This window comes from Pelmatolapia mariae, linkage group LG18 (genome assembly GCF_036321145.2).
Source record: "Pelmatolapia mariae isolate MD_Pm_ZW linkage group LG18, Pm_UMD_F_2, whole genome shotgun sequence".
Lineage (NCBI taxonomy): Eukaryota > Metazoa > Chordata > Actinopteri > Cichliformes > Cichlidae > Pelmatolapia > Pelmatolapia mariae.
In genome coordinates this window covers 8,289,566-8,418,971 of record NC_086243.1, presented here as the reverse complement: position 1 = coordinate 8,418,971, position 129,406 = coordinate 8,289,566, and the positions used below count along the sequence as shown (strand labels likewise).

Sequence of the window (129,406 nt, the reverse complement as noted above, 5' to 3'; positions counted from 1 at the left end):
GGATCAACACCGCCCTCTAGTGGACACAAGAATTCATTCAAGTACCGCTATGACACCTGGGTGGACACATATGGGTAGTCGGCAAGAGCAGGTGCATATGTTAACACATGAATTGCAACAAGACACTTTCTGGTAAAGATTAGTGCTACACAATAACAGCAATGAACTTATAAACAGAAATATAGCCTGTGAAGCCGGGCTACTACTGTTACAGAATAGCTACTCTCACACTGTCGTAGTGTCAACATGGGTGAATTACACAATATCACAATATAAACTTACTAGTTTCATGAACACACACAAGGGAGCTTTAGTCCAACTCTGTGTGAAAGTCCAACAAACTTGATTGCAGCTGCCTTACTGTTCAGCCACACTAGCCATGGCAAGTAGAGCACTCAGATTGGCTGCTTTAAAACAGCCGTACCCAGATTTCTTGTGGAAATCTGCTCAGTTACACCGCTCATCAGTCAGTAATCCTCTATTAGTCAAGTAAAGCAGAAAGACAAATGACCTGTGTCACAGGGCAGGTAAATGCACGCCTGCTTACTTCAACCTTTGCAGTTGTGACTCGTCCATCTGATCCTGGGAAGGTTTCTGTGATTTGTCCCATATGCCACAGTGCACAGTGAGGCTGTGGATGAACAATCATGACTGCTTTGCCCACAAAAACATTATGGGTCTCAGATTGCCACATTTGTCTGGTAAAAAGGCTCACAAGATAATGTTCAATTAAATGCTCCGGAAGTGTTCGGCTAGTACCTGTCTGTGACACCATCTCTGTTTACTCAGTATCTACCTGGGGAAGCGATACATCAACAGAGTGTTTGGAGTAATAGGGTCCACATCTAAGGAAACATAGCCCAGGTGTTTTGAATTCAGAATACCCTCAACTTCTGTCAGGAAGTTGGCTTTGTTCACCTAAGTCAGACAGATGTGTCCCCGTTGGAATGTTGTCTGTGTGTGGCTGGGTGAATTCCCATATATCCAGGCTGCCTGGTCAGTCAAATCATGTATTTCAGCCACTCGAGTCCCAAAAAACACTTTGAATGGGCACATGTCTGACTGTATCCCACATCTGCTGTACAACAATCTTAGCTCTAGTGGTGTATGGTACAACTTAGCCAATTGGATAGTACTGACTCACTAAAACCTTGTAGACTGTGCGCAGAGTCACTTCAGGATGATCAAAAGCACGGAGCTTAAACAAACATCTGTCTGATGAGTAACAGGGCAGTCCTAGTGTGGCTTCTTTAACATCAGGTTTGTCATGTGTGATCCAAAGTTCAGCACTATCAGATTGAAGCTATGAGGGGAGGTGGCTGATGGAGGGCTGGTTATTGGTCTATTGTCCTAATTCAAAACCTCCCTAAGCCAGGAGCTTCTGCAGCCTTTTCACAAGTGCTTTGGTTTCAACTTCTGATGTCAAACTTTGGAGATGGTTGTCAACATAGAATGACTACATCACAGGCAAACAAACATCCTCTCCTGGGTTGCTGTGGACTTGCACATGCTTTTAAAGATTGCACAGTATAAGCTACACGTAATGCTGAAGCAGAGTACTCTCCACTTGTAAAAAGCAAGGGGGGTCTTCATGTTTACAATACTGATGAGATGAAATGAAGGAGTGGCTGGTCTTCCTTTAGGAGACGGGCCTGATGGAACATCCCTCAGATGTCACTGCTGATTGCAAAGTGATGTTGGACAAAAGTATAATCAATCAAACCTCAACAGCACTGCCAGGAGTTGTGGACCCAAAGTACATCCAGGGAGAAGGTGGTCACTGAAGTTCTAAACACAACTCAATTCTTGTGGTTTGCTGCGCCATGTGACGTGGGATATAGCAGCTAGTCGGAGTATTCTCAGCTCTATGATCAAGTTTCAATTTTATTTCTACAGCGCCAAATCACAACAGCAGTCGCCTGAAAGCGCTTTATATTGTAGACCCTACAAAAATACAGTATAGTTTGAAAACATAACTTCCCTTTTCTAGTCTCTGAATCTCTGTTGTGTAAGCAAGGACATGCTCCAGTGACTTCAACAATCTGCACTCTGTACTGTGGAGCACAGGGAGTACTGCCTCCTTAGGTGCAGACAGCGTAGACATATTAGGAGCCTGTAGAAGCTGTGTTACTTACAGCTTAACTCCACCAATGTCTCAAGAAGCTTAATAGCTTCTTGGTCTTGTCATGACCTGGTGCTGGCTTTGGCAGTGCACCAGGGTGGCACATCCATTTGCCATAGTCTCTCCAACATCTCAAAACAGGTTTGCATTCTGGGACTGACAGGCGGTGAAATAACACTGGTCCTCAGTCAAGTGCTGCTCAGTTAAGAGTTATTCATCTCTGGCTCTCTTCCACAGCATGTCTTTTATCCTGTCTTCCTTCTTTCTCTTTCCAACCGGTCACAGCAGATGGCCACCCCTCCCTGAACCTGGTTCTGCCAGAGGTTTCTTCCTGTTAAAAGGGAGTTTTTCCTTCCCACTGTCGCCAAGTAGCAAGAGCATGAAAACCTTAGCGCCAATACCAACGTGAGGTCGTTGACAAACTGGCGGTGAAGGAGAGTCTGAGTGGAGCTTAAATCCTCAACTTGATTACCCAGAATCAGCTTCAGGTGTGCAGGACTGCAGGAGCGATGATGGCTCCACCCAGGGGTGGAGACCAAGGAACTCAGGTGCCTGATGGAATTTTCCAGTCATACCTCCAGATCATGACGTGAACAGTGAAGTATCAACTTGTGCCTGCAGCTCATATTCGAGCCAGTAGGAAAGGGAATACTCTGAGGCTGACAATATCTATGGAAACTGGACCTCAAACCATGCGGCAGTTTTTCAAGCAACCTTGACACCTGGGCCCCACATTCCAGCTCTACAATTCCTTTCCTCCCTAACTGTGCATGCAAACTGACCAATGAGCGTAACTTTAGAGCAAACATCCTGAAGGTCTTGGTATCTCCTTACATGACAGATGCCCCATCCATCACTCTGCAATTAGCTGAGTGCCAGTTGGTGTGGTTGTCTATACTCCTGGCATCCATTGGGTTGGTATGAGGGTACCTAGAATTGCTATAGAAGTCAGCAATAAGCAGGGCCTCCTTCACCTTAATATGATCCACCAATATTTGGAATTTGAAGCGTTCTGTTGCATCTGCTGAAAGAGTATTTTCCACAAACAATCCTCAACCATGCAAACTCCTGTGGGTTTGGGTGTACAAAATCTAGGATGGTAGGTGCTGGCCCCCTCTAGTAATGCTCCTGACTCCCCACTGGACTCTGATGTTTGAGACCTGGGGTGTATATAGTGATCAGCATCTGTGTCTCAGAGTAGAATGCTACTGGGAGCCATGCTCATGATGCTGTGCAGTGCGGCTAGCTGGCTAACTGGTAGCTCAGGGAAATGGTAATAATTTTCTTCCAAACTGTGAGGGCAGGCCAATGATGCTTCATGGTGTTTCAGTCCTGACAAGTTGAAACCCTCAGGTCAATCAACATGTCTCTGCATCAGATACAGGTCCTGGCATTCTCTGTACACTCTGATTGGCTCCTGCATGTTTTTCTATTGGTCCCAGTAGGGATCATGCTCCTCCCATGCAGGTAACACAAAAGGGTTTTAGCATACTTTGATATAATTTGTAATTTTTTCTTTTCATGTTCATCTTTAGGAATAAAGATCACATGAAATATTTCTGAAGTTTTAAAATTCCTTCCACAATCTATAAAGTACAACACTGCTTTTCCTCAGTGTCACAACAACGTCATTAGCAGTAGAAGGAACAGGATACTATCATGGCAAAAAACTAAACAAAAGACACACAAAAAAACTTCAGTTGAGGAAAAACCCCATATGACACTTAGTTCATCATACTTTAAAAACTACAATTTAACAGAAATATTATTAAATGCAGACAATGGACTTAATTAAACAAAAACAAAGAAAAATAAAAAAAATAGACTCAGTAAATCTAAAGGCTGTTTCTTAACTATTAGAAACTTCATTCTATATAACTGCTAATTCTTAGTTCAGCATAAGTGTGTCATTGTTTTATTAAGTGTTAAATTTAGATTGTAGTGGTTGGCTTGTGAGGAAGTAAAGGGAGGGTGGTTTGCCGTAGGCCCAAGATAGCAACACTGAGGGTTTTCACTTCAGCCAACTAGCTGACAACCAATATGACCAATAAAAATAATGGCATGTTCTACAGTGTTATTATTTTCATGTATTCCTTGTAAACATAAATGACAAAATTGTGGGAACAAGTTTCAGACTGTTGGATGAAAAGAAACATTTGAAAGTTAGACTCAACATCAATATAATATGGATCTATATACATTTTAAAAGATCTGCTTTTAAATGTACATTCATTATGAACTTTGTTATATTTTGTGTTCCTTAAAACAATAATATGCCCTAATAAAAATATTGTATTTGTCTGTGTTACATTCCTGAATAAGGGCTAGGGGATGATGGAAGTAACAATGGTATGATTACAAAAACACCACCACAAACTAAAGCATGCTGAAAAAAGAAAAGGTGACGGTTAACCGAGTTAAAGATTCACTTGCGCTGCCAGCACATACCAGCTATTCACTAACAGGACAAAGAAAACAGAGATCTCAGTTACCACAAGCAGACCATACCACTACAGCTCACCACTTAAGGCTGCCCCACTCACTGATAGAGCCATGCTCCACCAGCTTATATACTGCTGGGGTCAACAGCAAACCATTATAATGTACTGTTATGCGCATTTCCCAATTGCTAGTCTGGGTAGCTGGGGATTGGTCCACCAGGATCTCCACCCCTGGATGCTGCCCAGCACACATTGGGCCTACAGGAGGGTGGGTCTACAGGAGGGTGGGTCTGTGTTCCTTTTTCAAGCTGTGCCCGGACAGGCTCCATGGACTAAGATCCAGCCACCAGACGCTCACAGTTGGGTACCCTCCCCAGGCCTGGCTCCTGTCACTACGCCCAGTTTAAGTGTTCATCCAGGTGAACGGTTCCCTCGATCTTCTGCTCATAGGGGTTTTTGAATCGCTCTTTGTCTGGTTCCTCACCCAAGACCAGAAAACTCTCTCCACATCGAAATGAGCCAGTTGAGGTAGTTCGGGCATCTGACTATGCCTTCTGGCACCTCCTGGTTGAGGTGTTCCGGGTATGTCGCACCCGGAGGAGGCCCCAGGGCAGACCCAGGACATGCTAGTAAGATTATATGTCTCGGCTGGCTTGGGAACACCTTGGCGTTCGCCCAGAAAGGCTGGAGGAGGTGGCTGGGGAAAGGGAGATCTGGGCTTCTCTACTAAGGCTGCTACTCCCGCCCTGGATAAGTGAAAGGAAATGGATAGATGGATTCAATTTAATTCAATTTTATTTATATAGCACCAATTCACAGCAACAGTTGCCTCAAGGCACTTTATATTTTAAGGTAGACCCCACAATAATACATACAGAGAAAAACCCAACAATCAAATGACCCCTTATGAGCAAGCACTTTGGTGACAGTGGGAAGGGAAAACTCCCTTTTAACAGGAAGAAACCTCCGGCAGAACAAGGCTCAGGGAGGGGCGGCCATCTGCTGTGACCGGCTGGGATCAGAGAAGGAAGACAGGAGAGAAGACATGCTGTGGGAGAGAGCCAGCGAAATAACAAGTATGATTCAATGCAGAGAGATCTATTAACATGTAGTGAGTGAGAAAGGTGACTGAAGAAGAAATACTCAATGCATCATGGGAGTCCCCCAGCAGCCTACGCCTATTGCAGCATAACCAAGGGAGGATTCAGGATCACCTGGTCCAGCCCTAACTATATGCTAACTAACTATAAAAAGGAAAGTTTTAAGCTTTATCTTAAAAGTAGAGTTAGTGTCTGTCTCCCCAGTCCAAACTGGAAGCTGGTTCCACAGAAGAGGGGCCTGAAAACTGAAGGCTCTCCCTCCCATTCTACTTTTAAATACTGTAGGAACAACAAGTAGGCCTGCAGAGCGAGAGCAAAGTGCTCTAATAGGGTGATATGATAGCATACGGTCATTAAGATAAGATGGGGCCTGATTATTTAAGACCTTGTATGTGAGGAGCAGGATTTTGAATTCAATTTTGGATTTAACAGGGAGCCAATGAAGGGAAGCCAATACAGGAGAAATCTGCTCTCTCTTTCTAGTCCCTGTCAGTACTCTTGCTGAAGCATTTTGGATTAACTGAAGGCTTTTCAGGGAGTTTTTAGGACATCCTGATAATAATGAATTACAGTAGTCCAGCCTGGAAGTAATAAATGCATGAACTAGTTTTTCAGCATCACTCTGAGACAGGATATTTCTAATTTTAGAGATGTTGCAGAAAATATATATGTGTGTGTGTGTGTGATTTATTTATTTAATATCATTAGATAAATCATTTTATCATTAGAATACACAACACAGTTATGTAAAAAAAACAAAAAACAAAAAAAACCCCATATATTTGCTTTGTGAGAGCACCAAATCATAGCTTAAACTGTTTATTCAAACTGTTCCACAGTTTCACTCTACACTCATTGACATAATATTAAAGCAACTGACAGCCCAACACTGACCCCTGGGGAACACCACAGGGAATGCCAATACATACAGTAAGGAGTAAAAGTCATTCAGCATCACAAACTATTCACTGTTAGTTAAATAACTCCTTACTGAATTTAACACAAATCCTCTGATGCCAAATAGTTCCAGTTTTTTAAATAGTAAACTATGATCTATTGTATCAAATTCCTTTTATAAGTCTACCAGATACTGTCTTTTGTCTGTGAAGTTTGTGATGTAATCTGCTGAGTTTAATAATGACAGTGATGTTGATCTATTTGATTTAAACCTGTACTGTTAATGACTTACTGTGGTATATGTTCAGTTTTGTAGTAGATTATTAAACAGTTAAATGAGGCAGACTTCATATTCACGTTGAGAGTGTCTTCAGGAGGATTAAACAGTATTACATAAATGACAGGTTCTTACCAACAGCACTAGTAGGCTCAGTTAAGTTACTGTGGACCAATCATGCTCTCTAAACCAACCTTGTGTTCTAAAGCAGAGTTGGCTGTAATATTGATATTTTAAAACAGGCTGAGGTAATTACAACATGTTTGTCTCATGTTAGCTGTGTGCGGCAGGCAGGAATAGACCCAAAACGCAGACTCACTGAGGCAAAAAAATAAACTCAAAACTCAGCTTTATTGCTGGGCACCAGAAATACAAAACTAAGTAAACTGGGAATACTCATGAAACTAAACATACAAACAAACAAACAGGCAGGCAGGCCACACAGCAGGGAATGACGGAGAATGTGACACCGAACAGAGGAAGACAGGGGCTGTATCCCAATTCAGGGTCTGCAGCCTAAAAGTACGCAGCCTTAACGGTCCTCAAGGGCCGCGCACTCAAAGACCGCTAAGGCCGGAAGTGCGAGGCTTGTGAAATGGGACGGTCTAGCCTCCGTCGTGCTGCCCAGGTTGCCTAGCAACCATGATACTATCCGCTGGAAAAGCTTCATACAGCATTGTTTGACAGAAATGAAGGAGAACATATTTTGTTCATCTGTTTGTTTGTTTCTACATGAGCTTTGGTTTGATAAGTATCTGAGGCTGAGACCACGGGACTGATTATTGGGCTTCATTTCTGTACTGAACAGTCATTTTAAGATTAGCTAGTAAATAACAATTACCTAATGTTGTTCATGAGACTAAAGTCATCTCACTTTGGTAATGTAAATATAATATGGCCAATATTGAAGTTATTATTTCAATCATTATTAGTTACAGCAGTGAATGAACTCCTACTGAGCTTCAGTAAAGATTCAAGCTGCATTCATTTATATTTCCTGTCACCTTAAATCTTCACTCAAAGACAGGTTCCTTTGACACTGTATATATAAATGTATTATATATAAGAGACAAATATTGTTCTTTTAATATGTTGGCATTACTAAATTTCAATCAGTGCTTACTTTAAATATCCATGAAATCATCACATTCTCTGTAAGATTAAGGTCAACTATTGAACGGCGTATATTTTAAAGTAAAGGCTTTAAAACCAAGTTAGTACAAACGTCACTAATGTCACATAACTTTGCCGACATGTGGCCAACAGTAATGTTTTAATGTTCTTCGTTATTAAACATTTGCACATAAATAAGTGACAGAATATTCAGTACTTGCTTTTAAAAGTTTACTCTTCGGGCGCCCCTCTTCCGCCGTTTTTTTTTTTTCGGCATAATTATCCACACCCACCACCGCGCTATGAAGTCTGGGATATGTTGGGCCACGAAGTCTACACCGCCACATCCTTAAAATTCAGGGAAATGAAGGACGCATTTGAGGGCTGCATTTCGAGCAGCCTTTGAATTGGGACAGCCTTCGTCGCGCCGCTGTGACGTAATCGGCCTTAAAATGCGGCCTTTAAGGCTGCAGACCCTGAATTGGGATACAGCCACAGACAAAAAATACAAGAGGATAACAAGGTAATGAGGACCAGGAGGGAAACACAGCTGGGACTAATTATACCCACGAGACCATAAGGAAGCAAAACTAAATACACTAACACCAGACAAGGAACTATTAAAGTAAAACAGGAAAGATAAGACACACGCTGAGACACGGACTAGACGTAGGGACTAGGAAGGAACAGACATGAAAACATAACTGAGTCAATAATTGTTAATTAATTGTTGTTATTGTCACTGGTTTCTAAACAAGCACAGTAATGATGTATACTTTAAATATCTGTTGTGTGCAGATTTCAGGATCTCAAACATTCAGTATGCAAAGTGATATGTTAATGTTTATCTAGTTTTGGTGGATTGATATACAGTATTTCAAAAACGGATATATCAAAGATGAAGTTAATATGCAATGAGATCACAGAAAGGAGATTTCTACATTTATGGAGAAATCTCAAAAACATATTTGTCAAACGTCCAGTGTGCATTCCTCTGGATATTGTCTGTATCTGTGACAAATACAAAGGTATCACTGCCTTCGATAGTGCCAGATTTTAGGGCTTTTTTCCATGTGCCAACCAAATTTGATCCAAATCTGTGATTTGATGTGATCTGATGATTGGGTTATTAACTCATGTTAATAAACCAATCATCAGATCCTCAATGTTTAGATCAACTTGCTTGGTCTAAACATTATAATTATTATTCAAGAAATATCAGATTGCAGAAAAGGTCATTATTAATGCAGTGTTTGATGCCATTGGAGCTATAATATTTCATGCAGCCACAGATGCAGATCAGTCTGCTTATTTCTGCCTGATTTTATGGCCTTTCCAATTAATGATGTCTGTCTTAACAGGCACATGACTTCTTCTTTTATTTTATTTTTGGCAGCATTTTTAAATACCTTTAACAAGGTTTTAATAATCACTTCCATTTACACTGTTAATCTATTTTTCTACATTTGATTGATTTCACACAAATATCCACTAGACTCCACAGTGACCTCACATTGTACATGAACCTCTATCATCTTCTTTATGGCAGAATTCGAATACACAGACATGCATATTTTTGAAAAGCACAAAAATTTGAAATGGACAAATCACAAAATGCACTCAAATGAAGGATTCATGTTTTATTTCTAAAAATGTCATCAGTGCCACACAGTGCACACATTTTGACTTCATACATATACATTATATCTTTACTGTGTTTCAGCATTGAGCCACATTCTTGATTTCAAATAGCTATTATTTTTAAATTAAAATCAGACTGACTCGGACTGAACGAGTAACACTATGATGGTGTATGTTGTTGATCTAAAGTGAAATTTGCATGTGGAACCACAAAGCCTCCTTTTAGCAGCTTTCTAAACTGAGACGAATAAATAGCTGTTGAAATGGATTCTGAAGGGCTTTTACTTTGAAGTCTGTTCTCACTTTCTCTTAGCAAATGCATATAATACACAAACACACACAACGTAAAAAAAAGTGATGGCGACTGTGCTGCAACAGGAGACAAGTTCCTCCTCTACCTCTCTCGCCTCACATGTGTCTCTCCCAGTTTTCCTTTTGAAAAGCTTCTTATGCCCATGTTGAATTTCTTTAGCTTGTTAGCAAATACCAATTTGTCAGACCGTCTGCCAAACAGTGATTTCCTTCTTTTTTGACTTTTTCCTTTTTGCCAAAAAACCCCTGTGTATGAAATGTGTAATTTGTGTTCTTTTGGTTTTCCTGTGAAACATATTAAATACTTTTTAAAGCACTTAAACATTTAAAGCACTAACATTACATTTGAATCAGAACAGTCTTTAAGTCTGCCGTCATTAGCTGTTTCCAGGTCCAAACTCAGCTTCAGGTTCCAAAGTCAAACGAACACTGTGGCATCACTGGGAGTTACAAACTGTCTAAATTCTTGAGTCTTTAATAAAATGATCAGTGTGGCTGCTCTACCAGGTGTAACGATTAAGTTTAAAATCCAGGAATCCATAAAAACAGAATTTATGAAATTTAACACAGTTAGAAGTTAGCAGAGAGTTAGTTAGTTAGTCAGCTAGTTTCCAGCTAAAAATAATATACCATGTTCTGACTGAGGGATTTCTGAAAAATTAAAACGTACAGCTCTGCTATCATATAAATGAAGACAGAAAACTAAACAGCAGTGACATTTGTAGAGTTACTGAAGTTGGACTAGCTGGTGTACAATGATGTGCTACATGATTGCTAGCAACACAGCTATGTTAACATAATAAAAACTAACTCATAACACATACACTTTTGGTTTATAGTGGCAACATAAATATACACAAATATACATACAAATTTTACTAATTTCAAATTATTTAAATCTGCCTGTCTAATATACATACAATAAATAGCTGTTGAAATGGATTCTGAAGGGCTTTTACTTTGAAGTCTGTTATCACTTTCTCTTAGCAAATGCATATAATACACAAACACACAACGTAAAAAATAAAAAGTGATATAATGCATTTTAGAACCTCTCTTCCCTTAATGTCAGAGCTACTGTGTCCCCATTAAAAATGGAAAAGTTAGGCTGGACATTTGTGCATAATATTTTAGAAGACAGCAAGATACCATAACTTCATGAAGTTTGTTTTTTCATGCATTGCAGATACTGTACGTCAGCAGTGATTCTGGTAAGTGACTTGTTCACACTGACATACTTGAGTGACTATCTGACAGACTCAGAGCTGTCTGATATCTCTTCATAATACACTTGTACCTGTGGACCACCTGATCAGGAGATGCCACTCAAAGAAGAAGCGAAAATTAAATGCATTCAGTCTGTTTCCTCATTTTGTTTGTTTCACTATTGCCATATCATGTTTATTTCACAAATGTGATGCTACTACTGAACATAACAAAATAATTTTGTGGTTCTTTGATTGCCAATACAGGGTTCGTACCATTAACTGTAGAAAAGATGGACGACGCGACAGCGCCTCCTACCATTGTGCAAAAATGAAGCCAAAATATCCCGCTTGTGGAGGCTGCCATCTTACAAATTTGGAGCCAGAGTCTGCGCAGTAGTGACTTGAGGTGAAGCGACTGTGTAACGCTCCCGCCCACACACCCGCTGGACGTGACTGCAAACACGCCCCCCTACACTTTTTACGTAGCCCGGCTGCTCCAGTTTTTTTGCTGGTTTACCGCGACTGACAACTCGTTTAATTAAGGTAAATACAACCATGTCACTGTTATAAAAAAAGACACACAGCTTAACATCTTATAGTTCTAAAATTACTCTGTTGTTAATTCGTTTGCTAGATTAGCCGCTAGCATACGCACTGTGTTGGAGGCTTGTTGCTAGCTAGTTAGCGATGCTACACACCTAATACTCTAATAGTCTGTGTTATTGAAGGATTCACTTCTTATGTTTTTTTTTATCCATTTTTAGACAGCGATGAGATCATCTGTACACTCTACAGAGGCCCAGAGTTACTGTTAATATCAAAAATATAATGCTGTCCTTTGAGATTTTAACATAAGACTGTGAGTGTAATGGATCTAAAACTGTTTAAATCTTCAGAGCCCTCTACATCCTGGTAACATGGAAACTTTAAAAACATCAGCAGAACGTTTCAGTAGTGTAGTCTAATTTGTTCTTTTCATTTAATAACAGAGTCCATATTATATCAACAGCTACATTCACCCTGGAGAGAAACTAGTGAGGGAGACCATCAGGACCAAGCTGGGTTTCCTGGGTCCAGAGGTTTGGAGAAACTTCTTTCCTTTCTTTCATCACAGCTGTCCTGTGCCAGAAGTTCTGTTGACCCACTGAAAGAAACAACAGGAACACTGAAGCTCATCACATTGATCAAGCAGGACTCATGATCTTCACCAGCAGCTCCCTCACAGGGAAATCTTCAGCACTCCTCTGTAGGCCCGATCCGCGAGCAGAAGTCGAGTCTACGGTAGTGCAACGTCTACGGTGTCTGTAGACCATTACGGCTTTTCATTGGCCCGGAGTCTACGGTGAGCGTAGACACTGTACACTCGGGCCAATAGGAGCGCCGAAACCCACTGTAGACGACCAATCGTCTGGTCGACGGAAGTTGCGTCACCAAAACAACAACAACACGAAGCGGAAGAGCGAAGAAGCCGGCAAGTCCGATATTCATTTTTAATGGAAACTGGCATTTCTTCTATGTTTACGTGAAGTTACAGACTCTGGATTTAGCGGAAATTACACGACGCTGAATAGCGCATTTAAGCCTTTTTCTTTGTGGTAAATGTTAGCCGCGCGCTAGCCGACATCTAATGTATTACGCCCATTTTCTAGTCGCGGGGATGCACAGTACAGTAGTGCAATTGATCCTGATCGGTGATTGGTCAAAAGTCTAGAGTGAAAGAAGAGACTTGTGATTGGTTAAAAATGTGCAATGAAGAAGCCTTCTTTTATTCATTCAGTCTGTTGTCTTTTTTTTCTTTGTCAGGTGATGTTTCCAGCTTCTTTATCCCACCTGACGCCTGGGCTGCTGTCTGTGGTCTTCAGCATGATCACAATGTGTTATTTATGTATTTTGACTGGTTTAAAATGACAGGACAGTAAGCATTATCAGTGTATATTCCAATAAAAGCGTCTAGTTTTTTACTCCAACATCAATGAGGATTTTCTTTTGGCTCTTTTGAACCAACAGGTTGGAAAGTCTCCTGAAATTAAGCGCAATTGAAAATCAATTCCTTTCTTTTCTTCTGTGATTATTATGTGCAAAGCCGAGCCATAAGAGGAGTCTTTTAGGTTCTCCTGATGAGACAATGTAATTGTTTTACTTTTCTACTGGTAAAATCTGAAGGATTATTCATGCCATGACACTGTCATTTACAGACAGGCAAGAAATTAAAGTCATGCCCTGAACTCTTGACCCCGACACAGAGAGACATTGTTGCACTTTGCTGCCATGTTAGGGTTCACCTGTCAAAGGTAAAAGAGTCGTAAAATCATTACAAACTTGCTAGGAGAGATTATGTTTGTCCCGTGACAAATAGACTGAGTAGTTGATTATGAAAAAGGCGTGATCATACACCATGGCTTTCACAGTCACCTGATGTCAACCAAGACTATTCTGGGGAAATTTGACACACATAACATATAGATAATAGCTCTGTTAGTGTTTACTAAACAATTCCAGGATACACTGAAGTTGTTGTGGAGGCATGTGTTGTACAAATACTTCCAAAACTTGTCTTTGCCTGCTTGTACACATTGCTTCTTTGGTTCAGGTCTGTTATGTGTTTCTACATAGTTGTGTCTACATGTCTAAGGCAGATTAAAGCCCAACTTAGGCATTCATTAAGTAAATCCACAACTCACTGTTACTGTAACACAGGACACTTTATTAAAGTGGATGAAACAGGAATACAGGAAAACAGCACTGTGGGGTAGTCAATCAGTGAACTGAACTACAAAAAGTCAAAAGTGCCTATCAGGTAGGCTGGAATCATACAAGTTACCATCAACAATATCATTGTGAATGTTACACATACTTAAAGAAAGTTTACAATGAGCGAGATGTACTGACAATAGCCAAACACGGGTAAATGTGTAGTAAATGGCAGTGTGGTAAATCTGCCTAGTATGATATTAAATACACTTACTACTTCATATATCTCAGATCGTTTGTAACGAGCCACGGAAAGCACCATGTTGACTTGAAGGCACGTGGATACCGTCCGTGCGTGAGTGAAGGAAGCGGCTCGGCTGAGCAGCTGCTGTGTGCAGGTTTGGTGAAGACCATACTTCTCACCAGGCCTGCCGACGAGGTGCATGGGCGTCTGGATTTACAAAATGAATTGCTAATGTCGCGATCATCAGTTGTAGCCACTGAAAAGACTAGAAATGGACGTAATACATTAGATGTCGGCTAGCGCGCGGCTAACATTTACCACAAAGAAAAAGGCTTAAATGCGCTATTCAGCGTCGTGTAATTTCCGCTAAATCCAGAGTCTGTAACTTCACGTAAACATAGAAGAAATGCCAGTTTCCATTAAAAATGAATATCGGACTTGCCGGCTTCTTCGCTCTTCCGCTTCGTGTTGTTGTTGTTTTGGTGACGCAACTTCCGTCGACCAGACGATTGGTCGTCTACAGTGGGTTTCGGCGCTCCTATTGGCCCGAGTGTACAGTGTCTACGCTCACCGTAGACTCCGGGCCAATGAAAAGCCGTAATGGTCTACAGACACCGTAGACGTTGCACTACCGTAGACTCGACTTCTGCTGGATAAACCCAGCATTTCATGAACACTGTGATGGAGACCTTTGGTTTGTGTAATGTTATAAATACTCGGATACTCCCCAGAGGCTCCAGACTTTTACATAAAGATATTATATTCAGTCCTGTAGAAAGTTATATATTTAAAAATATATTATCCTCTCTGGTTACTCTGGTATGAATAACTCTGAATCACTTCATGGTAAATAACAGACTATCTGCAAAAAACTGAAAGAATTCCAGATGACAAGTTTGTAGTTCAACAAGTGACGACCTTTGACCTTCATCAGGTTTTATTTAATTGTGTTAGAGAAAATCTCATATGCTCTTCATGCAGCTGAGTACATCAAGTGTTTAAAACGGAAGCTGTGCAGGTCTGAGATCAGCAGCTTTGTGAAACACCAAACTGAGGTCCTGTTAATGCTGATATATAGTGACACAGTTACATGAGTGATTAATCCTTTTGTTTTTTTGTCTTTAACTTTATCAATAAAGCTGCAGCTTTCACTACAGCACATGTGGTACTTTAACCTTTGCACTGTTTTCATCAGTTCATTTTGCAGTTATCATGTGAACATGTTGGATGATCTGTCTGCTGTCACTGGGTGGTGCTGAGGTCTGAATCTGAGGGCAGCTCCTGTAATCACAAAGAGAACAGAACCATCAAACTCAGATATAAATTTTATCCCTCAAAATTGAAATAAAGCTGATTCTTCTGTCCTCACACACTCAGGATCTGAAGTTCTTCTCTTACATTTTTTTCAGTATTACAGTACACTACAGTACTTTAATCCATAGTTCCTCATTAATGAGGAGTTACTGAAGTACAAGCTTTTAAAAAAGACATTACTGTCTTAACATATGTGGCAAGAGACTGAAAACATGCTGTTGTTTGCACATATTTAATATTCAGCTCTGCACAGGAGCTGAAGCAGAGTGCAGCCTGTTGCTTTTACAGTATAATACTTGTAATAAAAGTACAGTAACAGTAATTAGTGACTGAGTAGCCCGGGGAGTTTCTCTTGATTTCTTTAGTAAATTTCTTTAGTAAATTCATTCACCTGCACAGATTAGCTAAACGAACCCTGACAGCCGAGTGCTCATTTTAGCTAGCTAAGGACGGTAGTTACGGAGTAGCTTACAAACACGTTTAACTTACCGAAAAAGTGCAGCGGGGCCTCGGGTCCTTCTGTCAGCTAGTCCAGTTTACTGAAGAACACCTCAGGCTGTCAGGTTAAAACACTCGGTGGTGTTTTTGTAGCGTAAACGCTGGCCCGCCTCTCAGAGCCTACGCTCTATCTGCTATTCCCGAACAGAGATACGCAAGTTTCTCCGTGACTGCAGCTGCCAGTCAAAGCTGTTATGATGACAGCTGTGTCCAAATTCATGGGCTGCATCCTCCCGAGGACCCGGCCTTCGCGGTCTACGTGGGCCGGGTCCTCAGGAGGTCGGGTAGGCCGGAAGTAAACGGCTGTGGAATTGGACGGTCTAGCCTTCAGATTAGCGTCACCGCTGTCTCGGTGGAGTTTAATAAACTCGGCCGTCTGCTCCTTGCTATCTAAAATATAACAGGACACTGGCGTAAATTCTCGACCATCTCACACTTCTGTTTAATCAGTTTTCTGTTTGACGTTTATTCAGCTGTGTGAAAACCAAGGAGGAACCCACCCGGGGGATTAATAAAGTTTTATTTTATCTGATCTAATCTAATAACTTTAATTTCAGCCAAACCGATTTACTCACGAACAAATAAAACACTGAAAAAAGACAGACAATAACATTTTTAGGTTGTCTAAGTGACTTGTATATTACGTTTAACCTGAGTAGCGAAAGTCCGCGGTGATCTGAACATGATGTGCCGGGAGATGTGCCGTTCTCGGCGGCTTTAGTAACCCTCGAGCTCTCGGCTAACTATCGAGCTGGTGGGTAACAGACGTCTCCGAAAACGTCGAAGCACTTTTGCAAATATGCGATGTCTTGATAAACCGAGCAGATATTTCAAGTTTACACACCCACATTCTCGCCTGAAAATATGTTAAAAGTTTATTTTGTGACCCAGAAAGATTAATAAGAGTAATTTTAAAACTTAGTAGCGGCCGCCATTGCCGGAAACTGGAGGTTGGCTGGGCCGCGCTATGAATTCTGGGATATGGTGGGCCACGAAGGACACACCCGACCCATCCTTCAAATTCGGGGAAAAGGAGGACGCATTTGTCGGCTGCATTTGGAGGAGTCTACGAATTTGGACAGCCTTCGGCGCGTCGCTGTGACGTAATCGGCCTACAAATGCGGCCTCAGGAGGATGCAGCCCATGAATTTGGACACAGCTGACGTTTCACCCCAATTTAACATCACCGCGGTAGGAATTAGAATCAAACTTATGGGAAAGGAGACCCCTTGGACATCAATCAGCATGATGAGAACTATTGAAAACAAAAGAAAGAATCTTTGGAAAAAAATTATCTAAGGAGAATTAATTTATTTTAGTCTGACCCCAGTCCCATCCGCTAACATGGAGGAGGCGGGGTTTATGACCTATACTGCAGCCAGACACCAGGGGGCGATAGAGACGTTTTGGCTTCATTTTTGGGGTGCTGTCGCGTCGTCCATGTTTTCTACAGTCAATGGTTCGTACGGGTGCTTGAAATCCTTGAAAATGCTTGAATTTTAATGTTGTCTTTTCAAGGTTTGATGTGATGTGGTGCTTAAAAGTGCTTGAAAATGTAACTGTATTTAATTCACAACAAACAACTATCTGATTGAATAGTTTTCTTATCAGATAGAGAAATAAAATGAGTCGCAAAATATAAAAGCAAAATTTCCCCGCCTGGGCTGCCTTGCGCCTCTGTCTGTTTCAACGTGTGACCCTTCCCTCGGACAGTCGGGGATGAGTGTGCTAACATACCTGTAGGTTGTTGTTTTAATGAGTGTTGATGGAAAACAACAATGACGGAGTTTGCGCTCCAATAGGTGAGTCCTAGTAAATAATTTCCAGTACGCGTACGTTACACATGCTATTTTTTAAAATTATGATTATTATTTTGCTAGCTATCAAACTCGCTGGAGAAATGATTGAAATGCACTGAGTGTGATGCAGTATGGCAGCGCTATTATGGAATATGCTGTGAACTTAGCTAACATTACTTAGCAGTAATATGAGTTAATTTACTCAAGTGAAAGCTTTAAACATTAGCCTGATACATAACTAGCTAACTTAAGGCTTTCTGATTAACCCTCTGGGGTCGACGGACCCAGAGTCTCCATTTCAACTTGGGTCGAACATGCGGACTTCAAACTATATACCAGTGTTTAAATTGTGTTGACAGGCCACGTAAAACCGATGTCTTTTGTTTTTTTCTAAATAAAACAGTGGCGTTTACTCCGGGAAAAAACGGTAAAAACTGTGTTTTCTAAGGAAAGCGCTAGCAAACACGCTTTGCTTGTTAGTGAAAAAAGAAAAAACACTCCTTCTCTATTGGTGGAAAAATGTACCATGTCGACCAATCAAAAAATGATATGGCAACATGTGGAATCTGGTTGTTTGGGAAGAGGGGGAAGTTTTAGGAGTGACCGGCGAAAGAGCGAGAGAGAGAGAGAGAGTGTTTTGATACGTGAGAGATTTGTGACATTTACCATGTTTGGAGTCTCAAGTTAGTGTGTTGTCTTGTGTAGTTAGTGTGTAGTGTAGTCGTTGTTTTGTTTTGTGTGTCAGTTCTACTAGTGAATGTCACAGTTGCAACAAAGCCACCAAAGGCAGGTTGTATGGCGTTATTTTTGTGCCACTATTCTGAGCGCACGTAAACAAAGTTTGCAGGTGCAAGTGTTGCATTTTGAGGAGAAATTTATTTTGAGCGAAAAAAAGCTAAATTTGAGTGAAAAAAAACTCATTGCTGCGTGCAAAAAATGGATTTCAGTGTTTGCTATTATCCATACACACACACAATAGCAGCCCCTCTCGCTCAGTTTTTGCATTTGCGCTTGCTCGCAATGTGTTGCTTGCGCTCTCAACATTTCTGCCCGTGCGCGCTCAACTCTTTCGGTAAACCGTTATATTTGTGCCACAAAACCAGCCAATCACAGACTTGAATGCAAAAAAATCTGATTGGCTGTTTTCATCTCCAATCAGCTCGAAATGACGAAATGCAATATCCCTAATTGTATTTGTTTATTTATTAGTTTGAAGCTTGAAGTGCAGTGAAATGCAGTGCAAATTTGGCATGTGAACAGTTGAAGTGGAATACAGAGCAGAGCACAATCAGTTGGAAACAACACAAATGAGTAAAGTGTCATAAAGGACAGTAATAAAACACCACTTCTTAACTTTTGTCCCTCTAAAACACAGAAAAAAGACAACTTTCTTCATATTCAGTCCAAGATTATTTATTAAATTATCAATGATCATTTTGTCCTCAAGTTTGGTTGGTTTCAACAGATCAATAAAATTGGAAATGTTATAAAAATTTGCATTATAAAATGCATACTGGCTATCCACACAAAAACAGATAATGTTGCAAAACCTAACAAAGAAAATCCATCCATTATCCAAAAATAAACTAGGCTCTGCCTGTGAATCACTCTTTGCCTCTCTTCCTCCTTCATCTTCTCATCTCATCTATCACTCTCCACTTGCTGTCCATCTGAGAACAAGGCACAATTTGCTATTGCAATAAACTCTTATTTAATTATCCACAGTTAACAACTTTTGCACTTAATATATAATAAAATGATGACAGAAAAATGTTATAGAAGTAAAACATTCCTGTTCCGGGGGGTGAGGTGCCCTCAGGCCTCTGGTTTCTGGGCCTGGGGCTCGGTCCTCTCTGGCACAGCTGGCTGCCGGCAGAGCCCGCGGGCACATCACTGCGGACCCCTCTGGTCTCTGCTCCGTGGTTGCTGGGTGACCCCTCGTCTGGGGCTCGCCTCAGCTCTTCCCTTTGGCATGTGAACAGTTGAAGTGGAACACAGAGCAGAGCACCATCAGTTGGAAACAACATAAATTAGTAAAGTGTCATAAAGGACAGTGAAAAAACACCACTTCTTCACCTTTGTCCCTCTAAATTAACAAAAAGACAACTTTATTCATAGTCAGTCCAAGATTTTTTATTAAATTATTACTGATAATTTTGTCCTCAAGTTTGGTTGGTTTCAACAGATCATTAAAATTGGAAACTTTATAAAAATTTGCAATATAAAATACATACTGGCTATCCACACAAAAACAGATACTGTTGCAAAACCACACAAAGAAAACAGAAGAAAGCTGTAAAACTGGCTAAAACACACAGTAACTTACAGTAAGATGGAAAAGAAAAGCATTCAATATAAATTTGACTGATTCAGGGTGTCCAGAATTTATTCATTTGGGGAAACCTGCATTCATGTGAGAATGAAGAAGTCACTTGGATGAGTGATGAAATGTTTCTCCCAGTGAAAACACTACGTTCAGATGAACAGAATCAACTTTCTGGGGTTTAATTTCAAGTTCAGCTCAGCATTTAAACATAACTCAGCAATAAAATCAATGAAAGGAATACCTTGTTGACAAAGTGAAAAATAAATCAATAATAGAAGGATTACAATAAACTCTGATAAGTGTGGCTGCATTGTAATTAATATTAATATGCAGAAAACAAATAAGCAAGAGCATTAGTTCAATGGGGAAAACAGAAGGCACGTATAATCGAACATAAGTGTGTGTTTCTTTATTTAATGTTACTAATACACATTTTTAGCACGTGTTGAACACACTAAGACTTTATATTAAAAATGATAAAAGAGCACTAGCTGCCAGTTTGGGACTATACTATACTACTCTACTACCAACACTTCAGTGATGTTCATGATTTTATTTGAACAGGCTAAAAATTGCCCTTTCCAGTTGTTTGATTACTTCAAAACTCCTCCTGCCAGCATCGGGACTACTTCACCGATTCGTATCAGATGACATAATGGATTAAACTTCTCAGCTTCATCTGAGGTCTCATTACCTCATACACATCTTAAGCTTATGGGAGGGTCTTGTGATATATGGGATATCAGAACACCTCTGTATCTGTTCAGGTATAAGAGCCTTTTGTTTAGGTGGACTGCTGGACTGCCAGGAGGCCCCTGGCGTCAGCTATCTTGGGAGTCATTCACAGGGTCATATTTTTTACCCACACACCCATGTACACACACACACGTGCGCACAGACACATATACTCTGTTCACACACATGCCTGTTTAAGATGTCAAATGTTAATGAAACTATGCATATTCCTGTAACCACAATAAAAGGAGTGCTATGGGAAAGCCAGGCGAGAGTCTGACGGAGTTCAAGTGAAAGGAACAACGCTTGACCATAGCCGGCCTCCATTGTGCGAGTAATTACACAAAGAGCTCTGGTGGGTTGTTTTGAATGAAAGTCAGAGGCTGTGCTGCACCTCCTTTAACAGAGCATATCAACCAATCCACACCCACAAAAAACTGCATTGGACACAGAGTGAAAGTACAGGGTGGGCCATTTATATGGATACACCATAATAAAATGGGAATGGTTGGTGATATTAAAGTCCTGTTTGTGGCACATTAGTATATGTGAGGTGGCAAACTCCTCAAGATGGGTGGTGACCATGGTGGCCATTTAGAAGTCGGCCATCTTGGATACAACTTTTGTTTTTTCAATAGGAAGAGGGCCATGTGACACATCAAACTTATTGGTAATGTCACAAGAAAAATAATGGTGTGCTTGGTTTCAACGTAACTTTATTCTTTCATGAGTTATTTACAAGTTTCTCTTTGTTCACAGCCATTGACATGTCGAAGAGGTTAACACGTGAGGAGCGGATCGAAATTGTGTTGATATCTGGTGAACGCAGTAACCGGGTCATTGCAGCAGATTTCAATGCAAGACACCCTACGAGACCACCCATCTCCCATGCTACAGTTAGCAAACTGCTTGCTAAGTTTCGTGAAACTGGTTCAGTGTTGGATTTGCCAAAATGTAGATGCAAGAAAACTGTCACTAATGAAGAAACATCAGTGGCTGTCCTAGCTTCATTCAGCAAGAGCCCACAGCGTAGCACTCGCCGCATGTCACTGGAAAGTGGCATTAGTTGAACATCCCTTCGGCGGATATGAGCTACTCACAAATGGCACCCTTACAAACTCCAGCTACTGCAGCATCTCAACGAGAATGACCACAGAATTTGCAGAATGGGCAAAACAAAAATTGGAACAGGACCCTCAGTTCACGCAGATTTTGTTCAGTGATGAGGCAAACTTTTATGTGAATGGTGAAGTTAACAAACAAAACCACCGCTATTGGTCTGACACTAACCCACATTGGATGGATCCCTCCAAGACTGTTGGAACAACAAAAGTGATGGTTTGGTGTGGTATATGGGGTACAACGATAGTGGGTCCATTCTTCATCAATGGAAACCTCAAGGCCACTGGATATTTGAAATTGCTACATGATGATGTGTTTCCCTCTTTATGCACTGAAGCTGGCACGTTCCCTGAGTTTTTCCAGCAAGATGGTGCACCACCACATTATGGGTGCCAGGTCCGAGCATTCCTAGATGAACAGTTTCCTGGAAAGTGGATTGGTCGTCGTGGGCCAGTTGAATGGCCCCCAAGGTCTCCCGATCTGACCCCCTTAGACTTTTATCTTTGGGGTCATCTGAAGGCAATTGTCTATGGTGTGAAGATACGAGATGTGCAGCACCTGAAACTATGGATACTGGATGCCTGTGCTGGCATTTCTCCTGCGGTGTTGCTATCAGTGTGGGAAGAGTGGGAGAAGAGGGTTGCATTGATAATCTAACACAATGGGCAGCACATTGAACACATTTTATAAGTGGTCAGAAACTTGTAAATAACTCATGAAAGAATAAAGTTACGTTGAAACCAAGCACACCATTGTTTTTCTTGTGACATTACAAATAAGTTTGATGTGTCACATGGCCCTCTTCCTATTGAAAAAACAAAAGTTGTATCCAAGATGGCTGACTTCTAAATGGCCACCATGGTCACCACCCATCTTGAGGAGTTTGCCCCCTCACATATACTAATGTGCCACAAACAGGACTTTAATATTACCAACCATTCCCATTTTATTACGGTGTATCCATATAAATGGCCCACCCTGTAAAACTAAAGTTTTGTGGTATTATTTCAGTTACAAGGGTTTTTTATAAAGCCGGATAACCATGTTGATTTCTTGAATTCTTTGCACCATGTGCATTTCCTCTTCAGTGTATCTGCCCCATCTGAGAGCATACAAGAAGATACAGGGTCATGGAGAAGCTTAGGAGATGCACAAGGATACACCTTTGTGATTTTATCCAAGGAAGGCCTGGTATCAGACAGACATATGGCTTTCCCTTTAGAACAGGCTACAGTCATAGACTTAGCACTTCACTTTGATTCAAAGCACTGATTTGCTAGAGTGATGTTTCCAGCTGCAGTCTGATTAGTCCTGCTAGATCCTGTGCAGTACAAGCACACATTGCATGTGTATTTAGCAGTAAAGCAGCTTTAGTAAGTGTTTATATTTATTTATTTTGATGTTTTTGGTTTTATTCATTAAAAAATATAAGTGTGAAAACAGTAATGTGTTCTGCTTACTTTCAAAGTCTAATGCAAAACGCAACAAAAATTGGATCTGATGAACATCTATTTTCTGCTTCAGGTTCTCAGGTGCACTGTTTTATGTCCTGGTTATTTACTACAGTATGGCACTGAGGACCACAGACCTCATGTAGGAACAGGAAGTCACTGCATTCACTCTTCAGACTTTGCTTTCTCCTCCCAAAACCATTTATAAGAAACTGCGCATTTTTTCTTAATAGCAAGCACTGCTGCACAAATTAGTATAGATTTCTTTGCTTTCAGTTTCGCTTTTTGATTTGTGCACCAAACTCAAATTTATCCGATGTGCAAAGCCAGAAACCTGCATTTTTTCCCAACTTACACAACAGTCACACAATTCAATCAAAATGCTATAAAACTGTGGAACATTCCCGCAAAGCAAGAACCATCTTCATGAAACAAGCATATGGCAGACCCTCCACCAGAAAAGTTACATAGTAACCTGTTAAGACTTTAAAACAAAAATGATTGTTTGAAAATTACCGCAATCACCATCTCGCGCGAAACGCACTCTGCTGTCACCACAACCGTGGCCCTGGTCATAGAAAATACATGTGTAGTTACCATACCAAAACATCAGGAAACCACCTGTGGGGAAACAAACCTATAAACACTGCAGTAACAGCACTGTAGAAAAACAAACAAACAAACAAACAAAAAAAAACTGTGGAACATTCCTTCAAAGCAAGAACATCCTCATGAAACAAGCAGGTGGCGGACTCTTGACCAGAAAAAGTTTCAAAGTACACATTGTGGATTTAACAAAGTAAAAGCTACCAGTCCACAAAGAGAGTCAATATTCAGGCTTAACGCCACTCGTGGTTGGAGAGATCCTGAAACAGGGTGAGGACTCGAGGGTTCTTGTTGGAAAGATGCTTCAAGTTTTTGTTCTCTTTTTTGGTTCCTTTTTCTGGGTTTATGGAGAAGAAACACCTGTAGAATAAAATCATATAGGAGCATGTTAAGCATTTTAATTGATCAGTTAAAAAATAAGTACAAGCATACACGTACACATAAGCAGTCATGGCCACACTGCAACAACAATTGGTTTCCCCAAATTCAAGACAAAATATAACCAAAAAGCTTTGGGAAGTGAACAATGCATGGTCAAAAGTATTGGCATCCTTCACAACATATGTCTTTTGCAGTGATAAATCACACTTTTGCATTTTAAAAATCCAGCGCAAAGGTTATAGGTAGTCAGACGTCAGCTGAGTCTTGGTCTGGCCCCAAATCTTAGCCAGGCTTGGACCCGGATTAAGACTGTTTTTATAAAATAACAGTCTGAATCTGGGTCCAAACCCAGCCAAGAGTCAGAGCCAGACCTGGATTCCAGTCACCTCAGAGCCAGACTCCAGATCCCAGAGTCTCAATCACAATTGTTGTAACGCGAGATTCTCAGGTCTGAGAAATAAGAAAGACATATTTGCTCACCTTTGAAGAACCTCCAGAGTGGAAGCCAGCTCAGATAATGGATGTTAAAATTGTAGTAGCTCCCAAACATGATGCACAATGCAGAAATGAATGAGGATATGTTTGTGCTGATGAGGTTCCAATCAAGACTCAGCATGTATCTTCTTAAGGAATAGCAGGACTGACCTGTGAACAAATTATTTAACAGGTTATATTAATAAGCACTGCAGTACATGACATTTTATAAACAGTGCAATTAAAAAAAGAGAGAGAGAGCTATGAAACAGACTTACCAAAGAGAATAATAGTGGGTGTCAGAGACACTTGCTGCAGTTGCACCTCATCTGCCAGACATGGAAAAGCATGAACTCCTCCTTCTCTTCAAAGTAGCTGAGCAGAAGCAGGACCACCTCTTTCACATCATCTGAGCAGCCACTCTGCGGTCCCGTATTCTCTGAAGCCTTGCATCAGTCTGAAGGAACATCTTGCTTTTGCTGACACCAACTGTGGCCATGTAGTCCAGAAGACCTTTTCCCCTTCAAATCCAAGTAGTCTGTATAATAGAGGCAGAAATTAGCAGCTGTCCTTGCAGTTTAAGGTAAAAGAGACACATGTTTCTGAGACAAGACTGACTATCATTCTCTGGCGTATCACTGGCTGAACTAGCAGATGACATGGTTTTATGTGTGTTTTCTTAATAATCTGTACTGTCATTTGGGGGCTGAGGGTGAGATTGTACATGTCATCAATAACATCTGGGGAACATGCTTTATGCTTCCTACACTTTTTCCTTACTTTTTTGTAAACACATGCATACAACCATTCTATAATACTGGACCTATTTTTCTACAAAGGTTTGAACTTTGAAAATGTTTAAACAAGAGAGAAAAGTGTGAAAATTTGAGTTTTTTGATTGATTGATTTTATTGATTAGCATTCAAATATCTCAGTGAATACAGAATAAGGATTACCACAAAGCAAGAAAGCTTTGAATGTTCATGAATGTTCATGCTTGTCTGAGAAAAGTGTATAAAGTGTGTAGTGAGGGGTTTTACAGCTTTAAAACATCTATAATAATTGTAAAAAATAAAGTTGGCTACTTCGGATTTCACCTATGCGGGTTATTTTTAGAACATAACTCCCGCCATAAATGAGGGACCGCTGTACACAGCCTCTTAATGTGACCAATATCTTTTTACAAAAGACGCAGGTGACCATTTTTAGTATTTAAAAAGTTTGCCCGTGCTTTTCAGCTGAACTAGCATGCTAGCGCTAAGTTATCAAGTATTAGTCTAAATATCAACTGGTGCTAGTGATGTTTTGGTCTCGAAAAAAAGTAGCCTAGATGTTAAACTTGTCGTGCAAACTTTCTGATGAACAACCACAGATCCTCAAAAAAACAATTAAAATCGTATATTTGTGATTTGTCCTAAAAACGTCCTTGGTAAAAGCTCGACGTTTTCTGTTCTCTCTCCACTCTGCAGATGGTGCGTGTTGCTGGTGCGTTCGCTGTAGCCGTGAACTAGCAGCTCTTCTCCCGCTCCTCCCGCCCTCACGTCATTATCCAATCAGAGACGAGCTACAGATGCACATTCAAAATTAGGCGCACTCAGTGCAGGCAACAGTTGCCTACAGCTCTGTGGAGAGGAGGCACCATAGACATCCTATGGGAGGCACTGTTAGGTTGTTTAGCCTGTGATATGATACATTGCTGACCTAACCCAAAAACAGTAGTCTAGTCTAAGTATCACATTACAATTAAAAGAAACATAAAGAATACAAGGATTATGACTGAACAGAAGTGTTACTTAGGCTATCGATAATAATAATTTCTTATAGGTTACTCTACAATAGGCTGCAAATAGCTTGAATGATTAAAAAACCGGCAATGTCATTATAATTGTATATCTTTGTATAGCATAAAAATAGAGAAGTAACCTCTCAGGTTCACAATGACATTTTCTCTGAAAACATTTTTATTAGCCCTATACCTGAATTTGCATAATTTCATGAATCATGTTTGCATGTCAAATTAACATAATTGTTTTGTTATGAGTATTAAAGTATTTCACTGTTTTTGTTCCCAATATTTGTAGTTTTAACAAATAAATTTGATTATAATCACACACTGATGTTGTAAATATAACAAAAACATTCTGTTTAATACTTTACAAAAATTCACTGTGATTGTTGAGTGTTTTGGGGTTTACTATACATTTCTGTAGGGATTTTACATGGTTTTTATGTCAGTTTTACTGCCATTTTTTACAGTGTACCACAAAACGGAAAAGTTATGACAAATCAGACTATAAGGCAAAAAGAAAGCGCAGCTTTTTCGGTTTCATGGACAAAAGAATTTCTGTGGCTGGAATATGAGGAGCTAAATAACATAATGTCTTGCCAGGTGTGTCGTGAGTTTCCCTCGATTTCTGAGTCGACAAGCGCCTTTGTTACTGGGACCAGTAATTTTAGGAAAGACTGTAATTTTAGGAAAGACCCCATCAACCTATGAGAACTGCAAGAAATGCATTATTGTTCAGTCTGCAATTTCTTTCCCAGAACAAACACCAATCGCAAAAAACATTCTAAAAATAAACCAAGCACAAGAAGTCCTGAAAAATTTGTTTAGAACAGCGTACTATGTTGCAAAGAGTGAGCTACCATTGGCAAAATTTAGCAGTCTTTGCAAACTTCAAAAAGCAAATGGCCTACATCATGGTTCCACTTACCTCTTACCCTTGACTTCAGTGGTATCCATGTTCTATACAGTTCTTGCAAGTTCATAGAAATTTCTATTCAATTAGAACCAAGTATTTGAGTTGATGATTGTAATTTTTATACAGTTGTTGTAATTTGTGTTTTAACAATTTTTTGATTAATGTTTTGTTTCGGTTACGAAACACAAAAGGAAACAAAACATCAAAAAATTGCTCTCTTTTTTATTCTGGCTACTTAAATTTATTTTGGGCTACCAAAAACTGAAGAGTGCCTGCCCGAAGGGCTACTAGGGATTTTGAAATTATGCGAGCCCTGAACAGGATATATTGAAATGTGTTCACATTTACATGTCCTCAAGCTGTGAATCTTTGATTACTTTTGATTAATAAACTGATTATTTTCAGTTCTATTTATAATGTGTGAGATTTGGAATCATTAATATACATCAATTCTTGCAAAATGTTATCTCATAATCTCAAAATATTTTTAATGAAAAATTAAAATTACTTTTAATGAACAGTGTTCAAGAACAAAAAAAAAGATTTATTTACATAGTAGTCAATGCAGACAGATGCTGATTTCTGAATACATTCGAGTCCATGTCCGGTTTTCGAAAATCCCCCTTGTAACGGAAATAACAGGCCAAAACTGTAATTTCACTTTCACTCTGTGTTCAGTAGAGTCAGTTGTAAGTTTGGTTTGGCTCATGCTGCCTGTTGAAGAAGCTGCAGCACAGTCTTTGCCTTTCACTTCTTACTCCACTTCAGTTGGCTACACAACACTGTTTAGACTGAACATCGACAGAAGTGATTACAACCCAAGCATGGCTGGCAAGTTCGGTAAGTCATCATGTTAGTCATGTTTTCTAGTGTTACAACAGTGATCATGGCTGATTTAAAATCATGGTTGGGGCACGTGTCACAAGCGCCTGTGGGGCGATCGTGGCTCAAGAGTTGGGAGTTCGCCTTGTAATCGGAAGGTTGCCAATTCGAGCCCCGGCTTGGACAGTCTCGGTCGTTGTGTCCTTGGACAAGACACTTCACCCGTTGCCTACTGGTGGTGGTCAGAGGGCCTGGGGGCGCCAGTGTCCAGCAGCCTCCCCTCTGTCAGTGTGCAGGGTGGCTGTGGCTACAATGTAGCTTGCCAGTGTGTGAATGGGTGGATGACTGGTTGTGTAAAGCGCTTTGGGGTCCTTAGAGGCTAGGAAAGCGCTATACAAATACAGGCCATTTACCATTTGGTTGGCAGGTAGGTCGATAGATTATAAAAATAAAAACAAGATCAATGAGGTTAGTTTTATACATACACAGACCTGTGATGGTTTAAATAAATGTTTTAAGTCCGAAAGGGAGTAGGTAGAAGCTTAATGTTTTTCAAGACCTACCCCATTGTGCAAAAATGAACAAAAAATAAAAACTAAATGTTGCACAACCTGCCTACATTTTCATTAGCTAACAATAATAACAAGCAATAATAATGGGCAATAGGAATGCAAAGACAAGGACTCACTGTTCTCCTTTGGTCATTACTATTGTCCATAGTGCTCCTTTCTAACCATGTCAACCTGCTCCTTATTTAACCAAGTCTCTGAGACAGCAGTTTGTGAATTTAGCTCTGAGATGTGGAAGAGAGGTCATAACTTTTGAATGTCCATTAAGATTCCTGCTATTAAATATGTTATCCACTGTAACATTATAGTTACACGGTTCATAAGTGTGATATTTACAAGCCATTCGTGATTATATGTAACAGAAAGAAAGAAAAAAAGGATTAATTGCATTTCCTGATAGCAGAGTGTTAGGGTCATTACTGAGGATGACTATGATTTCACAGGATCAACAGCAGAATAGATACTTGTGACCCATCTCTGTAGATGTTGAATTAACTTTTGACCATCTACCAGAACATTTGTAACACATCTTGGATTACAGGTACTTGATAAAAATACTGACCCCAAACCCGGTGCATGATCAGGTATATGTATAATAAGTACAATGTATTTCATGCCATGTATTCTTTCTGATCTTTCTACACAGATTCTGGAAGGACAAATGATGATGAGATCAGGATTGTGATGGTGGGAAAGACTGGAATTGGAAAGAGTGCTACTGGAAACACTATTCTGGGTCGTGAGTGCTTTGAATCCAAGTTCAGTGCCGTGTCTATGACTGTAGAAACTTCCAAAGGAAAAGCTTCAGTGGATGGACATCGCGTTGCTGTCATTGACACCCCGGGGCTGTTTGATACCAGGGTTGATGAAGAGGAAACTCAGAAAAATATATGTCAGTGCATCTCCTATGCTTCTCCAGGACCCCATATCTTCTTGGTGGTCATCAGACTGGGCAGATACACTGAAGAGGAAAAACACATAGTGCAAAAGATTCAAAATATCTATGGCACTGATGCAGACAAATACAGCATGGTTCTCTTTACCCATGGAGGCCTACTTGGAGGCACCACTATTGAAGAGTTCTTAGAAGGAAGCCCAGACCTGCAGGAACTCGTGGCCAGATGTAACGGTCAGTACCACGTCTTCAATAATAAACTGACGGAGCGCTCTCAGGTCACTGAGCTGCTCCAGAAGATCAGAGAGATAGTCCAGAAGAACGGAGGAAGCCACTACACCAACGAGATGTTCCAAGAGGCTGAGAGGGCGATTCAAGAGGAGAAACAACGCATCCTGAGAGAGAAAGAAGAAGAAAAAATACAGAAAGAAAAAGAGAAAATGGAGAGAGAAATACAAGAAAGATATGAGAAAGAGATGCAGAAATACAACGAACAACCCCAGGCTGAGAGAGAGAGGGAGAGGAAGGAGAGAGAGGAGGAGAGGAAGAGAGAGAGAGAGAGAACGGGAAATGAACAAGTTAAAGGAGAAGTGTGAGAGAGAAATACAGGAAAGATATGAGAAAGAGATGCAGAAGTACAATGAACAACTCCAGGCTGAGAGAGAGAGGGAGAGGAAGGAGAGAGAGGAGGAGAGGAAGAGGGAGAGGGAGGAGAGAGAGGAGGAGAGGAAGAGGGAGAGAGAGGAGGAGAGGAAGAGGGAGAGAGAGGAGAGAGAATGGGAGATGAAGAAGTTAAAGGAGAAGTGTGAGAGAGAACTGAAGAAAGAAAGACGCAAGATTCAGTCCAGATATGAAAATGAAGCCAGAAATGAAGCTGAGGAGTTTAATCCATTATTTTTTCTGACAGTACCTGCTGAAACCATACTTAATGTTGGCCATGCAGTGGTTGGAGGAGTTAAAAAACTTGGGAAGATGTTAAAAACCACTTTTACATTTTGACTCATGCATTGAATGACAGTCAGGATCTTTTCATACAGAAACTCATGACTACCGCGCTGTATCATCGCACCATTGTTTTAAACTTTTTCTTAGAGTTCTGTTGGACTCCCTAACATGATGTTACAGATGGCAACAAGTTCAAAAGTCGTAATATTTTGGGGATTATATGTGAGGTTCCTGTGAAATTTGTCAATCGTCTTTCTGTAAATTTGAGGTTTTTTTCTTTTTCTTTTCATTTACAGCTCGCTGTTTTCACACACCAGATCCTGTGGACATATTGAATTTCCTTCTTATGTTATCTTAGTGATTTATTAGTTGAAGTAGAGTCTTACTGTGGGCTTTTGGAACATTCATAGTATTCAGTCATAGTAATATTATACTTAGAGAAATCTGTATATGTTTAACATTTTTACAAACACATTTATGTTTTATATGAAATGACTGATGTAGGTGTGGATGTGAGACCATATTATTATTTTGGGTGACGGACTTTCAGCATGAGCAGGATGTACCCTCTCACTCTATAACAGTGGTTAAACACATAGGCTAGGGATGGGTATTGATAAGATTTTCACGATTCCAATTCCATTTTCGATTCTGTTTAACGATTCGATTCTTTATCGATTCTCTTATCGATTCTCTTATCGATTCTTTTTTTTTAAAAAAAAGGAGAACACTAAGGTCGATTAGCTTAGAACTTTGTTTTATATCTTCTCTTTGAACGAGATAGAAATTTAGGAGTAACATGGCCTTACAAACCCAACAGTGAGATCTTAAGAGATCCACAGCCTATGGCTCTTCAAAGTGGTGTCACAGGGTCCCCAGGTAAAAAAAATTGTAAATGTAAAATAATAAAATAAATATTCTTCTGTAGCAATAACAAAGTATAACATAAATTATTCTGTAGCAATTACACAAGAATATCCAGTAATGTCCCTGCCTACAATTAAACACATTCACTTACCGAAAATCGGGGGCATCTGCTGTGGCAAATGGGTGCAAGCCTTTTACCACAAACTTAGTCACTGCTCGGTGACATTCGTCTATCCTGGCCTGAAAGGAGACGCTACCGGTAGACTGCAGCGACAACTGCCAGCATCTGAGCCAGCCAGACTCAGTCTGTCTCTCTCATCATGGTCACCTAAATGCAGCGCACAGTAATGGCAGGTTTTGTAATAAGGCAGATCGCGCTAACATAATATGCACTGTTAGTTGATTATTTACCTGCCGCATTAACGGGAGAGGACGTGCAAACATTACCGCTGCTGCTGGGTTGAGATTCACGAGTCCGGAGCGGACTTAAAAACACGACATTCATTTAAGGTTATCGCGTGTTTTGTGAGCAAATGCTTTTGCATATTCGTAGTGTTTCCTCCCTTAAATGAAATATCTACTTTGCAAGTATTGCAAGTTGCCCTGTTGTCATCCGTTCTCGTAAAGTATGACCAAACTTTTGAGCGTTTGAGCCGCCATGTTTCCTGCCAGGTAAATGACGCTCCGCAACATGGTGACGTCATTCGGGGCGACTGGAATCAATAAGGGAATCGTTTGCAAAATGGCAAACAATTCCAAGGAATTGAAACAGTGGGAACAAGAACCGGTTTTCGATACCCATCCCTAACATAGGCTCCAATAGATAAGCAGTTAAGAAACTGATAGTTGGAGCTCTTTGTAACTTCTCTTGTTGGCAGTAATGATTTTTTTTTGTTTGTGAGATTTACTTTTCTTCACTTTCTTGGTGAATGAATCCATCTTTGTTCCAACTTTTACCTTCCCCTTGGCAGAGTTGTTTGCGTTGCCTTTTTCCTTCACATGTGTGACTCACAGCCTGACAATAAACTTAGACTTTGTGCCATGACCTCTAGAGCTGTAAGTATTGGTCCTTCTTTTTGTAACCTAGTTGTCTCCTTTAAAATAAATTTGTGAGTCACTGTCATAATTCAACTGAGTGTTGTTCTTGCTTTCTCAGTGTCGCTGGTTAACTTTATACTTTAATGTAATAAATGAAAATACAAAATATAAAATTACAGGTTGAATAGTAGTATCTTAGCTTCTCATGGTTATTTATCTAGTACTGCATCACATTCTGATCAAATTACTGCCACAAGCTAAATGTGCACATTCTCACCTGTAGATTTTAAAGATCTGGAAGAAATTAAGCATCAGTTAAAGTCTTGCACCTCTCTACTTCACCCCACCCCAACAAAACCATCCAAATCTGTATCTCATTGTTTTACAAATCATTTAGTAAATATTATCAACAGCTCTCTACAGCCCTGCATTTTCCCTGTTTCTCTCAAATGTGCAGTAATCACACTACTACTTAATAAAACGGAATTAGCACCAAAGAAAGGGGACGCAGAGAGTGACAAAAACTAAACTCAAGGGACACAAGATCTTTGGCGGACAGGACTGAATTTTGGGCCTCTGTCTTCTGGGGTGGGCACGCTGTTGTCACCAGGATGTGTGACCTCAGATCTTCAGTACTCTTGGACAGGTGGTCAACATTTGGGGAAGACAAGAAGTAGAAGTACTTTCGAGAGGCAGCTCCACTGAGGGCGCAGACAGCTTACACTGAGATCAGAGAGCTCAGAATTTCAAAAAGCATCTGAAACAGCTCAGGTTTGGAAAGAAAGCTTTTAGATGTTTTAAATAAAAATTATTTAAGCATTGTAGTGGGTTTTACGTGACATATATATATTGCTAGCCCTGTAATAAATTGGCAGCCTGCTGAGGGTGTACCCTGCCTTTGTCTCCTTGTGGCAGCTGGGATGGACTAACACCCTTTGCTGCCATGAATTGGATACAATGTATTCCAATTATGCTATCTGAATGTTTACAAACTCAAAGTATGTAATGAAAGTGTAAGTGATGACCAGTTCACAAATGTAGAAAGCAGACATAAAAAGTAATTGTACTACTTAAACCTGACACATGAGTACAGCTACATGTGATCTGAAAAACAGCAGTTTTGTCACATTTTCATATCTAATTCTGGTATTTTAAGGGAGGCTGGAGGCACTGAAAGACTCCACTACCTGTCCCTGCTGAATCAAAGCAGAAGCAGAAAAGTTTCTGGATTGCATGATCACTTTAACCAGCTAGCCATCCTGTTATGGGAGGAACCAGTTAGAAGCTGTTTTCAAAGCAGCTGAGTAGATTTTATCTCAAGTTAGTGAGTAACAGTAGAGATTTGCAGAACACTTAGAAAGATTTCTTTGACTGTTGAAGGTCACACTGGTCGTCATATCCACTATCCAGAGTCTTAAAACAGCAGTAATGTAAAAAAAACCAAATACTTTTGTTTTATACATTTAAGACTCAGATTTAAATAATAGTTTGCTTAAAGCCCAAGAAACACTATTTACAATGTCCAGTAGTGCCAACAAGTTTACAGTCAACATTTCTGGATACCAAAGGAGAAGAAAACATGAAATATACACCCCACCCCTCACAAAAAACAAACAAAACACACACACACACACACACACACAGTAGAGGTAGAGAGCAGATTACTCATATATACTGTTATGTTTTAAGGTAACGACTAGCAGATGAAGACAGCAGAAGCAGAAAGAAGACCTGAAAGACACCGATGCTGGTGCAGGAAGGCCAACAGCCAAAACAAAGATGGATTATAGAAATATTCTCCTCATACTTCATAGAAAGAAATATGAGGAGTACAAGTAGGATGGTGTCGATAAAATACAATTACATACTGGACAAGCATGGTGTTCACACAGGGAAGGAAAGGACCCAATTCAATTTTTGACAGTGATGCAGTAAGGTAAGGACTTACTTGAAATCACCAAGGCTTCCAGAAGACCTTGGAAAAGAGCGATTAGGAAAGAAAGAGAAACAAGAGAAAGTGTGTGTGTTTGTTAGTGTATATGTGTGTGAGGGTGAGCTATAGAGCGGCAACCAGTCCAGGATGTATCCTGCTATTCGCTCTATGACAGCTGAGATAGACCCTCTACTTGTCAGTCCTTTCACATATTGTCATAACACTTATTTATTACAATTGGCCAAAAATACTTACGACTGATGTTCGTTCTATAATAAATGAATTAAATTATTTCTTTAAACAGTACTGAACTGGTGGCAGTATAGCCATTATGGAGTGATACAGAGGAATGCCCATAGGTTAATGGCAGATTTGATTTTGTGTTTAAAAAACATATTTAAAAACCAGGATTACAATGTAGAAAGCATTTTTTAAAAGAATCAAGTAAATATTAGTGCATTACACTCTTAACTTCACATTCAGCTGATATCTCTCTGCCTGTATTCATAAATTAATTCATTCTAAATTACTCATTGTTTTATGTCAACAAGGTGAGCAGTGTCTCTCTTTGACCAACAAACTGTGTCGCCGGTCGCTAGCTACATACATGAAACACTAGTAGTTGGAACAGTGGTGTCCACTGTATTCAACACTGCAGGCTAACATGGTGGTTTCCTCACATCGGCACCAGCTCCTGTGTATTTTTAATGGATTTATTCTAAGTTGATGAGAGTGTATCAATTTTACAGGACATAATTACAGACTGTATCTTTAAAATAAAAATGTGTATAACAACACCAATGACAACAAACCTATGGAAATGATGGTTGTGAAAGTGATATGACACTGTAACAATTTTAGAAACAATTACAAAATTAATGTCGGGGACCAGACCTGAATATAACAACCACAAACTGAAAAATACTGGCAGGAGCCAGTGCTACCTCTCAGCCTCTCAGTAGATGCACTGAGGGGTTGAATTTGAAAATCATCTGAGAGGTAAGTACTTCATTTTCCAGTAAAATATAATGTATTTTAGAACCTCTGTTCCCTTAATGTCATAGCTACTGTGTCCCCATTAAAAATGGAAAAGTTAGTGTGGACATTTGTGCATGATATTTTACAAGACAGAAAGATAGCACCATGACTTCATCAATGATAGTTTGTTTTCTTGATGCATTACACAAACTGTACCTGAGCAGTGATGCTGGTAAGTGACAGGGCCGTCTTGTTCACACTGACATACTTGAGTGCCTATGAGACTGGGACCACTTAGTGACTTGAAAAAAAGGCATAGTGCTTGGCTTTGCTTAACACAAAATCAAAAACCTGCCGTTACTGCCTCTGCACAAAATGGCCTAAAATAACAAGAAAAATGCCACAATCGCTTCCAGTGCGTATAGTTCGTGACAGGTGGGGATACTTTCAGTGCAACTCTTCAGTACCTCCATTTCGTTCAATGTCATTGGATCCAAAAAATTGATTACAATAAGCAATTTCTATTTTTTTCTATTTCTACACTGTTAAAAAAAACATCCTAAAAAAACAGTAATATTCCGGCAGCTGGGGCGCCAAAATAATACCGTAAAATAACAGAAAATAACTTTGAGTGCATGTTTGGACACACAGGTCATTGTGGAACAGAGAGGTGATGCAAAGATGTTTGGTTAACCTGTGATTTTCACGATTCCGATTCCATTTTCTTTTTTTTTCTTTTTTTTCTTTTTTTTTTTTGCCTGTCCCGTTTGGCTCTTTTGCCATCAGAATTATTGTCTAAAGGCGAAGAAAGATGCCCAACGGATTTACTTTACCAAATGGACCATCCCAGCCTTGCCGTAATGGTCTATTTGATTCACCTTTTATTGTTTATTTTATTTTCACTTGCTGAATACGGGACAGACTTGACTGGGGTAAAGAAAGGGGAGAAAGAAAAGAAGGAAAGAAAAACAGCTGAGAAGAGGGACGGGGAAAAAGGGCAAAAAACAAAAACCAACAGAATAAGTAGACAAAAAATACATATATCGATCACCTGGATCACCTGTTGAGAAAGAAAAAAGAAAACAAGCAGAAGAAAACGAGAGTAATAGAATAAACAACATCAGAATGATATATGGGAATATGACAGTAAATATTAAACATTATTGTGCAGCACGTAAGATTGACAGCGCACAGTGTGCTTTGAGGTAGGAGCCAAAAAGGGTGTAGTTTGTGTGTGTGATCACCCGTGTGTACACCTGTGAGCATGAACGCGCTTGTTTTTAAAAGGTTCCTTCATGTAATGATTTGCTAGAGGGTGTGGGGGGCCACTGCCCCGTCCTCCAGGGCATGAAGCAGGTATGGAGGAGATCAAAACTCCAGACATCCAGAGGCCCCCAGAACACAAGAGACCAAGGAAGACCAACAGAGGGGCAGCCGGGCCACTATCCCAGAAAGAGCTGAGGAGAGTCCCAGATGAGGGGTCACTCAGCAGCCGCGGAGCAGAAGCCAGGGGGGGATGCAGTGACGTGCCCGTGAGCTCCGCCGGCAGCCAGCTGTGCCTGAGTGACCGAGCCCCAGGCCGAGAGGCCGAGGGCACCCCCTCCCCGAAGTGGCCCGAGCGAGCCCCAGGCTCCAGGCCCCGATAAGCAGCCACCAAGGAGTGAGCCGGTGTGTACCTGGGCGCCCATCCCCGGACACAAAGAACCACCAACGCACCGATGTCTGAGGGCGTCCGCCACCGGCAGGGGAAGTGGTGGGGGGAGATAGGCCTCCAAACCTTGGAGGGCCTGAGATGTCCCCAGAGAGGTGGCGTCTGATACCCAACCTGACATATAGACACAGACATACAGGCACACACAGATACAAACATCCATTCCCACCCTCATGCTCTCATAAGCAATTACTCCACACTCAACCAATGTGGAGACAGACATAAAGAGACGCTGTACACACAATCACACTCCCCAAGCGTACTCTAAGAACCGGGTCTAGGTACCCTTGCCCCTGGAGGGGGAAACTGCACCCAGACCCAGGTGGTGTGACCCTTTTCCCTGCAGTGGGGAGAAGCAGACCGCCCCGACTCCGCAGCAGCAGGGAGGCCCCACATTCCAGACCCCAGTCGGACGGCCAACTCCTCCTCCTAGCCCCCCCGCTCCAGCAGGCCGCAGAGACCGGGGGTGTGAGAAGACTCCAAACCTCCCTCCGCCTGCTCATATGTAGTGTTGATGCATGTGTGTTCTAAGGTGCATTTAAAACCCAGGAGGGCATGGAGCTACCTGCCAGAGAGCAGCAGGTAAGCGCATAGCCCCTCCTGCTGGCCCTCAATGTCTACGTGTATTTAAAATTGAGAGGTGGGCAACGACGCCAGGGGTGAGGTGTACACCCTGATGGTCTTTTGGAGTCCGTGTAGTGTGCCCACCCCCAAGATCCTATATGTATGTGTTATGAGAGTGTGAGTAATGTGAATGTCTAAGTTGTGAGATAAAATTGAGGCAGAGGCAGCCAGAAGGGGACAGAGGGGGGGGATGCCTCCTCTGCACCCTGGTGACACACCCCTACCCCAAGGCCCTGCATGTGTGGGTGATTGTGGTGGAGTGCGAAGAGGGAGGCAGCTGGAGATGGGGAGGGAAGGAAGGGAGGGGCAAGTGACCCCTCCCTGGGGCCAGCTCCCCCGCTGACCCCAGTAGGCACCCCCATACTCTGCAACCCGCCAGGGAAAGGGGGCCCAGGCCCATCCGGACCGGGGCCCAGTGCAGCAGCGCCGCCCGGCCCCACAGAGCCCGGCACAGCCCACCCGACCCCACCACAGAGAAAACTGCACCCACCCCATCATCCACTCATCTTCCAGACTACACAAGACAATAGACTCCCAGGCTGAGATCTTCCTCCACCTCTCCTATATCTCCCCCTCCTGCAGAGAGAATTCCTGAAGAGAGGTCCCCCAGGCCCGGCCAGGGCCCCAGCCCAGAGACGGTGCGCCCCCAGAACCTCACGCCCGTCCCGGACCCACCCAGGGGCAGCCAGGCTACCAGGTCAGTAACCCACGTCCCTCAGCACAGACCCTCCCCTAGCCCCGCTGCACGCAGCCACGAGGAAACCGTCACCTAAGAGCCAACAGAGCCCTTAATTGGCCATAACCGCTACCCCGGGTTGAGCCCCCCAAGGAAGATGCTCCTGGAGAACCCCCCGACACCCTAAGGCTATGTCCACACGTACACGGGTATTTTTGAAAACGGAGATTTTCCGTTTTCGTTTTAAAAAATAATCCCGTCCACACGTAAAGGCAGAAATGAAGGAAAATGCTGCTACGAACATGCCAAAGCAGCAGGTGGCGATATATTCCTAACCGTGTAGAAATGTTGGCCAATCAGAAGTCTAGAAGCCTCGGCGGGAAATAGTAAACAAAGCTGGGGCATAGAAGCAGAACCGAGTCGTATGTGTGGAGGGACAGTAACTGTGTGTGTATATGTAAGCATTTAAACACTGCAGAGAGTACAATTAACAGTAACAGTATTGTAGAAATTCATTTCAACGAAACAACAACGTGGCGCACACTGTGACGTCAAAAAAGGCGCACACCTTTGACGCTGCGTTTTCTCCGTTTTTCTCGTCCACACGTAAATGCAAAAACGGAGTTTTAGAAAATATCCACCCTGGCCGGAGTTTTTAGAAATCTCCGTTTTCAGTGACCGAAAACGGCGTTTACGTGTGGACGAAAGGTGCAAACGCATAGAAAAATCTGCGTTTTCAAAAATACCCGGGTACGTGTGGACATAGCCTAAGCCTGTCCCTACCCCCACACCAATAAGAACTTTTTATGCTCTCCACTTGTAGTCCGCAATTTTGGTGATCAATGTCAGAACCTTTGGATTGACTGCAAGGTTTTTCTTAGACGTGTTCCGCTCCACTTTGGGTTTATCTTAAGGCACCTGTCGAATGAAAAACAACAACTTCATTAAGAAACTGAGGACTGGACTGTATGTTTTTTACATTTGCAATGAATCTAAGTGTAGATTGAGCTTGCTTTTGAGTGCGTGTTTGGACACACAGGTCATTGTGGAACAGAGAGGTGATGCAAAGATGTTTGGTTAACCTGTGAGTAGGGATGGGTATTGAAAAGATTTTCACGATTCCGATTCCATTTTCGATTCTGTTTAACGATTCGATTCTCTTATCGATTCTTTTTTTTAAAAAAAGGAGAACACTAAGGTCGAATAGCTTAGAACTTTGTTTTTTATCTTCTCTTTGAACGAGATAGAAATTTAGGAGTAACATGGCCTTACAAACCCAACAGTGAGATCTTAAGAGATCCACAGCCTATGGCTCTTCAAAGTGGTGTCACAGGGTCCCCAGGTAAAAAAAAATTGTAAATGTAAAACAATAAAATAAATATTCTTCTGTAGCAATAACAAAGTATAACATAAATTATTCTGTAGCAATTACACAAGAATATCCAGTAATGTCCCTGCCTACAATTAAACACATTCACTTACCGAAAATCGGGGGCATCTGCTGTGGCAAATAGGTGCAACGCGGTGACGTCACTCGGGGCGACTGGAATCGATAAGGGAATCGTTTGCAAAAATGGCAAACAATTCCAAGGAATTGAAACAGTGGGAACCGGTTCTCAACAAGAACCGGTTTTCGATACCCATCCCTACCTGTGAGTCTTGCAAATACTGTTTCAGGGTAGTGAAACATCTGTGAACATCTACTACTCAAAGGTCTCTTTCTATAACTTGACATGAATCAAGGATATTTTAGAGACAGCCATCTGAAACGCAAATATTAATTATTTGTTGATTTATCGTTCTACAAATCATCTCAACACTCAAGCATTGCTCAGTCTTATGTGTTTTAGCTGCAAATGAAAGGAGATCTGATGATTTGATTTGGATTGCATAACTTTAGATTTCACTGTCTCATCATTCTTCTTGTTTCAATGCATAAAATTGACTGGTGCCGCCTTACCGTTGAAGAATTCCAAGGTTGCTGCTTGGGCTACTGGATAAGAAATGTTCATGCAGTAGTAAGAGCCAAACATCAGGATAAGTGCGTCACTGAAGATAGTGATATGGCCATTCACAATGGCCTGGTCCACAGATAACATGAAGTCCTTGGCTGCCAAAGTAGAGTTTCCTGTTGTGTACATGAACAAGAGACAAGGGGACAAAAAACAAGTCCACACATGACTCAAACAACTAACTGCAATGTTACAACTGATGTATATCAACTGCAAGGTGTCCAAACTTTTGCTTTGGGCCCTTCACTTTTCTGTTTTAAAAAAAAATAAAAAATATGAAAATGATTTTATTTAAAATTAAATGTCATCTGTAACTTTAGGCCATTTGGAAATTATTTCATCTTCCACTTGCTTAACTGTTCATATGAACTAAAATTTTGACCATGGGTGCCCAAACATTTACATTAAAGCACCACAACTGCGACAGGTGTAATCTTTTGACATCTTTAAATGCAGCACAATACTCACCTTTACAGCTTACTGAATAAATTTGAGAACTCACGCTACTAATCTGCAGGGGAAGAAACAAAACCTTATAAATCATGAAACCTGCCAAAATCCAAATACATGTCTGCAATGTACGTTTATATGTAGTCAAATAATTTGCCTCAGCTGCTTTAGTCTACTTCCTCTCCACAAAATAAAATAAAATACTTGGCTTATCCTTTACATGTCCATTACATTTTACAGGGCAAAGCTAGCACAGTGGGCTACTTCTATTTCCCTCACTTTATCATGCAGCTCATCTTGGTGCGCATGAGCTCTCTACAGGAGTGCAGGTGTGTTGCTAGAGTGGAACAGCTCGCCTATTAGCTCTTAAGTTGCATACTTAATTTCACATTAAGACAAATGCATCAGTGGCTGCTGTCGTCGCGGGCCCCCTAACGGGTATTAGTGGTGTAGAAACTATCTGCGTTGCAACTGCTGTGTTTACACGGTCACAGAAAGCTGGCAGCTAACAAATTAGCAAACAACAACTCTGCTAGCCAGCAAGCTAGCAGCTGGTCTAACTACACCTTATACTGACAGACGACGTGCTTTGCCATCATAGCTAGGGATTCCATGCCTTTTACCATCTCAGTAAACTACAAGCCATAGTGGTCAAGCAATGCCAAGTTAATTCAACTAAAATGAGTTTGATATACTTGTCTTGCAGCACTGCATGGATGATCTTTCACCAACCTCTCTCTTCCACCGCGCTTTCCACAGCCATACACGCGACCTTGTAGCTATTAGTTCAAATTCTTCATGTCGTTATGTGTCCAACATCCAATGGCATGTCACATTGTTTTCATGACCATGCCCTCTCACCCCACATGCAGAGGCCTATTTCTGTTCAGGAATGTTGTGAATACTTTGAGATTTATATTAATTGCAATTCGCGTAGGAATATATAATATATAATTAGCACAGTGTGGCCGTGCAATGTTTTATTTTTTTTTTAGTTTTTATTCCTATTAATTATATTTTCACTTTTTACCTCTGAATTATTGAAACAGAGCTAGATGACATTTTCAGCAAAATTATAATTCAAATACTCCTTTAATTATTAATTGTTCTCATTAATTTTTAGATCATTTTATATATTTTTCCATAGTTTTACATTTGAATTTAACAGTTCAATCTTTCAAATAACGGACAAATATTTGTGAAAGTATGATACATTTGTGAATGTATTTTAACAATCTAAATATGCATATGTACAGAAAAATATATTTAAAAAACAAGAAAATTATGTTTTATTACATTTACAGTGATTTTATGTTATTTTACATTTGACATGCAAAATCACATTTTACTTTATAAAAATTTGCATTATAAAATACATACTGGCTATCCACACAAAAACAGATACTGTTGCAAAACCCAACAAAGAAAACAGACAAAAGCTGTAAAACTGGCTAAAACACACAGTAGCTTACAGTAAGATGGAAAAGAAAAGCATTCAATATAAATTTGACTGATTCAGGGTGTCCAGAGTTTATTCAGTGTTAGACCCCAAGTGGACAGAAATGTTTTGGTTCACAAAAAGGTTTACTTTAATTTCCCAGAGGTGTTAGTTTCATTTTGGGAAATCTGCATTCATGTGAGAATGAAGAAGTCACTTAGATGAGTGAAGAAATGTTTCTCCCACTGAAAACACTACGTTCAGATGAACAGAATCAACTTTCTGGGGTTTAATTTCAAGTTCAGCTCAGCATTTAAACATAACTCAGCAACAAAATCCATTAAAAGAAAATACCTTGTTGACAAAGTAAAAACTAAATCAATGATAGAAAAATTACAATAAAATCTGGTTATTTGTTTTCCTCATTGTAGTTAACATTTATATGCAGAAAACAAATAAACAAGAGCATTAGTTTAAATGGAATTTCTAAAGGGAAAACAGAAGTCACTGATAATCAAACATAAGTGTCTGTTTCTTTATTTAATGTTACTAATACACATTTTTAACCAGTGTTGAACTAAGATCTTGCATTAAAAAATAAAAAAGAACAGATGGCAGTATGAGACTATACTATACTACTCTACTGCCAACACTTCAGTGATGTTCATGTTTTTATTTGAACAGGCTAAAAATTGCCTGTTCTAGTTGTTTGATTTCTTTATAAATCCTCCTGCCAGCATCGGCGACTACTTCACCGATTCGTATCAGATGATATAATGGATTAAACTTCTCAGCTTCATCTCTGGCCTCATTTTCACACCAGGACTGAATCTTGCATCTTTCTTCCTCCACTTCTCTCTCACACTTCTCCTTTAACTTCTTCATCTCCCATTCTTTCTCCTCCCTCTCCCTCTCCCTCTTCCTCTCCTCCTCTCGGTCCTTCCTCTCCCTCTCTCTCTCAGCCTGGAGTTTTTCGTTGTATTTCTGCATCTCTTTCTTATATCTTTCCTGTATTTCTCTTTCCATGTTTTCAATTTTTTCTCGCATTACTTCTTTCTCTCTCAGGATGCGTTGTTTCTCCTCTTCAATCGCCCTCTCAGCCTCTTGGAACATCTCGTTGGTGTAGTGGCTTCCTCCGTTCTTCTGGACTATCTCTCTGATCTTCTGGATCAGCTCAGTGACCTGAGAGCGCTCCTTCAGTTTATTGTTGAAGACGTGGTACTGACCGTTACATCTGGCCACGAGTTCCTGCAGGTCTGAGCTTTCTTCTAAGAACTCTTCAATAGTGGTGCCTTCAAGTAGGTCCCCATGGGTAAAGAGAACCATGCTGTATTTGTCTGCTGCGTGGCCAAAGATTTTTTGAATCTTTTGCACCGTCTGTTTTTCCTCTTCAGTGTATCTGCCCAGTCTGACGACCACCAAGAAGATATGGGGTCCTGGAGAAGCATAGGAGATGCACTGGCATACATCTTTAGTTGTTCTCTCCTTATCAAACCTGGTATCAAACAGCCCCGGGGTGTCAATGACTGCAACACGATGTCCATCTGCTTTAACTTTGCCTTTTAAACACTCTACAGTCATAGACACAGCGCTGAATCTGGATTCAGCGCCTTGAGGCAACTTTTGTTGTGATTTGGCGCTATATAAATAAAATTGAATTGAATTGAATTGAATTGAAAGCACTCGTGACCCAGAAAAGTGTTTCCAGTAGCACTCTTTCCAGTTCCAGTCTTTCCCACTGTCACAATCCTGACCTCATTATCATTTGTCCTGCCAGAATCTGTGTAGAAAGATGAGAAACAATGAATTAGGATCTACATCAGACTGTAAATACATAGTGATTTACTTCTGAACATTAACCAAGTTCTGGGATGGATTTTCCTAGATTCTGAAAATGTCCTTGTTTTTAACAAGTACCCCAAAAAGATGTGTTACAACTAATAATCCTGTGAAGTCAGAGTCATCATCAGTGATATAACCCAGTGTTATCACAATATGTGGATTATTAATTATTATTTTAATTGTTTGGGTTTTTTTAAATTTACCTCACATACATGAAAAAATCCTAAATCATAGGGTTAGGATTTGTCATGATCCTGGGTCCTTTTTGACCCAGCGTTTTGTGTTTTCTATTATTGTACTTTTGGTTCTGTTCTCCCTCGGTTAGTGTTCATTCTTTTCTGCCCGTGTATCCCTGTGTTTAGTCTGCGTTTTTGAGTCTGTGTCATTACGTGTGTGTTTCCTGTTTTACTTTGAAAGTCTCTGTCTTATCTCAGTGTGTTCAGTTACATTTCCCCTGTCTCGTCAGGTCAGATTACTCCCAGCTGTGCCCTCCTTTTGTGTCTCATTCCCTCGTTATCCTTCGGTGTATTTAACCCTCGTGTCTGCCTCTGTTAGTTGCTGTTTCGTCTGTGTTGCTCCCCTCCGTGTTCTCGTGTTTTTCTCCCTGCATCTCCGTTTCTCGACCCAAGGTTTCAGGTTTGTTTGTTAGCTCTTCCCAGTTTAGGTTTTCAGTTCGTGTTCACCTGCCTTTATTGTTTGTACTCACGCGTGTAAATAAAGACTCACCTGCACCAGAGCTGCCGCCTTTTGGGTCCTCTCTATAATCTCCACACGCCTGCCACACCGGGCGTGACAGCACGAAACAGCCACCATGGACCCTGCGGCATTCAATCCGTCCGAGGAGCTCCAAGATGACATCACCTATAATGTGGAGATCCTCCTCGGGAAATGGCTGGAGAACCCTCCGTATGACCTTCGCCGCGCTGTTGAAAGCCGGCTTCAACGGCTCTTTTCTGGCCTGCCATGGCTTTTGGAATCTCTTCCTCCAACCATGCAGGCTTTTCTCCGGCGCACACCTCACCTTCTCTCAGCCACTCCTGCCTCGCTGCCCGGCCCGTCGGAGCCGTCTGCGGGGAGGAAACGCCGATCGCGCCGCCGGCGCGCCACCCCACAGCCGGACGTTCGGACTTCTAATTCGCCGGCTGTGGTGAGTGAGGACTCCTTTCTGTTTTCGGACTGCGTGACTGTTCATTCTGGGGCTGTCTTTTGTGTGGCAGATGATTTTGGGAACAGTTCATTGCCTGCCCCGCAGCCACTCTCTGCTCAGTTAGCGGCCCCGCAGCCACTCTCTGCTCAGTTAGCTGCCCCGCAGCCACTCTCTGCTCAGTTAGCTGCCCCGCAGCCACTCTCTGCTCAGTTAGCGGCCCCGCAGCCACTCTCTGCTCAGTTAGCGGCCCCGCAGCCACTCTCTGCTCAGTTAGCGGCCCCGCAGCCACTCTCTGCTCAGTTAGCTGCCCCGCAGCCACTCTCTGCTCAGTTAGCTGCCCCGCAGCCACTCTCTGCTCAGTTAGCTGCCCCGCAGCCACTCTCTGCTCAGTTAGCTGCCCCGCAGCCACTCTCTGCTCAGTTAGCTGCCCCGCAGCCACTCTCTGCTCAGTTAGCTGCCCCGCAGCCACTCTCTGCTCAGTTAGCTGCCCCGCAGCCACCCTCAGTGCAGTCTCCAGCGCCCTCAGCGTCACCTGTAGTTCAGTCTCTAGCGCCCTCAGCGTCACCTGTAGTTCAGTCTCCAGCGCCCTCAGCGTCACCTGTAGTTCAGTCTCCAGCGCCCTCAGCGTCACCCTCAGTCCAGGCCCCAGTGCCGCCTGTAGTCCAGGCCCCAGTGCCGCCTGTAGTCCAGGCCCCAGTGCCGCCTGTAGTCCAGGCCCCTGTGTCCCCCGTAGCTCCAGTGTCCCCCGTATCTCCAGTGTCCCCCGTAGCTCCAGTGTCCCCCGTAGCTCCAGTGTCCCCCGTAGCTCCAGTGTCCCCCGTAGCTCCAGTGTCCCCCGTAGCTCCAGTGTCCCCCGTAGCTCCAGTGTCCCCCGTAGCTCCAGTGTCCCCCGTAGCTCCAGTGTCCCCCGTAGCTCCAGTGTCCCCCGTAGCTCCAGTGTCCCCCGTAGCTCCGCCGCTCATTCCGTCGCCAGCCTCACACACTCACCTTTTGCAGGGAAAAAGTTTGTGTTCCACCCAGGGAGTTTCTCGCACCGTAGCTGCTTCAAGCACCGTAATGCACTCCAGGGCCTCCCCAGAAGCTAAGTTTCACCCCCCAGCTAGTACTGGACCCCTGAGGTTTAAGCAGCCCCCTGAGAACCACACCACGTCAGCGTTGCCTGGGCAGAACCAGTGCTCAGCGCATTGCCAGCTGCCTTTATGTCAGCTGGTGGACTCTCTCCTTCGTGTCTCCGCTGGAGGGTCCAAGGGACCGCTCCGGCCTTTTCGTGTCTCCGCTGGAGGGTCCGAAGGACTGCTCCGGCCTTTGTTTCCTGTCGTCGCTGGAGGGTCCAAGGGGCCCGTCCGGCCTTTGCTTCCTGTCGTCGCTGGAGGGTCCAAGGGATCCGTCCGGCCTTTGCCTCCTGTCGTCGCTGGAGGGTCCAAGGGATCCGTCCAGCCTGCAGCGCCTCCGTCTCCGGCTTCCACGCCGCCGCCAGCTGCAGCGCCTCCGTCTCCGGCTTCCACGCCGCCGCCAGCTGCAGCGCCTCCGTCTCCGGCTTCCACGCCGCCGCCAGCTGCAGCGCCTCCGTCTCCGGCTTCCACGCCGCCGCCAGCTGCAGCGCCGCCGTCTCCGGCTTCCACGCCGCCGCCAGCTGCAGCGCCGCCGTCTCCGGCTTCCACGCCGCCGCCAGCTGCAGCGCCGCCGTCTCCGGCTCCCACGCCGCCGCCAGCTGCAGCGCCTCCGTCTCCGGCTCCCACGCCGCCGCCAGCTGCAGTGCCGCCGCCTCCGGCTTCCACGCCGCCGCCAGCTGCAGCGCCGCCGCCTCCGGCTTCCACGCCGCCGCCAGCTGCAGCGCCGCCGCCTCCGGCTTCCACGCCGCCGCCAGCTGCAGCGCCGCCGCCTCCGGCTTCCACGCCGCCGCCAGCTGCAGCGCTTCCGTCTCTGGCTTCCACACCAGCTGCCGCCTCTTCATTCACGCCAGCTGCAGCGCCTCAGTCTCCGGCTTCCACGCCGCCGCCAGCTGCAGCTTCACCATCTACGCCGCCGCCTGCAGCGCCGCCGCCTGCAGCGCCGCCGCCTCCGGCTTCCACGCCGCCACCTGCAGCGCTTCCGTCTCTGGCTTCCATGCCAGCTGCCGCCTCTTCATTCACGCCAGCTGCAGCCTCACCATCTACGCCGCCAGCTGCAGTGCCTTCGTCTCCGGCTTCCACGCCGTCACCTGCGGCCTCTTCGTCTCCGGCTTCCACGCCGTCACCTGCGGCCTCTTCGTCTCCGGCTTCCACGCCGTCACCTGCGGCCTCTTCGTCTCCGGCTTCCACGCCGTCACCTGCGGCCTCTTCGTCTCCGGCTTCCACGCCGTCACCTGCGGCCTCTTCGTCTCCGGCTTCCACGCCGTCACCTGCGGCCTCTTCGTCTCCGGCTTCCACGCCGTCACCTGCGGCCTCTTCGTCTCCGGCTTCCTCGCCGTCACCTGCGGCCTCTTCGTCTCCGGCTTCCTCGCCGTCACCTGCGGCCTCTTCGTCTCCGGCTTCCTCGCCGTCACCTGCGGCCTCTTCGTCTCCGGCTTCCTCGCCGTCACCTGCGGCCTCTTCGTCTCCGGCTTCCTCGCCGTCACCTGCGGCCTCTTCGTCTCCGGCTTCCTCGCCGTCACCTGCGGCCTCTTCGTCTCCGGCTTCCTCGCCGTCACCTGCGGCCTCTTCGTCTCCGGCTTCCTCGCCGTCACCTGCGGCCTCTTCGTCTCCGGCTTCCTCGCCGTCACCTGCGGCCTCATCGTCTCCGGCTTCCTCGCCGTCACCTGCGGCCTCATCAGCTCCGGCTTCCTCGCCGTCACCTGCGGCCTCATCAGCGTCGCCTGGTCCAGCCTCCGAGTCTTCAGCGTCGCCTGGTCCAGCCTCCGAGTCTTCAGCGTCGCCTGGTCCAGCCTCCGAGTCTTCAGCGTCGCCTGGTCCAGCCTCCGAGTCTTCAGCGTCGCCTGGTCCAGCCTCCGAGTCTTCAGCGTCGCCTGGTCCTACCCCGTCGGGGTCCGCAGCTGACCGGCCACCTTCCAGGCCACTGGCCAGGCGACATCGCCGTCGTGGGCGGCCCCCGGACCGCCTCCGCCTGGGTCGCCGCCGCTGCCGTCCTCACGGCCGACCCCCTGAACTGTGCCCACGTCGCCGCCGCTGCCTTCCGCACGGCCGGCCCCCGGACGCCATTCGCCTGCGTCGCCGCCGCTGCCTTCCGCACGGCCGGCCCCCTGAACTGCTTCCACGTGGCCGCCGCTGCCTTCCGCACGGCCGGCCCCCCGAACTGTTTGGGCCCCGGTGCTGTCGGCCCCCTGGCCGGCCCCCTGAACTGTGTCCACGTTGCCGTCCTCACGGCCGGCCCCCTGAACTGCCTCCGCACGGCCGGCCACCTGAACTGTTTGGGCCCTGGTGCTGTCGGCCCTCTGGCCGGCCCTCCCAACCTGTTCTCTTTTGGACTCTGTTTTCCTGTGTTCTGGTGTTTCTTTTTGGTTTTTGACTCGTGTTTTGTGTTGGGTTTTTCTGACTTGCTGGTGCTCCTGTTTTGTTTTGCCTCGGGCCCTCCGTCCTGGGCCCCCGCCGCCCGCCCTGGTCGGGTTGTTTTCTGTTTTTTCGGGCTGTTTTGTTTTCTTGTTGGGCTGTCTGGGGCCAGCCTTTGAGGGGGGGGTACTGTCATGATCCTGGGTCCTTTTTGACCCAGCGTTTTGTGTTTTCTATTATTGTACTTTTGGTTCTGTTCTCCCTCGGTTAGTGTTCATTCTTTTCTGCCCGTGTATCCCTGTGTTTAGTCTGCGTTTTTGAGTCTGTGTCATTACGTGTGTGTTTCCTGTTTTACTTTGAAAGTCTCTGTCTTATCTCAGTGTGTTCAGTTACATTTCCCCTGTCTCGTCAGGTCAGATTACTCCCAGCTGTGCCCTCCTTTTGTGTCTCATTCCCTCGTTATCCTTCGGTGTATTTAACCCTCGTGTCTGCCTCTGTTAGTTGCTGTTTCGTCTGTGTTGCTCCCCTCCGTGTTCTCGTGTTTTTCTCCCTGCATCTCCGTTTCTCGACCCAAGGTTTCAGGTTTGTTTGTTAGCTCTTCCCAGTTTAGGTTTTCAGTTCGTGTTCACCTGCCTTTATTGTTTGTACTCACGCGTGTAAATAAAGACTCACCTGCACCAGAGCTGCCGCCTTTTGGGTCCTCTCTATAATCTCCACACGCCTGCCACACCGGGCGTGACAGGATTAGAGTTTGAAGCTAGGATTAGAGGGTTAAAAGTGATTTCAAAACTATAGCCGCTTTCTATAAAAGGCTTTCTCTGCAAAGGCTGCATGAAATTTAATTAAATTCATCCATGACCACTGTTGTAACACTAAAAAACACCGCTAAAAAGATGACTTAACAAGCTTGCTGGCCATGTTTGGGATGAAATTATTCCTTTCCTAAATAGTGCAGTGTAGATACTTTCCTGGTGTTGAGTCAGAAGTGAAAGTCACAGACTGTGCTGCACCTCCTTTAACAGAACGTATCAACTAATCCACTAGGGCTGCCACGATTAGTCGACTAGTCACGATTACGTCGACAACTAACTTAATAGTTAACGCCCCAATTGAAGAGGCAGGAATAAGTAGTAGGATTTAAGAGTGTAATAATGGACCGAAACAGAAGATGGCAGCAATGCATCTACAAGGATGCCAGCTGCCATTACACGCCGAAGAAGAAGAAGCAGTCTCCGGTTTGGTAGCTGTGTCCAAATTCAGCTGCTGCACCCTTCAGAGGCTGCATATGTAGGCCGATTAAGTCACAGCAACGTGACGAAGGCTGTCCAAATTCGAAGATTCCTCCAAATGTGTCCTCCTTTTCCCAAAATTTGAAGGAAGGGTTGGCGTATCCTTCACGGACCATCCTATCCCAGAATTCATAGTGCGGCCCAGCCAATTCCAGTTACCAACAATGGCGGCAGCTACTTAGTTTTAATATTACTCATTCTGGGTCACAAAATAAACTTTTAAGATATTTTCAGGCGAGAATGGAGCTGTGTAAACTTCAAATATCTGCTCAGTTTATCAAGACATGACGTTTTAGCAAAAGTGCTCCGACATTTTCGGAGACAAGCTGACCGGGAAGTCAAGGCTCACTAGAGCCGGCGAGAACAGTGAACTCCCAGCACACCGTTTTTAGACCCCTGCGGTCTTTCACTACTCAGGTTAAACATGATATATAAGTCACTTAAAAATGTTATTCTTTGGATCTTTTCAGTGTTTTATTTGTTCCTGAGTAAATCGGTGTGGCTGAGATTAAAGTTACAGTTTTCACACAGCTTAGTTTATTTCATTAAAAGTTTAATAAACTGTCATCTTGTCTTTATTTTTAGTTAGCACATACCTTAAACACTTGCTGTAAGCTAATGATAGTTATATAAGAGCAGATGCATGCTGGTTGTAATAAGCTGTACGTTTTACATCCAATGGATGCATGATCTGATTAGTCGACTATCAAAATAATCGTTTCTGCCAGCCCTATAATCCACACCCACTAATAATGGCCGCAGAGTGAAAGTGAAACTAAAGTTTTGTGGTATTCTTTCATTTACAAGGTTTTTTTTAAATTATCTATCTATCTATATAGATAGATAGATAGATAGATATAGAATATATAGATATAGATATATACTAATCAACATGGTTATAAAACCGGATAACCATGTTAATTAGTATAGATTTTTTTGCTTTCAGGTTCGCTTTCTACTAGGATATCTGACAAAATTCTAGCTTGTCTGCAAAGCCAGACCCTTTTTCCCGCTCCCATCCCCATTTACAAGAAACAGCAACACTTTTTTAGAACTACAGACCCTGCAGCACAAACCAGTTCTTACATGATGTTTTCACTATGTTTCACATTTGCTGTTTCTCATAGAAATGTCAGTGCGACAGGATATATTAAAATTTGTTCACGTTTAAGCTGCAAAACTTAATAATAATAAGTTAATAATAATTTCAGCTCTATTTATAATGTGAGAGGCCTGGCATCATTAATTAACATCAACTCTTGCAAAATGATATCTTATAATCACAAAAATATTTATAATAAAAAATAAAAATTAATTTTAATGAAGAATATTCAGCAAAAAAGATTATTTTTTTTTTACATATTTATTAATGCAGACAGATGTAGAGTTTTTAATACATTTGAGTCCATATCTGGTTTTAGAAAAATCTCGTTGTAACTGAAATAACACCATAAAACTTTAGTTTCATTTCACTCTGTGTTCAGTAGAGATAGTTGTAGGTGTGGTTTGGCTCATGCTGCCTGCTGAAGAAGCTGCAGCACAGTCTTTGCCTTTCACTTCTTACTCCAATTCAGGTAGCCACACAACACTGTTTAGACTGAACATCGACAGAAGTAATTACAACCCAAGCATGGCTGGCAAGTTCGGTAAGTCATCATGTTAGTCATTTTTTTCTAGTGTTACAACAGTGATCATGGCTGATTTAAAACTAAGATAGAAAGACAGAAACAAGATCATTGAGGTTAGTATGAGGCACAGACCTGTGATGGTTTAAATAAATGTTTTAAGTCCGAAAGGGAGTAGGTAGAAGTGGAATGTTTATCAAGACCTACCCCATTGTGCAAAAATGAACAAAAAATAAAAACTACATTTTGCACAACCTGCCTACATTTTCATTAGCTGATAATAATAACAAGCAATAATAATGGACAATAGGAAAACAAAGACAAAGACTCACTGTTCTCCTTTGGTCATTACTATTGTCCATAGTGCTCCTTTCTAACCATGTCAACCTGCTCCTTATTTAACCAAGTCTCTGAGACAGCAGTTTGTGAATTTAGCTCTGAGATGTGGAAGAGAGATCATAACTTTTGAATGTCCATAGTTAAGATTCCTGCTATTAAATATGTTATCCACGGTAACATTACAGTTTGACAGTTCATAAGTGTAGAATTTACAGGTGATTAGTGATTATATGTAACAGAAAAGAAAAAAAAGATCTGGAATAATTGCTTTTTCTGATAGAATAGTGTTAGGGTTATTACTGAGGATGACTATGATTTCACAGTATCAACAGCAGAATAGATACTTGTGACACATCTCTGCTGATATTGAATTAACTTTTGACCATCTACCAGAACATTTGTAACACATCTTGGGTTACAGGTACTTGATAAAAATACTGACCCCAAACCTGGTGCATGATCAGGTATATGTATAATAAGTACAATGTATTTCATGCCATGTATTCTTTCTGATCTTTCTACACAGATTTCTACACAAATGATGAGGTGAGGATTGTGATGGTGGGGAAGACTGGAATTGGAAAGAGTGCTACTGGAAACACCATTCTGGGTCGTGAGTGCTTTGAATCCAAGTTCAGTGCCAAATCTATGACTGTAGAGTGTTCCAAAGGAAAAGCTTCAGTGGATGGACATCGCGTTGCTGTCATTGACACCCCGGGGCTGTTTGATACCAGGGTTGATGAAGAGGAAACTCAGAAAAATATATGCCAGTGCATCTCCTATGCTTCTCCAGGACCCCATATCTTCTTGGTGGTCGTCAGATTGGGCAGATACACTGAAGAGGAAAACCAGACGGTGCAAAAGATTCAAAAAATCTTTGGCGCTGATGCAGACAAATACAGCATGGTTCTCTTTACCCATGGGGACCAACTTGAAGGCAACCCTATTGAAGAGTTCTTAAAAGGAAGCTCAGACCTGCAGGAACTCGTGGCCAGATGTAACGGTCAGTACCACGTCTTCAATAATAAACTGAAGGAGCGCTCTCAGGTCACTGAGCTGCTCCAGAAGATCAGAGAGATAGTCCAGAAGAACGGAGGAAGCCACTACACCAACGAGATGTTCCAAGAGGCTGAGAGGGCGATTCAAGAGGAGAAACAACGCATCCTGAGAGAGAAAGAAGAAGAAATACGAGAAAAAATTGAAAAAATGGAGAGAGAAATAGAGGAAAGATATGAGAAACAGATGCAGAAATACAACAAACAACTCCAGGCTGAGAGAGAGAGGGAGAGGAAGGAGAGAGAGGAGGAGAGGAAGAGGGAGAGAGAGGAGAGAGAGGAGGAGAGGGAGAGGGAGAGGAAGGAGAGAGAGGAGGAGAGGAAGCGAGAGAGAGAGGAGAGAGAATGGGAGATGAAGAAGTTAAAGGAGAAGTGTGAGAGAGAACTGGAGGAAGAAAGACACAAGATTCAGTCCAGATATGAAAATGAAGCCAGAGATGAAGCTGAGAAGTTTAATCCATTACTTTTTCTGTTTGAAGGATTTAAAAAATTTGCGAAGATCTTATAAAAACACTTTTAAAATTTGACTCATGCATTGAATGACAGTCAGGATCTTTTCATATAGAAACTCATGACTACCGCTCTGTATCATTGTTTTAAACTTTTTCTTAGAGTTCCCCTGCATGTCTAGACTCCCTAACATGATGTTACAGATAGCAACATGTTCAAAAGTCGTAATATTTTGGGGATTATATGTGAGGTTTCTGTAAAATTTGTCAATCTTCTTTCTGAAGTTTTGAAGCTTTTTCTTTTCATTTACACCTCGCTGTTTTCAAACAGCAGATCCTGTGGACATATTGAATTTCCTTTTTATGTTATCTTAGTGATTTATTAGTTGGAGTTCATACTGTGGGCTTTTGGGACATTCATAGTATTCAGTCATTATTTTAGTTAGAGATATCTGTATGTATGTATGTATCTTTGTAACTTCTCTTGTTGCCAATGATGTTGTTTTTGTTTGTGAGATTTACTTTACTTAATTTTCCTGGTGAATGAATCCATCTTTGTTCCAACTTTTACCTTCCCCTTGACTTAGTTGTTTGCGTTGCCTTTTGCCTTCACATGTATGACTCGCAGCCTGACAATAAATTTAGATTTGTGAACTTTGTGCGATGACCTCTAGAACTGTGAGTATTGGTCTGTCATGTGAAGGCTGTATGCAGGCAGGAGTGGTGATATGGAGGACCCAAAACGCAGACACTCGGAGGCAAAACGTGAACTCAAAAAGGTAACAAAACTGAGAATCCAAAATAAACTCACTTGGACAGACAGACGAGGGTAGAAGCGACACAGACACAGAGAAACACAGGGCTTAAATACACAGAGGGAGCAATCACGGAATGGAAAACAGGAGGGAAACACAGCTGGGGCAAATCAGGCCTAACGAGAAAAAGGAAGCAAAACCAGACACATTAACATGAGACATGGACTATCAAAGTAAAACAGGAAACACAGACTGAACTTATAGACACAGACTCACAAGCAGACACTGCAACAGAGACGTGGGAACAGGGCAGACACAGACACTGACTGGACATAGAATAGAGGGAGTAAGGAAACCAAAACCTGAGAACTACATAATCAAACACCAAGAAGAACTGGGGAAAAAATAGAAATGCAAAACAGAAACCAAAACCTTCACAAAAATAAACTAAGAAGAGAACACAAATAAAGGGTACAAAACAGAAACCACTGGGTCAACAACCCAGGATCCCTAACATAGTCCTTTTTTTTGTAACCTAGTTTTCTCCTTTTAAAATAAATTTGTGAGTCACTGTCATAATTCAACTGAGTGTTGTTCTCAGTGTCGCTGGTTAACTTTATAATTTTATTAATATAATTCTGGAAAATACAAAATATAATATCACAGAATGAATAGTAGTATCTTAGCTTCTCATGGTTATTTATCTAGTACTGCATCACATTCTGATCAAATTACTGCCACAAGCTAAATGTTCACATTCTCACCTGTAGATTTTAAAGATCTGGAAGAAATTAAGCATCAGTTAAAGTCTTGCGCCTCTCTACTTCACCCCACCCCAACAAAACTATTTAAACCGGTATCTCATTGTTTTACAAATCATTTAGTAAATATTATCAACAGCTCTCTACGGCCTGGCATTTTCCCTGTTTCTCTCAAATGTGCAGTAATCACACAACTGCTTAATAAAATGGAATTAGCACCAAAGAAAGGGGACGCAGAGAGTGACAAAAACTTAACTCAAGGGACACAAGACCTTTGGCAAACAGGACTGAATCTTGGGCCTCTGTCTTCTGGGGTGGTCACGCTGTTGTCACCAGGATGTGTGACTTCAGATCTTCAGTACTCTTGGACAGGTGGTCAACATTTGGGGAAGACAAGAAGTAGAAGTACTTTCGAGAGGCAGCTCCACTGAGGGCAGAGACAGCTTACACTGAGATCAGAGAGCTCAGAATTTCAAAAAGCATCTGAAACAGCTCAGGTTTGGAAAGAAAGCTTTTAGATGTTTTAAATAAAAATTATTTAAACATTGTAGTGGGTTTTACGTGACATATATATATTGCTAGCCCTGTGATAAATTGGCAGCCTGCTGAGGGTGTACCCTGCCTTTGTCTCCTTGTGGCAGCTGGGATGGACTAACACCCTTTGCTGGCATGAATTGGATACAATGTATTCCAATTATGCTATCTGAATGTTTACAAACTCAAAGTATGTAATGAAAGTGTAAGTGATGACCAGTTCACAAATGTAGAAAGCAGACATAAAAAGTAATTGTACTACTTAAACCTGACACATGAGCAGTGTTGGTCAAGTTACTTGAAAGTAATCAGTAACTAATTACTGATTACTTCCTCAAAAAAGTAATTCCGTTACTTTACTGATTACTTATTTTCAAAAGTAATTAATTACTTAGTTACTTTTTAAAAACACGATTTACAACCTGAATAGGTAATAAAGCGATAGATCTTTCAGCCCAATTCTACTTTCTCTGCATAATCCATCATACAGAATGTAATCAAATGGAAAAGTCTCTTTTTAAAACTTGTTTTATTAGTTTTAACCTTTTAACTTCATGCATCAAGCAAAAAATTTCATTATATGCAACATTCTCTGACTGGAAGAAATTTGTTTAACATTTAAACCTATTTTCTGCACATTTCAGCACATAAAATTTAATATTTTTTTGTGTTTACACTCACTCTTTCAAATAGATGCAAGTAAAACACAGCAGAAAATAAATAAAGTCAAAGACTAGCGGTCCTGTTGCTCTATTTTCACCTGTAAAGCAGGAGTGGGGTAGGCGGAGGTTTGCCCTGGTGCAGGTGTGCCGCAGCGGTCAGTTGAAGAATCCGCGAGTTTCTCTGTGAGTTTCCCATTACGTGGTAGCGCACTCGGTGCTTGCTTGGAAGTTTAGGGGGGTTTTTCGCTGTAAAAAGAATTTTTTCTTCCCACGCACAACGGACGCTAATGTTTTTGTCACTTTACTTTGAGTTTTGTCACAAACTCAAAGTAAGGTCAGTACTTTAAACGCTGCACGCTCATACTCTCTCCCGCACGATATATTATCCATTGTTGATCTGCAGACAGCTGTTGTCACGAACGTCGCACTCGCTTATGTCATTGTCATGAGACATTCTCGCAAAAAACTCACGGTTTTAGTAACACAGTAACGCAGCGTTCCTACGGGAAAGTAACGGTAATCTAATTACCGTTTTTGCAATAGTGATCCCTTACTTTACTCGTTAGTTGAAAAAGGTAATCGGATTACCCATCTCTGCACATGAGTACAGCTACATGTGGTCTAAAAAAACAGCAGTTTTGTCACATTTTCATATCTAATTCGAGTATTTTAAGGGAGGCTGGAGGTGCTGAAAGACTCCACTACCTGTCCCTGCTGATTCAAAGCAGAAGCAGAAAGGTTTCTGGATTGCATGATCACTTTAACCAGCTAGCCATCCTGTTATAGGAGGAACCAGTTAGAAGCTATTTTCAAAGCAGCTGAGTAGATTTTATCTCAAGTTAGTGAGTAACAGTAGAGTTTTGCAGAACACTAAGAAAGATTCTTCTTTGACTGTTGATGGTCACATTGGTCATCATATCCACTGTCCAGAGTCTTAAAACAACAAGAATGTAAAAAAAACAAACAAAAAAAACAACAAAAAAAAAACCCTTTTGTTTTATACATTTAAGACTCAAATTCGAATTATAGATTCGACTAGCAGATGAAGACAACAAAAGCAGAAAGGGGCCCTGAAAGACACCAGTGCTGGTGCAGGAAGACCAAGAGCCAAAACAAAGATGGATCATACTCCTCATACTTCATAGAAAGAAGTATGAGGAGTACAAGTAGGATGGTGTCAATAAAATACAGTTACGTAGTGGATAAGCAAAACAGAATGAAAGAAACGGAAGAAACACCTAAAATAATACATAAAGCAAAGACCATGAAAGGAGGAAGTTCAGGAGGAACAGGGTCAGGTCTGGGGCAAAATGTCGCAACAGAGTAATTGTTGGAGTGAATTTGATAAAAGTTGTCATTGTTGTGCTTAAAACTGTAAACCTTGTCCTGAACTGCATGTTCAGATATTTTTCTGTTCCTCCCCTACATCTAGGATGGTGGGGGATGCTATTAACTATAGTGTTTAACTGCAGGCACATTGCATGTAAGAGTCTGGTTTCCTTATTTGGTAAGGAATGTTTACTTATGGGCGCACCTATGCTTTTATATGGTGAACCATTTAGAGGAGTTAAGACATATACAGGCAGTGTTGGGGAGTAACGGAATACACATGCCGCCGTTATGTATTTAAAATACAAAAAATGAGTAACTGTATTCCATTACAGTTACCATTTAAAAAGGTGGTATTCCAAATACACTTACTTTGTTGAAATAAATGGATTACACGCTGGTCTATTCCTGTTTCATGTTAGTCTGTGCCCTCTCTACTTTTGGTAATTCCACGCCGGTGGAAACCCAAACAAAACACGCATTAAGAGGCTCTAATGCCTGCGTCTCAATCTCGCCGCCCATGTCACCTCTACTTGCGGCCCGCATAATGACGTGAAGAAATATTTTTAAATGTTATTGTTACAGGTACCGGGTGGCAGCACCTGTAGACAGCTATATATATGTCCTGCAAACAGGAAAGAAATGATCAGACAGGGAGACGTGGCTTGCCGTTCCTGAATACTCCGCCATTATTTATTCAAATTCACAGTTATGCACTCCTTTTATTACTTTTACAGCATTACGACTGTGTATTTACTTATTCTTAAACATAGCTCACACATTCTCCATATGTGTTCTGTTACCAATTAGACAAAAGGGAATTAACACATTCCAACGTCATAAGCACGACCAATATTCTTGTAAGACTTTGTTCAAAATGAATTCCAACAAGACAAATCTATAAATCTCAACTAGTTCGGAAGAATGGTGTAATCAGCACCATCTTGACATGTGCACTGAATTCACAGAAACACTTTATGGCAGAAAACAAGGGACTAAAACAATACAGAATAACGGTGGAGCCGATCACTAACATCACAGAGCATAGGAGGTGTGTGACCCAAACTAACATGCTAACCATAGCATGTTGCTTAAGCTGGAAACAAATACTTACAAAAGTCTCATTTATTGTACTACACAACGTTGTGAGCTTTTAGTTTCCAACCGTAATGGTTAATCTATGCTATATAATGGATGTGATTGCTGTTATATTCTATTTCGGGCACGATACGAACCTGTAAACAGGAAAGAAATGATCAGACAAGGAGACGTGGCTTGTCGTTCCTGAATACTCCGCCATTATGAGAAAACAGCGCGGAGCATGCGCTTCAGGCTGCTAACAACAGGCCAAACCATGGTCTCACACTGCCACCTACTGGTACAAAAATGAAGCGTCCACTACAAATATCCCAGGTTAGTTACCAGGTTTCCTGTTAAAATTGCTGTAGTTATTTAGGGCATTCCCAAATGGCAATATCACTTACATTGAAAGTAAAATTACTTAAATTATTTCACATAAATTATTTCACCCACTAATGTGATCACACATTAGTGGGTATCACATTATTGTTCAAAAAGCAATAGGCGGAGTGTTACAGGCATAGTCCTAAAGAATGTAGCCTCATGGGCAGTGTAGCCCAGTTGTAAATAAGCTATTAAGACTCGACTGTACATTGTGTTCCTGTTTTCCTCCGAAAAAATAAGCTCCGTTGGAGCAGCCTTTCAACACATCTCTCTGTCTCTCGCTAGCAAAGTTGACCCAGACAACAAAGTAAAGCTAGTTTTCGGCTACGAGCCGGATCCCCACGTATTAGCCGGAGGTCCCTTTACGGTTTTATGCCTTTGTGGTTTGGAGCCTCTGACCTGTTTTATATACGTGCAGAATAGTTTTCTATAAAAGATTGCTGCAAAAAGTGCAGCCTTACCTCATGTCCACCCTACTGTTACTCATTTTATATTAAGATTTAAAAATCTAGTTGGTATTGGTGTGGCGAATAACCTTCAGTAAAAGTAATAAATCACACAGCAATAGTACATTCATGCCGTTGTAAAAAGCATGATAATATATTAAGTAATCCAAGGTATTCAGAATACGTTACTCTCGTTGAGTAACGTAACGGAATACGTTACAAAATACATTTTGGGGCATGTATTCTGTAATCTGTAGTGGAATACATTTTAAAAGTAACCTTCCCAACACTGTATATGGGTGAGGGGAGGTTACCTTTTGCTAACTAGGGATGTGGTTAAATGGTTGTAACCAGGAAGTCACGTATACAGAGACACATAGACACGCACACACACACACACACACAAAATATGACATGTGAACGACTCCCCAGATAGCTGGCACCAGGGGCCTCCTGGGAGTAGTTCTCCTAAACAAAAGGCTCTTATACCTGATAAGATACAGAGTGCGTGTTCTGCCATACCATAGATCACAAGACAAGATACGACCTTCCCATGAGCTTAAGAATGTGTAGAGTGCACCCAGACCCTTAGCAGGCCTAAATAAGGATGAGACATTTTATCAACATACAAACGATTATATATCTCTAAGCATAAATTATTATATGTTTCTAAGTACAAATGACAATCCTAAAACATCACTCTGACATATTTACTACAGTATGGTACTGAGGACCACAGCCCTCCTCTAGGTACAGGAAGTGACTGCGTTCAATCTTCAGACTTTGTTTTCTCCTCCCAAAATCATTTAAAAGAAACGGCAGCATTTTTTCTTAATAGCAAGCACTGCTGCACAGATTAGTATAGATTTCTTTGCTTTCAGAGTAGCTTTTTGACTGCTGAACCAAAATCAAATTTATCCGATGTGCAAAGCCAGACCCCTGTCCCCCCCCCATCCCCATTTACAAGAAACAGCAACACTTTTTTAGAAGTACAGACACTGCACCACAAAGTAGTTCTTACGTGATGCTTTCACTGTTTCTAAAAAAGCAAAACTTTTTCAGAAGTACAGACACTGCACCTCAAAGTAGTTCTTACGTGATGCTTTCACTGTTTCACATCTGCTGCTTCTTATAGAAAATGTCAGTGCAACAGGATATAATAAAATGTGTTCACATTTACATGTCCTCAAGCTGCAAATCTTTGATTATGTTTGATTAATAAACTGAATATTTTCAGTTCTATTTATAATGTGTGAGATCCTGCATCATTAATTTACATCAATTCTTACAAAATGTTATCTTATAATCTCAAAACATTTGTAATAAAAAATTAAAATTACTTTTAATGAACAATATTCAGGAAAAAAAGGATTTACTCAAATAGTAGTTAATGCAGAAAGATGCTGATTTCTGAGTAACGACTAGCAGATGAAGACAACAAAAGCAGAAAGGGGCCATGAAAGACACCAGTGCTGGTGCAGGAAGGCCAAGGGCCAGAACAAATATGGACCATTGAAATATTCTCCTCGTAGAAAGAAGTATGAGGAGTACAAGTAGGATGGTGTCGATAAAATACAATTACGTAGTGGACAAGCATGGTGATCTTCAGTACTCTTGGGCAGGTGGTCAACATTCGGGGAAGACAAGAAGTAGAAGTACTTTCAAGATGCAGCTCCACTGAGGGCAGAGACAGCTTACACTGAGATCAGAGAGCTCAGAATTTCAAAAAGCATCTGAAACAGCTCAGGTTTGGAAAGAAAGCTTTTAGATGTTTTAAATAAAAATTATTTAAACACTGTAGTGGGTTTTACGTGACATATATATATTGCTAGCCCTGTGATAAATTGACTATGTGCACGTTAGCATATGCTACTTCCGGTGCGGAAACTCCTGTGGGGAGCTCTGTTTCCGGTGTCCTATTCGTGCCTTGTTTACGGTCCAAAACAAGTTAAGCAAATGAATGAATCAAGCGGCGATTTACATTTCTATAGATGTCTTGGGCATTTACCCAATATATCTGTAAATGATGTTCATCGACTTGTCGATACTTTTACCCCAGCGCCTCAGAGCAAAAGAGAAAAGGGATTCAAATGTTATATTTCTCAGTATCTGTAAACAGCGGTCCCTCGTTTATCGCAGGTGTTATGTTCTATAAATAACCAGCGATAGGTGAAATCAAGTAGCCAATTTTACTTTTTGACGGTGCAAAACGTTTCATCGACATCCAGTACTGCACTTCAGAGTCACACTGCTAGCGAACGATGCAGCAATTCTGTACTGTACAGGAGAGACGTCACGGAGGAGATCGTCTGCAGCGATCAGGATGCAGGACACAATGTGATGTAAAAAAAAAAAAAAAAGCATGCAAACTTGCACTAAAAAATCCGCGAAACAGCGAGGTGAAAGGTGAACCGCGTTATAGTGAGGGACCACTGTAGTTTTGAAGGTAAGCCACAACCAGTGTTGGGGAGTAACGGAATACATGTACCGCCGTTACGTATTTAGAATACAAAATATGAGTAACTGTATTCCGTTACAGTTACCGTTTAAAAAGGTGGTATTCAGAATACAGTTACTTTGGTGAAATTAATGGATTACACGGCGGTACTTTCCTGTTTCATATTGTCGCGAGTCAGGACTGTTAGGGTTTGTTTGACAGCTACGCTCTGTTGTTCCAGGCGGCAGCGTTACGGTTGCCATGGTTACAGGGTGACGCTCTCTCTCTCTGCGTGTTTCCTGGGTGAGAGAGCGCTTTTTTGTTGTTGTTGTGCTAAGCTAAAAGGCAGAATGCTACATGCATGGCCCTAAAGAATGTAGCCTCATGGGCAGTGTAGTCCGTGCTGCAGCGAGAATGGACTGCCATACACGTTATGTGTCTGTGAGCGAGGGAGGGAGAAAAAGGAAAAGTCCGAGCTGTCACCGAGCAAAAACGGGAGCTGGAAGCATGTAAATATAATAATAACCACTGCAGCCAAGAAGAGTGCCTGACGAGCCCAGTTGTAAGTAAGCTATTAAGACTCAACTGTACACTGTGTTCGCGTTTTCCTCCGGAAAAAATAAGCTCCGTTGGAGCAGCCTTTCAACGCCTCTCTCTGTCTCTCGCAAGCAAAGTTGACCCAGACAACAAAGTAAAGCTAGTTTTCAGCTACGAGCCCGACACGGAACCCCACGTATTAGTCAGAGGTCCCTTTACTACGGTTCGGAGCCGCGGACCTTCAGTAACAGTAATAAATCACAGCAATAGTACATTCACGTAGTTGTAAACAGCATGATAATATATTAAGTAATCCAAAGTATTCAGAATACGTTACTCTCATTGAGTAACGTAACGGAATACGTTACAGAATACATTTTGGGGCATGTATTCGGTATTCTGTAATGGAATACATTTTAAAAGTAACCTTCCCAACACTGGCCACAACATACCCTTCGTAAATACTAATGTATAGAAACCCTTACCAGCAATCATTCATTTTTTGTGTGACTTTTTTTCACGGTTTGTTAACATGCTGTGTAGGTGTGTACTTGACTAGCTGATATCGACATAACGGGGGAAACATCTGGTTTGACTATTGTTCACCTGTAGTTTGAATGCTGAACATTTGCCTGTTTAAATCATAAGACCAGTCACTATACAGAGATGTGCTTCTGAATGTGGACGATGTGTCTTCTGATTTTGTAATGCAGTTCTGCTTGTGTTGAGTGATGTAAACAACTGGTCGATCTAAACGTTTTAAACGTCAAAATTGATCATTAGATTTTTTTATGACACATCAGTGGTGAGTGTTCCCACCTTCTGCTCTTTGTAACTTAACACGATCTTTCCGTTTTCGTGTTTTGGACATGATTTTGGAGTATATCTTCACAGTAGCGATGGACCGCAAAGTAAAGCTACCGGAAATGTACAACCCTACATCCGGTCTCAAACCAGGAAGTTAGCATTTTCTCGTGCACAGGGTCCATTGGCAGCCTGCTGAGGGTGTACCCTGCCTTTGTCTCCTTGTGGCAGCTGGGATGGACTAACACCCTTTGCTGCCATGAATTGGATACAATGTATTCCAATTATGCTATCTGAATGTTTACAAACTCAAAGTATGTAATGAAAGTGTAAGTGATGACCAGTTCACAAATTTAGAAAGCAGACATAAAAAGTAATTGTACTACTTAAATCTGACACATGAGTACAGCTACATGTGGTCTGAAAAACAGCAGTTTTGTCACATTTTCATATCTAATTCTGGTATTTTAAGGGAGGCTGGAGGCACTGAAAGACTCCACTACCTGTCCCTGCTGAATCAAAGCAGAAGCAGAAAGGTTTCTGGATTGCATGATCACTTTAACCAGCTAGCCATCCTGTTATAGGAGGAACCAGTTAGAAGCTGTTTTCAAAGCAGCTGAGTAGAATTTATCTCAAGTTAGTGAGTAACAGTAGAGTTTTGCAGAACACTAAGAAAGATTCTTCTTTGACTGTTGATGGTCACATTGGTCATCATATCCACTGTCCAGAGTCTTAAAACAACAAGAATGTAAAAAAAATAAAAATAAAAAAAATAAAAAAACCCTTTTGTTTTATACATTTAAGACTCAAATTCGAATTATAGATTCGACTAGCAGATGAAGACAACAAAAGCAGAAAGGGGCCCTGAAAGACACCAGTGCTGGTGCAGGAAGACCAAGAGCCAAAACAAAGATGGATCATACTCCTCATACTTCATAGAAAGAAGTATGAGGAGTACAAGTAGGATGGTGTCAATAAAATACAGTTACGTAGTGGATAAGCAAAACCGAATGAAAGAAATGGAAGAAACACCTAAAATAATACATAACGCAAAGGCCATGAAAGGAGGAAGTTCAGGAGGAACAGGGTCAGGTCTGGGGCAAAATGTCACAACAGAGTAATTGTTGGAGTGAATTTGATAAAAGTTGTCATTGTTGTGCTTAAAACTGTAAACCTTGTCCTGAACTGCATGTTCAGATATTTTTCTGTTCCTCCCCTACATCTAGGATGGTGGGGGATGCTATTAACTATAGTGTTTAACTGCAGGCACATTGCATGTAAGAGTCTGGTTTCCTTATTTGGTAAGGAATGTTTACTTCCTGCCATTTATGGGCGCACCTATGCTTGTATATGGTGAACCATTTAGAGGAGTTAAGACATATACGGGCAGTGTTGGGGAGTAACAGAATACACATGCCGCCGTTATGTATTTAAAATACAAAATATGAGTAACTGTATTCCATTACAGTTACCATTTAAAAAGGTGGTATTCCAAATACACTTACTTTGTTGAAATAAATGGATTACACGCCGGTCTTTTCCTGTTTCATGTTAGTCTGTGCCCTCTCTACTTTTGGTAATTCCACGCCGGTGGAAACCCAAACAAAACACGCATTAAGAGGCTCTAATGCCTGCGTCTCAATCTCGCCGCCCATGTCACCTCTACTTGCGGCCCGCATAATGACGTGAAGAAATATTTTTAAACGTTATTGTTCAAAAAGCAATAGGCGGAGTGTTACAGGCATAGTCCTAAAGAATGTAGCCTCATGGGCAGTGTAGCCCAGTTGTAAATAAGCTATTAAGACTCGACTGTACACTGTGTTCATGTTTTCCTCCGAAACAATAAGCTCCGTTGGAGCAGCCTTTCAACACATCTCTCTGTCTCTCGCTAGCAAAGTTGACCCAGACAACAAAGTAAAGCTAGTTTTCGGCTACGAGCCGGATCCCCACGTATTAGCCGGAGGTCCCTTTACGGTTTTATGCCTTTGTGGTTTGGAGCCTCTGACCTGTTTTATATACGTGCAGAATAGTTTTCTATAAAAGATTGCTGCAAAAAGTGCAGCCTTACCTAATGTCCACCCTACTGTTACTCATTTTATATTAAGATTTAAAAATCTAGTTGGTATTGGTGTGGCGAATAACCTTCAGTAAAAGTAATAAATCACACAGCAATAGTACATTCATGCAGTTGTAAAAAGCATGATAATATATTAAGTAATCCAAGGTATTCAGAATACGTTACTCTCGTTGAGTAACGTAACGGAATACGTTACAAAATACATTTTGGGGCATGTATTCTGTAATCTGTAGTGGAATACATTTTAAAAGTAACCTTCCCAACACTGTATATGGGTGAGGGGAGGTTACCTTTTGCTAACTAGGGATGTGGTTAAATGGTTGTAACCAGGAAGTCACGTATACAGAGACACATAGACACGCACACACACACACACACACACACACAAAATATGACATGTGAACGACTCCCCAGATAGCTGGCACCAGGGGCTTCCTGGGAGTAGTTCTCCTAAACAAAAGGCTCTTATACCTGATAAGATACAGAGTGCGTGTTCTGCCATACCATAGATCACAAGACAAGATACGACCTTCCCATGAGCTTAAGAATGTGTAGAGTGCACCCAGACCCTTAGCAGGCCTAAATAAGGATGAGACATTTTATCAACATACAGTGGCTTGCAAAAGTATTCGCCCCCCTTGAACTTTTCCACATTTTGTCACATTACAGCCACAAACATGAATCAATTTTATTGGAATTCCACGTGAAAGACCAATACAAAGTGGTGTACACGTGAGAAATGGAACAAAAATCATACATGATTCCAAACATTTTTTACAAATAAATAACTGAAAAGTAGGGCTGTGCGTAATTATTCCGCCCCCTGAGTCAATACTTTGTAGAACCACCTTTTGCTGCAATTACAGCTGCCAGTCTTTTAGGGTACGTCTCTACCAGCTGTGCACATCTAGAGACTGAAATCTTTGCCCATTCTTCTTTGCAAAACAGCTCCAGCTCAGTCAGATTAGATGGGCAGCATTTGTGAACAGCAGTTGTCAGATCTTGCCACAGATTCTCGATTGGATATAGACATCAGACAGGTCAGGGATAAAGTTATTGAGAAATTTAAAGCAGGCTTAGGCTTCAAAAAGATTTCCCAAGCCTTGAACATCCCACAGAGCACTGTTCAAGCGATCATTCAGAAATGGAAGGAGTATGGCACAACTGTAAACCTACCAAGACAAGGCCGTCCACCTAAACTCACAGGCGAACAAGGAGAGCGCTGATCAGAAATGCAGCACAGAGGCCCATGGTGACTCTGGACGAGCTGCAGAGATCTACAGCTCAGGTGGGGGAATCTGTCCATAGGACAACTATTAGTCGTGCACTGCACAAAGTTGGCCTTTATGGAAGAGTGGCAAGAAGAAAGCCATTGCTAACAGAAAACCATAAGAAGTCCCGTTTGCAGTTTGCCACAAGCCATGTGGGGGACACAGCAAACATGTGGAAGAAGGTGCTCTGGTCAGATGAGACCAAAATGGGACTTTTTGGCCAAAATGCAAAACGTGTGGTGGAAAACTAACACTGCACATCACTCTGAATACACCATCCCCACTGTCAAATATGGTGGTGGCAGCATCATGCTCTGGGGGTGCTTCTCTTCAGCAGGGACAGGGAAGCTGGTCAGAGTTGATGGGAAGATGGATGGAGCCAAAAACAGGGCAATCTTGGACAAAAACCTCTTGGAGTCTGCAAAAGACTTGAGACTGGGGCGGAGGTTCACCTTCCAGCAGGACAACGACCCTAAACATAAAGCCAGGGCAACAATGGAATGGTTTAAAACAAAACATATCCATTTTTCTGTTCCTCCCCTACATCTAGGATGGTGGGGGATGCTATTAACTATCCGGTCTCTAAGTCTGACGTCACTAGCCGTGTCTGGGCTTAAATGCCGCTGCAGGTCCATATATCAAACGATCACTGTGGCATTACTGAGAGTTGAAAAACTGTCTAAAGTCTTTCATCTTTAATAAAATGATCAGCGTTCTGCTCTACAAGGTGTAACAATTGAGTTTAACATCCAGGCATCCATGAAAACGGAATTTATGACATTTAACGGAGTTAGAAGTTAGCAGGAAGCTCGCTAGCTTCCATCTAAATATAATATAACATGTCCTGACTGAGGGATTTTGGAAACAAATTCAAACGTACAGCTCTGCTATCACTTAAATGAAGACAGAAAACTAAACAGCAGTGACGTTTGTAGGGTTACTGAAGTTTGGCTAGCTGGTATATAATGATGTGCTACGTGACCGCTAGCGACACAGTTATGTGAGCATAATATAAACACGCTAACTTTTTCCACTCGATAAAAGTTAACGTGAGGATTCTCGGTGGTCAGGAACAAATGCAATCGCATGGCAGGATGCTGTAAACGGACCAAACTTCAGCCAGGAGAACAACTGAGATAATCCATCCACAATACGAGGTTATTCATTAATATACTGCTGCATGGGCTGTGCTGTAGTTACATTGTAAGGTTTTAAAAACTGAGCTTAAATAAATGATTAGCGGTAATAAAAGCCGAGGGAGGTCAACAGTGATCACTGACTGTTTTTAGGAGCTTTTTGAGATTAAATAGAAGAAAATACAAAACATTAAACATGTTAATAACACAAAAGTCATATTAAACGCAGACTACTTTAGGCCCGGAAGCAGGGTCACGTCATCACTTAAAGACCGGATAGTGTTTAACTGCAGGCAAATTGCATGTAAGAGTCTGGTTTCCTTATTTGGTAAGGAATGTTTACTTCCTGCCATTTATGGGCTCACCTATGTTTGTATATGGTGAACCATTTAGAGGAGTTAAGCATATACGGGTGGGGGGAGATGACCTTTTGATAACTAGGGATGTGGTTAAACGACCAGGAACCAGGAAGTCACGTATACAGAAACACACACACACACACACATAAACAATCACTCACATGCTCGCACGTGCATATACACACACACAGTGCCTTAGCTTTTACAACGGGGGACTGTGTAATTGTGTTCACTGAACAAAAAGGCTGCAAGGGGAGGCTGGAATTTGGAGTTGTCTGGGATCAGGTGAGGAGCTTCCAGCTCTGGATCCTGACCGGACCGGCTTCCCTTGCACAAGTAAAAACCGATTGAGCTCTGATTGTCTTGCTTTGTTCATGGGGATAAGTCTGTGAGCCAGCGAGGCCTGCGAGTGCAGACCTAACAGTAATATTCTGCTTTTAGTAGTCTGCTTTTCACTTAGAACAACAAAATGCTTTTCAGCCTATTACAAAAGTTTCACTCTCAAATTCACAATGTTTTGTTTCATAGATATTATATGCCTAAATCATATAATACAGATACTCGCTTTTTCTTGAGTCACAAAAAAGGGTATCTTCTTCTCTCCCTTTGTCATATTCCAACTTCAACAGTAGATGTAGGGTGGACAAAGGCACTTCCATGCTCACAAACCATTTTATTTTTGACAGTGTATTTGTTAGTGTATATGTGTGTGAGGGAGAGCTATAGAGCGGCAACCAGTCCAGGATGTATCCTGCTATTCGCTCTATGACAGCTGAGATAGACCCTCTAATTGGTAGTCCTTTCACATATTGTCATAACACTTATTTATTACAACTGGCCAAAAATACTCATGACTGATGTTTTTTCTATAATAAATGAATTAAATTATTTCTTTAAACAGTACTGAACTGGTGGCAGTAAAGCCATGATGGAGTGATACAGAGGAATGCCCATAGGTTAATGTGTTTAAAAAACATTCAGCTAATATCTCTCTCTCTATATTCATAAATTAATTCATTTTAAATTACTCATTGTTTTATGTCGACAAGGTGAGCAGTGTCTCTCTTTGACCGATAAACTGTGTCGCCGGTCTTTGGCTACATACATAAAACACTAGTAGTTGGAACGGTGGTGTCCACTGTATTCAACACTGCAGGCTGATATGGTGGTTTCCTCACATCGGCACCTGCTCCTGTGTATTTTTAAAGGATTTATTCGAATTCGTAATTACACACTAATCTATGTCAGACTGCACCTTTAAAATAAAAATGTGTATAACAACACCAATGACAACAAACCCATAAAAATGATGGTTGTGCAAGTGATATGAAACTGCAGCAATTTTAGAAACGATTAAAAAATTAATGTAAAGGACCAGACCTGAATATAACAACCACAAACTGAAAAATACTGGCAGCAGCCAGTGCTACCTCTCAGCCTATTAGAATGGCCAAAATGGCCTAAAATAACTAGAAAAATGCCACAATCGCTTCCAGTGCGTATAGTTCGTGACAGGTGGGGATACTTTCAGTGCACCTCCTTTTCAGTCAATGTCATTGGATCTAAAAATTGATGACAATAAACAATTTCCATTTCTTTTTCTATTTCTATTTGCATATGTAACCTTAAAGTCACATACAAACTAACTGTATTTATATAGTTTGAAGCTCGAAGTGCAGTGAAAATTTGGCATGTGAACAGTTGAAGTGGAACACAGAGCAGAGCACCATCAGTTGGAAACAACAAAAATGAGTAAAGTGTCATAAAGGACAGTAATAAAACACCACTTCTTCACCTTTGTCCCTCTAAAACGAAAAGACAACTTTCTTCATAGTCAGTCCAAGATTATTTATGAAATTATTACTGATCATTTTGTCCTCAACTTTGGTTTCAACAGATCAATAAAATTGGAAACGTTATATATATTGGTATAATAAAATACATACTGGCTATCCACACAAAAACAGATACTGTTGCAAAACCCAACAAAGAAAACAGACGAAAGCTGTAAAACTGGCTAAAACACACAGTAGCTTATAGTGAGATGGAAAAGAAAAGCATTCAATATAAATTTGACTGATTCAGGGTGTCCAGAGTTTATTCAGTGTTAGACCCCAAGTGGACAGAAATGTTTTGGTTCACAAAAAGGTTTACTTTAATTTCCCAGAGGTGTTAGTTTCATTTGGGGAAACCTGCATTCATGTGAGAATGAAGAAGTCACTTGGATGAGTGACGAAATGTTTCTTCCACTGAAAACACTACGTTCAGATGAACAGAATCAACTTTCTGAGGTTTAATTTTATCATTATATCTTTATTTCAAGTTCAGCTCTGCATTTACACTTTTTTTTTTCCAGGGGCATAACTCAGCAACAAAATCCATGAAAGGAATACATCATTGACAAAGTGAAAACTAAATCAGTGATAGAAGGATTACAATAAAATCTGGTTATTTGTTTTCTGCATTGTAGTTAATATTTATATGCAGAAAACAAATAAACAAGAGCATCAGTTTAAATGGAATTTCTAAAGGGAAAACAGAAGTCACTGATAATCAAACATAAGTGTCTGTTTCTTTATTTAATGTTACTAATACACATTTTTAACCAGTGTTGAACTAAGATCTTGCATTAAAAAATATAAAAAATAAAAAAGAACAGTAGATGGCAGTATGAAACTATACTATACTACTCTACTACCAACACTTCAGTGATGTTCATGTTTTTATTTGAACAGGCTAAAAATTGCCTGTTCTAGTTGTTTGATTTCTTTATAAATCCTCCTGCCAGCATCGGCGACTACTTCACCGATTCGTATCAGATGATATAATGGATTAAACTTCTCAGCTTCATCTCTGGCCTCATTTTCACACCAGGACTGAATCTTGCGTCTTTCTTCCTCCAGTTCTCTCTCACACTTCTCCTTTAACTTCTTCATCTCCCATTCTTTCTCCTCCCTCTCCTTCTCCTCCTCTCTCTCCTTCCTCTCCCTCTCTCTCTCAGCCTGGAGTTGTTCGTTGTATTTCTGCATCTCTTTCTCATATCTTTCCTGTATTTCTCTCTCCATTTTTTCAATTTTTTCTCGCATTACTTCTTCTTTTTCTCTCAGGATGCGTTGTTTCTCCTCTTCAATCGCCCTCTCAGCCTCTTGGAACATCTCGTTGGTGTAGTGGCTTCCTCCGTTCTTCTGGACTATCTCTCTGATCTTCTGGATCAGCTCAGTGACCTGAGAGCGCTCCTTCAGTTTATTATTGAAGACGTGGTACTGACCGTTACATCTGGCCACGAGTTCCTGCAGGTCTGGACTTTCTTCTAAGAACTCTTCCATAGGGTTGACTTCAAGTTGGTCCCCATGGGTAAAGAGAACCATGCTGTATTTGTCTGCTGCGTGGCCAAAGATTTTTTGAATCTTTTGCACCGTCTGTTTTTCCTCTTCAGTGTATCTGCCCAATCTGATGACCACCAAGAAGATATGGGGTCCTGGAGAAGCATAGGAGATGCACTGGCATACATCTTTAGTTGTTCTCTCCTTATCAAACCTGGTATCAAACAGGCCTGGGGTGTCAATGACAGCAACTTGCTGCCCATCCACTTTAACTTTGCCTTTTGAACACTCTACAGTCATAGACACAGCGCTGAACTTGGATTCAAAGCACTCACGACCCAGAATAGTGTTTCCAGTAGCACTCTTTCCAGTTCCAGTCTTTCCCACTATCACAATCCTGACCTCATCATCCTTTGTCCTGCCAGAATCTGTGTAGAAAGATGAGAAATAATGAATTAGGATCTAAATCAAGCTGTAAATACATAAGTCTTTACTTCTGAACATTAACTAAGTTTTGGGATAGATTTTCCTAGATTTCAAAAATTTGCAGATACCCAAGAAGATGTGTCACAACTATTAATTCTGTGAGGTCATAGTCATGATCAGTGATATGTATGTATGTTATTAATCTTTATTTCGATTTTTTTGTTTGTTTGTTTGTTTGTTTTTAATTTACCTCACATACATTTAAAATCCTAAATCATAGGGTTGGGATTCGAATTTGAAGCTAGGATTAGAGGGTTAAGTTAAGTTAAGTTATTTCAAAGTGATTTTCAAAGCTACAGCTACGGCTGATTTCTACAAAAGACTTTCTCCACAGAGCTTGTCTAACATTTAATCATTCAAGCCTGATCACTGCTGTAACATTAAAAAAACACCACTAACATGAAGACTTACCAAGTTTGCTGTCCATGTTTGGGATGAAATTGTTCCTGTTCTAAATAGTGCAGTGCAGATACTTCTTCTGGTCTCAAGTCAGAAGTGAAAGTCAGAGACTGTTCTGCACCTTCTTTAACAGAACATATCAACCAATCCACACCCACAAATAACTGCATTGGACACAGAGTGAAAGCAAAAGTTTTGTGGTATTTTTCCAGTTACAAGGGTTTTTGTATAAAGCTGGATAACCATGTTAATTTCTTGAATTCTTTGCACCATGTGCATTTTCTCTTCAGTGTATTTGCCCCATCTGAGAGCATACAAGAAGATATAGGGTCATGGAGAAGCTTAGGAGATGCACAGGGATGCACCTTTGTGATTTTATCCAAGGAAGGCCTGGTATCAGACAGACATATAGCTTTCCCTTTAGAACAGGCTACAGTCATAGACTTAGCACTTCACTTTGATTCAAAGCACTGATGTGCTAGAGTGATGTTTCCAGCTGCAGTCTGATTAGTCCTGCTAGGTCCTGTGCATTACAAGCACACATTGCATGTGTATTTAGCAGTAAAGCAGCTTTAGTAGCTGCTTACATTTATTTATTTTGATGTTTTTGGTTCTGTTCATGAACAAATATAAGTGTGAAAACAGTAATGTGCTCTGCTTACTTTCAAAGTCTAATGAAAAACTCAACAAAAATTGGATCTGATGAACATCTATTTTCTGCTTCAGGTTCTCAGGTGCACTGTTTTATATCCTGGTTATTTACTACAGTATGGCACTGAGGACCACAGACCTCCTGCAGGTACAGGAAGTGACTGCGTTCACTCTTTAGACTTTGCTTTCTCCTCCCAAAATCATTTAAAAGAAACGGCGCATTTTTTCTTAATAGCAAGCACTGCTGCACAAATTAGTATAGATTTCTTTGCTTCCAGTTTCACTTTTTGATTTGTGCACCAAACTCAAATTTATCCGATGTGCAAAGCCAGAACCCTGCCCCCCCCTCCCATCCCCATTTACAAGAAACAGCAACACTTTTTTAGAAGTACAGACACTGCAGCACAAAGCAGTTCTTACAAAACATTAACATTTGCAAAATGTTATCTTATAATCTCAAAATATTTTTAATAAAATTAACATTTTTAATGAACAATATTCAAGAACAAAAAAAAAAATATTCACATAGTAGTTAATTCAGACAGATGCTGATTTTTGAGTACATTCTGAGTCCATTTCCAGTTTTAGAACAATCCCCTTGTAACGGAAATAATGGGGCTAAACTATAATTTCACTTTCACTCTGTGTTCAGTAGAGTCATTTGTAGGTGTGGTTTGGCTCATGCTGCCTGTTGAAGAAGCTGCAGCACAGTCTTTGCCTTTCACTTCTTACTCCACTTCAGTTGGCTACACAACAGTGTTTAGACTGAACATCGACAAAAGCAATTACAACCCAAACATGGCTGGCAAGTTCGGTAAGTCATCATGTTAGTCATGTTTTCTAGTGTTACAACAGTGATCATGGCTGATTTAAAATCATGGTTGGTTGGCAGGTAAGTCGATAGATTATAAAAATAAAAACAAGATCAGTGAGGTTAGTTTTATACATACACAGAACTGTGAAGGTTTAAATAAATGTTTTAAGTCTGAAAGGGAGTAGGTAGAACTGGACTGTTTATCAAGACCTGCCCCATTGTGCAAAAATGAACAAAAAAAAACTACATTTTCCACAACCTGCCTACATTTTCATTAGCTGATAATAATAACAAGCAATAATAATGGGCAATAGGAAAACAAAGACAAAGACTCACTGTTCTCCTTTGGTCATTATTATTGTCCATAGTGCTCCTTTCTAACCATGTCAACCTGCTCCTTATTTAACCAAGTCTCTGAGACAGCAGTTTGTGAATTTAGAGATGTGGAAAAGAGTTCACAACTTTTGAATGTCCATTCTGGGTCATGACTGCTTTGAATCCAGACTCAGTGCCGGGTCTATGACTGTAGAGTGTTTAAAAGGCAAAGTTAAAGTGGATGGGCAGCAGGTTGATGTCATTGACACCCCGGGGCTGTTTGATACCAGGTTTGATAAGGAGAGAACTATTAAAAATATTTGCGAGTGCATCTCCAGTGCAAAAGACAACCTGCCATGTTATAACTTTTTTTTTTTTTTAAATTTTATTTTCACTTGCATACTTAGGATTCCTGCTATTAAATATGTTATCCACTGTAACATTATAGTTACATGGTTCATAAGTGTGATATTTACAAGCCATTCGTGATTATATGTAACAGAAAGAAAGAAAAAAAGGATTAATTGCATTTCCTGACAGCAGAGTGTTAGGGTCATTACTGAGGATGACTATGATTTCACAGGATCAACAGCAGAATAGATAACTGTGACCCATCTCTGTAGATGTTGAATTAACTTTTGACCATCTACCAGAACATTTGTAACCTAAAATACCAACCCCAAACCCGGTGCATGATCAGGTATATGTATAATAAGTACAATGTATTTCATGCCATGTATTCTTTCTGATCTTTCTACACAGATTCTGGAAAGACAAATGATGATGAGGTGAGGATTGTGATGGTGGGGAAGACTGGAATTGGAAAGAGTGCTACTGGAAACACCATTCTGGGTCGTGGGTGCTTTGAATCCAAGTTCAGTCCCGTGTCTATGACTGTAGAATCTTCTAAAGGAAAAGCCAAAGTGGATGGACATCGTGTTGCTGTCATTGACACCCCAGGCCTGTTTGATACCAGGGTTGATGAAGAGGAAACTCAGAAAAATATATGCCAGTGCATCTCCTATGCTTCTCCAGGACCCCATATCTTCTTGGTGGTCATCAAACTGGGCAGATACACTGAAGAGGAAAAACAGACGGTGCAAAAGATTCAAAAAATCTTTGGCACTGATGCAGACAAATACAGCATGGTTCTCTTTACCCATGGGGACCTACTTGAAGGCACCACTATTGAAGAGTTCTTAGAAGAAAGTCCAGACCTGCAGGAACTCGTAGCCAGATGTAACGGTCAGTACCACGTCTTCAACAATAAACTGAAGGAGCGCTCTCAGGTCACTGAGCTGCTCCAGAAGATCAGAGAGATAGTCCAGAAGAACGGAGGAAGCCACTACACCAACGAGATGTTCCAAGAGGCTGAGAGGGCGATTGAAGAGGAGAAACAACGCATCCTGAGAGAGAAAGAAAAAGAAATACAGAAAGAAAAAGAGAAAATGGAGAGAGAAATACGGGAAAGATATGAGAAACAGATGCAGAAATACAACGAAAAACTCCAGGCTGAGAGAGAGAGGGAGAGGAAGGAGAGAGAGGAGGAGAGGAAGAGGGAGAGGGAGGAGAGAGAGGCAGAAAGGAAGAGAGAGGAGAGAGAATGGGAGATGAAGAAATTAAAGGAGAAGTGTGAGAGAGAAGTGGAGGAAGAAAGACGCAAGATTCAGTCCAGATATGAAAATGAAGCCAGAAATGAAGCTGAGGAGTTTAATCCATTATTTTTTCTGACAGTACCTGGTGAAACCATACTTAATATTGGCCATGCAGTGGTTGGAGGAGTTAAAAAAGTTGGGAAGATGTTAAAAACCACTTTTACACTCAAGCATTGAATGACAGTCAGGATCTTTTCATATAGAAACTCATGACTGCCGCTCTGTATCATCGCACCATTGTTTTAAACTTTTTCTTAGAGTTCCCCTGCATGTCTGGACTCCCTAACATGATGTTACAGATAGCAACAAGTTCAAAAGTCGTAATATTTTGGGGATTATATGTGAGGTTCCTGTAAATTTTGTCAATCTTCTTTCTGAAGTTTTGAAGCTTTTTCTTTTTTTCTAATTTTCATTTACAGCTCGCTGTTTTCACACAGCAGATCCTGTGGACATATTGAATTTCCTTCTTATGTTATTTTAGTGATTTATTAGTTGAAGTAGAGTCTTACTGTGGGCATTTGGGACATTCATAGTATTCAGTCATAGTAATATTATAGTTAGAGATATCTGTATATGTTTAACATTTTTACAAACACATGTTTTATGTGAAATGACTGATGTAGGTGTGGATATGAGACCATATTATTATTTTGGGTGACGGACTTTCAGCATGAGCAGGATGTACCCTCTCACTCTATAACAGTGGTTAAACACATAGGCTCCAATAGATAAGCAGTTAAGAAACTGATAGTGGGAGGTCTTTGTAACTTCTCTTGTTGGCAGTGATGGTTTTTTTTTTTTTGATTGTTTGTGAGATTTACTTTTCTTCACTTTCTTGGTGAATGAATCCATCTTTGCTCCAACTTTTAACTTCCCTTTGACTGAGTTGTTTGCGTTGCCTTTTTCCTTCACATGTATGACTCGCAGCCTGACAATAAACTTAGACTTTGTGGACTTTGTGCCATGACCTCTAGAGCTGTAATTATTGGTCCTTCTTTTTGTAACCTAGTTTTCTCCTTTAAAATAAATTTGTGAGTCACTGTCATAATTCAACTGAGTGTTGTTCTTGCTTTCTCAGTGTTGCAGGGTAACTTCATACTTTAATGTAATAAATGAAAATACAAAATATTAAATTACAGGTTGAATAGTAGTATCTTAGCTTCTCACAGTTATTTATCTAGTACTGCATCACATTCTGATCAAATTACTGCCACAAGCTAAATGTGCACATTCTCACCTGTAGATTTTAAAGATCTGGAAGAAATTAAGCATCAGTTAAAGTTTCGCACCTCTCTACTTCACCCCACCCCAACAAAACTATTTAAACCGGTATCTCATTGTTTTATCATTTAGTAAATATTATCAACAGCTCTCTACAGCCCTGCATTTTCCCTGTTTCTCTCACATGCGCAGTAATCACACCACTACTTAATAAAACGGAATTAGCACCAGAGGAAGGCGACGCAGAGAGTGACAAAAACTTAACTCAAGGGACACAAGACCTTTGGCAAACAGGACTGAATCTTGGGCCTCTGTCTTCTGGGGTGGGCACGCTGTTGTCACCAGGATGTGTGACCTCAGATCTTCAGTACTCTTGGACAGGTGGTCAACATTTGGGGAAGACAAGAAGTAGAAGTACTTTCGAGAGGCAGCTCCACTGAGGGCGCAGACAGCTTACACTGAGATCAGAGAGCTCAGAATTTCAAAAATCATCTGAAACAGCTCAGGTTTGGAAAGAAAGCTTTTAGATGTTTTAAATAAAAATTATTAAGCATTGTAGTGGGTTTTACGTGACATATATATATATTGCTAGCCCTGTGATAAATTGGCAGCCTGCTGAGGGTGTACCCTGCCTTTGTCTCCTTGTGGCAGCTGGGATGGACTAACACCCTTTGCTGCCATGAATTGGATACAATGTATTCCAATTATGCTATCTGAATGTTTACAAACTCAAAGTATGTAATGAAAGTGTAAGTGATGACCAGTTCACAAATGTAGAAAGCAGACATAAAAAGTAATTGTACTACTTAAGTAGCTCCCCCGACGAGGCCTGATCAGCAGCAGGTGTGTGGCTTCGGGTGTGGCCAGTCCGCCAGCAGGGCTACACCCACCAGGCCTGAAGGTGCCTGCAGAAACACACACACACACACGCACACACACACACACACACACACACACACACACACACACACACACACGCAAACAGGGAGAAGAGGGACAGCAACACCAAATATACATACAATATCACCAGTCCATGACTGCCCAGGGATCCTGGGCCGCTCAAACCCAGGACCCTGACAGTTAGTTTTAAGTGTAAATATAAAAATAGAAATAGAAAAAAATAGAAATTGTTTATTGTCATCAATTTTTTGGATCCAATGACATTGAACGAAATGGAGGTACTGAAGAGTTGCACTGACAGTATCACCTGTCACGAACTATACGCACTGGAAGCGATTGTGGCATTTTTCTAGTTATTTTAGGCCATTTTGTGCAGAGGCAGTAGCGGCAGGTTTTTGCTTTTGTGTTAAGCAAAGCCAAGCACTATGCCTTTTTTTCAAGTCACTAAGTGGTCCCAGTCTCATAGGCACTCAAGTATGTCAGTGTGAACAAGACGGCCCTGTCACTTACCAGCATCACTGCTCAGGTACAGTTTGTGTAATGCATCAAGAAAACAAACTATCATTGATGAAGTCATGGTGCTCTCTTTCTGTCTTGTAAAATATCATGCACAAATGTCCACACTAACTTTTCCATTTTTAATGGGGGCACAGTAGCTATGACATTAAGGGAACAGAGGTTCTAAAATACATTATATTTTACTGGAAAATGAAGTACTTACCTCTCAGATGATTTTCAAATTTATACCCTCAGTGCATCTACTCAGAGGCTGAGAGGTAGCACTGGCTCCTGCCAGTATTTTTCACTTTGTGGTTGTTATATTCAGGTCTGGTCCTTTACATTAATTTTGTAATTGTTTCTACAATTGCTGCAGTGTCATATCACTTGCACTACTATCATTTTCATGGGTTTGTTGTCATTGGTGTCGTTTTACACATTTTTATTTTAAAGATACAGTCTGTAATTATGTCCTGTAAAATTGATGCACTCTCATCAACTTAGAATAAATCCATTAAAAATACACAGGAGCAGGTGCTGATGTGAGGAAACCACCATGTTAGCCTGCAGTATTGAATACAGTGGACACCACCATTCCAACTACTGTGTTTTATGTATGTAGCTAGAGGCCGGCGACACAGTTTGTCAGTCAAAGAGAAACACTGCTCACCTTGTTGGCATAAAGTAAGGAGTAATTTAGAATGAAATAATTTATGAATATAGGTAGAGAGATATCAGCTGAATGTGAAGTTAAGAGTGTAATGCACTAATATTTACTTGATTTTAAAAAAATGTTTTATACATTGTAACCCTGGTTTTTAATTATGTTTTTTAAGCACAAAATCTGCCATTAACCTATGGGCATTCCTCTGTATCACACTTTCACACACACTTTCTCTTATTTGCTCTTTCCCAAGGTCTTCTGGGAGCCTTGGTGATTTCAAGTAAGTATTATCCTTACCTTACTGCATCACTGTCAAAAAATTGAATTGGGTTGTTTCCTTTCCTGTGCGTACACCATGCTTGTCCACTACGTAATTGTTTTTTTATCAACACCATCCTACTTGTACTCCTCATATTTCTTTCTATGAAGTATGAGGAGTATGATCCATCTTTGTTTTGGCTGTTGGTCTTCCTGCACCAGCATTGGTGTCTTTCAGGTCTTCTTTCTGCTTCTGCTGTCTTCATCTGCTAGTCATTACCTTAAAACATATCAGTATGTATGAGTAACCTGCTCTCTACCTCTACTGTGTGTGTGTTTTTGTTTTTTTGTGAGGGGTGGGGTGTATACTTCATGTTTTCTTCTCCTTTGGTATCCAGAAATGTTGACTGTAAACTTGTTGCCACTATTGGACATTGTAAATAGCTCTGGATAGGATATGATGACCAATGAGACCATCAACAGTCAAAGAAGAATCTTTCTTAGTGTTCTGCAAAACTCTACTGTTACTCACTAACTTGAGATAAAATCTACTCAGCTGCTCTGAAAACAGCTTCTAACTGGTTTCTTCCATAACAGGATGGCTAGCTGGTTAAAGTGATCATGCAATCCAGAAACCTTTCTGCTTCTGCTTAGATTCAGCAGGGACAGGTAGGGGAGTCTTTCAGTGCCTCCAGCCTCCCTTAAAATACCTGAATTAGATATGAAAATGTGACAAAACTGCTGTTTTTCAGATCACATGTAGTTGTACTCATGTGTCAGGTTTAAGAGTGTCTCGGAGCTCCCACCGACGCGGGATCATTGCGTTAGACTCCCAAGAGGAACGTGGAGAGGAAGGACAGCACGCACGGGGTGTGCAGAGTCACGAAAGCGGGGAGCACGAACACGGACGCCACTAGAAGACACACACGGGAGTCTTGGGGAGCACGGGGATCAATTGTGCATCAATATTTACCTTCACTATAAATAAACGCACTGTTGTTATTCAGAGCTCCGCGCCTGGGTCCTCATTCCCAACATCCCCACGGTCTGCCAGCCAGACCGTGACACTAACTGTAACTAACATACAAATACATACTGGCTATCCACACAAAAACAGATACTGTTGCAAAACTAAACAAAGAAAACAGAAGAAAGCTGTAAAACTGGCTAAAACACACAGTAGCTTACAGTAAGATGGAAAAGAAAAGCATTCAATATAAATTTGACTGATTCAGGGTGTCCAGAGTTTATTCAGTGTTAGACCCCAATTGGACAGAAATGTTTTGGTTCACAAAAAGGTTTACTTTAATTTCCCAGAGGTGTTAGTTTCATTTGGGGAAACCTGCATTCATGTGAGAATGAAGAAGTCACTTAGATGAGTGAAGAAATGTTTCTCCCACTGAAAACACTACGTTCAGATGAACAGAATCAACTTTCTGGGGTTTAATTTCAAGTTCAGCTCAGCATTTAAACATAACTCAGCAGCAAAATCCATTAAAAGAAAATACCTTGTTGACAAAGTGAAAACTAAATCAATGATAGAAAAATTACAATAAAATCTGGTTATTTGTTTTCTGCATTGTAGTTAATATTTATATGCAGAAAACAAATAAACAAGAGCATTAGTTTAAATGGAATTTCTAAAGGGAAAAACAGAAGTCACTGATAATCAAACATAAGTGTCTGTTTCTTTATTTAATGTTACTAATACACATTTTTAACCAGTGTTGAACACACTAAGATCTTGCGTTAAAAATATAAAAGAACAGTAGATGGCAGTGTGAGACTATACTATACTACTCTACTACCAACACTTCAGTGATGTTCATGTTTTTATTTGAACAGGCTAAAAATTGCCTGTTCTAGTTGTTTGATTTCTTTATAAATCTTCCTGCCAGCATCGGCGACTACTTCACCGATTTGTATCAGATGATATAATGGATTAAACTCCTCAGCTTCATCTCTGGCCTCATTTTCACACCAGGACTGAATCTTGCGTCTTTCTTCCTCCAGTTCTCTCTCACACTTCTCCTTTAACTTCTTCATCTCCCATTCTTTCTCCTCCCTCTCCCTCTCCCTCTTCCTCTCCTCCTCTCGGTCCTTCCTCTCCCTCTCTCTCTCAGCCTGGAGTTGTTCGTTGTATTTCTGCATCTCTTTCTCATATCTTTCCTGTATTTCTCTCTCCATTTTTTCAATTTTTTCTCGTATTTCTTCTTCTTTCTCTCTCAGGATGCGTTGTTTCTCCTCTTCAATCGCCCTCTCAGCCTCTTGGAACATCTCGTTGGTGTAGTGGCTTCCTCCGTTCTTCTGGACTATCTCTCTGATCTTCTGGATCAGCTCAGTGACCTGAGAGCGCTCCTTCAGTTTATTGTTGAAGACGTGGTACTGACCGTTACATCTGGCCACGAGTTCCTGCAGGTCTGGACTTTCTTCTAAGAACTCTTCCATAGTGGTGCCTTCAAGTTGGTCCCCATGGGTAAAGAGAACCATGCTGTATTTGTCTGCATCAGTGCCAAAGACTTTTTGAATCTTTTGCACCGTCTGTTTTTCCTCTTCAGTGTATCTGCCCAATCTGATGACCACCAAGAAGATATGGGGTCCTGGAGAAGCATAGGAGATGCACTGGCATATATTTTTAGTAGTTCTCTCCTTATCAAACCTAGTATCAAACAGCCCTGGGGTGTCAATGATAGCAAGCTGCTGCCCATCCACTTTAACTTTGCCTTTTGAACACTCTTCAGTCATAGACACGGCGCTGAATCTGGATTCAAAGCACTCACGACCCAGAATAGTGTTTCCAGTAGCACTCTTTCCAGTTCCAGTCTTCCCCACTATCACAATCCTGACCTCATCATCCTTTGTCCTGCCAGAATCTGTGTAGAAAGATCAGAAATAATCTGAACATTGAACTTCTGAACATTAACCAAGTTTAGGGATAGATTCTTTTAGATTCTAAAAGCGTCCTTGTCTTTAACAAGTACCCAAGAAGATGTGTTACGAATGTTCTGGTAGATGATCAAAAGTGAATTCAACGTCTTTAGGCATGGGTCACAAGTAACTATTCTGCTATCATCCTCTGAGGTTATAGTCATCGTCAGTGACAATTATAACTCTGTGTCGTTATTAATTATTGTTTTAATTGTTATTTTAATTTAACTCACATACGTTAAAAAAATCCTAAATAATAGGGTTAGGATTAGAGTTTGAAGCTAGGGTTAGAGGGCTAAAAGTAATTTCAAAACTATACCTGCTTTCTATAAAAGACTTTCTCTGTAGAGACTGCATAAAATTATATTAAATTCATCCATGATTACTGTTGTAATACTAAAAAACACCACTAACATGGAGACTTACCAAGCCTCCTGTCCATGCTTGGGTTGAAGTTGTTCCTTTCCTAAATAGTGTGTAGACACCTCCTCTGGTGTGTGGAGTCAAAAGTGAAAGTCACAGACTGTGCTGCACCTCCTTTAACAGAAAATATCAACCAATCCACACCCACAAAAACTGCTTTGGGCACAGAGAGGAAGTGAAACTAAAGTTTTGTGGTGTTATTTAGTTACAAGGGTTTTTGTATAAAACCGGATGACCATGTTGATTTCTTGAATTCTTTGCACCATGTGCATTTCTCTTAACCACATGTAGTGTATCTGCCCCCTCTGAGAACATACAAGAAGCTCTGCATCTGCAGACAGATGCAGAGCTTTGAATACATTCTGAGTCCATTTCCGGTTTTAGAACAATCCCCTTGTAACTGAAACAAGCGGCAAAACTTTAGTTTCATTTCACTCTGTGTTCAGTAGAGTTAGTTGTAGGTGTGGTTTGGCTCATACTGCCTGTTGAAAAAAGTGCGGCACACTCTCTGCCTTTCACTTCTTACTCTAATTCAGGTAGCCACACATCACTGTTTAGACTGAACATCGACAGAAGTAATTACAACCCAAGCATGGCTGGCAAGTTCGGTAAGTCATCATGTTAGTCATGTTTTCTAGTGTTACAACAGTGATCATGGCTGATTTAAAACTAAGATAGAAAGACAGAAACAAGATCAATGAGGTTAGTATTAGACACTGACTTGTGATGGTGTAAATAAATGTTTCAAGTCTGAAAGGGAGTAGGTTGAAGCTTAATGTTTGTCAAGACCTACCCCATTGTGCAAAAATGAATAAAAAATAAAACCTAAATTATGCACAACCTGCCTACATGCTCATTAGCTATAGATATGTATTCAATATTAATAGCAATAATAATGGACAATAGGAAAACAAAGACAAAGACTCACTGTGCTCCTTTGGTCATTACTATTGTCCATAGTGCTCCTTTCTAACCATGTCAACCTGCTCCTTATTTAACCAAGTCTCTGAGACAGCAGTTTGTGAATTTAGCTCTGAGATGTGGAAGAGAGATCATAACTTTTGAATGTCCATAGTTAAGATTCCTGCTATTAAATATGTTATCCACTGTAACATTATAGTTACACAGTTCATAAGTGTGATATTTACAAGCGATTAGTGATTATATGTAACAGAAAAGAAATAAAAATCAAGATTAATTGCATTATCTGAGTGTTAGGGTCATTACTGAGGATGACTATGATTTCACAGGATCAATAAATGGTAAAATGGTAAATGGCCTGTATTTGTATAGTGCTTTTCTAGTCCCTAAGGACCCCAAAGCGCTTTACACAACCTGTCATCCACCCATTCACACACACATTCACACACTGGTAATGGCAAGCTACAACAATAGTAGAATACTTGACCCATCTCTGCTGATATTGAATTAACTTTTGACCATCTACCAGAACATTTGTAACACATCTTGGGTTACAGGTACTTGATATAAAAAAAAAACTGACCCCAAACCTGGTGCATGATCAGGTGTATGTATAATAAGTACAATGTATTTCATGCCATGTATTCTTTCTGATCTTTCTACACAGATTTCTACACAAATGATGAGGTCAGGATTGTGATGGTGGGGAAGACTGGACTTGGGAAGAGTGCTACTGGAAACACTATTCTGGGCCGTGAGTGCTTTGAATCCAAGTTCAGTGCCAAATCTATGACTGTAGAAACTTCCAAAGGAAAAGCTTCAGTGGATGGACATCGCGTTGCTGTCATTGACACCCCGGGGCTGTTTGATACCAGGGTTGATGAAGAGGAAACTCAGAAAAATATATGCGAGTGCATCTCCTATGCTTCTCCAGGACCCCATATCTTCTTGGTGGTCGTCAGACTGGGCAGATTCACTGAAGAGGAAAAACAGACGGTGCAAAAGATTCAAAAAATCTTTGGCACTGATGTGGACAAATACAGCATGGTTCTCTTTACCCATGGGGACCAACTTGAAGGAATCACTATTGAAGAGTTCTTAGAAGAAAGCTCAGACCTGCAGGAACTCGTAGCCAGATGTAACGGTCAGTACCACGTCTTCAATAATAAACTCAAGGAGCGCTCTCAGGTCACTGAGCTGCTCCAGAAGATCAGAGAGATAGTCCAGAAGAACGGAGGAAGCCACTACACCAACGAGATGTTCCAAGAGGCTGAGAGGGCGGTTCAAGAGGAGAAAGAACGCATCCTGAGAGAGAAAGAAGAAGAAATACAGAAAGAAAAAGAGAAAATGGAGAGAGAAATAGAGGAAAGATATGAGAAAGAGATGCAGAAATACAACGAACAACTCCAGGCTGAGAGAGAGAGAGAGATGAAGGAGAGAGAGGAGGAGAGGAAGAGAGAGAGGAAGAGGTTGAATGAGGAGAGAAAGAGAGAGATGGAGGAGAGAGAGGCAGAGAGGAAGAGAGAGAGAGAGAAGAGAGAATGGGAGATGAAGAAGTTAAAGGAGAAGTGTGAGAGAGAAGTGGAGGAAGAAAGACACAAGATTCAGTCCAGATATGAAAATGAAGCCAGAAATGAAGCTGAGGAGTTTAATCCATTATTTTTTCTGACAGTACCTGCTGAAACCGTACTTAATGTTGGCCATGCAGTGGTTGGAGGAGTTAAAAAACTTGGAACTGGCATTAGGAATATATTAAAATTGCCTTTTAACTTGTGATTCATGCATTGAATGACTGTCAGGTTAGTCTTGATCATTTCATAGTATGACTGCCCCTCTGTATCATTGTACAATTGTTTTATTTTTTTTTAAATAGTTTTTAGAGTTTCCTGCATCTCAAGACTTCCTAGTATGATGTCACAGATAACAACAAGTTCAAAAGTCATAATATTTTGGGGATGTTATGTGAGGTTATTGTAAAATTTGTCAATCTGCTTTTTGAAGGTTTCAAGCTTTCTCTTTTTTCATTTGCAGCTCGCTGTTTTCACACAGCAGATCCTGTGGACATATCGAATTTCCTTTTTATGTTATCTTAGTGATTTATTAGTTGAAGTAGAGTCATACTGTGGGCTTTTGGGACATTCACAGTATTCAGTCATTCTTATAGTTAGAGATATCTGTATGTATGTATCTTTGTAACATCTCTTATTGCCAATGATGTTGTTTGTGTGTGAGATTTACTTTTCGTCACTTTCTTGGTGAATGAATCCATCTTTGCTCCAGCTTTTACCTTCCCTTTGACTGAATTGTTTTGAATTGCCTTTTTCCTTCACATGCATGACCTCTAGAACTGTAAGTATTGGTCCTTCTTTTTGTAACCTAGTCTTCTCCTTTAAAATAAATTTGTGAGTCACTGTCATAATTCAACTGAGTGTTGTTCTTGCTTTCTCAGTGTCGCAGGTTAACTTTATACTTTTTAAAATATAATTCTGGAAAATACAAAATATAAAATTACAGGTTGAATAGTAGTATCTTAGCTTCTCACAGTTATTTATCTAGTACTGCATCACATTCTGATCAAATTACTGCCACAAGCTAAATGTCCACATTCTCACCTGTAGATTTTAAAGATCTGGAAGAAATTAAGCATCAGTTAAAGTCTTGCACCTCTCTACTTCACCCCACCCCAACAAAACTATTTAAACCGGTATCTCATTGTTTTACAAATCATTTAGTAAATATTATCAACAGCTTGCTACAGCCTGGGATTTTCCCTGTTTCTCTCAAATGTGCAGTAATCACACAACTGCTTAATAAAACGGAATTAGCACCAAAGAAAGGGGACGCACAGAGTGACAAAAACTTAACTCAAGGGACACAAGACCTTGGGCGAACAGGACTGAATCTTGGGCCTCTGTTTTCTGGGGTGGGCACGCTGTTGTGACCGGGATGTGTGACCTCAGATCTTCAGTACTCTTGGACAGGTGGTCAACATTTGGGGAAGACAAGAAGCAGGAGTACTTTCAAGACACCTTAACCTGAGATCAGAGAGCTCAGAATTTCAAAAAACATCTGAAACAGCTCAGGTTTGGAAAGAAAGCTTTCCATGTTAGGTGTTATGAATAACTATTATTTAAGCATTGTAGTGGGTTTTACATGACATATATTGCTAGCCCTGAGATAAATTGGCAGCCTGCTGAGGGTGTACCCTGCCTTTGTTCTGTGGCAGCTGGACAGAGAAAAGCAGTTGTTTAGTCATCAACCATATCTTTGGGTGTAGACTAACACCCTAATTTCCAAAGGAAATCTGAACAGCAAAAACAGGTAGTTTTAAATGTGAAAATATCCAGAAGAATAGAGTAACACATTTTAAGAGGAAAACAATACCACTAGGAAGTTGAGGTTACTGGCAAATTCAGCTGACATTCCAACAAATCTATCACTCGAATGTTAATTTACAATTAAAAGTATTCATACATTTTAACACATATTAGGTCTTTCATATTTGGTCTTTAAAGTGCAGATTCCAAGCAGAAGCTGCAGAACATTTGAATACATAATTATTTTGTATAAAGGAGGAGTTTGTTTGATAGTGAAATTACACTTAGTGTGGGACATTGGGCTGTTTGGATCAAGTAATGACCTGAACCAAAGCTTGGGTTTATGAGGAAGACTATGCTTCAGTAAAGCAAGAAAGAGTCACACAAAACCCTGCAAACTTACAGGTATCAGAGTCCAAGAATAATACTAATCAACCCTCACAAGAAGAGAGTTAAACGTCACTTACGAGAGTACAGGTGAGCTTATAAAGGTTTTGGCAGAAGCTATGTCAGCTAATAGACTACCTGTTCCAGAGCCCTTGGTATTTAGTGAGGATCCACTTAAGTTTAAGCATTGGAAAGCATCTTATCAGACTCTAATAAAGAGAAAGAACATTTGAATTGAATTCAAAGTCCTGCTCCTCACATACAAGGTCTTAAATAATCAGGCCCTGTCTTATCTTAACAACCTTATAGTACCATATCATCCCATTAGAGCACTTCGCTCTCACACTGCAGGCCTACTTGTTGTTCCTAGAGTATTTAAAAGTAGAATGGGAGGCAGAGCTTCAGTTTTCAGGCCCCTCTTCTGTGGAACCAGCTTCCAGTTTGGATTCAGGAGACAGACACTATCTCTACTTTTAAGATTAGGCTTAAAACTTTCCTTTTTGCTACAGCATATAGTTAGGGCTGGACCAGGTGACCCTGAATCCTTCCTTAGTTATGCTGCAATAGACGTAGGCTGCTGGGGGATTCCCATGATGCATTGAGTTTTTCCTTTTCAGTCACCTTTTCCACTCACTATGTGTTAATAGACCTCTCTGCATTGAATCGTACATGTTATTAATCTCGGGTCTCTCTTCCACAGCATGTCTTCTCTCCTGTCTTCCTTCTCTCACCCCAACCGGTCACAGCATCGACCAAGTGTGTTTGCTTTTGGAACTGTGTCTTCATTCCACCTACTTCACATACAAGGGTCAGTTCTACAGGCAGAAACATGGGTGTGCCATGGACTCCCCAGTTTCACCCATCATGGCCAATTTGTACATGGAAGAAGTGGAAAAGTCACCGGAAGTGACATCTCACATTGTCACTTCCGGTATGATGGCGCCTGTGTTTGGCTCTGCCGCTGCCGGGTGCAGTTTGTCGCGCTCTACTACTGTTGTGTTGTTTTTTTCTGCTCTACTGTTCTCACTCAGTTTTAATGATGTATTTGCTGCCCTGGTGTATGATCGCCTGGCTTTGCTATCCATCCGATCCTCTATGATGCCACACGATGTCTTGTCGTCCTCTGGCATTTTCCACCGTCTTCCATTAGCTGGATCCTCATCAGGCGATTTCAGTGGTCCCTCTAGACCACGGAGAAGGAGAGGGAGAAGAGGAGGTATTCAGGTAAAGCTCAGGCTTTACTGGCGGCGTGGTTTGGCTGGTAAGCGACGTCGAGCGTGTGTTGTCTCCTGTGTCCAGAAAAGCTCCATGGAGGGGGACTTGTTTTCCACGGCCTTGTTTGGATACGCTGGGCCCGGCTCTTTGAGACCTTGCCACCTTAGGAGGGTTTATCCAGACTCTTCTGCGGGCTGGCTTTTTCTTCCCTCGGTGAGTGGATTCTACGAGCGTGACGGCTCGAACCCTGTGTATTTACGTCCCTTAACTCGAGCCTCTGCAAATAATGAGGCTTCTAGCTCACTGAATATGGCGCTTTTTAACGCTCGATCTCTGTCTAATAAATCATTCTTGTTGAATGATTTTATATTATCTAAAAAACTGGATTTTTTATTCTTGACTGAGACCTGGCAGCGGGATGTAGACTACTCGTCACTTATTGAACTCTGCCCGGATGGCTATACTTTTATTACCCAGCCTCGGTTGTCTGGTCGGGGTGGTGGGCTTGCCGTGGCTTTCCAGGACCGTTTCTCCTGCCGCTCCGTGAAAACTGGACATTTTCGTTCGTTTGAGCTGCAGCTGCTTAAAATTGGTAACAAGGATCCTTTCTACTGTGCTGTGGTGTATCGTCCACCTGGATATAACAGGTTATTTTTATCGGAGCTCAGCGACTTCTTATCCGCTACTATGAAGCTGTCTAGGGTGCTTATAGTTGGGGACTTTAACATACACGTTGATGATGACTCCGACCCATTCGCCAGAGACTTTATGAACATTATGGATTCTTTTCATTTGACTCAGCATGTGTCCGGTCCTACACACAGCAAAGGTCACACACTGGACCTTGTTTTTTCTTTCGGTCTAAATATTGATTTTATTTGCTCTGAGGACATTTTTATTTCTGATCACTATGTTATTGTTTTTAACTTGTCTTTTAATGAGCCTTTGTCCCCCGTTAGACGGATGATTAGCTCTCGCATCTTAAACTCCTCCACAGCGGAGAAATTTGTGGATGCTTTTAACTTACAGCTATCTCCTCAAAATGGTGTTGATTTCTCAACCAGTCTTTTTAATAATTATTGCCTTTCTATTTTAGATGAAATTTGTCCGGTTAAGACGAGGAGTGTTTCTGCCTCCAAATCTCCTCCTTGGCTAAATGACAGTATTCGTTGTCTAAAACGTGATTGTCGTAAAGCGGAGCGCAGGTGGGGGAAAACTCATCTAAATGTTCACCTCCTCTCTCTTAAGGACCTTTTAGCTTCTTTTAATAATGCGATCAGAGATGCAAGGGCTGCCCATTTCTCACACTTGGTTACAAAGAGCAGAGGCAATCCTAAGGTGCTATTCAACACCATTAGTGACATTGTTACTCCTGCTCTGCCTGCGGCCCCTATTTTTTCTAACGAGGACTGTGAAAATTTTCTCTCTTTTCTGCTTGCAAAAATTCATAACGTGAGAATGAATTTTACACACTCAGCACCTGTTATCTCAATCTCTACCCCATCTCGGCCCATTATCTTTGATACTTTCTCTCCTGTTTCACTACCTGAGTTGGTAAAATTAGTGAATTCAGTAAAAGCATCCTCCTGTTCACTTGACATTGTACCTGCATCATTATTCAAAAATGTCTTCCAGTCTATTGGCCCATGTGTGCTCACTTTAATCAACTCTTCACTGGCATCTGGTATAGTTCCGGTTTATTTTAAAAACGCTGCTATTCTCCCACTTTTAAAAAAACCTCAACTAGACCCTTCTCTTTGGAGCAGTTATAGACCTATCTCTAAATTACCATTAATTGCTAAGCTTCTAGAAAAGGTTGTGGCTAAGCAACTTATGGCAGCTCTAGACAAACATGGCATTTACGATAATTTTGATTCCGTTTTTCGTTGATTTCACTCCACAGAGACAGCTCTTCTTAGGGTCTCAAGTGATATCTTGATGAATAATGATGCAGGAAAATGCTCTGTTCTACTCATGTTGGACCTCACATCAGCTTGGAGCATCACATCCTCATTGAAAGGCTGAAAAATTGGGTTGGTGTATCTGGAACTGCATTAGAGTGGTTCTCCTCTTATCTCCATCACCGATCCTTTTCTGTGGCAGTCTCCGATTTTAGATCATCCTCTACCTCCCTTACTTATGGTGTCCCTCAAGGGTCAGTTTTGGGGCCTTTATTGTTTTTAATATATCTTCTCCCCCTCCAGCATATAATGGGCTCTTTTGAGGACATTTCTTATCACTGTTATCCTGATGATATTCAGTTGTACGTATAAATCTATTTATTTATTTATTTAAAAGAGGGCTTTGCTATCCTACCCTGGAACACCACCAAGCCATTGGTTCAGATATGTGGATGACACCTGGGTGAAAATCAAATCTCAGTAAGTACCACAATTCACAGATCACATTAACTCAGTGGACCAACACATCAAATTCACCAGGGAGGATATGAAAAGTGGCAGGTTAGCCTTCTTAGACTGTGAGATTTCCATCAGTAATGGGGGACATCTAAATGCTGACGTGTACCGTAAACCTACACATACGGATCAGTATTTAAGGTTTGACTCTCATCATCCACTGGAGCACAAACTGGGTGTCATTAGGACGCTACAACACAGAGCGAACACCATCCCCACTGGCACAGCGGCCAGGGAGGCAGAAGAACAGCACATCAAGAAGGCCCTGAGTAAATGTGGTTATCCCAGCTGGACTTTTGTCAAAGCTGGAAAGGCACCTAAAGAAAGCTCCAGCCGATCCAGGAGAGAAGGACAACCGCTGCCTAAGCGAAAACCTGTAGTGATGCCATATGTGTCAGAAGTATCGGAGCAGTTGAGACGCATTTTTTCTAAACACCGGGTTTCTGTGGCTTTTAAACCCCAAAACACGCTGCGCCAAAAACTGGTCCACCCCAAGGATCAGGTCCCCCAACACAAACAGAGTAACATAGTGTACGCTGTTAAGTGCCAGGAGGATTGCCAGGATTTATACATCGGGGAAACCAAACAACCTCTGGCGAAGCAGATGGCACAACACAGAAGAGCTACCTCGTCAGGCCAGGACTTCGCAGTCTATTTACACCTACAGGCCAGTGGACACTCTTTCAAGGATGAGGATGTACACATCTTGGACAGGGAGGAATGCTGGTTTGAGCGCGGAGTCAAGGAGGCCATTTACGTGAAAAGGGAAAGACCATCTCTGAATCGAGGAGGGGGCCTAAGGGTACATCTTTCGCCATCTTACAATGCTGTGATTGCAGCCATTCCCCAACTCTCTGTGAATGGTACTCATGGCCATTGATCAGTGGTCTTTGATCAGTGGGTTTTGATCAGTGGTTGTTGATCAATGGTCATGGGAATTTGCATAATTAAGATTAAGAAACTGACCTCCCAGCCCATTGTTCCTTCAGTGGGGTGGTTTCAGTCATTATACAAATGTACTGTTTATAAGATTGGGGAAAACTGCAGTCAGCTGAGACTGAAGAAGTCACTTGGATGAGTGACGAAACGTTTCTTCCACAAAACGCTACGTCCAGATGAACAGAATCAACTTTTGGAGAGCACCAAAGGTACCACACAGACTATGCAAATTTCATGGAGAACATGATAGCATGTGGTGATGCAGAGAAAATGGGGTACACCACCCTCAAAAGCCCGGCAAAATATGCGTAGTCTTTGACTGCTCTGCACAATATCAAGACACCTCGCTGAAAACGCACCTGCTTACAGGGCCTGACCTCACAAAGACTTTGGTGGGAGCGCTCCGTAGGTTCAGGAAGGGCTTCATTGCTGTAATGTGCGACGTCAAACAAATGTTTCACCAGTTCCATGTAGGACTACTTATGCTTCCTATGGTGGGAGCATGGTGACCTAAGCGTTCCACCCTCAGTCTTTTGAATGAAGGTTCATCTCTTTGGCGCTTCTTCTTCTCCTGGCTGTGCCAACTTTGGTTTAAAACATCTAGCCACGCAAGGTGAGAGAAAGCTCACTCCAAACACTGTGAGGTTCATTCCAAAGAACTTTTATGTAGATGATGGACTTGTAAGTGTTATGTCGGAAGCAGAAGCCATAAAACTAGTCAAAGAACTGTGTAGAGAACTGTGTAGCACAGGTAAACTAAGATTACACAAGTTCATCTCAAACAGTGAAAATGTGATAAAGTCATTGCCGAGAGAAAAGTGTACAGAAAGTATTAAGGACTTAGATCTGGCACTTGGAGAGCCTTTAATGGGAAGGGCACTTGGTGTTCAGTGGTGCGTTTCTGCTGATGAGTTTCCATTCAGAATAACTGTAAAGAGCACCCAATGACAAGAAGAGGAATCCTGCGCACAATAGCATCAGTGTATGACCCACTGGGATTGGTCGCACCCTTCATCCTAAGAGGAAAGCAAATCAGTTATGTCAAGAGAAAGTTGGATGGGATGAGCCACTCTCAGATGATCTCCGCACACAGTGGGAATCCTGGCTCCTAGATCTTCAAAACCTAACCTGTCAAAGGTGAAAGTTCAAAGATGTGTCTTACCTGCAAACACAGACATTGCACAATGTGAATTACACCATTTTTCAGACGCTAGTGTGACAGGCTACAGACAGTGTAGTTATTTAAGAACAGTAACATCCAAAGGGGATATTCATTGTGCCTTAGTCTTGGGAAAGGCACATGTAGCCCCAACCAAGGTCACTACTGTCCCTAGACTTGAACTAACGGCTGCAGTAGTTGCAGCAAGAACAAGTGTAAGGTTAAGAAATGAGCTGGAGATAAGTGATCTTGAAGAACACTTCAGGATAGATTCCAAGGTAGTGCTGGGGAATGTGAATAATGATGCTAAGAGATTTCACGTGTTTGTGGCAAATAGGATTCAAAGGATAAGGTCACTCACAGACCCACGACAGTGGCATCATGTACCATCTGAAAGTAATTCTGCAGACCACACATCAATTGGACTCAGTGTCCAACAGCTACTCAACTCTAACTGGTTTAAAGGTCCAGAGTTTTTGTGGCAAAGCTAGCTACCCATTGAAAATGACGAGTTTACTGAAGTCAAGGCAAACGATCCAGAGCTAAAAACAGTAGATGTGTCCAACACCAAAGTAGAAGAAAGGAGAACAATACTAGACCGTCTTACCAAATTCTCAGACTGGAGAAGAGCTGTTAAAGCTATTGCTTGTCTACAGAAATTTGTGAAAGATTTTAAAGGACTCACACAAACAAAAGGTGAGAACACAAGTCAGACAAAAGGCGGAACTGTTCATAATAAAACTTGCACAAGAAAACACATTCAGCAAAGAATTTAAGGACTTAACTAGAGGAAAGGACATTCAACTGAAGGATAAGACACACAAGCTGTACAGCCTAAGTCCATTTGTTGATGAGCAGGGAGGATGTTTAACAAGAGCAACTCTGCACCCATATATCAAACAATCTGCGATTATTCCCAGTTCAAGTTATGTGTCGTCTTTACTTATTAAACACTATCATGAAAAGGTGCAGCATCAAGGAAGGGGAATAACTGTAAACGAGCTGCGCTCCAACGGGCTATGATCACAGGATGCAGCAATGCAGTTGCTTCTCAAATCTACAAGTGCACAACCTGCAGAAAGTACAGTTTGAAAGTGAGTTTGTTCTGAGGACCCCCTCTTCAAGCCACATGGGAAGTGTTTGGGAGAGGCAAATTAGTACTATTAGAAGTGTTTTAACTTCTATTCTTTATTAGAGTAACAACTAAATATTAATAGCATGATGAAACATGTCAGGTCCCAGAAAAACACTTTTTGAAGTACCAGAAATACATGAGACCTATTTTCCATACTCTGCCACCATAAAGCCTGCAAAAGTTACTATTAGCCTGTTATTGTGAGAGGATGATCTAAAGTCTTTGCTTTCAATATTATTTTTGCCTATTTGTCAATGCTGGTACGAAGCCTGTCTGTGCTGTTTTGATCCCTTTGCAAATGTTTCTTTCAATAAAGCTCAGAAAATCAGTTTGGTTTTAATGCTCAGTTTATTTTTCCACAACACTTTGATCATCTGAATATTTTGTAAGTGTGGTTTTAGTAACAGCCAGTGCTCAGCAGCTACTAGACAGTGTTTTCCTTATTTGTGGCATGAAGTTCTCTCTTTTTCTTATGTGTACTTTCAAAAATTCATATTTGAACATCTGAAGCTGCTCAGCATTAATAAAGAATTACACCAAGCTACAGCTGAAACAGTCATCAGCAAAAGTGCTGCTTGCACATAATCACTTCAGCAAAAAAAGATTCTACACACAGTATGTAAAACTATAGTTTTACATACTGTGTGTAGAATCTTTGAAAGTCCTGGCAATTCCTGAGCCGTTTCAGCATCCACCTTTAAATCAGCTCGCTTACAACTCATACTTTACAGCTTCCTGCTGTAATGATGAAGACGAGTTGAAAACACTTAAATCTCAGTAATGTGCAACTCACAGACTGCACTTGTGGAACTCATTGGAGATGGAGGTCAATGCTGAGTGTCTAACAGCACAATTTGGTTAGTGTTCACATATTTTTCTGAAAGCAGGCTCAGTTGGGGCCAACTACCTGCTGCGATGAACAACCTAGACAGGAAGTTTAGGCATAAAGCAAAGAGTGTTTGTAAATAACTCTGCTTGTAAAGAACAAGGATGACAGATAAAGATGCCACCAGGCACTTCCAGATTCTCAAAATCACAGCCTCAGAGGGTGCACACACACAAACACACCACATAGGAGGGTGAGAGGGGTCGGGGGGTCAATCCTGAGGGTCCAGCAGCACAATTTTGTTAGTTTTTACACATTTTTTTGTCTCTTTCATTGTCCTCATCATCATCATCATCCCGTTTTCTCTTCTGTCCTGCTTCTGCGTCAGCTGACGTAGAGGGTGATGACACCGTGTCTTCATTTTCATTATCCTCACTTTCAGAGGTGGTGTCTGACGGTTCGTTGCCTGCGTTGAGGAACCTGAATCTCTTCCTGTTCATCTCGTTACTGTCGCCATTATTATTCTCCTCTCTTTGGCGCCTCCTGGAGCCAAAGAGACCGCTTTCATCAGCTTCCTCTCTTGGAGGGCTCCTGGATTCTTGAGGTTCTGGGATGATAGGTATTAACTCTGGGACATCATCATCAGATTCGCTTTCAAGGTCGCTTTCATTTTCAGTGCCAGAATCAATGTCACTTTCCCAGACCCACCACATGTCATCAGCAAACTGATCTTCTTCCCGGGGCAGATTAATGTCCACGTTTACTGCTGGTAGATGAAGACCTTGATGGTCCCAGGGATCTTCAGCTAAACCGGCCATGTTGTTTTCCATGTCAGCTGCTGGAACAGGTAGCCCTTCATCGTCCCAGGGACCTTCTACTCCTACTGCTGGATTTAATCCTATGCCAGCTGCTTGCAAAGCTAGGTCCACTCGTGCAATATCGTCAATATTCCCAAGCCCCAGAGTATTATAAAAAATTTCTATCACAGTTTCCAGGCTGAATTCATTGAACAGACCACGCATTATAGTATCCCAGAGCAAACTCATCTCTGGACCTACTGCGTCGTAATGTTCAAAGCGCTCCACTAAATGAAGCAGCGGGCGAAATCTTAGCTGCACATCTAGAAACGGAGAAATATTTTATAGTGAACACTCATGATGAGAGAACAGTCCACAAATTCCAGTTGGTGCTATATTACATGCACAGATGCACCTGAAAACTAAGTGCTAAAAACTACATAGGTGAGGTTACTACTGTATGCACTGCAGTTGTGATGAACTTATTAGCTTTGAATATCAGGTTTTCCTCAGGCCACAGTCACTATTATAAAATACTACAAAACTACTCAATCTTACTCTTGCCCTTTACAAAATAATTCAATCTTAAAATTAAACTGAAAATAGCATGCAGCACCAGCATTTAAATAAGCCCGTGAAACATCCCTGCTTAGACAAAAACATGTATATTCTCCAATCCCCCATTGGCGGTCACAAAACAGTTGATGTACCGGGAGAAACACTGTACGAAACGGAGGTATCTAGACTGTGTGACCGAGGCCTTTACGAGCATGTGTTGTAACAAACTGTCAGATAATACATCACAAAATTGAAATGCTTACTTTGGTTAGGGCCGTTGATCTCACCGTCTCCGCTATCCATTTTAAATATGGTTCAAATCCACTGGACTGGAGGAAAGTGATCAGTAAGCTGCAAACTTAAACTGGCTGTTTACAATTTTCACTGTAGTTAAAATAGCTGAAAAGTTTAGAAACGTTTTCTGCTGTAGCTGTTAACACACGAAGAGACAGCAATCTGTGCTGCAAGAAACGCTGCTAAATGTTTTTTTACAGAACGTTGTCATGGATACACGGGGTTCTCACGATGATTCGTGAAGTCATACTGGACGTCGGATTCAAATGTGACGTCAGTGCTTCGAACGTGGACTTTACCAAAAATAAATAATTAAAAAAAAAAAAAAAAAAAAAAAAAAAAAAAAAAATATATATATATATATATATATATATATATATATATATATATATATATATATATAATTTTATTTTATTTATTTATTTTTCCCAGGAAAACCCAGACCCAGGACACGCTGGACAGATTATATCTCTCGGCTGGCCTGGGAACGCCTTTGGTCAACGCCGGATAGGCTGGAGGAGGTGGCTGGGGACAGGGAGGTCTGGGCTTCTCTGCTTAGGCTGCTACCCCCGTGACCCGGCCCCGGATAAAGGGGAAGAAGAGCGATGGATGGATGGAGGAAAACCAAACGAACACAAATTACACACCTCATACAAAGGAGACTTTTTTGGCGAATAGCGCACTGTTTGGCAGACGGTCTGACAAACTGGTGTTTGCTAATAAGCTAACGAAACTCAACATGGACATAAGAAGCTTTTTAAAAGTGGGAGAGACGCGGGTGAGGCGAGAGAGGTAGATACGCAACTGTCTCCAGTTGCAGCACAGTCGTCATCACTTGTTTTACGTTGTGTGTGTTTGTATATTACATACATTTGCTACGAGAAAGCGAGAACAGACTTCAAAGTAAAAGCCCTTCAGAATCCATTTAAACAGCTATTTATTCGTCTCAGTTTAGAAAGCTGCTAAAAGGAGTCTTTGTGGTTCCACGTGCAAATTTCACTTTAGATCAACAACATACACCATCATAGTGTTACTCGTTCAGTCCGAGTCAGTCTGATTTTAATTTCAAAATAATAGCCCTTTGAAATCAAGAATGTGGCTCAATGCTGAAACATAGTAAAGATATAATGTATATGTATGAAGTCAAAATGTGTGCACTGTGTGGCACTGATGACATTTTTAGAAATAAAACACAAACCCTTCATTTGAGTGCATTGTGTCATTTGCCCATTTCCATTTCTTTGTACTTTTCAAAGATATGCATGTCTGTGTATTCAAATTCTGCCATAAAGAAGAAGGTAGAGGTTCAAGTACAATGTGAGGTCACTGTGGAGTCTAGTGGATATTTGTGTGTGAAATCAGTCAAATATAGAAAATGGAAAACAATGATAAAAACAATGTAAATGGAGTGTGATTATTAAAACTTTATTAAATGCTGTCAAAATGAAAGGAAACCATGAATCTAAAAATGATGATATTCAATTCAATTCGATTTTATTTATAAAGCACCAAATCACAACAACAGTCACCTCAAGGCGCTTTATATTGTACAGTAGATCCTACAATAATAGATTCAGAGAAAACCCAACAATCATATGACCCCCTATGAACAAGCACTTTGGCAACAGCAGGAAGGAAAAACTCCCTTTTAACAGGAAGAAACCTCCGGCAGAACCAGGCTCAGGGAGGGGCGGCCATCTGGTGCGACCGGTTGGGGTGAGAGAAGGAAGACAGGATAAAGACATGCTGTGGAAGAGAGACCGAGGTTAATAACAAGTATGATTCAGTGCAGAGAGGTCTATTAATACATAGTGAGTGAGAAAGGTGACTAGAAAGAAAAAACTCAATGCATCATGGGAATCCCCCGGCAGCCTACGTCTATTGCAGCATAACTAAGGGAGGATTCAGGGTCACCTGATCCAGCCCTAACTATACACTTTAGCAAAAATGAAAGTTTTAAGCCTAATCTTAAAAGTAGAGATAATGTCTGTCTCCCAAATCCAAACTGGAAGCTGGTTCCACAGACGAGGGGCCTAAAAACTGAAGGCTCTCCCTCCCATTCTACGTTTAAATACTCTAGGAACAAAAAAGTAAGCCTGCAGTGCGAGAGCGAAGTGCTCTAATGGGGTGATAAGTAGACTTGTAGTCAAGTCCGCCTAAACCGAGACCAAGACAAGACCAAGTCGAGAGGAGACCAAGACCAAGACAAAAAAGTCTTTAACACTAGAATTACTGAGCCTTTTTTCCCTGGTGCAAGTCCCTACTACGAGATTTACTAGCCTGCGCAAATCTGCGTAAATTCCCCCCGACCTTAACACCTCTTGGCACCCCGCTGAGATTTTCACAGGTCTTCAGCTCCATTGTTCTCCTGCTTTTGTTGTGCAAACACACCCTTCCCCAACCCCTAACCATGAGAGATTCAGTTCTTTCCTTCCCTGCAAGGCTACTTTCCTTCCTTACCTGCAGCGTACTATACACCATGGTAGTTTCTATGTGCAATATTTCTCATATGTAATATTAGTTCTTGTCAATCCTTGTCACTATATTGGATGCCTGTCCATAAACATATATACACAGAGTTGTACATATATTTATATATTTATATAGCTACACCTTATATAATATGCATAAAGTCTAGTTATACACACAGACACATCTATATATATGTATATATATATATATATATATATATATATATATATATATATATATATATATATATATATATATATATATATATAGATAGATAGATAGATCTGTGTGTGTGTATGTATGTATGTATGTATGTATATATATATATATCTATATATATACACACACACAGATAGATAGATAGATAGACAGATAGATAGATAGATAGATAGATAGATAGATAGATAGATAGATAGATAGATAGATAGATAGATAGATAGATGTGTGTGTATACATACACCAATATTTTTGAATACTCGTGTCCATATATATGTTTCCAGATTGTTTGTATAGTGTACTTTCTATACCGTGCTCTGTCCACTTTTTTGCAATGACAATGCAGATTTTCCACTTGTGGGACAAATAAATGCAGATTTGCTGTGTGTGTGTGTGTGTGTGTGTGTGTGTGTGTGTGTCTGTTTGTGCAACATTGGCATTTGTTTACTCAGATCCAAGGCAGGCCAAACCTCTGTGTTACAACCTACATACAAAAGACACACATTCACAATATATGGGTACACAAGTCTGTTTTATTTCAAAGTGTTTCAAACTTTACAGCGTTTGCAGACCCAGTGTCCATCATCCCTGCATTTGGCACAGGTGAATTTCTGACATGTTGCACAGGTAAACCTGCTGCGATTCCTGTTGCAGCTCTCTTGCACCTGGCACTGCGTTGTCTTTACAGTCCCTGGCACAGGAGCTGCAGCAGCTTTAGCAGCCTGCCTCTGTGATAATATTTCCTTGTGCTGCATGAATCGGCAACGAAGTTGCTGAGCTAGAAGACTCAGAAACAATCTTCTCTTGCCTGTCCACCCTGTACATGCCTTGTACAAAATGTAGGCATTCACTGCCGCCAGGTCCAGCATATTGTAGAAAACCGCTACTGGCCACCTGCGTGTTGCTGATTTTACGGAATACATCCGTGCCATTTGGTCCAACACGTCTACACCACACTGTAAAAGCAGAGAGAGAGAGTCATGAGTATATGTTTTTTTCTATAGGCCTGTATAGCACACATCAGAAAACATTGTAGCACTGGTGTAAAATTGTACACACATTCACATACCTTCATGTGGTTATAGTGTGTTATCGTGTTGGGTTTCCTCTTTTTGCCGTCACCGATCGTCACGTCTTGGTGCATGGAACTTAGAACACACACAGTCTTGTTTTTTTTTTAGGTGCATAAATTGTCAAGGAGACACTGCCACTTCTAAGCACTGAAGTGGAGAATACCTCTCGCTTTGCAGTATCTTTTGCAAGTTGAGGAAGTTCACGCCGGACTTTATTCACCGTGCCCAGTAACGTTGTTTTGGGCTGCAGCAGTCTGTGTGACAGTGAAGTAAAGAAATTGTCCGTTGTGACATTTCTCCCATCATCCAAAAACGGCTCCATCTGTTTCATGACCACGTTCTCTGCCAGCCTCTCTCCCTTCTGACGACTGGGGTCCTTTCCCAAGAAAGGAGATGCACTACAGACATATTTGGTGTCCAAATCCGTGGCCATCCAGAACTTGATCCCAAATTTGTCTGGCTTGGTTGCAATATACTGTGTGAATGGACAACGAACCTTGTTCTTTGCTTGGTAGGGAACAGCTGTTCCCTACCAAGCATTTCTTGCAGCTGGCAACAACGGTCGTGCATTCAGTACAGCTGTGACTTCCGCAAGAAATGTGGTCAAAATCTCATGAGTAAGTTGAAGCATTTCTACCAGGCATTTCTGAAAGTTGTAACACAGAGGTTTGGCCTGCCTTGGATCTGAGCAATTCTGAGTGAGAAAATGCAAATGTGCCAGGCCTCAAGGATAATGGGTGGTTTGCACAACAAAAGCTGTAGGAGAAACAAGCTGACGACCTGTGAAAATCTCAGCAGGGGTGCTTAACACCTCGGGACTTGCACCAGAAAATAAAAAAGCCAGTAATTCTAGGGGGTTTTGGGTTTAGGGAAGTTACGCAAATTTGCGCAGGATAGTAAACCTAGTGTTAAACTGCAGCCAGATGCTGCTTCATTTATGGGTGTCATGCATATTTATGTGTTTTCTCGCACAGCCCTCCTCACCGCTGTCTACTGTCTCTCTCACCTACTGAGACGCACGCTCCACTTGACTGTCGCTCTCACCCTCTCTGTTTTTCACATAATGATATTATCCTATATCCTCGCATGTGATTGGCCACAATATGGAGGGATTGGAGCATAGCTGAGCCACTGTGTGAGAGCTGAGCAGCGAAAGGAAATTAAGTGAGGAGCCGGCTCTCGCTCAATGGGAGTCGACTCTTCTGATTCACTACAAAGCACTCTCTAAGCACGGTGTTCTGACAAAACGTCCTACTTTGGCAAAACGTCCTGCCGTAAGTAGTTTATGCACATTTCTGCTGTCACAGAGTAATTCCAGCACAAATGTAAGTAGGTATGATGGTTTGCCACTTAACTTTGCCCATCAGAGTATGCTTGTAGCTCATAATTATAAAGCCAGGACGGTTTGCCACTTCATTTTAGCCGTTAAAGTATGCTTGTAGGTCACATTCACAAAGGTAGCATGGTTTGGCACGTAATTTTACCCGTCAGAGTATGTTTCTAACTGTTATTAGCAAAAGTAAGATGATTTGCCACTGAATTCTAGCTGTAAAATTATGCTTCTAGCTTATATTCACAAAGGTAGGATGATTTTCCACTTAATTAAAGCTTTTAAAGTATGCTTGTATGTCACATTTACAAAGGTAGGACGGTTTGGCACTTAATTTTACCCATCAGAGTATGTTAGTAGCTTATATTCACATAGGTAGGATGGTTCGCCACTGAATTTCGTGTTGTGCGCATGCGTAGAAACAACGGGTAGGATGGTTTGTCAGGTAGGATGCATTCCCAGAACACCGGCTCTTAGAGCTGATGCTTTTGCGCATGACACATTATCGAAGGTTACGTTGTGTGTCATGGATACTGTTGACTCCAGAGGCGGAGCCAGACATTTTATACACCCGGGGCTTAGCCCCAAAGGGTAGTACGCATGTGGGATGATTTATTAGGCTGTGTTTTCAGTTTTGTTCAAAAAAGAATGACTTCATATAGGAAAAAAATATATATATCACATATGCAGGACACCTTAAACTAGTTTTTTAATTAAGCAGCACGGCAGAACAAAATCAGGGCTGTATCAAGACACGAGGACTAAACCCTAATTCAACCAGACCCAGAACTGATCCAGAATTAAAACAAGACTGAGACAAGATAAGAGTGCATCAATTTTACAGGACGTAATTACACACTAATCTATGACAGACTGTATCTTTAAAATAAAAATGTGTATAACAGCACCAATGACAACAAACCCATGAAAATGATAGTAGTGCAAGTGATATGACACTGCAACAATTGTAGAAACAATTACAAAATTAATGTAAAGGACCAGACCTGAATATAACAACCACAAACTGAAAAATACTGGCAGGAGCCAGTGCTACCTCTCAGCCTCTTAGTAGATGCACTGAGGGTATAAATTTGAAAATCATCTGAGAGGTAAGTACTTCATTTTCCAGTAAAATTTGAATACATTCTGAGTCCATGTCCAGTTTTAGATAAATCCCCTTGTAACAGAAATAACGGTGCTAAACTATAATTTCACTTTCACTCTGTGTTCAGTAGAGTCATTTGTAGGTGTGGTTTGGCTCATGCTGCCTGTTGAAGAAGCTGCAGCACAGTCTTTGCCTTTCACTTCTTACTCCACTTCAGTTGGCTACACAACACTGTTTGGACTGAACATCGACAGAAGTGATTACAACCAAGCATGGCTGGCAAGTTCGGTAAGTCATCATGTTAGTCATGTTTTCTAGTGTTACAACAGTGATCATGGCTGATTTAAAATCATGGTTGGTCGATAGATTATAAAAATAAAAACAAGATCAATGAGGTTAGTTTTATACATACACAGACCTGTGATGGTTTAAATAAATCTTTTAAGTCTGAAAGGGAGTAGGTAGAAGCTTAATGTTTATCAAGACCTGCCCCATTGTGCAAAAATGAATAAAAAATAAAACCTAAATTATGCACAACCTGCCTACATGCTCATTAGCTATAGATATGTATTCAATAATAATAGCAATAATAATGGACAATAGGAATGCAAAGACAAAGACTCACTGTTCTCCTTTGGTCATTACTATTGTCCATAGTGCTCCTTTCTAACCATGTCAACCTGCTCCTTATTTAAACCAAGTCTCTGAGACAGCAGTTTGTGAATTTAGCTCTGAGATGTGGAAGAGAGTTCATAACTTTTGAATGTCCATACTTAAGATTCCTGCTATTAAATATGTTATCCACTGTAACATTATAGTTACACAGTTCATAAGTGTGATATTTACAAGCCTTTCGTGGTTATATATAACAGAAAGAAAGAAAACGAGGATGAATTGCATTTTCTGATAGCAGAGTGTTAGGGTCATTACTGAGGATGACTATGATTTCACAGGATCAACAGCAGAATAGATAACTGTGACCCATCTCTGTAGATGTTGAATTAACTTTTGACCATCTACCAGAACATTTGTAACCTAAAATACCGACCCCAAACCCGGTGCATGATCAGGTATATGTATAATAAGTAAAATGTATTTCATGCCATGTATTCTTTCTGATCTTTCTACACAGATTCTGGAAGGACAAATGATGATGAGGTGAGGATTGTGATGGTGGGGAAGACTGGAACTGGGAAGAGTGCTACTGGAAACACCATTCTGGGTCGTGGGTGCTTTGAATCCAAGTTCAGTGCCAAATCTATGACTGTAGAAACTTCCAAAGGAAAAGCTTCAGTGGATGGACATCGCGTTTCTGTCATTGACACCCCGGGGCTGTTTGATACCAGGGTTGATGAAGAGGAAACTCAGAAAAATATATGCCAGTGCATCTCCTATGCTTCTCCAGGACCCCATATCTTCTTGGTGGTCATCAAACTGGGCAGATACACTGAAGAGGAAAAACAGACGGTGCAAAAGATTCAAAAAATCTTTGGCACTGATGCAGACAAATACAGCATGGTTCTCTTTACCAATGGGGACGAACTTAAAGGAACCATTGAAAAGTTCTTAGAAGAAAGCTCAGACCTGCAGGAACTCGTGGCCAGATGTAACGGTCAGTACCACGTCTTCAACAATAAACTGAAGGAGCGCTCTCAGGTCACTGAGCTGCTCCAGAAGATCAGAGAGATAGTCCAGAAGAACGGAGGAAGCCACTACACCAACGAGATGTTCCAAGAGGCTGAGAGGGCGATTCAAGAGGAGAAAGAACGCATCCTGAAAGAGAAAGAAGAAGAAATACAGAAAGAAAAAGAGAAAATGGAGAGAGAAATACGGGAAAGATATGAGAAAGAGATGCAGAAATACAATGAAAAACTCCAGGCTGAGAGAGCGAGGGAGAGGAAGGAGAGAGAGGAGGAGAGGAAGAGGGAGAGAGAGGAGATGAATGAGGAGAGAAAGAGAGAGATGGAGGAGAGAGAGGCAGAGAGGAAGAAAGAGAGAGAGGAGAGAGAACAGGAGATGAAGAAGTTAAAGGAGAAGTGTGAGAGAGAACTGGAGGAAGAAAGATGCAAGATTCAGTCCAGATATGAAAATGAAGCCAGAGATGAAGCTGAGGAGTTTAATCCATTATCTTTTCTGGCTGAAGGAATTAAAACACTTGGGAACGTGTTAAAATCTTGGCTTCAATTGTAAATTTTGACTCATGCATTGAATGACAGTCAGGATCTTTTCATATAGAAACTCATGACTGCCGCTCTGTATCATCGCACCATTGTTTTAAACTTTTTCTTAGAGTTCCCCTGCATGTCTGGACTCCCTAACATGATGTTACAGATAGCAACAAGTTCAAAAGTCGTAATATTTTGGGGATTATATGTGAGGTTCCTGTAAAATTTGTCAATCTTCTTTCTGAAGTTTTGAAGCTTTTTCTTTTTTTCTAATTTTCATTTACAGCTCGCTGTTTTCACACAGCAGATCCTGTGGACATATTGAATTTCCTTCTTATGTTATTTTAGTGATTTATTAGTTGAAGTAGAGTCTTACTGTGGGCATTTGGGACATTCATAGTATTCAGTCATAGTAATATTATAGTTAGAGATATCTGTATATGTTTAACATTTTTACAAACACATGTTTTATGTGAAATGACTGATGTAGGTGTGGATGTGAGAACATATTATTATTTTTGGTGACGGACTTTCAGTATGAGCAGGATGTACCCTCTCACTCTATAACAGTGGTTAAACACTTAGGCTCCAATAAATAAGCAGTTAATAAACTGATTGTAGGAGCTCTTTGTAACTTCTCTTGTTGGCAGTGATGTTTTTTTGTTTGTGAGATTTACTTTTCTTCACTTTCTTGGTGAATGAATCTGTCTTTGTTCGAACTTTTACCTTCCCCTTGACTGAGTTGTTTGCGTTGCTTTTTGCCTTCACATGTGTGACTCGCAGCCTGACAATAAACTTAGATTTGTGGACTTTGTGCCATGACCTCTAGAATTGTAATTATTGGTCCTTCTTTTTGTAACCTAGTTGTCTCCTTTAAAATAAATTTGTGAGTCACTGTCATAATTCAACTGAGTGTTGTTCTTGCTTTCTCAGTGTCGCTGGTTAATTTTATACCTTAATGTAATAAATGAAAATACAAAATATAATATTACAGGTTGAATAGTAGTAGCTTAGCTTCTCACAGTTATTTATCTAGTACTGCATCACATTCTGATCAAATTACTGCCACAAGCTAAATGTCCACATTCTCACCTGTAGATTTTAAAGATCTGGAAGAAATTAAGCATCAGTTAAAGTCTTGCACCTGTGAGATTATTATATTATCTTATGCCACGTTATACCCCTAATTAAAGATTGTGAAATCATTATGTAGTTTTAGGTTGCATTTAACTATTGACTTAGAAAAAGGGGATAACTATTACATTTATTAAACTGATTTATTACATTAGACTGCTGATTTATTGTGAATGTATGACATTGTTTATGATGCATTATACTGCTGCGTTATAAGAAATACTGTTTTCAGAGAATCATGGCCTTATTTGTCTGATTAGAAAAGAACAGAACATACTGCACAGGAAGACAAGGTCATAACTTAGGCTCACTGAGAGAGAAAGAATTTGGATGTTTAGGTTTTATGACTAGGTGGGGACTCATGAAGCTATAAGAATGTGAGAAATGCTCAGACACGTCGAGATCTGCTGTTACCCTCTTCGGCACATCTCCCATCCGGATGTATTGCGCAAGAGTGTTTGTATGGAATAAAATGATTGTTGATTGAGCATTTATACACCAAGCGTTGTTCTTCCTTCAGCCCAAAGATTAAAGAATTGGGAGGATTTAACAACTTGGTGCTGGGTGACCCGGATCTTTAGTGTGCTGAGGAAGGTAGATTTGGCCTGGGGTGAGATCGTGAGGCGAGGCAAGGCAAGGACTGGTCCAACAAGATAGAAAGGTAAGTACCACCTGTTGTATAAATACCAAAGTGTGCATATTGGAAATTCTAAATTAATCTGGTCGCTGAGTTATATGTATTTTCACATTAAATTTTGTCGTGTCTGGTTTTCGGCGCGAGATACTAACATCATAAGTTGAGGCTGAATTCCAGTGTGACATAGGAACTGGCTCTAGCAAGAAACTAAAAACATTCTACGTTGAGAATAGAGTAGAGCCCACATTAAATTCCACATTTAACTTTGTCTATGACTGGCTTATGTGGCAAGAAACTCTTTAAATTATTTCCAAGTTGAGTTCAGAGGTTTCTGTGTGTGTTTCTGCATGTGAGACACGCTCTGTGTGTTTCAGTGTGTGAAATATGAACATGGTGACAGTGACTGTTGATGTGTGAATTTGAGGGCACTAGTGCGAAGAAAATATTTTAAGATACTAAGGTTGCCCATACGGTAAAAAAAAATAAATTTTTCCTAGACAAAATATATTGCAAATATATGGTAAATATATGTTGTATTTGTGATGCTCAAAAAAATTTATTTTTGAAATTGAAAATATATTTGTTTCAAACCAAAATACATTTCAAAACATATTTTAGGGTGAAGAAAATACATTTACAACCTTACAGTAGAATGTATATCAAAGTATCCTTTATTTAAAATGTATTTAGTGCAATAATGATGATAATAATAATAATAATAATAATAATAATACTAAAAGTAACAACATGTTTAATGTACATCTGCAAAAAACAGCTGGATTCAAACAAAATAGAGTCAAGGGTCTAGCAAGAATTAGGTTATTTATTCATTTGCTTACAGTATTTCACATTACACAATATCTCACTATAATGTAGCGTTCACTTGACTTTGAAATTATCTGTCAGTGATACAGTAAACAAGATACAACAACTGCTATGTACACTATAGTTTTTGACAATATATACAATATAGTACTTAAAGGAACACACTCCACTTTTTTGGAAATAGGCTCGTTAAAAATGCAGCGTCTTCTTTCTAGATCCGTACGTTAATAGGGCTCTGGAGCGTGATCTTACAGGATGGGGCGTAGCCAGGATTTTTGGTCGAGGCGCCATATTAGCAGGCCAAACAAATGCTTGCTGTGTGGTCGGTTGTAATGTTAGATTGCACTACCGGCAAAGGAATAAGCTTCAAAATGGGCTCTCTTTTCATTGTTTCCTCACCTGGAAGCATCATGAGGGAGCTTATGTGTTGGATGTTACCAAAAGAAGGCGTCTAGCCTGGATAGCAGCTGTGAGACGAGCTGATATTCAGTTCTCTACCATCCCCAGATACCCACATAGCAGATAGGTCTGGCCCGGATCTGGTGTCAAGCCGGCACTGCTGGCTGACTTCTAGTATGGTAAGTGGTAAGTCATCCAAATATGGGCCAGGCCTTGCATAGATGGCACTGTTTATGTGATGGCATGCCACATCTGGCCTGATTGTGGTTTGGCTTATCTGGCCCAGGTTTATAGAAAACAGGTCTGGCCCGGATATGTCATCAATCTGGCACTTCTGCCTGACTGTTGTCATTTCAGGGTGTATGTCAACCAGATGTTGGCCAGGTCTGGCAATGATGGCACTATTTATGTTCCTATTTTCCAATTTTAGTTAGAAGACCCAAATGCCATGTTGCAATACTATACTGCTATGGTAGCCAACATTTCAAATGCAGGTTTGACAGGTTTGTGAGTGTACACTTTATCCAAAACCTAGTGAGGGTTTACTCATGCTTGCCACTGGGTGGCTGTAGCTCAGGAGGTAGAGCAGGTCACCTACAGATTGGAAGGTTAGTGGTTCGATCCCTGGCTCCTCCAGACTTCATGTCAAGACTGTGACTGTGTATGAATATTGTTAGGAAGCACTCGCTTAAGAGACAGTGAAGGTGGTGTGCTGTATGGAGCACTTTGAGTAATCTGGGAGAGTAGAAAAGCGCTATATAAGAATCAGTCCACTGTCTGAACAGAGTTTTGTCATGTTACTTTTGCACTTGGTACATCTTGTTATTACATGGCTTGATTAAGGTACACATTAGGCTGACATCTGGGGCCAGAGCTGAAACTGTTCTGGGCCAGCACATGAGCCAGCAGTGTGTCTGCAACTGGCCTTGTGCTGGGTAATGTGTGGGCCACCTCTGGCAAACCAGATCTGGGCCACCAAAGGCCGTCATTCTTTGCGGTATGTGGGCCATGTGTAAGCACATTGTGTGGGCCAGATCCGGGCCATATCAATTTTGCTATGTGGGTATCTGTTGGTGTGCTCCAGTATTTTCTTTCTGGTAAGTTCTAAATAAGTTCATATTACTCTTTATAGCCTGTTAGTTTTATTTTCAATGTGCTCTGAGGTCATAGAACAAACTTAGAACAAACATGCAGAACTACCTTCTATTTATAGAGTTGCTAATTATTTGGCATTATTGCAGCAAACCAGCCTATGAAATGAATGAAACAAATCCTGACTGGGTTCCAGCACTACACATGGGGCACTACGAAATCCCTGCTTCAAACTACATGCTACATACCACCATGCCAATCAGACTACTTCTTCCATGTGTGGGTGAAAAGGTGACCCTCCTGGATAAGATGGCAAAGATTTGCTGCGTTTTGGTGAACATGTGCCCCAGTGTGGTAGTAAAACCAGGGAAAAATGCTCTTGTTAAATACTCTTAAAAGTTTTGTGCTGTATATGTAGTGAATAGTTTTCAAAAGAGACAGTAATTTACAGAATGCTAGTAGTGGGTGATATTATTTAAACGCTGTCATGATTTTATGTGAACATATTGTCATTTGTAAACTATACATGACATTGATTCTACATTGTAACTGATGTGATGTTCTACAAAGTGGGTTTAATTAAAAAAAAAAGGCAAACATTTATTTGTTTCTTTATTCAACTTTTGAACAGTGGTACTTAGTAAGTACATATTCAGTAAATGCAAATTATTTACATGGCCCCCTAAATGAAAACATTATGGGTTATTCAGAACAGAGCTATGCTTGGAAAAATATTTTCCCATCAGTTGAGACAACTCCTCCACAGTAGCAGGTGGAATTTTTCTTTTTTGAGGACGGCTTCTTTTACCTGTCACAACGAATGGTCTGTTTATGTTTTGATCAAGAGCCTTTTTTGGGCAGCTGAAGAGGAGAAGTCCATCTTATGGCCAACCTCTGGCTGTATCATGGTCATATTACCAGGCAAAACCCAGTATGCAGGTTCATCTGTAACAGTCCTTGTGCCACAGATCCTCACTGTTGCTTCTACATTAAACTGAAGAGCAGCGACATGGGTGCAGGTCTCCGCGACTCCGGCCATACAGGTGCAGTGGGCGGCTTCAACCTTCCCTGTGATGCTCACAGTGACCCATGGCTGCAATGCTGGTTCATTCAGTCTTTAAGAGTGCAGTACCTAAAACACACACAGACAAAGTTCATTTAAAGACAAGAACTTTAATGAGCCAAGGCTGACACAAATGTGTTTTATCTACTTTCAAATCCATTTATCATAAATGTATCAAATAAAGTGTTTTTATGTATCAATCTATAGAACGCTGCATGTTATATTCTATATCTGCCTGTTTCTTTTTAGAAACCTATCAGCAAAAAATGAACCTAAAGTATGTAATGCAAGGATGTAATCACTTTCAAGAGGGAGAAAGCATAAAGTTCGACTTTAAGGGACAATTATGGTCACCTAATATGAAAAGGAGATTCTGCAGATCATTAATCAATGTATAAAACTAAAACAGAATGTATTTTTAGTGACACAGGACACAAACAAGGAAGCAAGATGTGTAATTAGGATTATTTAGATTAAATATGAATTAATTAGTGCAATTTCTTTAACCATAGAGAATAACTAAATCCTTCAGGACAATGTCACATCAGTGCACTGAACTCACTATGTTAACCCTCTAACAGAGCCTCCACATGTTCTCACTGTAATTTCCCCCTCATGAATGAATTTATGCTGCACTAATCTGAATGTTCGGGGGGGGAATCAAACGCATTTTACTCGCAGTACTCAAACTGACTTACCTTTGTTTGAATGACGGTGTACTCACAACGTGGACGCTTAAAAATAGCCAAATCTTGTACCCAGTCCTTGGTGAATTGGATGTGCGTGTTACGACTGTTGTCGTAATTATAATATGCAAATTTGAGTATGCAGGTGCTCCTCCATGATTGGTGCATCCAGGGTGGATGGATCGTACCGATTGGCTAACGTCCGGGAGACAGCGCATAAGAAGACATCGCCAGGGACTGCCAGGTCATTCATCCTCGGCCCAACCCAACCGGCAGACCGTGTGTTCACTGTTTAAACTATGTTGATTTAATGTAGGAGCATGTAGGGGTGGACCGCCTTTTTTGTTTAATTAGTTTTCTCCTGTTTTTGTTAGGTAGGGAGGAAAGTAATTGTCGTTTGGTTTGGTTCTTTTGAATAGGTAAGTTATGTACTCCTGAGACCTACCTTTTGTTTGTTGTTTTGGCCTTGGGTTCACCCCGAAGTTATAATTCGCTCCCTTCCTTTGTTTAAATTCACTCATTGTAAATAAATCACTGTCACAAAGTGACATGCGCACTTAGAGCGTGCGCTCTAAGTGCGATCGTTATTGAATAAAATCGACGAGCTCTCAGCACTGGTACGGAGTCAGAGGGAATACCGAGAGTGTAGCCTGATGTGTTTCACTGAATCACGGATGCACCAGGACATTCCCGACGAGAATGCTCCGTGGAAGGCTTCCACACTGTTCGGGCGGACAGGGACAGCATCGCTAGCCCTAAGCGGAAAGGAGGTGGACTTGCTGTTTTAGTTAACAACCGGTGGTGTAACCCTGCCAACATAACAATCAAAGAAAGGATTTGTTGCCCGGACATTGAACTGTGTGCTGTTGGACTCAGGCCGTATTATTTACCCAGGGAATTCTCTCATGTCATCTTGGTGCCTGTTTATGTTCCTCCCTCTGCTAACCCCACAGCTGCATGTGACACTATCCACTCTGCCATAGCCCAGTTACAGACTCAGCACCCGAGTGCCTTTATTGTGATCTCGGGTGACTTCAACCATGTATCACTGGACAGTACACTTCCAACATTCAGACAATATGTGGACTGTCCCACCAGGGGAGAGAAAATTCTAGACCTACTGTATGCTAATGTCAAGGATGCATACAGCTCCTCCTCCCTCCCCCCACTTGGTAGGTCAGATCATAACCTGATTCACCTCACCCCCCGCTATGTGCCAATTGTGAGGAGGGAACCTGCGACCACGAGGCGCGTTAGGAGGTGGTCAGAGGAGGCCTTAGCGGAACTACAGGGCTGTTTCGAGGTGACCGACTGGGAAACACTCTGTGAGCCGCATGCCGAGGACATCAATGGGCTTACTGAGTGTATCACAGACTACATAACTTTCTGCACCGACTCCATTGTTCCAGCTCAGACTGTTCATTGTTACCCGAATAACAAGCCGTGGGTGACTAAGGACATCAAAGCCCTCCTCAACAACAAGAAGAGGGCTTTCAGAGGGGGCAATAAAGAGGAGGTGAGAAAGGTCCAGGTGTTACTAAAGGACAAGATCAGAGAGGCTAAGGACAATTACAGGAGGAAGCTGGAGTGGAAACTCCAGCAGAACAGCATGAGAGAGGTGTGGAGGGGCATGAAGACCATCACTGGATTCAGGCCAACCAACAGCAGGGGAGCTGAGGGAGGTGAGAACAGAGCTAACGAGTTGAATCTGTTTTTCAACAGATTCGACAACACAGTGTCTGCTCACACCCCCACAACCTCACCTGTAGTCAGCCTGGAACCCAGAGCCACACCACTGTGCCAGCCTCTCTCTTCACATGGCGCTGTTGCCTCCTGTGAGATTCCTGACACCCCTCCCCCACCCATCACCTTCACTCAATACCAGGTTGAGATGCAAATGAGGAGACTTCACTCAGGCAAGTCTGCTGGACCAGACGGAGTGAGTCCCCGCGTCCTCAAGGCCTGTGCCCCCCAGCTGTGTGGAGTCTTTCATAAACTGTTTATGCTGAGTTTGAGTCTGCAGAGGGTCCCAGTGATGTGGAAGACATCATGCCTCGTCCCTATTCCAAAGACGCCACGTCCCAGTGGCCCCCAGGATTACAGACCCATGGCACTGACCTCCCACATCATGAAGACCCTGGAAAGGCTTATCCTGGACCAGCTGCGACTCATTGTCAGACCACATCTGGATCCCCTTCAATTTGCCTATCAGCCTCGTCTCGGAACAGAGGACGTCATCATCTACCTGCTCAATTGTGTCTACACCCATCTGGACCAGCCAGCGAGCACTGTGAGGGTCATGTTTTTTGACTTTTCCAGTGCTTTCAACACCATCAGGCCGACTCTCCTGGGTGATAAGTTAACAGCGATGCAGGTGGATGCTTCTCTGGTGTCCTGGATTGTTGATTACCTGACAGGAAGACCACAATATGTACGTCTCCAACAGTGTGTGTCTGACAAGGTAATCAGCAACACAGGGGCACCACAAGGGACTGTCCTCTCTCCTTTCCTCTTCACCCTCTACACCACAGACTTCAGCCACTGCACAGAGACCTGCCATCTTCAGAATTTTTCTGATGACTCCGCGGTGGTTGGATGCATCAGCAGGGATGATGAGACAGAGTACCGGGCTGTGATCGACTCCTTTGTCACGTGGTGTGAGCAGAATCATCTGCAGCTCAACGTGGGAAAGACCAAGGAATTAATAGTGGACTTCAGGAAGACCAGGAAACACTTGACCCCTGTTTCAATCCAGGGGGTCAATGTGGACATTGTGGAGGACTATAAATACCTTGGAGTACACATTGACAATAAACTGGACTGGGCTAAAAACACCACAGCACTTTACAGAAAGGGCCAGAGTCGTCTCTATTTTTTGAGGCGGCTGAGGTCCTTCAACATCTGCCAGAAAATGCTCAGGATTTTCTACGAGTCTGTTGTGGCCAGTGCGATCCTCTATGCTGTTGCATGCTGGGGGAGCAGGCTGAGGGTTGCAGATGCCAACAGACTCGATAAACTGATCCGTAAGGCCAGTAATGTTGTGGGGATGGAGCTGGACTCCCTCAAGGTGGTGTCGGAGAGGCGGATGTTGTATAAGATAAAGACAATGTTGGATAACACCTCCCACCCACTCCATGACATGCTGGTCAGTCACAGGAGCACGTTCAGTGAGAGACTGAGAGTACCGAAAAGCACCACTGAACGACACAGGAAATCATTCCTGCCTGTGGACATCTCCCTGTACAACTCATCCACTTAACACACTGTTTACTGCAACAGCTACACGTTTCTTTTTTAGCTATTTATTAATAAGTGACTTTATGTATATATATATATATATATGCCTGTATATATTGTGCTATTCTTAGTTAGTTTACTGTCTGTCTTTGTTAATGTTTGTTTGTAATGGAGCACTGTAACAAAAAAATAATTTCCCCTAGGGATCAATAAAGTATTCTGATTCTGATTCTGATAATTGCGTGATGTGCTGCTTGGGGTTGGACGGGGATGGATCACCCTTTATGTTGTGGTCTGGCCGCGCCTAGACGGGCCATAACATAATTGGGGGCTCGTTCCGTGTCTTTTCTCGCTTTTTGGTAAGTTGGGTTGGCGTGTCCTGTTCTGGTTGGCAGTTTTATTTTTTGTGTGGGGGGGTGTGAGAATGGATTTTTCACTTGAAGATTTTGTGGAGGCACCTTCATGGGAAAAAATTGACAAATGTAAGAAAGCGGACCTGCTCATTGTGGCTAACTCTTATAATGTGGAAGTGTCTTACAGTGCTCGCAAGGCAGAGTTGAAGGAAACCCTGGCTGAAAAGCTAGTGGAGAAAGGTGTGCTTCTACCACGGAGGGATGCTGAAAACAAGCCAGTGAAAGAGGCAGATGGCACTGCATCTGAAGCGGATGCTGACGCAGCTGATGCGTCTGCTGCTGGCACGGAGGCTGATCGGGTTTCTGAATCCAGTGAAGGTACGTCAACTGAGGATCTGCGCCTCACGCTTCGCATAAGAGAGGTGGAGACCCGCAACAAGGAGCTGGAAGTGCAAGCTATGCAACTCCGTATTAGAGCTCTTGAGCTTGAAAAAGGCTCAGCTAAAGGTTCCCCAACGCCATCAAGCACAAGTGTTTCTTCTTCTGCTAGTTTTGATATAAGTAAGCACATCACATTGGTTCCCCCGTTTCGCGAGTCTGAGGTAGACTCCTATTTTAGTGCATTCGAGCGCACAGCCGCTGCTTTGAAGTAGCCAAAAGTGTTTTGGTCCCTCTTACTCCAATGTAAGCTTGTGGGAAAAGCCCAAGAAGTGTGTCCAAGCCTGTCTATTGAACAGAGTTTAGATTATGAAACTCTTAAGAAAACTGTGCTGCAGGCGTATGAACTTGTCCCTGAAGCATATTGGCAAAAATTCAGGAATCTTAATAAAACTGCTAACCAGACTTTTGTTGAGTTGTTGAGAATGTGTTGTTTGAGAAATGGTGTTCGCTTATTTTACTGGAGGAGTTTAAAAAGTGCTTGCCGGAACGCATCGTGACTTATTTAAACGAACAAAAGGTGTCATCTCTCACTAATGCGGCACTGTTGGCTGACGAGTTTGTTTTAACGCATAAAAGTGTGTTCTGTGCACAGAATTCATTTCAGGAAAATTTCTCTGAACGAAAAAAGTCACCAAAAGCAGTGCGTAAAAATGTATCAGCGTTCATTGCTAAATCAAACGGTCGCGAATGTTTTTATTGTCACGATTCAGGACATTTGATTGCTGCGTGTCCAGTATTAAAAAGAAAAGAAGCGAGGGGCACTAAATCTCCTGCAGGCGTGGGTTTGATTAAGACCGCTTCCTCGCCAAAGGTGCGCATTGAGGCTGAACAAAACCCGAAAACTGACATTGATCCACAGTTTCTACCATTTGTTTCACGCGGCTTTGTTTCGTTGAAGAAAATGATGAAGTGCCAGTCACGATTCTTAGAGATACGGGTGCGTACCACTCATTTTTACTAGAGTCTGTGCTGCCTTTGTCTGAAAAAACATCCTGTGGTTCCGACATACTAGTGTGGGGAATAAAAATGAGTGTCACCAAAGCCCCTCTGCATATGGTACACCTGCATTCGCCGTTAGTGTCGGGCTACGTTAAAGTCGCCGTGCGCCACCGATTGCCAATTGAAGGAGTTTCCTTCATTCTTGGTAATGATCTAGCTGGTGGGCATGTTTTTCCCCCGCCAGAGGTTGTTGATGTTCCTGCTCTTGCTGCTGATTCAGGCTCCCCCACTTCAGAGGTGTTTCCGGCGTGCGCAATTACTTGTGCGCAGGCTCGTAAAATGGGTGAGATGGTGGATTTGTCGGGGTCGTTTATGGCTACGCTTGATGAAGACGACTCTTTCCTGTCACCCATTGATTCTGTAAAAATGTCAACATGTGATGTTCCTGAAATTATTCCTGAAGACATTAATCAGAGCTTGAACATGACCAGAGAAATGTTGATCAAAGCACAGCAGGGTGATCCTTCACTGGTGCCTTGTTTTTCCTCTGTTGTGGACAGAGAGGGATCTAAAGGTCCAGTAAAATATTTCCTTGAGAACGGTGTGCTGTTGCGATCTTGGTCTCCTGACTCAACTGATTTACATAGGGTAAATCGGGTTCTGGTGCCAACGGAATATAGACTCCAGATTCTCAGTCTCGCGTAGAGCTGGGCGATAGAATGATAATGATATGTATTGCGAAATAACTTTTTCTCGATAGAAAAATTAAACTATTGCGATAGGCCTCGTCTCTCTTGTCCTCTTAAAAAAAAAAAAAAAAGAACAGCCAATCCAAATTAAGTAGCGCAGGGCCGAACCAATCACAGCCGCAGCGTCACGTCACGTGACTTGTTACGTACAGCACAAGTGCCAAGGCACACATGTGTATTTGTTTTTGCAGCCGGGCTGCCCAGATAATGGAGGAAATGAGTTTGCCGACTAGAGAAAAAACAACCGAGAGCGTGAGCGAAGGTTACCGAAGAAAAAACCGATGATGGTTCCAATTCCGGAGAGATTGTCGAACGGAAGGGCCATAGAAGTTCCGTAGTGTGAAGGTATTTCGGCTATTTCAAGTCTGACAAAAAAAACAGAGCAGCGCACACTGTAAATTGTGCCGAAAGCAAGTCTGGAAATACAATAAACCGGTGCATGCTCAATCTCTGACTGAAAGCGCTAATTCGTCATTCGGCTTTTGTCAGACTAAAGTAACTGTTAAAACTGTCTGAAAAGCTAAGCTATACAACAAGGAGAGATTGAGAATTTCCTTTTAGTTCTCAGTTTATTTGAATAACAAAAGTTAGTCAATTTTGTCTGTTCTTCTGTAAAACAAATTAAGATTTATTTTTAGAATTAATATTTTGTTTCTAAGTGGAATTGACAATTTAGTAGTCTGTTTTGTTTGTTCTATTTTGAAACTTAAACGCTTTAGCGGCTGCCTTTTGTGTAGTTTGCAATATTTGCCTTTATTTATCTGAAACTGAAGTCTCACGTTCCTTAAGTACATCTACCCTGTTGAAGTTATTATGGGAAATAAATATTTAAATCAAAACAAGCTGCAGATTATTTCACATTTTACTTGTGAGCAACGGCACATTTAAATCTTACAAATATAGTTATTTGGTTTAGATCGTGATACATATCGTTATCGCCTGAAATGAAAAAAACATATCGTGATATGAAAAAATCTTATATCGCCCAGCTCTAGTCTCGCGCATGATGCCAGCTTAGCTGGACATCTTGGGGTCAAAAAGACGTATCACTGTGTACTACGTAACTTCTTTTGGCCTGGACTAAAATCGGATGTGGTGAAATATTGTCGCTCATGTCATACATGCCAGGTAGTGGGAAAGCCAAATAAACCGATTCCACCAGCGCCTCTTCACCCAATTCCAGCGCTGGGTGAGCCGTTTGAGAGAGTTCTGTTGGACTGTGTGGGCCTGTTGCCAAAAACGAAATCAGGCCACCAGTACATATTAACGGTAATGTGCGCTGCCACTCGTTTCCCAGAGGCAATCCCATTACGTACATTAAAGGCAAAGAACGTTGTGAAAGCCCTCACAAAATTCTTTTCAACTTTTGGGTTACCCAGAGTTGTTCAAACTGATCAGGGAACAAACTTTATGTCAAAGGTGTTTGCCCAGGTTTTGAAGGAGTTAAAAATTAAACATCAAACGTCCAGCCCTTATCATCCAGAGAGTCAAGGTGCACTGGAACGATTTCATCAAACCCTAAAAACCATGTTGCGCAAATACTGACTTGAATCAGCTAAAGACTGGGATAAGGGACTTCCACTTTTGCTTTTTGCTGTTAGAGAAACCACTCAGGAATCCCTTGGATTTAGTCCGGCTGACTTAGTTTTTGGACACACTGTGCGCGGTCCCCTGCGACTGCTTAAAGAAAAGTGGTTATCAGAGTCACATCAAGCTCAACATAATGTGTTAGATTATGTTTGCAGTTTTAGGTCTTTTCCGTGCATGTCAGCTGGCCCGTGAAAATTTGGAACAAACTCAAGGCAACATGAAAGCCGGTTATGACAAAAAGACGGTGGTCCGACATTTTGCTCCTGGTGAAAAAGTTCTGGTGTTGCTTCCTTTAGTTGGGTCTAGCCTCCATGCTCAGTTTTCCGGTCCCTATAAGGTGGACAAAAAGATAAGTGACACTAGCTATGTGTGGGACTCATGTAATGGGTGGACACAGATGGAAGTACTGTAATAGATATTGCCCCCCCCCCTCCATAATTTCATGCATTCTTATCATTGTTACGTTATGCATTCAGTTCTTTATTACTATTTCTGACACATACTGTGCTCACTGGCAATCCAGCTAGAATATTCTGGTCAATGATGATTCCCACGGGTGGTGCTCACGCAGGCACTGAATCGGGCAGCTTTGGGGTCCTGTGTGTTTTACTGCACAGATAGCCTGCAGAGTGCAGCTACGCTAACTGAAGTGCTTGTGTTTTGTATTTGCAGGTGAGCACAAGTAATGTGTTGATAAACAGAATGATGTTGACGTATGAGAAATGTATTAGAGTAAGGTACTGTCATTAATGGAACACAATGCTAATGTTGGAGTTTGTGATTTACATGATGTACCTGAACTGGTGTTAAACGGAATATCACATCGCAAATGATTAATAAGGGGATTGAGAGGGTAGTCTCCAGGTGCTACAATACTAGTTGGATGAGCATGCGAGTGTGCAGAATATTGTAATATGAACATTGGTAGGAAAATACTGAGTAAATGAGTACTTTGTTAACACAGGTTCAGTAGTTATGTGAAAAGTTGTCCTGTGTGTTCTACTGCACAGATAGCCTACAGAGTGCAGCTACGCTAACTGAAGTGCTTGTGTTTTGTATTTGCAGTTGCGAATGAGCACGTAAAGAGAACGATTCTGAACTCATGCACGCCTGGAAGTGTCATTTGTCCAAGTGTGCAACATATGCAATAAAAACTCCTGATCGAAAGAGAAAACTGAGGGTTTGCCACGTTAACATGCTTAAACGCTATGTTTCCAGAGAGGATGCAGCAGCTGAAAAAACCTCTCCCATTGCGCCTGTCTCTGTGTGTTCGGTACCACCACTGTATGATCTGCAAGATGACGACTTGATTGAGAAGAGCGGTTGTATGCCTGTGGCCCGTTTGCGAAACTCGGAAGTGTTAGGAAACTTAAACTCTTTTCTTTCACATCTGTCAGATTCCGCCTGCAAAGATATCATTGATCTGATTGAAGCTAATTTGCTGCTTTTCTCTGACCATCCCCGGCAAACGTCTGTGCTGTTTCATAATATCGTTGTGGAAGTTGATAAGCCATTAAAACAACATGCTTATAGTGTGAATCCAACCAAGCGGATTTTAATGCAACAGGAAGTTGAATACCTGGTTAAACATGGGTTAGCTGAGCCCAGTAACAGTGCGTGGAGTTCGCCCTGTATTTTGGTGCCTAAACCAGATAACACCCGACGTTTCTGTACTGATTTCAGAATGGTTAATGCGCTCACAAAACCTGATTCTTTTCCTCTCCCCAGAATGGAGGACTGCATTGATCGTGTCGGCTCAGCTACATTCGTCACTAAATTAGACCTGTTAAAAGGGTATTGGCAAGTCCCGTTAACCCCCAGAGCTTCTGAAGTCTCTGCTTTTGTAAGTCCAGATCATTTCCTCCAATACACCGTAATGCCCTTCGGGTTGCGAAACGCACCTGCAACGTTTCAACGTCTGATGCAGAAGGTATTGTTTGGAGTGAAAAACTGTGAGGCATACTTGGATGACATTGTCATTTATTCTTCGACGTGGTCCAAACATCTGGAAACGCTCTCTGAGGTGTTCAGACGTTTTTGTGAATCTTCTCTCACATTAAACCTCTCTAAGTGTGAGTTTGGTAAAGCCACCATTACTTATTTAGGGAAACAGGTCGGACAGGGGCAAGTGCGCCCTGTTGCGGCGAAAGTACAGGCCATTGTTGATTTTCCTGTCCCGCAGACAAAAAGAGCTCTGCGTAATTTTCTAGGAATGGCCGGTTTTTATCTAGGGTTTTGCAAAAATTTTCTGAGGTGGTTAGTCCCCTAACTGCTCTTGTTAGCCCTTTGAAGCCTTTTATTTGGTCTCCAGTGTGTCAGGTGGCATTCGAGTCTGCCAAAGCATTGTTGTGCAGTGCACCAGTGCTAGCTGCACCGAATTTTGAGCGCCCTTTTAAACTAGAAGTTGATGCCAGCTCATGTGGCGCAGGCGCTGTTCTTTTACAGGAAGATGGTCACGGCGTAGATCATCCCGTCTGTTACTTTTCAAGGAAGTTTAACAGACACCAGACCCATTATAGCACCATTGAAAAAGAGGCTCTTGCCTTACTCCTTGCTTTACAGCACTTTGAGGTCTATGTCGGGTCAAGTGTGCTGCCTGTGCAGGTGTTTACTGATCACAACCCACTAGTGTTTCTTTCCCAAATGCGCAACTCCAACCAAAGACTTATGCGCTGGTCCTTGTTACTGCAAGAGTTTAACTTGGAGATCAGTTACAAGAAAGGGAAAGAGAATGTGTTGGCTGATACTTTGTCTAGAGCACTTTCTCCTTGAATTAAACATTTTGGGGGTAATGTTAATTCTTGGGAAAGGGGGTGATCTGGCCTTTGGAACTATTTTAGTCTTCATGTGAAGTATGACCCTGAAGGTAAGCGCGTCATGGACAAAAGTAAAACAGTATGTCGGATGTGCCACGCAATGCTCAATTACATGGGTGGGAACTACTGCGTTAGCGCAGTTTGCTCGTTAACGTGTTGACGCCGTCCAGCCCCACACACGGGGCGATCCGCGGTAGCTCGTTAACGGAGATTTGCCGTGTTGTGGCGTTAACGTCATTTCAGATTAACGCTGACAGCACTAGTGGGAACACAATGAATATGACTGCACATTTACTCCGACATCATCCTAGTGCAAAGACAAGTGGAAGCAGACAAAAACAACAAGCACGCATGCTACAAACTTTACCCGAGTCATTTAGACAGCCGTTAGCACATGATTCTCCTTATGGGGACCTGATATGTTTAATATGCTGCTGAGAGTTTACCCCAGAAGAAGCGTATAGTATAGCTTTTATTTTGGAAAGAGCCATTTCTCTGTAATAAACTCTCTTTTCCAAAGATGAGCGATTTCTCGATCAGATATTTATTTTTTTATTACTTTGTCGTTTCAGCAACATTAAATTTAAAAACTGTACTTTTGAGTTAAAATATCTATTTATAATTTTAATAAATGACAAATTAAAAAAGCATGAACATTTTTTTGTATCGAAAAAATATCGAACTGTGACACCAAAGTATCGAACCAAACCGAACCGTGAATTTTGTGTATCGTTGCACCCCTACAAATTACTGGATCGGATATTGGAGAGAAATAAAAAATGTAATCCGATCCAAAGTATCACAAAATCACCTCACAAAATGCGCTACTTGGCATAACCCAGCTCGGCGCATCAGAGCAGTATGTGTCACATGATAGAGCGGCTGTTGTCTGCAAGACCTGTCAGCGGTCTGTTGGAAAATTTGGAGCCTCGCTACATGCTTCCTAACCGCGGCATTTCATCTCGGCCAAAACTATCCCAGAGAAGTAAAGCAAGTGTGTAAGTTCATCCCTGAACGTTTGCATAGTATTTCCACGTTAAGCTTAACAACTGATATATTGAGCCACAGCTGGACTGGCCATCGGAGTTCCATATTGAGGTGAAAAGGAAGCGATTTGTCCCGTACTTCAGCTAGAATGAAAAAATAGACCCAAAGCTGGAGTTATTCTATCTTTGCTGTGCAGTTGCATCTACTTCTCTCATTCACTCCCCCTCCCTCTCCTGTTATTACTTCAAACATGAAACTGATCAATGATCAGCTGATCGGCTTTTCTGCCGCAAGTCCCGTCTTTCTTGTTTGTTTATCACCCACTTTGCGCTAGAAAGAGGAGACCAGCAGATAAACAACAGAAGCACGTTTAAGCGTGATCAGCTGTTGTTAGAATGTATTTAATATTACTTTCTAGTATCAGCTGAGGTTTGCTGGAGCCACAGCTGTAAAAGCTGCTGGTCATGATATCCGTTTGGATATGTGGTGAGAGGGAAACATGAAGATGAAACCAGAAGATGTCCTTACTGAATCATCAGAGCTGAACAGGTGATGGAGAAACAGGTTTACCTTTTAGGTGACATGAATGAGTTGAAGGGAAGTTATGAACTGTTTCTGAGAGACAAATAACACCAGAATCCTTTTCTATGTAGCTGACGGCTGGTAACTGTGCAGGGGCGGGTCTAGCAAAGTTTTGTCGGGGGCCAGGTTGGGCATTAACGGGGAAAGGGGGGCACAAAGACATACTTTTCTTTGTTATGTCATTTAAAAGCTTTGAATAAATAATTATCTGAATCTTACAACAAAAGTGGTCATCTGATTAACTGTATTGAAATCCATTATTGTATATAGTAACTAATAAGTCTAATATACACCCTAGTAAGCTATAGTACTTTTTTCTTTGGGAAGGTACCATCCATGCAGTCTGCAATTCTGTTGAAGAAAGATGTTGAATCTATTTAATTATTGTATAAAAATAATTGATTTCTGTGCATTTGTTTTACACTTGCATTAAATTAAAGTTAATTACATTGATTGAGGGCGGGGGGTGGTTCCCTAATATTTTTGCTGGGAGTTGGCAACCCTATTAGTTAGGTTGCTTAATATTTCCACTAAGTACTCTTTAAAATACCAGACTGGGAGGATGGTGTAGGTTTAAATTTATTAGATTGATCAGTGTTGCTGAACTATAAAATATTTTGGGTGCAGTGTATTTGTTGCATACAGGTATAACAGAATAGCTTCAATCTCTTGTTTTTTAAAACTTGAGTATGAACTTATACAAAATGCAGCAAGATATTTATAAAAAACAGTTTTATTGATTACAAAATCCGCTATATCGGATTCATATCGGTATCAGCAGATATCCAAATTTATGATATCGGAATCGGTATCGGACATTAAAAAGTGGTATCGTGCCATCTCTAATAAAAAGTACATATTTAAATATTCCCACAAATGTGCAATGAACATGCAAAAACTCTGTTTATTAGTTGTTGCTCTTTCTTTCTTTCTTTCTTTCTTTCTTTTTTTTTTGAAAAATAACGACGTCTCTGAGGAGCGAATTCCGACAGTGAGAGGAACGGCCGGATACAGGAGACGGGAAGAAACAAGCCGATTATGTTCGCGTTAATTAAGTGGTTGGAAGATGTAAAATTCTCAGTTCTGCCAACTGAACATATACAAGATTTTAATGACGATGAATAATTAGCCGGCATGGAGGAAACGGACCTTTATTTGCTGGAGTGGCGACAAGGAGCCAAAAGGCAGGTGGCCGGTCTATGAAGCCTCCATCATCAAGCTAGCAGGTGCCTTTTCTCAAATATAATATTACTTTATTCTCGCTTATTTGGCACGGAAGCGTAGAGCTGCCACCCAGGCAAAAGAAAAATAGATGTATATCACGTTATAACGTGAAACGTTTATCGTTCTAACAATATACTCTCATGTTAGTACAATATACTTTTCACGTTTGAACAATGTAATATCACGTTACTACGATATACATAATTATCACGTTCGCGAACGTGAATATTATAATTGTAATTATTAATTATGTTATATTGTAATATTATTATAGATATTATATTATACAAACATGAAAAGTATAATGTTAGAACAATAAACTTTTCATGTTATAACGTGATATAGCTCTATTTTTCTTTTGCCTGGGTAGCAGCTCTACGCTTTCGTAATTTGGTAATCAAAATATGTAACTTAATGAATTATATTGTGACGTACTTTAGCCTTTTCCTATAGGGCTTTGGAGTGTGATGTCATGGGGGTGGGCGTGGAAAGGATTTTGGCCTGATGCGCCATTTTCCGGGTCCAAAGCGCAAGCGAAAAAAGAGCGAAGGCACACACAACAGCCATGGTTCGTATTTGCTGTGTGGTTGGCTGCACAGGTCGATCGCACGACCGGCAAGAGAATAAGCTTGAAAATGGTTTATCTTTTCACTCTTTCCCAACCTGGAAGCAACATGAGGCAGCTCGTGTATCGGATGTTACCAAACGAAGGCGTGAAGCCTGGATAGCAGCTGTAAGACGAGCTGATATCCAGTTCTCTTCCAACTCCAAATATCTGTTGGTGTGCTCTAAATATGTTCATATCACTCTTTATAGCCTATTAGTTTTATTTTCGATGCACTCTGAGGTCACAGCAAATAAGAACAAACATCCTACTGAGTGATTTTGCAGAACTACCTTCTCTTTATAGAGTTGCTAATTATTTGGCATTATTGCAGGCAAACCAGCCTATGAAATGGATGAAACACATCGTGACTGGGTTCCAGCGCTACACAAGGGACCTTCTTCAAACATACCACCATGCCAATCAGATTACTTCTTCCATGTGAGGGTGAAGAGGTGACCATTCAGGATAAGATGGTGAAGGTTTGCTGCGTTTTGGTGAACAGGGTGGTAGTAAAACCAGGGAAAAATGAAACTTGCTCCTGTTAAATATTCTTAAGTCTTTTGCTGTTTAAATAGCGGTAATTTGTCAAAAGATACAGTAATTAAAGTAATGTTAGTAGTGGGTGATATCATGTAAACACTGTCATGATTTTGTGTAAACATTTTGTCATTTGTAAACTATAAATGACATGGATTCTACATTGTAATTGATGTGATGTTCTATAAAGTGGCTTTAATTAATAAAAAAAAAAAAGAGGCAAAAATTAGTTTGTTTCTTTATTCAACTTTTGAACAGTGGTACTCAGTCAGTACATATTCAGTAAATGCAAATTATTTACATGGCAGTGCACTACAGGCATAAATCTAGACCCCTAGATAAAACATTCCCACGACCCACTGCTTTACTGTCTTTCAGCAAAGTATCCAATAGCAGTGACAACTCCTCCACAGTAGCAGGTGGGATTTTTCTTTTTTGAGGACGGCTCCTTTTACCTTTCAATACGGATGGTCTGTTTATGTTTTGATCAAGAGCCTTTTTTTGGGCAGCTGAAGAGGAGAAGTCTATCTTATGGCCAACCTCTGGCTGTATCTTGGTCATATTACCAGGCAAAACCCAGTATGCAGGTTCATCTGTAACAGTCGTTGTGCCACGGATCCGCACTGTTGCTTCTACATTAAACAGAAGAGCAGCGACATGGATGCAGGTCTCTGTGACTCCGGCCATACAGGTGCAGTGGGCAGCTTCAACCTTCCCTGTGATGCTCACAATGACTCATGGCTGCAATGCTGGTTCATTCAGTCTTTGAGAGTGCAGTACCTGAAACACACACAGACAAAGTCAATTTAAAGACAAGAACTAATGAGCCAAATGTGTTTTATCTACTTTATCATAAATGTAACAAAGTGTTTAGAAAGTTAGCACATACATATAATTTTTCATTTTTTTTAATGCATCCATCTATAGAACGCTGCATGTTATATTCTAAATCTACCTGTTCTCTTTCAGAAATCTGCGTGCAGAAAATGAACCCAAAGTATGTAATGCAAGGATGTAATCACTGTCAAGATGGAGAAAGCATAAAGTGACAATTATGAATCACTTAATATGATAAGGAGATTCTGCAGATCATTAATCAATGTATAAAACTAAAATAAAACGTATTTTTAGTGACACAGGATACAAACATGGAAGCAAGATGTATAATTAGAATTATTTATAATAAATGTGAAAAAAACATTGCAATTTCTTTAACCATAGAGAATAACTAAATCGTTCAGGACAATGTCACATCAATGCACTGAACTCACTATGTTATCCACCTAACAGAGCCTCTACATGTTCTCACTGTAATTTCCCTCTCATGAATGAATTTATGCTGCACTAATCTGAATGTTCAAGGGAAAATCAAACGTATTTCACACGCAGTACTCGAGCTGACTTACCTTTGTTTGAATGACGACTTGTACGCGCTGACTCCACAGACAAGGTACGAAATATGTCAGGCTACGTCAATAGCGGTTGGTCTTCAGGGTTTCTACTCCATGGCCGTATTTCATACGGGTCCACATTTCCAATGCACGCTATTTTCTGCAAGTATCGCCGCTTCGCCTCTGGATGCAATCGGTCTCTATACAGTCCATTCTCTTTTGAGCTGCTTTTAAGCATCTTTCTTGTAGTCGTCGTTTCAACACAGTGTGTTTGTTTTGATTTGTGGACCCGGAAAATGGCGCCGCGCTCCCACAATACATTACGGCGTGACGTCAACTCCAAAGCCCTATTATTCTGCCTACTCAGAAAGGGAAAAAATTAACAAATAGAACTGTTTACACTTGTTATATACAATAACTATCAAAACCTGTCACGGTCCGCAGTGGCTGACCGTGTGGAGAGTGTTTGGAGGACCCAGGTGCGGACACAGATGAGCAGACAAAATTAACTTTAAATAAAAGGCGAGCCTTTATTTGAGGCGGGAGTACATGAACTAAACTAAATGAGAGCTGAACAGGGACAACAACTAAACAGGATCCTAAAGTGGGAAGAAACTAAGAACAGTGAGACTATAAACAAGACTGTGCCAGAACATGAAGGAACTATGAAATATAAGAATAAGCAACATGAGTCATGACCTGCACAGAGACTTGGAACCTGACATGACATAGGGCGTGAAACACAGACGACGCAACACAGACTGAGTGAAACACAGAGACTAAATACACATAAGGGATGATCAAGGGAAGTGGCCACCAGAGATGGGCAGTAACGCGTTACTTGTAACATGTTACTGTAATCCGATTACTTTTTTCAAGTAACGAGTAAAGTAAGGGATTACTATTACAAAAACGGTAATTAGATTACCGTTACTTTCCCGTAGGGACGCTGCGTTACTGCGTTACTAAAACCGTGATTTTTTTGCGACAATGTCTCATGACAGTGACGTAAGCGAGTGCGACGTTCGTGACAACAGCTGTCTGCAGATCAACAATGGATAATATATTGTGCGGGAGAGAGTATGAGCATGCAGCGCTTAAAGCGTGGAAGTACTGACCTCACTTTGAGTTTGATTCCATAAAAAGTGACAAAAACATTAGTGTCCATTTTGCGTGGGAAGAAAACTTCTATTTACAGCAAAAAAAAACCTAAACTTCCAAGCAAGCACCGAGTGCGCTACGACATAATGGGAAACTCACAGAGAAACTCGCGGATTCTTCAACTGACTGCTGCGGCACACCTGCACCAGGGCAAACCTCCGCCTACCACACTCCTGCTTTACAGGTGAAAATAGAGCAACAGGACCGCTAGTCTTTAATTTTATTTATTTTCTGCTGTGTTTTACTTGCATCTATTTGAAAGAGTGAGTGTAAACACAAAAAAATATTTTATTTTATGTGCTGGAATGTGCAGAAAATAGGTTTAAATGTTAAACAAATTTCTTCCAGTCAGAGAATGTTGCATATAATGAAATTTTTGCTTGATGCATGAAGTTAAAAGATTAAAACTAATAAAACAAGTTTTAAAAAGAGACTTTTCCATTTGATTACATTTTGTATGATGGATTATGCAGAAAAAGTAGAATTGGGCTGAAAGATCTATCGCTTTATCACCTATTCAGGTTGTAAATCGTGTTTTTAAAAAGTAACTAAGTAATTAATTACTTTTGAAAATAAGTAATCAGTAAAGTAACGTGATTACTTTTTGGGGGAAGTAATCAGTAATTTACGGTGGCCCTGAAGTGCAAACCACAAAAAAAAATCACAAAACGCACAACAAATTGAAAAGCGCAAAAACAAATTGAAAAGCGCAACAACAAATCACTTAACGCAAAAACAAGTCACAAAACGCACAACAAATCACTTAACGCAAAAACAAATCACTTAACGCAAAAACAAATCACAAAACGCACAACAAATTGAAAAGCGCAAAAACAAATTCACTTAACGCAAAAACAAATTGAAAAGCGCAAAAACAAATTCACTAAACGCAAAAACAAATCACAAAACGCACAACAAATTAAAAAGCGCAAAAACAAATTGAAAAGCACAACAACAAAAACCAAACCGGAAGAGGTAGGTACCAATGCTGCAACAACAGGCATCACTGATTGGATGATGGATCCGGTAGCCTTTTGAACCGGAAGTTGTTCTGCCGAACGCATTTTTACAAACATGAACGTTACGAGTGATCCACACGTTGCTTCCGCTATTCTGGAATATTTTGATTCAGGGCATACATACGAAGTTATTCTGGATATGCTCAAGACTAACCACGAAATTTCAATTAGTTTACGTACACTGAAGACGCATTTAAAAGAAGCAGGACTGTATAGACGTGGCAACTACTCTCCTCTACCTGAGGTGAGGCGTGCCATTTTAAATGAGCTTCGAGGACCAGGACAATTGTTTGGCTATCGGACCATGTGGCAAGTTCTCAAACAAAAACACAAGCTACATGTTAAACGTAGTGTAGTTATGGTGTTGCTAAGACAGCTGAATCCTCAAGGAATCGTTTCTAGAACTCGCAGGAGGTTTACAAGACGCACGTATCACTCCATGGGACCCAACTACATATGGCATGTAGATGGTTATGACAAACTGAAACCCTTTGGCTTTGCCCTGTCAGGATGTATTGATGGGTTTTCAAGAAGAATGATGTGGCTTGTGTGTGGAGCATCAAACATATCTACACAACTAATCTGATCATACTTGCCTTGCAATCGTAATTTATCTTAGCAGCATGCACTCACCCTTGTATTACAATCATTATCATCTGTTTTGAAGTGTTAGTTGAAGTGTAATTTTGTGCTATCTGAAAAAAAACAATATTAAGAGATGATTGCAGCACATTAAAAATTTTAATGAACTCTGCAGTTTCAGGTAAAAGGAAGAAAACTGTCAGATTTCTACACTTTGTAGCAAAAAACGGCTACATTTATTTATTGCTACAAAATTAAATAACCGTAACCTTCAGTTTTCCAATCTACACTTGTTCAAAA

At 41.4% G+C, this 129,406-nt stretch overlaps 6 protein-coding genes across 6 annotated transcripts; 4 read left to right on the top strand and 2 right to left on the bottom strand.

Moving 5' to 3' along the window:
- Window positions 1–28,278: 28,278 nt before the first annotated feature.
- On the top strand, window positions 28,279–30,739 carry LOC134617236 (GTPase IMAP family member 4-like). Its single transcript, XM_063462437.1, has 3 exons — window positions 28,279–28,294; window positions 29,492–30,318; window positions 30,401–30,739. Exons 1-3 carry the CDS (start codon window positions 28,279–28,281, stop codon window positions 30,737–30,739), a joined length of 1,182 nt encoding a protein of 393 aa, XP_063318507.1.
- Window positions 30,740–39,990: 9,251 nt separating this feature from the next.
- On the bottom strand, window positions 39,991–44,864 carry LOC134617234 (GTPase IMAP family member 4-like). Its single transcript, XM_065469575.1, has 5 exons — window positions 44,789–44,864; window positions 44,094–44,192; window positions 43,168–44,022; window positions 40,473–40,640; window positions 39,991–40,055 (listed from the first exon to the last, which is right to left on the bottom strand). Exons 1-5 carry the CDS (start codon window positions 44,862–44,864, stop codon window positions 39,991–39,993), a joined length of 1,263 nt encoding a protein of 420 aa, XP_065325647.1.
- A 6,707-nt stretch (window positions 44,865–51,571) lies between these two features.
- Window positions 51,572–53,695, top strand: LOC134617077 (GTPase IMAP family member 4-like). The gene is made up of 2 exons (XM_063462243.1): window positions 51,572–51,800; window positions 52,645–53,695. Exons 1-2 carry the CDS (start codon window positions 51,668–51,670, stop codon window positions 53,679–53,681), a joined length of 1,170 nt encoding a protein of 389 aa, XP_063318313.1. The 5' UTR covers window positions 51,572–51,667; the 3' UTR covers window positions 53,682–53,695.
- Window positions 53,696–70,917: 17,222 nt separating this feature from the next.
- Window positions 70,918–72,430, bottom strand: LOC134617232 (GTPase IMAP family member 9-like). Its single transcript, XM_063462434.1, has 2 exons — window positions 72,415–72,430; window positions 70,918–71,945 (listed from the first exon to the last, which is right to left on the bottom strand). Exons 1-2 carry the CDS (start codon window positions 72,428–72,430, stop codon window positions 70,918–70,920), a joined length of 1,044 nt encoding a protein of 347 aa, XP_063318504.1.
- A 1,380-nt stretch (window positions 72,431–73,810) lies between these two features.
- On the top strand, window positions 73,811–85,426 carry LOC134617231 (myb-like protein X). Its single transcript, XM_063462433.1, has 3 exons — window positions 73,811–73,867; window positions 74,945–76,007; window positions 84,310–85,426. The coding sequence occupies exons 1-3, from the start codon at window positions 73,852–73,854 to the stop codon at window positions 85,424–85,426; spliced, it is 2,196 nt and encodes a 731-aa protein (XP_063318503.1). The 5' UTR covers window positions 73,811–73,851.
- Window positions 85,427–103,103: 17,677 nt separating this feature from the next.
- LOC134617126 (GTPase IMAP family member 4-like) lies at window positions 103,104–105,248 on the top strand. Its single transcript, XM_063462316.1, has 2 exons — window positions 103,104–103,178; window positions 104,023–105,248. The coding sequence occupies exons 1-2, from the start codon at window positions 103,163–103,165 to the stop codon at window positions 105,078–105,080; spliced, it is 1,074 nt and encodes a 357-aa protein (XP_063318386.1). The 5' UTR covers window positions 103,104–103,162; the 3' UTR covers window positions 105,081–105,248.
- The last annotated feature ends 24,158 nt before the right edge of the window (window positions 105,249–129,406 follow it).

Excerpts from the sequence above, each read along its gene's own strand:
- LOC134617236 (XM_063462437.1), top strand. Across the intron at positions 30,319-30,400 it reads AGAGAACGGGAAATGAACAA|AGAGAGAGGGAGAGGAAGGA; the intron begins GTTAAAGGAGAA and ends CTCCAGGCTGAG.
- LOC134617234 (XM_065469575.1), bottom strand. The coding sequence starts at position 44,864 with ATGCAGGGAGAAAAACACGAGAACACGGAGGGGAGCAACACAGACGAA. Across the intron at positions 40,641-43,167 it reads ATATCATCTGATACGAATCG|GAAACTCTACTTTGGCAGCC; the intron begins GTGAAGTAGTCG and ends TGTACACAACAG. Across the intron at positions 40,056-40,472 it reads AACCTTGGAATTCTTCAACG|TCGCCCCGAGTGACGTCACC; the intron begins GTAAGGCGGCAC and ends TATCGATTCCAG.
- LOC134617077 (XM_063462243.1), top strand. The coding sequence starts at position 51,668 with ATGCTGCCTGCTGAAGAAGCTGCAGCACAGTCTTTGCCTTTCACTTCT. Across the intron at positions 51,801-52,644 it reads AAGCATGGCTGGCAAGTTCG|ATTTCTACACAAATGATGAG; the intron begins GTAAGTCATCAT and ends CTTTCTACACAG.
- LOC134617231 (XM_063462433.1), top strand. Across the intron at positions 76,008-84,309 it reads AAAACCACTTTTACACTCAA|CTACACAGATTTCTACACAA; the intron begins GCATTGAATGAC and ends TTTCTGATCTTT.